This window comes from Enoplosus armatus, chromosome 16 (genome assembly GCF_043641665.1).
Source record: "Enoplosus armatus isolate fEnoArm2 chromosome 16, fEnoArm2.hap1, whole genome shotgun sequence".
Taxonomy (NCBI): Eukaryota; Metazoa; Chordata; class Actinopteri; order Centrarchiformes; family Enoplosidae; genus Enoplosus; species Enoplosus armatus.
This window is the reverse complement of record NC_092195.1, coordinates 16778741-16890207: the sequence shown is the minus strand read 5'-3', so window position 1 is coordinate 16890207 and position 111467 is coordinate 16778741. Positions and strand designations below refer to the sequence as shown.

Sequence of the window (111467 nt, the reverse complement as noted above, 5' to 3'; positions counted from 1 at the left end):
CCTCTGGGGACCATGAACGTCTGTACAGAATTTCATGGAAATCTATCTGTTAGTTGTTGAGTTATTTCAGTCTGGCGGTGGACCAACCGACTGACTGACCCACATTGTCATCCCTAAATTCACTTCGCTAGGATGGCTATAAAACAAAATATGATGGACAAACAGGACAAGAAAACGTCTCATATTATTTAATCACACCTTCATGTTCTGATTCTCAAGGACTCCATAAATACAGAGTGTGTCTTTAAACGTTTTACGGAAGACTCATGAAATTACAGCAGAACAAATTGTGCCTGCAATCCATTGATGTGCTGCCAAGCAACAGACATAAGCTCAAGTTGACATGATTAGCTCTGATGCAGGCAGCATCACTTTAGCAGGTCAAATTACTTTTATTGGATCCCTCAGACTATTATAGGTATCGTTTAGAACCTAATATACCTGGATAGAGCACTTAAATGCATGAATAAGGTCAGATTTTCCATCAGAAACTTGAATCCTTCTCCTACAGTAAGGAGCTTCCTCAATGAGACTTCCTTTGAGGGACTGCATGTTCGTACTTGCCTGCACCTGACTAAGACACGGGGAGGTTCAGAGAAGAACCTTCCATAAACCCATAGAGGCATGTAGTTAATTACCCCTCCTACACACACTACCACAAAAGCGCTCTTAACAAAAAGCCTGCAGTGACTTTACCGACTTAAAACATTTGTCTGGATCCTCCCTGTGCGTTTCACCAGAGGGGAGAATACATTTCTGTCTGTAAAAGGGAGTTATAAAACGCTCTTTTCATTGTAAAACCCCCAAGTACACAATGGTTTGGTTTTATAGGGCGAGTACACATATTTGGAGAGCACACTGCTGAAGTCAGAGTCTGAATATAACTACAGCTGCTTCAGTGTGGGAGTCAAGCATGTCTGCAGTTGTTGTGTTTATCGAAAGCAGAGCTAGGGAAAAATCTCCAACTGGTTTCCTTGTGAGCAGATGACACTGGTTTAAATCGCATCCTTTGTCTTTGCAGATGGAAATAAAGTATAAATAACAGCTCTTTGGCACCATGTTGTTGTTTTATTCCATCACAATATCTCTCCATGACATTCATTTCCATGTTAATGACTGCATCTGATGAACACAAAATGCCATGACAATGTTTGAAACAGATTTCCAGAGTGACAACGTGTCTTAAAGCATACAGCTACAGCTAACAAGTTAGCTTAGCAAAAAGACTGGAAACAGGGGGAAATAGCTACCCTGGTTCTGTCTACAGGCAACAAAATCTGCATACCAAAAACTCACGTGTAGAAAAGACAATTTGCTGTTTTGCAGTTGCCAACAGGAAGTTACTGTGCCTGTTTGTTTGGTTTTTTTTGTTTCAATTAAAGAGCTTTACAGGTTTGATTTTGTTACTGTTGGAGACAACAAAGCTAGTCGTTTCCTCTTGTTACCTGTCTTTACACTAAGCTTAGCTAAACTAACTGGCTGCTGGTTGTTACCTTATGTTTAAACCTGCAATAACAGATTTTTTTGGCCACTTGGGGGCAGTGGAAAGAAGTTAACACAACATTGACATATCATCACCTTTTAAGTTGATATGGCGAACTGGTGAGCAAACAGTTGCTTATTTACTCATCTAGCAGTTGGGAGCAACATAAGCAACCACTTGGAGTCGTGTTTTTGGCAACCTAATGAATGTCCAAGTCTAATATTCACTCTCTTTTACAGCTGCTTTAAATATGAGCGTGGTATCAATCTTCTCAATCATCTCCATGCCAGAAAGCAAACAAGCATATATCCCAAAAAGTGAAACTGTTGCTTTAAAACAACAGAAGTGTTGCAGCCACTGTTCCAACAATATAATATCTGATAAAGGGAGTGCCTAATGTGTCCATTTGTCTTTCGGGTTAAACACCATCCCTGCCTCATGCCCAGTCAGTCACATTGCTCACATACAGAGTCACACTCCACCCCTCTGCCTACCCTCTAGCAGTTGGCACAGTCACAGTCATCTCAAGCTCTCAGCTGTTACCGTGGCGTACCACTGACTGAACCGGCAGCTGTCGGGGACTGCAGCAACACTTACTGCTATATCATCTCCAGATTAGAGCATCAGGAAACTGAGGTGAGGATAAAACATATGGCTGCTCGAGTGTTTAGGCATTCCCTTACATCACCACTGTGGATAAATACTGTATATGATTCATCTTCTAAAATATCTCAACAGTCTTACATCTCATTGGCCTGCTTAAACATAGAAATAGATACTAAATGGTGGCAAACATTTAATTTTCATCCTTTTTTTTCTCTACAAATACTGATTTTTAAAAATGTAGCGACACATACCTTGTATAGAAGCATTTTGATACAGATAATCACAGTTCATGTGTGTGGGAAAATGTACATATCTGCCGTGCAGTTTTCCTTGAAAGCTTCATACAGGAATCCAGACTCTGGAGTCATTGTAAAAGAAGGACTGCTTTGGCAAAATTTGTGGATCATAGAAACCTAGAAAGAGGGAGAGGAAGTTTAATGTAATGCTTTCATACTTACAAACATATACGCAACTTAAATACTATAATTAAGACTTGATATATGTTATTGCTAATGCTAACAACAGTTTTGCTGAGAGAGTAATGTCAGATAAATGAACAATTTGAGCGACTGCCAACAAAAATGAATCGTGCCTGATTTCTAATTTTATCTTTGAGTTTAAATACTGTTGAGCTTCATATAATAGGACAGCGACTCGTCACAGGGGGGTTACTCTTTTCTCTTGCTTCAGGCAGTCAGAGACAGAGATGAATGTTCAATGGGAAAGAAAATCCCAAAAGTCAGGGGCATTCCCTGTTTAAATGTGCCACAACTTGGTGTCGTCGGAGAATTTACCCATTCAGCTGCAGGCCAAAAAATGCATTTTTGTGCTTCTGTCAATCTACCGCTCAAGGTCAATTCTTGGCTTATTGCATTCAAAATTTCTATGATGGACAATATCAGTGCAATCTGTGAGGTGTGTGGGCTCAGCACATCCTCATAACCAATAAATAACACAGGTGAAAGTACAACAACAAAACTTTAGTCAAAGTAACTTTATGCAGCTGTTACTCCAGTTGACCCTCACTAACCTGCCTGACTTTATATGTGTCAAGGGTCAAAACGTAGAATGTGAATCATTTACAAAAGCATCATAACCAATAAATAACATAGGCAAACATTTTTTCCAGCCTCTTCCCTGACTTTATCAAGTTTTACACAACCATTCTTAATATGTACATGTTTCTTGGATAGCCGTATAACAACACGCAAAGACAAATAAGCATGTTAGCTCATTTTGCTCATAAGGAAAATGACTATTGATATGTGGATAAACAGTGAGAATTAAAACATGGGACTGATAGGGTTAAAGGAAAAATCCAAGGCAGATTCCAGGAGGTACTTCATGATGAAATGTTGTCATTAAGTTTTCATATGCACCTACTTTTCCTTAGCCTGCCTCATTTACATATACTTAAGTCAGCAGTTTCCTGTGTTTCCCACACTCGATTTCAACAACCCTGAGAGTAGGGATGCAAATTTATTGCAAACCTCGTCTAATCCCAATTTATTTATTTACAGCTGTAAAATTAGCATGTGATTACGATGGGCAAAGTACGGTGTAAGAAATGTAGTATTCCACTCCACAACCACTGCAGAAGGCAACATCTCAGCGTATTCTACAATTGTGCATGAAATGATTAGTCAAGAAAGAAACCTTTTCTCTTTGATTATGTATAGATAACACAACCTGGTGTTTATTGTTCAGTGTGTTTTAGGGAGCCAAAAGGTTTTCTGCAGCTGCACTGGAAATATCCATCATCTGCATACACAGAAATAAGACAAACACCAACCAACAACCAAACTCCATCCTGCAAAATTAATGTTTTTTTAAAAAGTATTTATGTTTTATGAAGTAGATTTTAAGTCATTACCTGGACCTGGCCCCGTATCACCCCGTGTGTTTTGGGGTATTCTTTCAGTTCTGGATGCAAATGCAGCAGAAGGCATGAGATGCTTAGACAGGCCGTTATATTCTCCTATGTCATACTGCCCAGGTCCTGGCAAGGGAGGGTCCTTCGGAACAATGAGAGGAGGCGCTGATATTGCCAAGTAATATCCCCTCCTTGAAACACAGTTAACAGAAATGTACCTTTTTAGACTATCGAAAAGAAACAAGTGGGGAACACATGTCCAAATCTGCAAATATTGTGTGTTTACTCACGGCAGGATGGTCCTCTTCACCAGTGCAGGGGCCTGATGGGGACTGTAGGCTCCTGGGCCTGGTACACGGTTGTCCGCTGGAGCAGGGATTCTCTGGGTTTTTGATTTAAAGGGGGACAAGACTGCTTTGGAGCCATACTGGATTACGTTGTTGTTCACTTCATAGTGGCCTTTAACAAATGCATAATGTAAGATTAAGACTATAATAAACACAATAAAGAATGAAAAAGACACAAAAACACAAAAAAACACTTTAAAATGAGATTATACATGACTTTAAATAGAGAACTTACATGGTGATGGCACATCTTTGTTTGGGTTAAAAGAATCGCGTCCAGTTTTTGAAAGGAAAGCTGATGTACCAACCACAGAGGAGAATCTCTCTCTACTACCACCACTGACCTGTCCATACAGGAAAAACAAAAAGCTTCACATTAACTACAGGATTACAGGATACAGACTGATACAGGAACAGTCACAGAGGAAGTAAAAGCAACTTAATAATTCACATACATACATCATATTGATTCGGGGCTGGAGTTTTGTGCTTCGGACCATCCAGCCTTACAGCCACAGGCAACCTGAACACCCTGGAGACTCCAATGTTGAAGTCATACTTGTGTATGAAGGAGCTCTGCAGGTTGTATGCATTTGGTCCTGGGATGGCTCTCTGTGGGTTCCTGGAAGCCATGGCAGCCTTATTGGAGTGAATGATAAGAAAAGGCCATTTTAATGCGCCTGGAAAAAAATATTTGGTGTATTCACAGGCAATCAGCAGAATCTAAACTTAGCTTCGGGGCCATAACTGCCATTGAGGTTGTGCCATCTGTATTTTGTCTGGGGATTTGGGGGTTTTAGCAAACACATATTCTACAACTGGAAAGACTAAAAGTCTACAGACACACTCACAACTACAATGCTAGCATGCTGATGTTTAGCAGGTATGATGTTTATCACGTTTACAATCTTAGTTTGGCATGTTAGCATGCTGATATTGGCTAATTAGCAAAACCGAAGTATCGCACAAATTAAAAGTTTGACCTGCTGATGGTGATGCTAGATGAAAGGTTACGGGATCACCAGAGTTATTGCAATTTATCCTGAGAGGACAATGAATGTCTGTACAAATTTCAAGGCAATCCATCCAATAGTCTATGTCAACCTGTTGATGGCGCTGGAGGAAAAGTCAGGGGATCACCAAATTAAGTAAGATTCATCCTCTGGGGACCATGAATGTCATGAGAAACCGTCCAATAGCTGTTGAGATAGTTCAGTCTGAACCAAAGTGGTGGACAGACCAGTCATGTTGAGAAATTAGATATACAGAAATTTATGTTAAATCAAGTAAACAGTTAAATGAAACAGAACTAATATGAATATGGAGGTTTAAAATAATTGGGACTTTGTTTTAAGTTGACCTCATTATTCCTGTAATCCTGGCTAAGGCCCTGCTCAGCATGCGCCTGAAATCAGTGCAAATGATTCAGGGACCTGACCTTGGACGCAACAAAGCCTGTGGTGCCTTTCTTAGAGAAGGAAGGACTTTTGACCTCAGCGCCGGTGATACAGCCATAGCTGCCTGGTCCTGGATTTTCATTCTAAAAACAAATACACATCATCATGATTATGTTGCATTGTTAGTTGCTGCCTTTTAGCTGTTAATTTACAGTGATGTTGGGAGAGTCAATGTCCCTACCAGGCAGACTTGTGAAGGGAATCTCTTAGCTTGAGATGAAAACCCCTTCTTTTCTTGATTTGTTATCAGCGCTCTTTGGTATTTCGTTGGTATCGAAGATGAAACGGTATAAGCCGGAATCGTATCTGCTTTAAGATCAAAAGAACCGTTATGACCATTATTATAGTTTTTAGCTAAAAAAAAAATAAATAAATAAATGAAACTTTCACTTTGACTCACTTTTATTAAATCCTCGGTACATGTTGCCCATGTTTCAGTTAGATTTCACGTAGAAAGTTACTGTTGAAGTCAGTGAATCTGAAGTCATGTCCAAACTCAGTGTCCCCACAGGCGTTGCTATGGCGACGTGGAAACAGAGCGTGGTTCGAACTGGCGTCCTGTTGCGGTCTTTTAGCGCCATCTCTCGGCGAAATTGCGGCTTATCAGGCGCTCTGTACCAACCCGCCTCTGTTTTGTTTCTAGATAGCTACATCCATCATGGCGATGCATGCGAAGGCGACTCCGCCACAGATCCCGGACACCCGCCGGGAGCTAGCCGAACTGGTGAAGAGGAAACAAGAACTCGCTGTAAGTTAATGTTACTGCCATTTCGTCAAAGAAGAAAGCGGCATTAAGTGTTTTGCCATTTATAATTACAGCAAGCTGTAATTTTAATATCAGCGTTCGCCGTTTGCTAGCCGAGGCCTTTCTGAGTGCCAAGCTAACGATAGCAGTTGCTAACGTTGGCTGTCTCTCGGTTTGCTTCTGCTCTGTTCACTCCAGTAGTGCTAGTAGCTCCTGCTAACTTCGCTAGCGAGCTACTGATAAGACAATACTGTAGAGAGCGTAACGTTATTAGCTATTATATAGGTATCTGATGTTGACTCTACTTGAACTGTTTAATAACAACACTCAATCGTTGCTATTTTACATTTTTTTGAAGTTTTACATTTTGGCGCTCACGGGCATTGCAGTAGCGTTGTTGGCTGAACATGCTAGCTAGCTAGCATAGTTACATTATAGCCGCCGCCCGGTTTAGCACAGTTCTCGCGTTATATTAGCTTTATGGGTATATTAACGTTATGCATCCATGGTTAGTTTGTTAGCGATCGCCTATTCAGACTCTAAACATTTTGGACAGAATTGCAAAGGGAAAATGCATGGTGTCAACATAAGTCACATACATACAAGATACAGTTTAAAGTAAATACTAGTTTGTAGTAGTTTTCCCTCCTTCTCATCCTTTTCATCTCTATCCTGCTTGCAGCTAAAATAATGCATTGTTACCTGTCTCCACATCAGCAACTTCACTTCGAAATCAATTTAGGAGTCCGACAAACATGACTACACATCTGTCTGATCATCTGTGCACAGTACCTACTCAATTTTCCCAGTTAATGCAAGTTTGGTCTAAATTCTTCAATATCATAGGAGACGCTGGTGAACTTGGAAAGACAAATATATGCATTTGAAGGCAGCTACCTAGAAGACACCCAGATGTATGGCAACATCATCAGAGGATGGGATCGATACCTCACCAACCAAAAGTAAGTGTTGGATACGTTACACTCGGGCTGTATGCATTGTGTTTTAAAGAGACCAAGATATCATGAAACGTTGATTACGTTTAAGGGATTTTACAGGAATCACACAAGCCACAATCAACTCAAAATAAACAAGTACAAAGTGTTTCTAAGAACTTTATTATTATTATTATTTTACTGGAAACCAGACTTGTTTTCTCTCAAGCTTTTTTTATTAGATGAGAAATGACATGAAAATGGTTCAACACTTTGTCATTCCACTTAATCATGAGCTACTAGTCTAACCATATTTCTGTAATCCTAACAGGAACTCTAATAGTAAGACTGACAGAAGGAATAGGAAATTCAAGGAAGCAGAGCGTTTATTCAGCAAGTCATCAGTCACGTCAGTTGCAGTAAGTCTCTCTCTCTCACTGGACCTTTTCACATAATATATTAGTTGCTCACCTGCTGCATGACAAGAACAGAAATACTAAAGCAACTGTACCCTCTGTTTTGAATGCCAGGCAGTATGTGCACTCGGTGGGATACCAGATCACATGAATGAAAAACGTGAGTTGTTTTTGTAACTTTCTCAAGCCAAGCAGCGTCAGAAAAGTTTCTCCTTCAATGTCTTTGGTAGTTTCTGACACTGAGTTTGTGCTGTCATTTGGATCCCGTCAGGTGAGGCGGGCAGCGGTACGGAAAGCGACGGCTCTCCAGATCTCCAGAACCAAGAGAATGAGCCCAGCCAGGAGGACACAGAGGATGTGGACTCGACACTGCAGGACCTAAAGCCCCAGAAGGCTGCCTCCTCTTCCTCCTCAGGCAGCCATCACGCGAGCCACAAGAAGAGGAAGAACAAAAACAGACACAGGTACACAATTAAGATACAAGACACAGTGTGTCAGCATGCTGTTTAATATGTGCTTCTTTTTCCCTCTGATTGTGCTGTTAATTTCAGGATTTCTTGATTAAGGAGCTGAGTTTGTTAACAGTTGATCAATAATGTGTTTACACGCACACAAAAAAACAGGTTACTGGGAAAAGTGGGTAGAAAGTGGAAGATGGACAACGTGTTTACATGTACTATAGTAAAACCTGGTTACTGTAAAATCCATGTATACATGCAGCAGGTCAGGTAAGATTTTCCCCCTTACCCTGACCAGTCTGAATTGTTTAGCTGTGGAAACTGACTCAGACTACAACGTGTCAGTTTCAGTCAGACTTTGAATTAAGATAAATTAATTGAATTTTGAATACCAGGATGCATAGCTACATGTAATGACTGTGCAGATGTTGCTCAGCAGGTAGGGTTGGCAGGCTCCTCCTGTCCACATGTCAAAGTTTGCTTGAGCAAAACACTGAATCCCAGTAGGCCCTGATGTTTAGGCCAGCGCCTTGCATGGTAGCTCGCGGTGTGAGTGTGTGTTTACATGGGTGAATGAGAGGCAGCTTGTAAAGTCCTTTAGATAAAAGCGCTATATAAGTAGTCTGTTTATATATTAAGGAACTTTCCTTGCATCCTGCTGTCACAGCAAAACCTTTCTCATTTAAAATCTTTGTCATGGTTGGTATAAAGCCTATTAGAAACCCACTTACACTTACACGTAGCAAAGGAATGATTTTCTGCTGGAGAAATCTGGCTGGGGAACAAGGAGTTTCTGTAATCTCCAAACCCAATTATGGACTTAGTTTCTTGTATATAAGACGTCTGATAAATCAGAGAATAACCTGTTTACATAAGGCAGTGGTTCCCAATGTTTTTGGCTTGTGACCCCCTACAATTAAACAATCTCTACTTGTGGATCCTCATCAGAGCTTATGGCCTTAGTATAAACTTTAGTCGTGAGCAATTCAGAGTAATTTTTCGTTCTCAAGTTGTTTCATTTAGAGGATTCTTAGAGATCCGAAAAGGTATCAAGAAAAAGCAAAAATTAGGTGAAAGTCTGGAAAAATAAACAAGTGATGGCCCCTAATTATATATATATATATTATTATAAACTTTTCCAACGATTTTGGAAAAATACTTGGAAAATATGAAAAGCTTTCAGTCTAGTCCTGTTTGGGAGTTTCTCTGAGGCACTGTTAGTCCAAGGATAAGATAGTCCTCACCTCTTTTTCTCTTGTTAAAGTGAAAGGAATATCTGATGTTGTGAATATGTAAATGTGAGGTCCTCAAATACTTAAAACTACTTCTGTTATTGTAAGAGTCAGTGTAGTTGGGTGAACAAACGGTTAACAAATGACGGGTTTGTTAAGTAGAATTGTTGTTTATGCTACAATGCAAAGACGAGCTAATAAGTTGCTTTGCAGTGTTTAATGCCAACCTGTTTTTCCTGACTCAGGCATCACTGTTCTAACCACATATTAACGCAGCAGGTGCTTCACCTAACACACTGTGAAGAGGTGGTTCTCTCACTCTGTAAAGTCTGGACTGCAGTATTATGTAGACGCAGGGCTTTAGACTCAGGTTGGTGAACTAACAGCTGCTGCTTTCTTCCTCCCCCTAATGCTGCCCCCCCAGTCCTTCTGCCATGTTTGATTATGACTTTGAGTAAGTCTGATTTTTACTTCCTGCTCCTGTGGTGTTAACATCCTGCCTGCTGTAACCACCATCCTCAACTTCTCCACCGTTTTTTCCTGCTCTCTGCCTGCCTGTGTTGACCTAGAGTTTGAGTTCAAGCCTGCTAGTTATTCAGTCATACTGCATGTTCAACACTTCATTCTTTAATTCAGCATCCAGCACTCTGAACTGCATTAGATATTCCTGCTTGTTACTGGGGTATCTCCACATCTTTCTGACCCCAGATTCATTTCATGTGTGCCTCCCCAATTCCAGCAATTCAATAAAACAATGCTGGTCTTGTCAGATGCTGGTTTCTGTCTACAGATTTGTGCACAAACAAGAACAATCACATGTTCATTTAGCGTTTTTGTTTTGGGCTGGTTTTTAGGCTTCTTCATGATACAGTAGCGGTTCCGCTTTTTACCATAACTCCCATCAAAACCAGGTTTATGATCTGTTAATATCTAATGCAGCCCTGCATTGTTTTTGTTGCAGATTTGACATGAAGGTTAACAAGAAACCGAGAGCTGTAAGTTATTTTTCTTCTTTATTATTATTATTGTTATTATTATTACATATAATATATACAGTGTTATAAAATAGTGAAAAATGTCCATTACAATTTCCAACAGCAATATATTCAGTTTACACAGTGTAAGCATTCAATTCTCACATTTACATCGCTGCAAATGTTTGGCATTTTTGCTTAAAATCACTCAAACATTGATTCTATTATCAAAATACTTGCTGATAAATTTTCTGGCGATCAATTATATCGACTTTTTGTTGCGGCTTTGACTGATCGCTGTCTTTACTTCAATAATTTTTTGTCCTTTGTCCTGCAGGATTATTCAACTTAACGAGGACGACTGGAACACCTGGACACACACGAGGATACGTTTAGAGAAACACAAGATTTTTGGACTTTGTGAACTTTTTATGCCTTTTTTTTTTTTTTGGTCATATTTCCGCCTGTACTGTGTGTATTGCTTGAAACATTCCCCCCTGCCACCTACCTTTGGTCATGGTTAAGATTTTTGACCTGCCAATTAAGTAGAAATATGGTGTTGCATGTTACTTGAGGCCTGATGATGCCTGCCTTCAGTAACACATCATCTTGTATAGTGTTAAAAAAAAAAAGATTGTATTTATTATGTAGTTAATTTCCATGTTTCCCATTGTAAGAAAGTTATGCTTTTTGTTAAGCATCACACATGGTTGTATAACCCCTGAATACCCCGGATTCTTTTATTACATGGTTTGTTTTTCAAAAAAATAAAAAAAATACCAGTAACGTGAATATGTTTTGGTTGTTTAGTAAAATGTCTGTGAGTGAAAGCAGTCCTTTTGCATCACTCATCACAGCAGTTAAGGTATTGTTGGATGTTATGAAGTGGCTGAAAAGTCATTGCTGGCTGTAATAGTCACCCTAAATCTTTAGTTTCTTGTGTCGATCCCTGCCAGATGCACGCCAGTGAAACTTTGAAATTGGCCAATTGTCGGATGGAGTTCCCACACATAGGTCCATATTATATTATGGAGCAGTTTCTTTTTTTAAATAGTCCAAATATTAGCTGTGTTTACCTAACTAATATAGAGAATAGCCAGCGCATTCTCTTCTGACAGTTCTGTTTGTTTTATGAAAATAAACTTAAGTAAACGGGCGTCTCAGAGCACAAGCATGCCGACAGCAGCATGCTGTTTGCTCAATGTTGCCTGGCTTTTGTCATAAACTTTAATATGCTGATTTAACAAGTAGAAGATTTAAACTTTTAGATTATTTGGTCAACAAATGTTTGTGAAAGTTACAGCTTTTAACACTTTTAATCTACATGTAGTCAGCATGCAGTATACAGATCTTTCACCAGGCAGCGCCAAAACACATGGTTGACATCCACCGACAGAAAGCTTGATACTTTATATTTTCATGTTTATTCACTTGTTCAGATTTGGCATTTATACCTGGAGTCAAGATTGTTACTATAAATCCTCACAAAACAAACAACAAGCAGGAGTGTGTTACATTATCAGTGAGTATAGACAATAATGATAACAGAACTTTATTTAAAGCAGACCTACACACAAAAAGATGCAATATAATGTTCTTCACAAAAGATAGAACAGGCAAAAAAAAGAGACATTCAAGTGTAGAAATGAGACAAATATAAAATGAATTAATTAGAAATGAATAATTACTACTGTTTGTGAGGTAAAATGTTTAAGTTTCAAGTTAAAAGCAAGTTTGAAAGCATGACTTGGAAGTTTTCTGTAGCTTCATATCTACCGCGCAGATACGAGTGGTATCTATCTTCTCATCGAACTCACAAGAAGAACACTAGTCATTTCCAAAATGTCAAACTGTTCCTCGAAGGCACAGCTGAGCCACTGCTCCACTCTTCCCTATTTGGATCTTTGGATTGAAAACACACTTTTTGAAAGCTCCCTTAGAGTACCTCAAAACTTGGAAGTACTTAGATTTTGCAGTGACGAGCACATGAGTCACAACAGGCCTGAAGCATCACCACATGTCGGGGGGGGGGGGGGGTCTGAGGAACCAGAGCTGCGGACAAACTCATATGATGAAGAGACTGACGGAGAAGAGTCCATCCCTGGAATGCACTCCTCGGTTTCATGCGGCTGCTCCTCCACCACCTCCACCCCAGAGTCACATTTCATCTGGTGTCATGACACAAGGACTGTTTTTTACTGCTCTATTTCTCTAGCAGGCAGTTAGCATTATGACAGTTACTTAGCCATGCTAGCAGCAGAGCTCTGGATGGCAATGTTGGTCCACCACTTTGGTTCAGAATGAAATTTCTTGACAACTAATTTTGTACAGACATTAATGTTCCCCTCCGGATAAATTATAATAACCTGTTTTTTTTAATCTTGCGCCACTATCAGGTAGCATTTGATGATAATGACATTCCCGTTAGCATCAGCTGTACTTCATGTTTAGTGCTAATCAGCAAATGTTAGCATGCTAACATGCCAAATCAAGATGACATACTTGGTGTAAACGTTATACCTGTTTAATCAGCAGTCCTTGAGAACATGTTAGCACGCTGATGTTAGCATTTAGCTTAAAGTACAGCCTCACAGTATGGTGGGGTGGTTCTGGATGATGATATTGGTCGGTTCAACATTTTGATCCGCACTGAAATATCTCAACAACTACTGGATGTATTGCTGTAAACTTTTGTACAGACATTCGTGGTCCCCAGAGGCTGAATCCAAAGAATGTGATATTCTCATAGACTTTTCCTCTAGTGTCACCATGAGGTTTATATTATTCATTTTTTAGTAAAATACATCAACAACTGTTAGATATGATATGAAATGAAATGACTAAAAACTTAACCGTAACTTTTCATCTAGCACTATCATCAGACCAAACTTTTAATTTGTCCAGTCCTTCGGTTTGTGACCAAATAACTGCAAAAGTGATTAAATTAGAATCAGCTGTATTTTGTGTTTATTGCTAATCAGCAAATATTAGCATGCTAACACTCCTAAACTAAGACTAATGAGCCGTGATACTCATTAGACCTGCTAAACATCAGAGTGTTAGCGTTGTCATTGTGAGCATGTGTGGATGCTGACGTTAGCAATTAGCTCAAAGTGCAGCCTCACAGAGCTGCTAGCATGCTGGCTGTATTTTGTTAATTTGACCCATTTCACGGCTGTATTGCTCTAAGAGGCAGAAATCCTTTTGTGGGTTGCTGTGAGTGCTTTCTCCCCCCATTACAAGTTTCACTGGTGCCTTCACTGTTCTGTACCTGTGTCAGTGATTCATAACTAATGACATGCATTGAGCATTAACACAGGTTCGGAGACATACTGCACATTTTTCTCCCAGCTGTATTATTTCCTCGTCTCCTCCCACGTCTACTTCAGCCACCTGACACATAGATACTGTAGAGGCTGCGGTTGAGACCAGGTTACATGTCAGCCCATGACTCACTCACAAGTCACATTCGAACTGCTCAACATCACCCACTACGTAATGCAATCTGGCTGGAAACTCACACTCACACCAGAATACATTCCACACGTTTGACTTCGGGGTGTGTGAGTAATGAGGCATGAATGCACGATGTGTGTTTCACCACTTAACAGCAGATCTTTGTTTCATTTCCTGTCATTTCAGGAAATTATCTGGAAAGAATTGACCAAGGCAAAACTTTAATTGAGCCGATGGGAGCCAAACAGGATGCCTTAATTTAAACGTAAACCACTCAGCTGTGTAGCGTTCAGGCCTTTCTTGTATTTTTGAGTCCAGGTTAGCAATTTAAACAAATTAGGGAAGTGCAAATTTTAGTTTTTGGGCTTAAAAGATGCTCTTGAGTTTGACTTTTAACATACAAATGTTTCATTTGGCTTGTTCAGTGTCCAGACGTGGATCACCACGACTCTCCTGGGGACGCTCCATGTTTGGAATGAATGATCTTGTTGTGTTGTTGAAATCCGGCATGTGTGTTTGGTGTCAGCCCCACTATGAAAAACACAACAGCTTTAAATAATGACTCCTCCAGCAGAAAGTGAAGTATTACAAACAACTTCAGTTCAGCGCTGCTGACCTTTACTGGAACTGGAGCTTTTCTAATCTGCCGTGTTGTTTGTCATTTCTTGTAATGTTGTTACCACTCCGTGATGAAGGCCAGTCACAGTGTGATTAAAACATGGGAGTTGTGTTTACATCTTCTTTTCAGCCAGAATCAAGTGCAGTTGAGATAAAGTGACTTTTAAATGCCTAAACTCAATATAATCACGACTTCCTTTGAATTACAAAACAAAGGTTAAAAGACAATTCACCCAAATGACAAGAAAATAAATAAAAAAAGATTCCACTTAACTTTATTGTTTCTGATATGACGCTCAAGTGGCAGGCTATTCAATATGTAGATTAATATCGCGTGTTGCACCTGCCGCAGATTCTATAGCTCTTTTTATTTATTGTCACTCACTTTTTGTGTAATTGTTTGAGTTTTGTCCTCTTTTCCTTGTAATTCTAGTACACCAAGGAAGACAGTTATATATAAAGTAATTCTTGGTTGGACATAAGGGCTCTGTGGTGTGATGTTGTTTTGCTATACGTTGACATGTTAATGCTTTATTTTGAAGCCTAAATGTGTTTTTAATTTAATGTAGTAGTTATATAACATTATTATCATCATCATACCCCCCCTTTAAAAGGCAGTAATGTTTCTCAGAGTACATTTTTTTACATACTTCATGTACTTTCCCTTGAGTAAAATGTCTTTAAAGTAACAGTACTTTTACTTGAGTATAATTTTCTAGTACTCTGTCCATCCCTGTATATACCGTTTTGATTGAGATTTTGCCAAAAAGGCATTACTAGTTAGAGTTTGCCCAGTTGTCATTGTGTTGGTTCCTTTCCTCTGAGCTCTCCGTGGACATCTCCTCCATGTTGCCCCGTCTTCTGCTTCGTGGTATCCAACCACGCAGGTAGTTTTGCTTTTAAAGGTTTTAAGATATCCGTGTGTAAGATTTCTGCCACCACCCTAATACATCCTTTGTGATGCTCACAGCTTTGAAAGAATCAACAGGCGCAAACAAGTACAGAAGAATATAAATGATAAACCACAGACGTCATTGGAACCATCTCCAACCAAATAGTCCCACGATGTAAACTGTTGACAGTGAGGACGGTGGATTAAACAAAGTAACAGGAACACTGTTCCTGAAAGTTGCTGTTTACTTTTTAATTGTTGATTCTGTGAGCACCACAAATTAAATTCACTTCCATTGTGTTGGCAGAGAGGCAGAAAGGGAGATGGTTATCTGGAAACCAGGGAAGTAAAACCACAAGGGGTAAGTGACAAATGTGTTTTGGTAATTTAAGTCATCGTTCAAAAGTTACGACAGGGTGAATCCCACAGAGTGTATTGAGCTGGCAAATGCTCAAATGTGAATACATATTGTTAGTACACACAGTCATCTAAGGACCTAAGTTGACTTTAAGAAATATGCAGTACAAATACTGTAGAAGCTGTAGGGTCTCGTGCGAGGCGTAGCCCCCCGTCCTTCTCCTGCGGTCTGTCAGTCAGAGTCATGTCGTCTAATTACTTTAACAGCCTCCACCAGCGGGATCCAGCTGAGTTTGAGTCCCCGGCCCCTCAGAGGCTGAGCGGGATGACGTGAAATCTTAAACATTCACTGAGGAGCTTCGACCCCATCCTTCCTTCCTCCTCCTCCTCCTCCTCCTCCTCCTCGTGGGACCAAACAAGACTGTTCTCCTTCATCCCTGCAAACAAGGTCAAAAATATTTCAGGAAGAGTCATGGGAAAAGCTCGAACAAATAACAGCACCACATGGCCCTTTTTATTTTTCATCTGGAGTTGATTCTGTGATAAGATTATTTAACAGAGAGAACAGGCTTGTTGCAGCAAGTCAACACTTTTACACGGGGTCATAAAAATTATGATCAAAAGCAGGAAGCTACAGGAATGTATATCACTTCTTGACAGCTAAATATCTCGGTTTATGAGGGAATACCAGGCGCCTGCAGTGAGAAGAGGGCTCGTATTTTCACATTAGCACCTGTCAGGGCGGATTACACCAACTTTATAGTCCAAATCCATATATATATATTGTCTTTTTCATATCCTTCTTATTGTTAACATCATGTTTCTTTAATTTGACTAAATAATCTGAGCATAAAGTCCACTTACTAGCTTGTCAAAGTGGACTTTTATTTTGTTTTCTGGGTCAAAAATAAACTTTTTTGAAATCAGACTTTTTAACATTAAAACTACTCCTTTCCACAAGAATGCTCCTTTATTTCTGTCTAATTAAAATACTTTCTGGACAGTTTAAAGCTGGAAGAAGCAGGAAGAAGGCATTTCAATTAGCATCAAGACCATAGAATCTAAAGTACCATAGGCCAAAATCACTTTTATGGAAAGCTGTGTCCTTTTCAGCCAGTGAATCTTAAACTGCATCTCCTTGTCAGCTGGTTTTCTGTTCCCTCCTCCTGACATGGACAGCAGCCTGGCACTGCCTCCATATAAACACAATCAGAGCAGATCAGTACAGAGGCTCCGATCTGTAAATATTTATGTAGATTATGTAAGTAATAGTAAGAGAAAGACTACCCACAGAAAAGCATCTTTGGGAAAACAGGGTAAGGGAACCTTGTCCCTGATTTATCTTTATTATTTTATAGTTTAAGATGAAAAAATGGTGACCCCCTGACATGTTTTCATTTTGTCCAGTACTTTGGTTTGTGACCTGCAAAACCTGACATTCGGCTTCTTTTACACTTTGTATTTGCTGCTAATTAGCAAATGTTAGCATGCTGACCCGCTAAACTAATATGGTGATCATGGTAAACCTTAAACCTGCTGAACATGCTGATGTTAAAGCACCACTGTGTCTAAGCGCAGCCTCACAGTGTCGCTAACATGGCTGGAAACTCTTAGTCGTGTTAGAGCCCCAAAAGGCCTAAAATTATGAGTAATTCACAAGAAAAAAAGATGGAAGGAAAGTCTGAAAAAATAAACACAAGTGTGGGCAGCAGGGAACCAATGCTGCAGAGGGATTTTATTTCCTCTGCTAACAATATGAGAGGTCTACAGGCTAACTGACACCCACTGTACATTATGAGATATAGCCTATTGTGTACGGTTTATAATGAATTTATACACCACCCTTTGTTTATGACATTTTTATTGCATGTACTCCAGTAAAGCTGAAAATAAAACAAGATACATACGTTTTTGCAACAAATAATTTTCAACAAGTAATGAGAAGAAGAAGGGCAGATTAGAAAAGCAGAAATGTTTGCCAAGTTTAGGTCATAACATTCAAATTTTGGTTCTATCTAGCACTCATGAAAGTGTTATAAAATGGTGCATTACCACCTTTATGAATGAACAAACAGTTTAATTAACAGGTTTACATGTATCTGTTTCTATTTTATTTAGTCTTTGATGTGCAAAACATATAAAATAAAGAAAAACAAAGTCGTACACACACGTCACAGGACATTTCTGCAGAATTTATACATACATTTCAATGTGCTAAAAGCTGACGAGAGATTTGAGTTGTAAATACTGAGCGTTGTATCAGCTTTACACTGGGAGTGAATTACTAATTTTGCAGTGTTCATGTGCAAGGCTGAGGTTTGGAAGTTTTTCTGCTGGTGTCAGCAGCGTTTGATATTTGCTGGTGCAGGTGTTGCAGGTATAGTTAGCGGTGGTCAGTCGTCGTTGTTGCAGTCCGTACACAGAATCTGGTCGCGGTCGGGGAAGAAGCCGGAGCCCACCAGGGACACGGAGCAGCGCGAACACTTAAAGCACGGCTGGTGCCACTGCCGGTCCTCAAAAGAGACGTACTTCCCATCTCCAAACCCTGTGAGACACAAACACAACACATGAGCAACTGATGAAGGAATGTTTTACTAGGGGTGGAAAATAGAGTTTAATAACAGCCTCGCAGCATTGCGGAAATAACATAAATGAATTCAAGATAACATCAGCAGTTGGCAGTAACAACAACAAAGCACTGCCAGTTCTGTCAACCTGCTGGTATTCTGGTTCATAACTGAGCTCAAAGGCATCTAATTCAAGTCCTCATTTAACTCTGGCATGTAAAGTTTCTTTGCCAATACTTTAAAGAGGTGAGATAAAGAGGATATTTGATTGTTTGTTGCTTAAAGCCACCATGTGTAGAGTTTTTATGTGATTATAGCATAACAAGTTATTATTATGTCGTTTGTGTCTCCAGGTTGGAGCTATCTACACACAGTGTCTTTTACCAGCAATAGCCAATTAATGTGTTTACATTGTGTAATTACCTCTCTATACGGTAGTTTTCATTGTTAGTGGCAGGGTCCGCCATTCCCAAGTGGGATTGAAAGTGCCTTCATACACATGAAGGTTTAACAGGAGGTTGTAGCATGTGATCCAGCGTTACTGTTTGTAATTTTAGTCATTGGTATCAGCCTCACTGTTTACTTTGTTCCTTAAGTTACTGCTGATGCAAACCAAACATTTTCTACTGCTGCTCGTTCACGTTAGAGGCATTCAGCTGATGAAACACAGCATGGCGTGGCTTTTATTGTGAAGTCATTTCTTTGGACAACAGGAAAGAAGTACACAACACAAGGAGAGGATGTATCCAAACATGCAAACCACACAGAAAGGATCACAGGCGAGATTTAAAACCGGAGTCACCTTACTGCCTACGCCTGTTTGTCGAAGGTAATTGTTTTGGCATTTTATGGATAGTAGATGGTCGAGACAGACAGGAATCACAGGGAGAAAATGGGAGATGATAAACAACAAAAAAATCCCCAGCCAGGATTGAACCTGTCGTGTTAACCAACAGACAACAGCTCTGTACACTGACCTGTGATGGCCGTGTTGCAGCCGGCGCACTTTTTGGCATACAGGCTGCTGAAACACTTGACACAGTACGGACTCTCCCCCTGCGAGGTGAAGGGTTGGCCAGCCAGCGGAGCTTTGCAGCCCGTGCAGAGAAAACACTCTTTGTGCCACACCTCGTCCTTGTAGGTCACCCCTCCTTTAGTCAGAGCCTGCAGGACACAAATCAATGAATGTATTAGTAAAATGTCACCAGTTGAGTTATGTTTTTTTTAGTGATGCCTGGCATACAAAGTTGTTACTGCTGTCACTGCTAACTCTTACTACTCAGTTCTTCTTGTGTAACCATGATTATCCTGATCTGACACCTGGCATTGTTTCGGCTGCGCTGCTTCTCCCCTTTTCCTCTTCTGCTCTCTAACACTAGGTGTGCCCCGTCATGACTCCTCACCTGGCCTGGGAAGGAAGTGCTTAAAAGCTCCTATGCCAGCATCAGAAGACAGAGGCTTCTGGCGTGGGGACTGCCAGTCTTGCTGCCTCTAAGCCGGGGATTTTGTGTTTTGACTTTGTGCCTTTTGGTTGTCTTGATTTAGTGTCTTGGTTGTTTGTCCATTTGTTAATAAATCCCATGGCTTTGGTTGTTTTAAAGGTGATTTCTCTGTGGTTGATTGGGTCAGAGAGAGTTTGTGTTCGCCCCACAGGGCCTCCCTAAGGGTGGGGCGTAACATGTCAGAATAGGCTAAATTGTCCGAATAAAACCAGACATGGCCTGTATTTCCTGATGTACTGTGGTAAATATATAAATGGACTGCCCACCAAAATGTTGTAAAAGAGCTCACAAACCCTCCAAAAGTTTAAAAAGAAAAGGAAATGGTGTCGTATTAGATCTAATTTATCCTCCTGCATCCAAAAAAACTTTTATGATCATTGTTAGCTGACTTGTGATGCATGTCATTCATGTTTTTTTTTTAAATATATATTTTTACAGGGCTCCACTCCACAATCAGACTGATCGGACTGATGGTTGAAGACATTTGAAGATTCCACCGTTGACATTTTATTGACTGAATGATCCATTGGAAAAGTTCTCGACAGACTGATCAATAATGAGAATAACTGTTTAATAATAATATTGTGTTGTATACATTATTGACCATCATGCTGCGTATGAGGCCCGGTTCACCTTTTTGCAGTGGCTGCACTGAGGAGCAAGCCTGCCCTCGTAGCACGGCACACAGTAGTAGTTGTTGTTGTCCGGGATGAAGGCCTCGGCCCCGATCGGCTTCTCACAGCCGTGACACGAGAAACAGTCCTCGTGCCACGAGGAGCCGCCATACTCCAACATCTTCGATCCTGTCGGAGGAAAAGAGTGGAAGGTGATGAGGATGGAAACTGACATGTCTGTGATTATTCGTTGATATCTTCCCTTACGTTTGCAAACCTGTGTCTCACTTCGGGCTTTCCTTTGATCTCAGCCCTACTGTGCAGCAGCTATAAGCCGGAATCTGATAGCGTTCACGCGAACACTCTGAGAAGATTCAGTGTGACGGCTGAACCTGTTCTCACACAGCCCTCCTGCACCGTACAATTACATCAGCTTATCTTGCATCAAAACAATCTGACAAGCTGTAACAAAGCAATGCTCTAGCTGGCACACACGACTGCACGGCATCCTAACGCTGCTTTTTATTTATTTTACAGTTTTAAACCATTTCATAAGTGTTTGTTTGTCCACTACCGTATACAGAAGAGCTTTGCTAAGAAACATGCTTCACTGCAGAGGTTTAGAAGTTAGGAGCCAGTCATGCTTATGAAATTGGACGTCAGATCCTTTAATCACTGGCCTTGTTTTACGACTTTTGGGGCCTGAAACGCAGCCCGAAGCCATGACGGTGTTTTGAACTTGGCTGCACTTTTAAGAAAACGGGGGAGACGGCAGCCGCTTTTAAAGGCATTCCAGGCTGAACAGAAACTGAAGAAAATGACTGCTCAGTTCAGAAAAGAACTGGTGAGTTATAATATCCCACAATACCCACAGGGCCGGGTAATTTTCAGTCACCCGACACCGCCGCTGCACTCGTGTCGTCACAGCGCCCTGAGCTGAAAACCCTGCTGGGAGATATTTTCAGCAGAGCAAGGAAACAATCATTCTGTCACATCTAAGCTGTCACACCCCTGATGACGAAAACTCATTAGGCTCTTTATCCCTGCAAAGACAGGGTGTGAACTTTTCTGACTATTTGAGTGATTACTCAAGGATCTGTCCCAAAGGAGGTTTGTGTTGTGTTGGGGGGGATAAAGGTGATACAGCGAGTCTTTATTGTCACTACCTGGCATGACTGTCTTGTCGCAGGCCACGCACTTAGAGGAAAACTCGTTGCAGTAGCAGTCGCTGCACACCAGCGCGTCTTCCTGGCTGGTGAAGGGCTCGTCTGCCAGAGAGCGGTCGCAGCGGAAACAGCGAAAACAGTGCGCGTGGTAATGTCTATCCTCATAGAAGAGCTCCTGGAGGAAGAGGAGAGGGGAGTGTCAAACACTGAGCATTCAGAGATGGGGAAACCAGTCAGGGTTGATGACCCTGTAATCACATTTTCTATATGATCAAAAGTATTTAAAAAAAACATTGTTGAAATGAAATGTTGTCCCATTTATTAGGGATACGGTATTTCTAAAATGTGGTAATTTTTCACAGGGAGATTAATACTCCAGTCAATACCTTGTTTGCCAAATGACATGAGATGATGTTCATTTTGTAAATTATCGTCCCATTTAGGGTAAAATAGACAATAAAGCAGGGTTTTAGGGCGTGGCTACCTTGTGATTGATCAATAAGGAGGCGTTTGGTAGCACTAAAAGACAGTCTAGGAGTCGACTGTTCATTTTTTCTGGTAAGTACATTTACAAGCTAACTTTGTTAGCAGTGATTTCACACAGTGTAGCCAGGAGCCAGGTGCAGTCGGGTAGCTGGTATAAGTGGGCGTGCATAGTGTCCTCGGGTTCTCAGAAAAACCAAGATGGCGACGGCCAAAGTGTCCTCAAACCAATGAGTAACGTCACAGTGGCTACGTCCACTTCTTTTATACAGTCTATGGTAAATACCTGTTTGTCGTCCAAAAACGATTAAAAACACATCAATAAGCCGCACCGTTGCACTGGGTGAAATATTCATTCATAGCAATGAACTTGGGCACTGTAGTTTATTTTGAGTGTATCCCACATACAACGTCCTGCTGCTGTAAATATTCACCAAATGTGTGTTAATCCGCACCTGTAAATAGTCCCCCAAAAAACACACTATTTACAGATGTTTGAGTGACGTTTGCTTGCAACTACAGTGCCCAGCTGTTCAAGGATATCCTTGAGCCTTTTTTTAAAATGAAAGTATATCTTTGTGACACATTTTTAAAGATTTATGTCTTCAGTAGGAACCAATGAGTCACAGACAGAGAAGACACTGACTAATGCATTGTTGGCTTTGGTCTTCTTATGGAAGACAAATATGAAAGAATGCCAGATTTATCCTTATGAATAATGTTGGAACTCAATTTACCCCAAACTAAGTAAATAAAAACACTTGACATGTTATTGTTCCTCACAAGGAGATTATCCATTTGCTGCCCCCCCGTCAGCTTTGAGGTCAGAGGTCACGGTCGACCACAGGATTTGGTTTCCTGCTCAAGGACACTTAAGTGTTTTGGATGTTTGCCGACATGGGAGTCTAAACCCAAAGTTTCCTACTTTCTACGACACCCTGCTGTCCTCCAAACAGCAGAGAGTTAGCAGAGCCATGAGAGAAGTTTTTGTGCATTCCCTTTTCTTCCTTGTTATTTTCTTAAAAATCAGAATAACCCACTTTGTGCCTTTTTTTCCCCTCACAGCTGTTTGTGTTCCAGTTCATCTGCAGTTCAAGCAAGCTCTGTGATAAATGGCTGCATTGAACGGTGGGTGAAAAACGTATTTTTGAGGCGTGGGGTTTCACAGTAAAAGACACAACTAAAGCAGAGGGACGGAGAAGGATGAAGGATGAATGCTGTTATGTCTTGTGCGGAGGAGGGACGGCCAAAGCAAGCAGAAACGTAATTTACTGCCAGTCCCTCACAGGGAGTCCATAATTCACGGGACACTGGTGGCCTCATGGCGTCTGTGTTTCCTTCAGGACAGGGTTTTTAATTTTCACTAACTAAGGCTTTTGGGCAGCTTAAAGGGGATTACAGACAATTTGGTTTTCTGTAAGTAGAGTTATGTTTTACAGAAATGCCGGCTGGTTTGAAAAAGCAGTTAGATCATAATGCAGTCAGACATGTACAATTTCAGTGGTGGAAGAATTACTCAGATCATTTACTCTAGTAAAAGTAGCAATACTACAATGTAAAAATACTTATAAAGTCCTGCATTCTAGGTATTATTTGAGTAAAAGTAACCAAGTATTATTATTTAAATGTAAGTACTTGTTATGGAGGCAGAATGGCCCCGGGTTACATCACTATATTCTTATATATTATTTTATTATTATTAGTGATGCATTAATATGTTGTAGCTGGTGAGTTAATTTTGAAAAACGCACTGAAACGATTACTTGATCAACATAAAATTAAATGGCAACTATTTTCATAATTGATTAACACATTTTTCAATGAAAATAAGAATTATTTGGTTTTCAGCAGAGGATTTTCTGCCTTTCCCTGTTTTAAATGATTATAAACTGAATATCTTTAGGTTTTGGACTGTTGGTCGAACAAAACAAGACATCTGAAGACGTCACCTTGGACTCTGGGAAACTGTGATGGGCATTTTCACTGTTTAATAGACCCAATGATGAATCGATTGAAAATAATCGTCAGATTAATCGACAAAATCAGTTCATATTTTAAATATAAAATCTTATATTTCCCTCTGAAATGTAGTTGAAGTATAAAACAGTACTTCGTTACTTTCTACCACTGTACTAGCTGAGCTCACCTTGGCGTTGTGACCGATGATTTCTTTACATTCCTGGCAGGTGTTGGCGTACAGGCGGTCGTAGCAGGGGATGCAGTGAGGCTTGTCCTCCACCTGAATGTATTTGCGTCCGCACAGGGACTCGTTGCAGTTTCTGCAGTCGAACCGGTCACTCATGATGTCTTTCTCGGGCTGACCTCCTGCAAAAAAGAGAATTCGCAGGCACAAGTTTAGTGTTTACTATCAGCAAGAAGACAACGGAGGAAGGAGGAGTGAGATTAGTGAGACTGGGAGAGAAAGCAGGAAGAAGGGAGGCAGACAGTTTTTGGATATATGGCTGGGAAATAAAGACCAACAGGAGAGAGACAAAAATGAGAGAAAAATAAATACATTTTAGAGCACTTTTCAAGATAGTGACAGACACATAGATAACTAAAAACACACTAAAGGAACAGGGTAGTTCAAGACATTAAATCAACAGTAAAAGCTGCTGTAAAAAGGTGATTTTTGAACACAGATTGGTGCAGTTATATAAGTGTTTGGGGATAGAGTTACACAGGGAGGGGGGCAGCTATGGAGAAGGCCCTGTCACCCCAGTTTCTGGAGAGTGGGAACAGGAGGTTGGCGTCAGGGGGACGGAGGCTGTGGGAGGGAGGGTGGCGGTGGAGAAGGTCTGTGAGGTAGGAGGGCTTTGTGAGTGAAGAGAAACAACCTTGAATTGAATCCATTGTGGGACAGGGAGCCGGTGCAGGTTCTCTAGGACAGAGGTGATGTGGTCACAGGACCAGGACCAGTACTGGTGTTTATTTAGGATTTTGGATTGATGTACCATAAAGGATGCTATTGCAGTAGTCAAGTCTGGATGTGATGAAAGTATGGATCAAAGATTCAGCAGCAGAAAAGGAGAGGGATGGGCGGAGACAAGCTATATGTTTGAAGTGGGTTTTGGTAATGAGATTTGCGTGGTGTTCAAAAGAGAGGCTGCTGTCGTAAACAACTCCAAAGTTGTGTGGGGAGGGAAAGAGTGGAGTTATCGATGGTGAGGCGGGAGTTGTGAGTGGTTTTAGTGAGGGATTTGGGACCGATGATGATCATGTCGCATTTATTACAGTTTAGTTTGAGAAAGTCAGCTTGCATCGATGATTTAATTTGCAGCTGTTCAGGGTGGAGTGAGCAGCAGTGATGATAGATTTAGTGGAGATGTAGAGCTGGACATCATCGGCGTAGCAGCGTAAGTGGAGACAATGATGACGGATGAAGAGGAGAGGACCGAACACTGAACCCTGGGGGACGCCTTGGACCAGAGGAGTGGTGGAGGAGGGGCAGTCGATGATGAACTGTTGTCTGTCTGTGAGATATGACTTTAGTGGTGAAACTGCTCTACAGAATCATTTTCAATCCCATTTGGATTAAAACTTGGTTTACTGGAAGACGTCACACTGTAGTTAACGGTTAAATATTGTTCTTAAATGTTCCACGTCCAGAAAGTTTTCCCTGCAAGCAGAGAAAGGGCTGAGTGTACACTTTAGCTCAGTTATGGCTGATTTATTGTAAATGATATAACTTCTTCTCCTCTTTCATCATTACTCACTAATACGTGAAAGCTTGTAATGTCTGGCTCTCCCTCCCCCTCATTCTTGCACGAAACCCCCTGCGGTGGTTTGGCATTTAGAAAGAACAACTAAACAATATTAATTGTTTGGAGCTGAACTGTAACAGCGTTCTCTATTTCAAAGGCTCGCTCGAGGGCTTTTTTCATCTGTGTTTGGCCTGCGTTTAAGGGCAATTTCACCTTTTGTCCATAACTTTCTCTCGAATGCAGAACTTTCTCTCGTTATCAGCAACAAAAAGACTTGTGATTCCATCCATGTTTTATTGCTGCAACTTTTCTACCCCAGTCACTTTACATAGAGCGCTTTACAGATTTAACTTCTTAATTTTACCACAATAAGACTTCCTCTTTTGTTTCAGAGTGGTTTGACTTCACAGAAACTGATTCTAAACTACAAACAAATTCAACATCTCCCAGGACACTTTTTAATTTCAGCAGGATTTCCTCCAAAAGCACAACTTTGTCCAGTTTTTAAGTAGACCGTAGTTTCTCATAAAAAATCTTTTATTAGGGTTGATTGTGTCTCAAATCTCAATTGCCTCTTCATGCTCGTCAAGATTTTTATGTCTTGCTTGCCTGGGTGCGTTACACTAAACACAAAATCCCACAGGGAAAACGGGAAAATTAACTTCAGTTTATCTTCGAGCATATCTTTGTCATCATACTGACCCTGAAGATGTGTAAATAGTGAATTTTCAGCTCATCAGTGACCCAACAAGCCCTCAGAGAAGAAGAAGGAGAAGATTTAGGATAAATGTGACTCAAAGGAGATGTTTTTGGTGAGTCATGAGTGTAATTGAAAACCACATGTCAGCAAGCAAGAAATAAGAATGAGAAAACAACAGTGTCCAAAATGACAATACTCAGCAAGCATGGTTTTGTCATAATTTGTGGGTCAAAAGATGTCGACGTGTCTAGTTTAAAACTGGGCTACATTTGCAATGTTTATTTATATAACTGTTGTTTCAACAAAAAGAGCAAAAAATAGTTTTATATAACTGTCACTTTTCAACCAAGTTTATCCCAAATTTATGCTTGCTGCTCAAAAACATTGAAGAGGCGGCGGACTACCTTGAGAAGTAGCCTACTGTATGTTCCTTACTTAATTTAGATAAAAGACTAGATTGACAGCTCGTGGAGAAGAGGAAGGACAGGTGGCACATAGACAATAACACCATCCCATCCCACTATTATTACTGAACACGGGAAGGCATTAGGAAAGGTCTCTAGAGTTTGGGTATATGTTCATGCTCAGGATCACAACGTCTGGAACATTTACAAAGGCAGACACTGAAATATTTCTCTTGGAAACTTATTGTTTATAATTTTCCGCCCTATTTTGGGCACAGAGTGGCTTTGACATGTTTCTATAATGTCCGAAAAAAAAGAGGAGGTGGGTTCAACAAAGTGCAGCTGAGAAACCGTGTGGCTTTGAAATCTCTCTAAGGGATCGAGGAATGAGCCGACCCCCGCCCCCCTTCTCCTCCTCCTCCTCCTCTCCTCAGAGGTGGAAGACGTCACCGGCTCAGTTGAAAACATGAGAGGACCCAGAGCTCGGTGAAAACGAATGAAGGCCACTTGCTGTGGTTTTGTTATGAAGCTGGTAAGAATTAAACGTCGCTCATGATGAAGGTTTCCCGCTCCACAAAGCTGGATTTTACAGGTACTGCGCTTCATGCTCTGCAACCTCCGAGTATTTGCATCTGGTTGGTTAAGGAGCCGTCTTGCAGGCGCAGTTTACATTCCTCGTGTCTGACTGCTATCAAACATTTTGTTTCTAATAACCAATGATGCAGCAATTTTCAGATAAACATAAAAAAGATAAACACAGTCTGCTCTCAGTCATGCTGCCAGAAGCAGAAACTCCCTCTCCTCCACAGTTTAGCGTTCATTTAGAGACCTTTTCTCCTAATGCCATGTTAGCACGACACTGAGGACATCCCTCATGCATCCCTCCCTGCAGATAACAGCACTGCTTCCTCTTGAAGGGCATCAAGCTAGGTCAACAAAACAAGGAGGAAAACCGAACTGAGACGAAACATCACATCCTATGTCTGTTTTCTGTCAGATTGCTGTCTGGGTGGGGAAATCAGCCCAACTTCCCTCCTAATATGTCTAAAGAGGTTTGGGTTTCTATTCTCGTCTGTCCATGTCTGCGATGAATGCAGTGATAGAACAATGGTTTTCCTTCCGGACATAGTCTTCCTGGTTTTGAGCTTTATGTTTCTCTTCCTGAGCCACAACATCTGCGAGCACATTCTGTGGTCTCCAGCTGTTGTCTATCATCAAATTCTCCTTTCAGCATCCAATAGGGAATTCTTCCGGTGCCAAAACACAACGGCATCTAATTAAAATCAATCATTGTTGAAACCAATATTTTATGGCTCCTATTGAACAGTCCATTGTAACTTTATGGTCAGCTACACAATCGGCAAATACAGTAAGACTCATGCTGTAGAAACAGTGAAGTAAGAAACAGTGCATTGAGTATTGAGCAGAACCAGGGGGAGATTAGCTCAGTTTAGCATAAAAACTGAAAGCTGAAAACCTTTAGTCTGGCTCTGCCCAAAGTTAAAAAAGCCTAAACTTACTTATTAACATGTAACATCTCCTATGTTTAATCCACACACAAACACAAATGTAAAAACGACAGTGTGTGGTTTTAGGGGGGGTTACATGCTGCAACTATTTCTTGGCGAACAACATGACTTCCCAGAGTTTCCTTGACTTAATTTGTGAACTTTAGAGGTGCTGGTAGGTGGACTTTGGACACAGCCAGGCTAGCTGTTTATCCCCGTTTGTAGTCTTTATGCTAAGCTAAGCTAATCACCTCCTGGCTCAGCTCATGAGAGTCGTATCAATCTTCTCATCTAACTCTCAGCAAGAAAGCAGATAAGTGTATTTCCCAAAATGTCAAATGTCAAAACTATTTCTTTAATGAATGAAAAATGTCACTGGCCAATTGACCTCAAACTTTTAGCATTTTTAATATAGTTTTTGAATACTGTATACTTGAATTTCCTATCTGAATTTGAGTAATATATATACATATATATATTGTAAATTAAGTTTTTGAAATTGCACAACTTACAGCTTAAAGTCAGGTAGATGATTTTCAAAGTAAATTATGTCTATGTGTGCTAGACATTATTTGCTTCCATACATCTCGCTTTAAGGTCACAAGTGACCGCAAATAAACATCTGGAAAGCATCTGTTCATTGGACCTTCACACCATCAGACAGTGTAAAACACTGACTCACATCGTCACATGTAGTCTTGCTTAAGGGACATTCACTTTACTCTACAGGTGTCCTCTTGGACCGCACCCAAGAAACAAACAGTCATCCATCCCGTCCAAGTACACTCTCACTCTATAGTAGCACGGCTGCTGAAACTATTTAAGCCTACAATTCACCTTGATGTGTGGACACATTGAATTCTTCACTGATACACCGCCTGTCCCGGTGAGAGATTTACTGGAGTCACTTGGCTCTGAGCGTTTTGTAGTGGCGGCCAAATGGCAACTGTCTCCCAGGATCAGCCACCGGGCCTCCTGTCTCATGTCCCTTCATGGCTCGCTGCTGTTTTACTCCCCAACAACCTGACAGTTTCTTACGACCGGAGCCAGGAGCTCTGCGAGCCACGAGAGCTGCTGCTGGGTGTCAGTGTTTATTTTCCCAGTGAAGGAATTTAGATTTGTGTCTGAGGTTTACAAACCAGATTATTCCATGATGAAAACCGCTGTCACACGTTATAAAATTTAGTGGAACAAATATGAAGGTAAGTGTTAAATCTGTCACAGCCACATAGTACGAATTCATGCATTATAAAACAGCCTCAGTGCCTTTTTTGGGGCGACGTCATTACATTCCCTCTCTGGAACAGGCACCTGAATGTGATTCTTTCTAATGCTTGAGCTTACAATCACTGCTTTCTCCTTTACTGTAACACCTACTAAAGAACTGAGACTGTTTGGGGGGTTAAAACAACTAACAAAGTGTGTTTGTAGCCATGATGGCGGCGTGGCTCTATGAATGGCAATCCCAGTCGATTGGTTGATCCCTGACTCAGAGATTCCAACAACTATTTGATGGATTGTTATGATATTTTGATATATTTAGGATGAATTGTAACACTTCAGCCTTATACCTGCTAAATATCAGCATGTTCATGGTCATTGTGAGCATGTTAGCCTGCTAATGTTAGCAATTAGCTCAAAGCACCGCTGGGTCTAATGCTACACTCACGTTATTCTGATTTGGAAGCATTCGCACATTATTCCAATGGTTAACCTTGTAGACATACCATGTAAATAGCCTCAATTAGCTACTTTTGCAGTTTTTGGTTCTTTAACAAGTGAAATCAGATGCAAACTATGTATAGCTCATTGTAGTAGAGTTCATATTGGGTTTTCTTTGGATGTACATGCCTGAGATGGTGGCTTTGTAGCCGTGTTGACTTGGAAATACCACTCAGAGGTTAACGTGAATATTTTTTTCCGATTTTGTTGCGCATAATTACGGTCCACAAGATATGCCGTGAACATGGCATAAGTGCGTGGCTGTATATTTCTCGTCATGTTTTCCTAATGCTTTAACTTACTATCACTGCTTTCTCTTTTGCTGTAATACAAAATAAACTATGGGTGCACATTCAGTTAAAACAGGACAGCGTGTAACAAAGTTGTTTTTTTAATTGCCACCCCGCTTTACTGTTCATTCCCCCTGAAATGGATTTGGGTACTTTAACGGCCTCCGGAGCTCAGAACAGTCCTCATATTGTGTGACTCCTGGGTTGCATAACCTGGATTTGGGGAGGTGAATGAGAATATTGACAGCGGCTCAATACTGTGAAGAACATGCTAACAACAGCGGCGCCCTGCAGCATTGGAGGAACAGTGACACCCTCATGGTTACATCTATAAAGTGTTAACAGAAAAAAAAAAAGAAAAACAAGACTGGTCTCTTACGGCTGTCAGATGACTGTGCTCCCTTTCATCCACAGTACAAAGGAGCTCAATGTGGCGTGGCTTCCTGCAGATCACAAGGCCAGTTTCAGCCGCACGCACACAAATCAACATGAACACACATTGTACATTTTGTTGTCGCCGATTAAAGATCTCGTCGGGATGAATTGCTTCTTGCTGTTTTAAACAATGACGATGATCTGAGATACTGAGTTGGCTGATCTGTGACATTATCTTGGCTACTACTGACGTGAAAAACAGCTGCAGCTTCTGAGGTGAAATCCTTATAAGGTCGAATCAGTGTCAAAGATTCAGCTGTGTCGTTGAACATGAGACTGCGCTTTAATTTATATGATCATGTCGTTAATTATTGTTTTTCATTCTGAAGTGTCATTTAATATTAATTATACTAATACTAATTACACATAATCTCTCATATTAAGCCTATATCATAGAATATAAAGTAAAAGTAGAGTACGTCTCTGCCCTATTTTTGTTTCTGATTGAAGATCTCGTCAGGATGAATCGCTCCTTGCTGTTTTAAACACTGATGTTATTGTGCTAACTTTAACTTCATGTCATCTTTTGGGAGAAATCTGTTCCTTCATGCTGAATTTCACTAAAACCATAATAAGATCAGTATCATTGGACATTAATGACACATAACCTGTAACACTAAGCCTATGACATTAGGGAACGAAGCACCTTTAGAGACAGAGGACGTGTCTGGCTTTGTTTTATGAGTCTCCAGCTGGCAGTTTGTTTATCCAGCGAAACAATGAGGACTGCAGCTGCAGTTTCGGCTCTGCTGCTGTCGACTAAACTGACAAACAGATCTCAGTCAGACAACAAGTAAACAAGTCACCGCCGTGCAAATCACACAGGGAACTGAAGCAATAGTCCCCGACTCTGTGGGTCAGGACCCCCATCAGGGTTCGCGAGATGATTACTGAGGTACAAAGATCTCAGATTTCTGTGTAGTTTTACCTAATCTGACCTTTAAAATGCTTTACTTTATGGCTCTACAATTTCCTAATTTCAAACATATATATATATATATATATATGTATTAATATTGGGGGCAAAATATGAATTTCCCTCCCAGAAAAACCTAATCTAAAATCTTATCGCATGATCTTCTTGAGTGGTTTGAGTAACTCTGAGAAAACTCTATCCGCAGAGGAAGGCCGTGAAATGTGGTTAAAAGCTTTGTTGAATTATATGCTTGCCTGTAGTCACAATTCCCCATTTTTGCATGTGCTGCTGACCTGAAATTAATTGCAATTAATTAATTGAAAGTGTACCAACCCTATAATTTGTACCAAATTATAGCATTCTTTCCAGGAAATTTCTAGTGACCGATTCAGTAATTACAGACCTGTGACAAGGGGTCAAAAGTAAACGTTACTTGGGGTTAGATGCAAAAAGGTTCTTGGAATCACTGAACTTAAGTACATATAGCTGTGCATGAACATCTTCAGCCATACCAGCAGTTCTGTGAGGCTCTACTTTGAGCTAAATGCTAACGTCAGCTGCTAACATGGTCAACATGACAACGCTAACATGCTGTTATCATCTTTACCATGTTCACCATGTTAGCTTGGTGTGTTAGCATGCGGGAATGTCATTAGTTTTGCAGGTATTTGGTCACAAAATTGGAATTGGACAAATATGTCTTGTTTTTTTTTTACCTGATGCTGGTGCTAGAAAGAAAGTCCAAGATCATTAGGATTGATCCTGAATGCCTGTACAGAATTTCATACCAATACATCCAATAATTGTTGAGATATTTCAGTCTGGACAAAAGTGGCGGACTGACCAATAGACTGGCATTACCATCCTGAGCCAAGCGCTGGCTAAAAATATATTTGAAACGTCTAAATGTTCCTGTGAATGACAAAAGAATAAAAGAAGAAAGGAGGATTAAAAAGATTATAATCAAGTGTGGTCATGAAGTCTCTAAAATCTTTAGTGAAGTTACTTTTGGCAACGTAGTTGTTGCACTTGGATTATACTTGCAGGCGAACGCTGACCAATGCAAATAAACAGTCGGCCTGACCTTAAATACCAACAACTATTATCCAAAACAAATACACAAGTAAGTGGTGTTTGTTTTCTGAGAGACTGAGCTTGCTGTCTCTGTTTCATGCGTGCTGCTGGATTTATTTGACTTTAATTCTGAGCTTCATCTTTGTGCTGGAGAGCTTCATAAAGGCCGAGGGTTAGTTTCAGCCTCAATCCATTGACAAGTCAGTGTTATCAAGTTAAAATCAAACTTTTACACCCGCAGAAAATACAGATTTAGAAAACACTCCAAACTAAAAGGACTTTGCTTTCTTAGATGAGAAGATTGATACTACTCTTGTGTCTGTACGGTAAAAATTAAGCTACAGCCAGCAGCCGGTTAGCTTAGCTTAGCATAAAGAGTCATCTACCAAGACCTATAAGGCTCACTGATTAACGCATTGTATGTCCGAACAAAAACAGAAATGTGAACATTTTGGTTTTAGAGGGAGTTGACTCCAGGCAGTCACTGCACCAAGAAACAGTTTCAGCATATAACACCACAAACTGTTGTTTTTATGTTCTTCTGTTTGTGTACGCATTAAACGTGCAAGATAAAACATATTCATTGGTAAACTTAAGGCAAGTTTTTGGACTCTGCCCAGATATTTCCCTTTGCTTTCAGTCTTTAAGCATACTCTGGCTTCATATGTATTTCTCTTTTATTCAGATGACGTTTCGGCCCTCAGGCCTTCTTCGAGATCAACAATCATAGTAGGACACAGTGGTATGTTATATGGGCCACACCCTACAACACATCTGATGGTGATTAGGTAATCATGTTCCACCATTAGGGTGAGAAAAAAACAATAAAGAGGCCTTCAGCGAATCAAAGTCAAAGTCTAGTTCCAGTGATCAGCACCTCGCTACGGCCCGAAATTAAACTAATCGCCTGCTGGCTCCAGCTTCATACCCCATGCACTATTTCTTGGAAATGTTCCCGGCCAAGAAAGACTTGAGTTTTTGCTTTGATTTAAAAAAAAAAAACCCAAGATATAACATGTTAATTCAGTGGTTCTGCCTGTGGACAAATCCAAGCTAGCTAGCTGTTTCCCCTCGTTTCAAGGCTTTACGCTAGCTAGCTTAGCTGCTGCTGCCTCCAGCATCGTATTTTGTGAGAGAGGTATCAATCTTCTCGTCTAACTCTCAGTAAGAAAGCAAATCAAAATCCCAAAATGTTGAACTACGCCTTTATAACTCTTCCCAGGCTGTACAGCTAAGAAATGGGAAATGGAAAAGACAGCGATGTGAGGTGAGACTGACTCATGATGAGACTCTCTGTCTTAATGACCGTCCGTCACTTGACAATCCCACATCATCTCCCTGTAACCGTTTTATTTGTCTCTGGCTCGTCTCCAGTGATTGTCGACCTTCGCCCAGCGCAAGAATTTCAGAGGAATGTGACTGTGGTCAAAACGTGGCAAAACCGTGCGGTTCCAACTCTGAGAAGAAGAAGAAGAAGAAGAAGAAGGAAAAAGAGGCATTTTTCTTCCGCCCTCTGTTTTCTAAAAAAAGACAAAAGTCAGGAATTCCTTTCTGTGTGAAACAGAAAATAATGCACCCCCCGCCCCCACACACACACATTTCTTCAGGGGGGTGAATGCAACCAGAGCTGGATTGTTTAAATGAATGTATTAATTTACCCAAATGGATTGGAACATGATGGTGGTATTATGGGGATGGTGTGCGGTGATGGAAACTATGAGCGGTGCTGGAGGGGGTGGGGGGTGGTGGGTGGGGGGGTTTGCTGAGTCTCCAGAAGAAAATTTGTAATCTGAAGGAGACGTGACATCACTCTAACTCAACAAGACTGAATGGCTTGTTAACATGCCTCCAAATAAAAAAAAAATAAAAAAAAGGGACGTATTAAGTTTTCATTCTCAAGATGTGAAGCCGTATTTTGTGCCTCCGAGTTGATTCAAGACTTTAAAGCGAAGGATTATTTCCTGAAAGGTCTCCTTGTTCTTCTTCTCATACATCCTACTTGAAAAACGGGGCCGCAGCACTTATTCACAGTATCAGTTACTCACTTTGGACCCTGTTCAGGCCCCCCAACCCCCAATAACATCCACTATTTCCTCACTCTAAAGAAAGAACATCCTTTCTGGATCCTGGATGCTGGGGGGGGGGGGGGGGGGGGGGGGGTCAAATATTTGGCATGTGATTAAAATGATGCTTTCAATAAAGTTTGTTAATTTGGCAAATATTGTCTTTATTGTTAATAAATCATTTACTAAAGCTCTGAAGATCAATTTTAAGTCATTAATGAGAACACATTTGGGGTTGCCAGGTTGTGAAAAGTCCCACTTTCAGGTGTTTATCCTTTCGATTTGGTAATGATGTAGATATAAATGTTGGTGTGTTATTAATAAATGCTCGAGATTCTCAGTTTCTAATAAGCACTTAAGTCCGCAGCTATAAATGCTATTAACTCATTAATACATGGACTTAGCCCAGATTCTCTACAGCACTTTTCTAGAAATAAGAAATCAAATCTATAAAGCTTTAGTAATTTACCATTTATTAGTATTTACCACTTTAAACCCTTTATAAAGGAAACCTCATTCGAGCGTGGTATCATTCATTTTATGTTTAACTAAAAAGATTTTCAAAACGTATGTGATGCTTCAATAATGCCTAATGTTTTGCGCCAGGTGAAGACAGGTGAGGATCTGTGCGTCCCTCAGCGGAGCAGACGTCAATGCTTTAGGAGATTGCACCAATGCAAACTCACAATAACACACTTCAAATCCACGTATCTACTGTTTCACATTACAGAACTCTTAGTTGTGCCAATCGTCTAAATCGTCTAAATGTGAACGTACCTCTCTTTTGCGCATCAGCAGCCTCTGGAGATGCTCTCAGGAGACTCCTTCCCTGCAGGATCTGAGCAGTTTGTCCGCTCGTGCTGCTCTGGAGTATAAAATGACAGGTAATTAAATCCTCCGTGGACTCCTGCGAGCTGAAAACTGACGGGTTTCCACTGACAGAAGCATCTGTGTCTGGTGCGTAAAACCAAACCATTCCGCCAAACACCGCCCCTTTCTCCCTCCGTCTGTCTCTCCGCTCCCTCCGTCTGTCTTTCACCTTGTGGGGAGTTCAAGCTGAGAGAAGGTAGACTCAAGTGTGTGGTTTTTGGGTGTAACTGAATATTTTAAATACATAGTAGACGTTCGGCTTCCAGCTGCTGATGTAAACCACTTTATTATCTCTCTAAATGGAAAATCCCTATAATAATCCCAAATAAACCCTGTAATAAAATAGGAGCTATTTAATGTGCTCTGCAGCATTTTAATCTCACGTCGCCATGAAGGTAAAATGGGGACTTTGAAACACAATTAATATGTAAGAGAATAATATTTGCTGATATTTGTACAGCATCGTTTTAAATTAATTGTTTCCTTCATGGTAACACTTTATTTTAACCTCCCCGATTTAGCATTTATAAGCAGTATACATAATAAACTATACATCTAATGTGGTTGTAAGCAGATATGAGGATTTTCTTAACTGTTTATTATTGTAACTATTTATACACATGAACAATCTTACAGCATGTTATAAAGAATTTATTAACTGTTTACACATGTTATAAAGTATGTATTAACCGTTTATACACATGAACAATCTTACAGCGCGTTATAAAGCATTTATTAACGTTTATACATGTTATAAAGCATTTATTAACTGTTTATACACGTTATAAAGTATGTATTAACCGTTTATACACATGAACAATCTTACAGCGTGTAATAAAGCATTTATTAACGTTTATACATGTTATAAAGCATGTATTAACCGTTTATACACATGAACAATCTTACAGCGTGTTATAAAGCATTTATTAACGTTTATACATGTTATAAAGCATTTATTAACTGTTTATACACATTATAAAGTATGTATTAACCGTTTATACACATGAACAATCTTACAGCGTGTAATAAAGCATTTATTAACGTTTATACATGTTATAAAGCATGTATTAACCGTTTATACACATGAACAATCTTACAGCGTGTTATAAAGCATTTATTAATGTTTATACATGTTATAAAGCATTTATTTACGTTTATACACGTTATAAAGCATGTATTAACCGCTTATACACATGAACAATCTTACAGCGTGTTATAAAGCATTTATTACTTAATTTACTTAATTCAAAGTCCACTTACTGGATTTCCCTCTGGGGCTTTCAGTCGCATCTTGTGGCTTTCATCAACGCATGGAGAGGAAGTTGGCTGAGTGGTAATGAGAGTGAAGAAATTAATGCATTTAACATTTTAATTAATATTATAAATACATACATATATACTTCACATTTCATATCATTAAAAATGTGTTACGTCTGTTTACAACTACATGATAATGTGTAATAGTCTGTTATAAACGATGTATTAATTACTAATATACTGCTTACGAAGACTAAATGAGGGTTAAAATACATTTTTACCACATGGTATCATTTCTCTGCACAGTTACCATCCATCATACATGGATGAGGATGCTCCACACTGTACACTCTATATCGTCTTTCACTCTCAAGTCGAGTGTCTTCTGAGTTTTCTCAGCTACACAAACTTTTTTGTGGTCAAGAGCAAACTGCCGGGTCCCTGAGAGCAAGATATCATTTTCTCTCTCATTGACCTCCATTTTCCACAGTGGTGAGCAGGAGGTCTGGGGACGATTAGAGGCTTCAGCTGTGGCTCCATCCTGCCACTACCCATTAAGTCAGGATGTACGATACATGTGTATATGATGTGATGGAGGCTTTTCATTCACGTGTGTGGCATTTTTAAGCTTATTAGCAGGACCTGTTGATGTGCTGCTAGGTCTCAGGCTTTGTTGAAGATATTAACTTATTTGAATTATTGCCGAAGCATGAGTGAGGGTGAAATTTCATCCTGAAATGTCAAATATTTACATGTAAATATGCTGCCATCTGCTGTTCAAGCCTGTTAGTTACAACCATAACTTTACTTAGTACATACTCACATTACATTATTGTCTCTTAAACCATGTTCATACTATGGAAGCCCAACTCTGCCACTTTAGTTTAGTATTTTTTCATTAATTCATTCATTAAGTGTTTTTTTTTTCACAATTATGAATTGTAATGGAAAAAAATAGATTTCAAATGAACTGTATCTACTAATTTGATTGGAGGTAATGCCTCAAAAGTTGCTCATAATTATATGTTAATAAATAATTGTATATTTCCTAATTTATTAGGAACCGTGTTGTTTCAGGAACTGTTTCAGTTTCTCATAATTACAAGATACTTCATAAATATGAGAAACTTTTATGAGTTTTTTCATATATGTAGAAATATTTCTACTAATATTTTTCTTGGGGAGAAATATAACTTCATAAAAAAAAACATATTTAACTAACATCGTATCTCTTAGTTATGACTTGAAAAATATATATATCAAAATTATGACATTATCTAACACCTTTCTCAAAATTAATTCATTGGGAGAAAAAATAACATAATAAAAAGTAGATATTTAACTAAGAAATTTCATATTTACGACAAAGTTTCGCATATGATAAATCAGAAATTATCATTGTTATATTAAGATACTAAATATGAGGAAAAGCAGCTCAGAATGAGAGAAATTCCCAAAACGGCAGAAATGTGCTTCAATATTAAAGTTAATTAACAATTAAGCATGACTCAGAAAATAAGAAACGTATTTTATTAAAGAATTATGTACAATAATTAAAAACAAATCCTCAAGGTCGCTGAAATATTATTCAAAAGAAGCAAAACAACTGCTACAAACTGAATCTCTGAAGTAAATTTGGTCAAAACGTTCATGTCGGCCGGCGTGGCAGCTCGTCCGAGAGAAAAAGCATCAGTTTTTTCCAGACTCCATTAAGACCAACGTGTTGATCAACCGAGGCTCTAATGGTGTAACTGGCACAGTTCTGGTCTGTGGAGATCCTGAGCAGAGTCGCATGAGTCATTATCAACAGAAAACACACAGTGGAACAAACACTGTGCTTCTCTTTTTCGTACTGGGGATTAAATCCACTTACGGCACTCAATATTTCAAGGTGCAACGAGCAGGAGCGTGAGAGAAGTTTGTCCTGCTGTAGAGTGTAAAGTTTAGTTCCTGGAAAACACAGTTTGAGCCAGGTGTTTGACGACAAGCACTTAAACTGGATCAGAAGTCTCTTTTATGTTGCAGAGGACACAGAATCAAGTGGCCAAGAAGGTAAACATAGCTGACATTTACATCGATAAATGCAGTGCAGAAAGTAGGAACCTCTGTTGAGTTTTTTGGCATATTTCACCTGTAATACTAGACAGATGGATTTCTGAAGAATACATTTCTTGTCAAACAAGGTGGATCAGAATTAGATGCCGGTTTGTCTCTGCAGGAAGTCCAGTTCATCAGCTGCAGCTCAGCTTCTCTAAATGATTCACATTCAGTCGCACTGGAAAAAAGGCAACATCTGTTTGACCAGAGGCACGTGTGCTTTCATATTATTTCTCCACATCGTGCCACCTCGCTGCCAAACAATTGCGCTCGTCCCTCGTCTCATCTTTGCACCTTTAAACAGCGCTTCCGTTCAGTGCGGCGTACTGCAGGCCAGTCAGGTTGGTGCCGGACGAGCTGACGTCTTGTGGCGAAGCGCCGACTTCAAACACTTCGTGGATGGCTTTTCGGAAGCAATGAAAATTGTACTCTATCAAACCTGCAAAGAGAACAAATAAGTTATTTAAAAGCATTTAATATCAAACGTGACAGAGCTTTTTTGCAATGTAAAAGCTGAATTTAAATGTGACAACGCTGTAGCATTGTCATCTGATCTCAGTCCACACTGAAACAGCAAAACAATAATAGGATAATTGTTAAAGGGTTTGACATTTTGGGAAATACAAACTCTCACGTTTGTACATTAAATATGAAGGTACAGCCAGCAGCAGGTTAGCTTAGCCTAGCATAAAGACTGGAGACAGCTAGCCTCGCTCTGTCCAAAGGTAACAAAATCCACCTACCAGCAGCTCTAAAGCTCACTAATTAACACGTTATATCCATACACGTGTACGTTTTACGGGGGTTATGTGCCGGACTATTTCTTGGCTGGTTGCCTGGCAACTTCACGGTAACAACTACACAATGAAACATACATGTAACAGGAAGTTGTCTTCTTAATTTCATACTTTTCCAAAATCTCTCAGTCTTCCCCGTTAACACCAAAACATCTGGCCAGAAGTTTCAGAGTGTGACCTTTCTCAAGTAGTTGAGTGTTTTAGGTGAGTACAGAAAGCCAAATCAGAGAGAAAATGATGTGTTTTTAAAATTTAGCGGGCTTAGAGTGGATGTTTACTTTGAGTTGGCAGCTTCACACTTCAATCCGACATTAAGGACATCCTGTTGAATCAAACCACTGTCTAATAATGCCACCGGAAGTGTTTATACAATCTAAAATTGCACACCTTTCCTCTCGAAGCTCTCCTCTCTGAGGATGCAGACGAGCGCGAGGAACTTTGTGACCTCTTTCAAATAAAGCACCGTGGTGTTGTTGAGCTTGATGATAGCCAAAGACTCCTTGTCGTAGGCACAGCCGCCGCCATCCTCCATCAGTCTGCCGAGCAGGAGAAGACAGAAAGGCACCTTTAAAACTGCAGGATACAATCATTGCCAACTCTTAAAACAAATACGGTATAACTCTTCTCACCCGTAAATGCAGGAAACATCAATGACGACGTCTATCATATCGCAGCAGAGTTCGTAGGACTGCATGTCCACAGGGGAGCTGTCTGTGGCGATGTAAATCTTGCTAACAACGTCGAACAGGAAGGCTTTCTCAATCCCAGAATGCTGCAAAACACGAAGGGTGTTAATACCAGAGGGTACAAATAGGACACACTTCCTTCTGTAGTTATACAAAGCAACACAAAGGAAACTACATACAGATATGAAAATGTTCAAAAGGTTCTCCAACGTCGGTAACTGAGGAATGAGCTTCTGGACGACTTTACTGAAGGCCTCGAATATGGAGTGGTCGTAGATGCTGGTTAGGTAGAAGCTGAGGAGGGAAAGCAGAAGAGGAGGGTTAAGACACAACAACAATACAGGGTCACCAAACAAGTTAAGACAAAAGTCTCAGATCAAACTCTACAGGACAAGTGATGTCATGTCTGCTTACTGTGACGATGAAACAATAAACCGATTCAACCGTTCCACGGTGATTTACCGATTAGCATGTTTAACTTGATTGGTAGAAGAAACAGCTCCATTTGTTAGATGTGTTATACAACATTGAGGTACGTCTTAACGCTGCATTCACTAATTTTTGACCACTTGAGGGAAGTAGGACAAGCTTAAAACACTGACATATTATCGCAGTTGTTAAGTTGAACGATTTTCCTATTTACACATCAAATCTGGCGACCTGACAAATCTTGAGTGTAATATTCACTCTCCTTTTTCTCTCTGCTCCCTAAATGTTGATGTTTCGAATCATCAGTCGAGAAGCCCTCAAGTCCACTTTTCTCGGTCGAATCACTGCTATTTTTTTGGTGTGTCATTGTACACAAAGCAAAGAAAGAGCAACAGTCTTATCTGAAAATGACCTAACCACAACACTAACTGTGATGGAAACTGAGAGCAGTGTGACTCGTTTCTGTTCACTGCTGTGATGCTGAATGCAGTGAAGCCAGCTAAATTACTTCTCAGCCAGACGCTGGTACAACCTCCTCTACTGCAGCAGCCCGGCAGTAGAGACGCTCCGTGGGGCGATAGGATTTTATAACTGAACTGTGACCAGGACGCTCACTTTTTACTTCTCTGACTGTGTTTTCACAGTGAGTAAAATATAAGACTCAAGCTGTTACAGGAGTTTATTGCGGGGCAGCGGCTCTGCACGTGTGCTGGACTGGACTGTAACTAGTTGTGAATACTGTGTTTCTCATAATCGTAGGTAAGGTGTAGTGAAGAAAAAACGAAAAATATCTATAGATAAGAAAAAGCATGGGCCACAAGCACATAGCAAATTAAAGTACTTAAGTATTAAATATTTGGCTCTTTAGCTGCTAGTCGCAAGTTTTCTCCCTGAAAAGAGCGGCCTGCTGCTGCTGGAAACGAGGCCAGAAAACCAAAACAACATGATAAAAGAAGTTCAAATGCTCTGTAGAGCCGAGAGAAACTGCAGAGTTGGGAGGTAACTCTCTGTGTGTTTGTCACTATGAGGAACATCTGTCACGTTCACACAGTTTGTACACACCATTGTTAATATAAAAACATTTATAAGTGCAGCTTAACACACAAAAAAAAAAGACGGAAAAGGATATCAGGTTGGTTAGAGCAACTCTCTTTAAGTAGGGCAAAAAGGCTGAATTCACATGTCTTAATTATGAGGTGGGATAGTCTTTTCTACAGCTGTGATTTAGTCTTTTCAATGCATTAAACAACTCTGAGTAACACTTATATTCTGCAGTTTGTTTGCTCAGTCATCCCTCTCTTTGTTGGTGTGACCTGCAGCTCTCAGTATCTTGAAGAGGTTAAAGTATCACGTCAGACGCTCACCTGAGGTGAAGCTTCTCCAGGCTGGCATCTGCCAGATCGTCGTTGGCCCTCTGATGAATGTCTCTTTGTGTTTCTATCTTGTGGTCATCCGACAGGCCGTCCACTTTATGGATGAACACCTCAAAGTTGATGTCTGGATTCACTTTGTAGGCTCTAGATACGGTGAGATGTAACCGCACGAGAGCCTCGACGTAGTCATCCTGACAACAGGAAAATGTGACGTGTTAATTAATCTCACACAGGAAGCCTTTAAAACCCATAATGTAAGCTTCTGTTCAAACTAATGTCACCCTACCTGAGCATCAATGACAAAGATCAAAGCGCCGGTTCCCTTGAAGATCATCTCACTGTCAAACGTGGGGTCGAAGAAGTCCACCTGGCCAGGAAAGTCCCAGATCTGGAAGTTGACGAAGGAGCTGCTGGAGATGTCGTCCTTGTAGATTTTGTTGGTGCTCTCGAGGAACAGCGTCTCATTGGGTGACATCTTGTGGAATACAACCTGGTCAGAGGCACATAAGGATTATTGTTTCGGTCCAGTGTTGTCAGTTTCAATGCCATTCAGTCTTCATTCTCTACATTTTGTCTGTATATTCAACACCTATTTCATGTCTGTCCATCCTGGAAGACGGATCTTTCCTCTGTTTCGTTTTTTTTTTTTTTTTTACATAAACACATAACAACAACAATTCTGACCAAAACATGTACTTAGTGAGACTTTTTAGAGTTGATAATTTGTCATTGCTCTCTGGTTACCAGCCGTCTTGACACTTATCAGCCAACATATATACCGATCGACATATCTGTGATAAGATGAATCAGCCTGGCTGGTTTATCAGTTGGGCTTCAAAATACACAGATGTCATGATAAAGAACCGTATTTTGGTCATAATTACAGTCAGCAGCCAGTCCAGGAAGCTAAAACGAATGCAGTATAATACATCATGAGGGTTATACTGTTCAGCTTTTGGTGAAACTGTTTTACAGCAGTGTTGATACAACTTTATAGTAGATTTGGTTGCTGTTGAACTTTATCACAAATACTTCACCTCTCAGTGTAACACAATAACATTCAAAAGCAACAAAACTACAGCCTCCAAAATGATCATGAAGTTGAATCGACACCTCTGTAAAACAGTTTCAACCTTCATAAAAGGTGGGATTTAAAGCAGGACTGTTGTATTAGCTCCAGCTAGGTGTACATTACATATTATATTCATATATTTCCCAGTCATGTAACTAAGGTGTTTTAGGTTAATTCGGTGGTGGTGTGTTTTAGGTTAACTTACCTTCTGGATAGATGACTTGCCACTCCGCCTCAGTCCCATCAGCAGTATTCTCGGTTTGTCAGCTGATGTGGAGCTCTCCTCCATGTCGGGCTCCTCCACCCCATAGCCAAAACTTTTGGGAAACGACCCCACAACATCGTAACTCCCCGTCAACGCAGGGTCCTCATACTGTATAGACATCCTGTTCTTTACCACCTGGCCTGCTCTCTCGCTTCCTCTCTTAGTTACGCTCTCCTTAAAGCCGGCCAGTATTTTCACTTTTAGTTAACTGGCTAAAGAATCCGTACAGGAATGTTGTTGTCGATTGATTTCACAACGAGCTAGCATGGCAAGCTAATTAGCTAGCAGCTGGAGCGCGGTGTTTATATGTTAAAAAGCCACGTCGGGCCGTGGCGTGTCCACGTGTGGTTTTAAACAAAAGTTACCAAGATGTAAAATAACCAGAACATCGGCACAGATGTGATTAAATCAGACTAGAAGACAGAGGCAGGATTACTAAACAAAAACGCTTGTCACAAGTTAGACATTTCCGCCCACTCAGATGGTAACCCCGCCCCTTGAATCTGATTGGCTGTTCGCTCTAAACATAGTCATGTGACCAACAGTCCAGCAAACACAAGCAGGAAGGATATATAAACGGTGAGTAATGTTTTTGGAAATGTATGATTTTGGGACTTTAGTTTAGCTTATTACATTAAAACTATGTGCTATTTTAAAACGTTGAGTTGATTCTAATCTTCTTAAGAGCATAAATCTGCTACTGAATGTTTAAAAATGTGTTTAGTTATTGATTTATTTGATGTAAACCTTGTGCTACTTGATTAGTTAGTTAGCTTGTTCTAGCTGACGTCCCCAGGATTCACTGACTCATTAAAAGTATCTTTATCTTATACTTGTACAATTTCTGGGCTACTCCACAGTTTTAGTCTCGTTGTTTTGCTGATTATATCGGAGACAGTCTCTGTGCAGTTGTAATGAAGTGAAAGCATTGTAGATAACAGGAAATGCATACAGCCTTGTTTCTGTTTTTCACATGACTACAACAGATATCTGTTTCAGTAGCAACGCCTTCTGACTGTTGGTCTCACCATTCATATTGTATTTTTCCATTTTACTTATTTTATTAGAACAATAAAAGTAAACTAAAAACAGCAAAAAATAATGTGTACAGAGACAGAAGTTCATTTCTCTGGTTATTAAGTCTTGCAGAGTTATATCTTGATAAAATAGTAAAAAGTGAAGAAGGGAAAAGGTAATTATGTATTTTGCAACACAGAAATGCATTATTTGACCCCCTATGTATTTGTTTCAGGGTCCAGGATGACGGGAGCCCTTCTGTGTTTCCTCCTGGCTGGTCCAGTGCTGCTGGTCGCTGGCAGCCCAGTTTATAACTCCAACAATGGGACCGTACCACTGGTGCTGTGGCATGGGATGGGTGAGTGACTGTTAAAATGATAAATTAAATTTAATTAAAATTATGATCAAAACAGTTTTTTGAGGAATAATTTATACCTAGAATTATTTATTTAACCCTTTAACATCCAGTTTCTCCCTTTTATTTCCCCTTAAGCAGCTTGAAGGTTAAAAAATATCATCTTATCTTATGTATTCTGTATCAGCTTGTTCCTCTTTATTAAAGCTATATGATGTTTAAACTGAGTGAAATATTTAAACCAAGACATAAGAAAAGTCTAAATGGCTTGTGCATCATTTTATACATATTTGGTATCCGTAGAAAGTTTGGGACCTGGAGTTTGTAATGATGGCAAGTAGTTATTGGGGTGTGAGAGGTTTAGTTAACATTACATTTTTTCTGCATTATACAGTGTTCGTGTTTTAGTGTCTCCTTCGTGTTACGATCTGAAGGCTATAAGGAGACAGAAAAAATACTATTGCCTACATTTTGGCGAAAGTGAAACAAAACTTTTTATAAATTTGAACATTTCCACTGACAGTAAGCAGCACTGTTGAAATACAGACTTCACCTGACCTGTAATGTGAGAGAGGCGTGGTGTGCAGCCTCACAGTTATACTTATAACTGGATGGTTGTTCATTTTGATTCCACACTGGCTTCAGACAGTCAAGGGAAGTGAAAAAACAAAAGCACTTTCTCTTCTCCTTCAACAAAGATGGCTCAGGTGCCTCTGAGGTAGTTAGATAAGTTATATAAGCTGTTATGGCTCCTCTGAAGCTTCTCTGCGTTTTAACAGCAGAAGACTGTGCTGTGCACTGACCAGCTGTCTGATTTTTGTATGTTAACAGACAAAAAAAGAGCACCATCTTCATTTGATAAGATTCCTCTATATTTTTCTTGTAGTCAATTAATCCAATAGAAATGCACTACATTTGGCGTTGTAAAGTGAGTCAAGTTTAGCTCAATAGATTAATTGATAATAAACTGAATATGTTTGTGTCCACCAGGTGACAGCTGTTGTAACCCACTCAGCATGGGGGCGATAAAGAAGATGATTGAAGAGGAGATCTCTGGCATTTATGTGCTCTCGCTGATGATTGGAAAGAATGTCATTCAGGTACTTTCACACTGTAAAACCTTTTTAAAGTGAACATATTTCCAAGCCAGTGCCAAAACTCTTATGAAGGAAACTGTTAGCTTTGTCTCTAGTCGTGTCTTTAATTCCAAATGATTAAGTCGATGGAGAAAATTGGATCTGCACTCTCTTCTTTTGACTTTTTCTATAATTTTTCTGTGCTGTAGGTACTTTATTTCAGTTCCGTAAAGGTACATAAATCCATTCACAGCCTTCAATAGAAAAATCCTGTCCTCTCTTCCTCTCGCACAAACACACAATAAGTCTTAAAATACAACATGTTTAGCCAAGAACGTCACATGTGAACCAAACAGTCACACAGCAGATTTGATTGATACATCCACATGACATGTAAGGATTCCTATTCTGTGATATTTGCAGTGCTAGTAGCACAAGTTACATCAGAAAAATAGCTCCTTTACAACTTCACTATGTCATTTTTCAGTGTTAATATTCATAGCAAACCAGCACGACTCTGCTTTGATCCGTCGTAACACCGTGACTTTATCTCTCAGCTCTTCTCCTCGTGGTCGGTGCTCGTTTTCTTCTTTTTAATCTATCTGTCATGCTTTGAACTTTTCATGTTTCTCCTCTTGCAGGACACAGAAAATGGGTTTTTCATGGATGTGAATGAGCAGGTGTCCATGGTGTGCAGTCAGCTGGCTCAGGACCCAAAGTTGAAGGAAGGATACAATGCTATGGGCTTCTCCCAGGGGGCACAATTTCTGTATGTAACTACTGTTCTGGACACTGAATGGTTTTGTTATGTGAACGTGGTAGAACTTGGACAAATTCTGTGTTTGTGTAGTTTCACTTACTTGCTTGATTCTCCTTCAGAGTGAATGAAATACTTAAAGAAAATACCAATATCTGAGAGAACGGCATGATTTCAACATGTTTGAGAAAGTCAGGATAGTTTGGTTCAAGGCCTGAGCTTGCAGCCTCTGTTTTAAAGTTTTTGTCTCCTGACAAGAATGAGGAAGCTCGCTTTGACTCTTCCTCTCTTCACAGGAGAGCTGTGGCTCAGCGCTGTCCCTCTCCACCAATGAAAACCCTGATCTCCGTTGGTGGCCAACACCAAGGTAACATATAAATGCATAATTCTAGATAAAATTTTGGCATCACGTGATATTAAAGTCCTCAAACTATATCTGGTGATATTCTATATATTTACTTATTAACAAATCCTATGAAAAGACCACATATATCTTATTCCTCTGTGCTATAGAGCTCCACTGGTATGTATATTACTCTGCAGCTAAAAGTAGTCCCCAACAAATGCACTATTTATTTATTTTGTTTGAATAACATTTGCTAAAAGCTACAGAAATGATTTTGCAGTTTTTAAAAATGAAACTATATATTTGTGAGCAGATTAACATCCTCAGTAGAAACAAATTGCATAGTCCTTTTTAAATCCTTTCCTTTAAATCTTTCCAGGTGCTGGGTATTAATTATCTGCATTGACAGATGAAGAAATACCTGCACACTGCTCATTTTGTTGTGTTATATCTGTAATATCCTACAGTTCCTAATTTACAGCTCAGATTTGCATTATGTTCAGCAGCAGGTGTTCTTTTTTATTTGACAGACTTTATCTTGGTATAGAAAAGTGCTGCACTATTATAGCTATTATTTGATATTAATGTTGTTGTTGGCAGATAAAACCAGTAAAACATTGTCTAATAGTGGTGAATGTAGCTTTTAAGCTAGTTTTGTAAAATTCAGACCTGTGGTGTAGCAGTCATTCTTTTGAATTTAGTAGCTTTTCTGGAGCTTTCAATCATAGCACATGATCTTACTTTATGTATTTTTTCTGTACTGCTTTTGCGCCTCTGACCAAATGAATTTCCTCTTGCAGACAATTAAGTTAAATTTGATAATTTTTTAGATGTTTATGATCTTCCTCAGGAGATGGAATTAGCTCACTGAACTTCTCCTCCATGTTGAATATGTATCAGCCCTTAAAAGACAGTTTGAACATGAATAATCATGATCACAAACTCTTGACACGATACAACAAGCAGCCTTCTTCACTATGCGTTTTTCAATCTCCAGGTGTGTACGGGCTGCCCAGGTGTCCCGGAGAGAGCTCCAACATCTGTGACATGATACGCAAAGCTTTGAACAGCGGAGCTTACACTGACATGGTCCAAAAACAGTAAGTTGTCTTTTACTTTATCGCTCAGCGATGCTGATGTGTTTAGCAGCCTTGGTGTTGTGTGGCTGTCATCATCACCACTGTACAGACTATTGTTCTGTTGAACTGATCTGGATGTTGTGTTTGTGGTTATCAGCCTGGTGCAGGCCCAGTACTGGCACGACCCCTTAAATGACGACCTGTACAAGAAGCACAGCCTCTTCCTGGCCGACATCAATCAGGAGAGGGTCAGTATGTGGCTGCAGCACCAGACCTGCAGTCTGCAAACTTTTGCTGTCGTGGGAAAATAATAATAAGTTTATTCTTGACCTTGGAAAGAGTTGAAGTTGAGGCCCACTTACTGGCTTTTTCTAGGGCTTTTCACTGCATCTCACAGTCTTCATCAGTGGATGGAGTGATGAAGGAGCAAACTCCATCTGCTGATGAAGACTTGAGATGTGGTAAAAGCTCCAGAATAATTAAATAATATTGTTTGGTACCATTTTCTAATAAGTCACCCTTTAGGCAGTAAGGTAATAACTGATAGTCTATTAATGGTTAATAAAACACATTTTTCATAGATCATTTACAAGTCTTTCAATTTTTAGGGAAAGGGCTGCAGCGGATCTGGATCAAAACTAATTTATTAACAACTAAATAAGCATTTACTAATAGATTAACAACATTTGTAACAGCATTGTTACCAGATAGAAAGGAAGAAAACCAAACCAACCTGGCAACCCAAACGTTGTTGTTGTTGTTATTAGCAGCTTATAACTGATGCATAAAGCATGAGTAAAGGGTTTAACAATTAATAAATCTAGTAGTTACAATTTATAAACTTCTTTATAAATGGTGACTTATCAGAAAGTGATAGTTTTATTTTGTCAAACTAGTGAGTGCACTGATTTGAAAAGGAGAAATTAGGGATTTGTGGGAATATAGAATTTAATTTATGTAAATATTGTTACACATTCACATATTTATGTTTCTGATGTCTGAATCGAGTTGTTAATAATCAGCTTTCTCAATAAGTTTTGTAATATTTAATTGTTTCTGTTTGAAAGGCCGTGAATGAGACTTACAAGAAGAATCTTCAGTTGCTGGAGAAGTTCGTCATGGTCAAGTTTCTGCAGGACTCCGTAGTGGATCCTGTTGATACAGAGGTAACGTACCGAGCACACACTCGACGGTGGTTTTGATAATACAATAAAACTGCTGTGTTTATAAACTGTATTTTATAACAAAGCAGCATCACAAACTTGTCTTGATTCTCGCTGTAGTGGTTCGGCTTCCTGAAAACCGGCCAGGCCAAAGAGACTGAAACTCTCCAGGAGAGCGTTCTCTACACAGAGGTAACGGTGTTCATGATATTAATCTATTAATTCATTATATTTGAATTACTGAACAAATCGTAAATGTGGTGAAGTTAAATGGGTCTCATCTGCTTTGCTGGACAGTTGTATTTAAACAAGATAAAACTAGTATTTATTTAGTCTACAGCTGCCATTAGTCTTAGCCATCGGTGTGGTATCAAAAGCACAGTTAAAGGGGAACGCCACCCATTTTTCTCGTCATGAGGAACAGCTTGTAAAAACTGTTGTGTTGTGAACTGATGTCTCCTGTGGCTCTGGCACTTTGTGTCTTTTTATTAGAGAGGACAGGAAACGAGGGGAGAGAGGTGGGTAATGACATGCAGCAAAGGTCCCCAGGTGGACTTGAATCAGGGACGTTGTGGTTCATGTCTGGTGCTCTTAAAGATCCAGCGTCTTGGGAGCTTGGTCTATGCTAGGGACATAAGTCAGGGCATCTCGACCTCTGATACATTCATCAGTTAAAAGAAAAGGTCTTAAAGTTGGCTAATTAAACCTTTCAGACATTGTGGTATACTATACTGTCCACCAAGGACGGCCTTTACACAGTCAAGTTTCTGAGGATGTAAAACCAAACTATAAAACTTGTGTGTCCCCACATGCAGGACCGTCTGGGCCTGGCAGCGATGGACAAGGCTGGAAAGCTGGCTTTTCTGGCAAGTGACGGAGACCACCTCCAGTTTACCAGAGAGTGGTTCAACGAACACCTGCTGCCTTATTTGCACTAGAACATCGCAGAGTAAATATAATACTAGACTTCCAACGACCAAATTAATTCTGTGTCAAGAGCAAAATAATGCAAGAGTAAAAACAGGCTTAATAACCAGGGCAGAAAGCACATTATTCCCTTTGCACTGATCACTTGTAGCATGTTGATGCCGTTTTGTGAAGCCTCGTTAATTTTAGCAGCTAATTTGTGTGCCAGTCTACTTCTGTATTACTAACACTAGTCTGTCGGTTATTTCTAACATGAACTGTCTCGATGAGGTCAAATTGTTGTCAAATGTTGGATTTTTTTTTAATACATATATTCTTGTGTTCTAACAGCCCAACGTAGATCATTTAACTGTGTTGGTGCACATGACGTGTTCAATCCAATAAAGACAAACCAAAAGACATTTTATTGCAAGATTTTTTTTTTAATGATGTCTCCAGTACGAATGAGCAGAATTCTGATTTTTGGACCCAAAAACATAAAAAGAGGTAAAAGAAAAAGAGACGATATCAAAGAAAATCCAGCGAAGAGCTTCACAGCTTCAAGAGCTGAAGATGACCAAAGAGTGCAGACATGGAGAGACGTCGATGGTCGGGCTAATATTTTAAGACTATTCAATAATTATTCATGTCTATACAGATGATTACAGCAGATGTTTTCAATCTAGAGACCGAGGTGAAGTATTTCACAACAATGATTATGTCCTTCAGTCTCTTCCACTCTTTGCTCTTTATCGCAAACATTTTCTTACATGGAATGTTTGTTTTTTTTTGTTGTTTTTTTTAAATACTCGGGAATGTCGTATGTGTGGGATTAAGGAAAAGCACAATTATCCTGCTATTTATTGTTCCAACATCATCTAGATGGAGAGTTCTCATGATGTGAAATAGACAGTGGTCTTATGACACAACTTGTTTTTACTCCTATTTATGTGCTCAGAGTTTTTCATATTATTATCCACTATGAATGTTAATATTGTTATGGTCAACATCAGCGGAGGTGATATGGATGCCATTATCCTCTATAAAAAAAAGGGCTGTGTTGGACAAGTGCTTCACCAGTGAATTGCATATAATGGAACAGAAACACCAGCCCCTCCTGACCAGGAAGAGGAGAAAGAAAAGACTAACAGCCTGAAGCGTCCTGATAGCAGAGCCTGATCGGCTGCAGAGCTTTTGTTGCGGAGGAATCAATATCCCTGTTCCCATGTTGGCTATTCTACATGTTAAATTTAGCTTAGCATTATCCAGATAGATAAAAAAAAAATATATCATACAGAGCATCCCAGCTGTTGGCAAATCTCATGAATGTTTTTGAAAAGTGCTCACTGGCTCACATGGAAAACCAATTTTGAATGACAAGCTGCTCCCTGCTGATTGGCTAGAGGATTTGCTCCAGATAAAGTGAGCAGTCCTCTCATTGGCTTATGGAAGGGACAGCTTAAAATGTGATTGGCTGATAAGGAAGGAGGGGGGGGGGGTATATATATAACGCATGAGGTCCAAATCTCAGTCTACAGTGTGAGAGTTAGCTGGTGGGGTGATCGATCAGTCAGGAAGGCATTTGCAAAAAAAGGGGTGGGGATGGTGTCAAGGAGGGGCGGCCATTTCTCATGCTGCCCCCATCTATCCGGCGATCTCTGTTGCTGTGGTAACGAGCTTCTTGCCGTCCCAGATGGTCTTGAACTGCTCAGGAACCGGGAGCTCCGTCTGAGAGAGAGAGAGAGAGAGCAAGAGAGAGGAGTCGTGTTGAAAAGTATATTTCACATGCTTGTGCTCCATAAAGGATATCTGGTAATATTTTGTTTTTATTCTTGTCAACAAAACAAACAATGTGTCCGTCCATCTTTCAATATTGTCTGACTTCACTACCCTGTCGGTGGCTCTCAGCCCCAAGCACACTGGTCCTACAACCATAATATTTACATTAGCAGGGCGTTGTATGTGGGATTGTATCAGACTTTGGCTACACAGACGTTACTTGTTACAAGGATCAATGCATTGTTGCTTTTGGTCTTTTGGTGGGATTTGTTTTGACAATTACAAAAATATAGAAGATCAGACGTATCCTTTAATCAATTTTTCAGATTTCCCTCCTGAAAGGATACTCACGAATTCTCCGTCTTTGTTGGGTACCAGGATGTTCATCTCCGAGCTCTTGGCGCTGACGATCTCGCAGCTCAGAGAGTCGTTGCTCAGGTAGATGTGGCAACCGTCCGTCTTGTTGATGGAGATGGTGGGGACCTTACCGATCACCTACATACACAAAAAGGCAAGAGAATTTGGATTTATTTCTGCTGCATCTGATGGGACACATTTCTCTGCGCTCTGAGAAAAAAAATAAAATAAAAATGAGCAGCTTGCATTGTGTAACTACATGAATATAAAGAAGGGCGTTCATGAAAAATGTAAAAACAAAACAAAACCAAAAAAACAACTGAGGAGTGACAGGACAGCAGAAATCACTTGGCCAGTGGTCGGGATCCAAATATCAACATCTCACTGCAGTCTGCTGAGCCACAGAGGATCCCTTGTGTCTCTTAAAGTCTCTTTAAAAACAGCATTTTGTTATTACACACCTGGACCTTGACATCCTTGCAGTTGATGATATCTACGATGCCCACGACATGATCAAACACCAGGCCCATTTTGTTACAGTTGTCTGATGAAGAGAAACAAAACACAAAGTATGCATGTCACGTATGGAAAAACCACCACTGAATTCTTTTTTTGTCTAAAATGTCCACAGGTTTCAGCACAGGGCAAATATCTCGATATGAATGGATAGAGGAGAGCATCAGTGTTGCAGGAATATAAGAACCATAAAGGATTTTGTCGCTCATATTTTCATTTGGGGGATATTTGTGCTTTAAGTTTTGGAGGATGTCAGCAGGAAGTATAACGTTGCCATGGCTTCAGCCAGTTTTTTTGTCTATATATGATTACACTGCAAAAACGAATCAGCTATAAGCACTTCCTGTTTGCAATGTACCCATGGATGTACAGACAAAACTATCACTGGATTACTTTGATAGTGAAGAAGACGTTAAATCGTGATGATTCTCAGGCAGGTTCTGAAGTTATTATTTTCTATGCACATCAGAGATGCTGATATCCTCAGGAAAATGTAAGTCACACTGAATCTAATCTGGAAGAAAAACAATAATGTATCATGTCTGTTTGTTCAGATTTTAGTTCTTTTTTCTTACCTACAGTGATGGAGTTGATTTTGCCATTGACCTGCAGGGTGCTCTTGTTACACTTATAAGCATAAACCACTTGTTTCAGCTCAGTGTCTTTGATCACCAGGTCCTGCACTCCCTCTTGGTTCTCCTGCAGGCAGCAAGAAGGGAAAAAAAGTAAACAAGAGTGAACGAGAAAATAGAGCGAACGAGTTGATGAGACGATATGAGATTAAAGCAGGATGGAACAACAGAGTTACTATTAAAAAAATAATCTATTTAATTCTGGTCCAATTACTCATTCTGGTCGTCTGACAGCCTGTTGCATAAACCATCAACAAAAACATCAAGTCTACTCCAGTTAATCTGGCCCCCTCCTTTAGTTAATGTCTTCCCCTTTACAGGGATAACAAACTACAAATTAAAAGAAACTCAGTTGGATTGGCTGTAATTTCTTGGGTAACTTTTTAGTGAGAGTGAACCCACAAACTTACCACTTTCCACTTCTTCCCGTCCCGCTCAAACACAGGGGGCAGCGTGCGGGTCGGGGTGGCAGACGCAGCAGGTCGGGGAGTGGGGGAAGCGAAAGGTTTGGGTCCGGTACGTACTGGAGCACCCTGACCCCTCAGGGCAGGATTCTTGTGGGTCTTGTCATTGTCGCCCACATGCTTCAGGCCTGGAGAAGTCGAGGAGAGAGGGAAAAACGTAAGTCCCACAGTATAACATGTTGATTGGATTCAAAATAAACTGCAGTGAGTTCATGGAAACGGAGGAGAGGCTTTGGAATCACAGACGATACTTATTAGTGGTAGAAATTCATTGTTTTGGGCTTTTTTTCATGGGATTTATTGACAATTAGGAAATATATAGATTTAAGTTTAGGAGAAGGTGTCTTTCGTGCTACATGTTGTGGTGAAATGCATCTTTTTAATAACCTGAACATAGTGAAGCCTCTCTTTTGTAATGAACTTCACATACGTATAATGAAATCATATCTGTAAATGTTACTGCAACAACGCTGCCTCTAAAGTTCACCCGGGGCGGCGCAAACTGACGCGACGACACGTCTGCGCGAGTTGAAAATATTTTCACTTGAAGGCAAAAATGTGGGCGCATCACATGGTTTTGTGAATCAACTATGAAAACATACAGAGGCCAGAGGAAAATAGTCCCTGGTGAGTTCAGAGCATGAGCTGAACACAAACGCTCCACTACAGACTCGGCCGGTACATCTGTTACTAGCTAGCTTTTATCTAACATACAGTTGGTCCGCTGGCTGTTTGGGGTGGATAAACATAAACGGTGCAGCAGTCAAATTTGCACAAATTAAGCATTTAAATTCACTTTGCTTTCTGTCTGATCTCACTTTTACACCCAAAGTCTTGTGCATCTAAACTACGAACAGAACAGACAGAAAGTATGAAAATGATCAGACGCTGGTCCCTGACACCACCTACCCCGGGTGATGTCCGATCCCTTGTTGATGGCGGCGAACAAAGCGTTCCGATTGTCAGCATCGCCACCGCCGCCACCAGAGGGTCCGCTCAAGTCCATGGGGGGAGGAGGAGGTCCAGGGGGAGGTGGGGGAGGACATCCACCAGCAGGAGCAGGGGGGGGAGCTGCAGAGGCTGCAGCTATGGGACCCTGAGGTGGACAGAAAATTAGAAATGCTGTAACTGAAGCCGTGTAGTGTCACAGCTTATTCTTCACACTCAGCAAATAACTTTTCTTAAGAGAGGATTTCTTAGAAGACTCACAGTCTTGCTCCAGGTGAGTCCGGTGGTGTGGTGCTTTTTGATGTAGTCTTGCATCTCAGTCCAGATGGAGACGAGGGCCTTCACCCAGTCCGCATGTGCCTTGTCCCTGTGAGGAAGAGATGGAAACAGGATCGTCTATTGTTCATCTTTCCACATTCAAATCTTTTCACTGCATGCCACAGGAACAGACGACGCATGATAACATAGACCTTTGTCTAACCCACATTAACCACTGAGCACAGATCTCACACTGTATTTGTATACAACATTTTACTGTTTTGCATTCAACTCTGCAGAGGGCTCACTGACGCTTGAATAAAAACTGTGTTTCTGTGCAATAAAAAGCAGACAAAGGCTGATCTTGACCTGAATAACTTCTACCTTCTAACTCGACTGTAACTCAAGTCGGCTCATAAACACAAAAGCTTTGATTTCGGGTCTAAATACAGGAAGTCTATCACCAGCATGCGTCAGCCAGTCGTGTGGCAATGCTGACTCAGTGAAAAAAAGAAAGAAAAAAAAAAAGAGCCTAGAGGAAGGAAAGATGGAAGACAGATGGGTTGAGCAAACTGCCTGGCTGCATATTAAAGTTCATCTGACCCTTTTAGTTATCAGATGTTACAACATTTCAAAAACAAATGACGCAGTTTAAAAAAGAAAAAAACAAGAACAAATTGCAAAACGAAGCAGACTGGATTGTTGCGTTACATCTTAAAATTAGTGAGTGGACAGTTTTACGGCTGCAGGCGAAGTAGGAAACGCAATATAATGAAGCTTTACTTACTTTTCCTTGAACTCCTTGAGCACACGGTTGGTGTAAAACATGGCTGCATCCTGCATCTCTTTAACATAGGGGCACGGTTTAGGAGCCTGGGGCACAAAGGAAAAAGGTAAAACACAAATGTATCCACATGTAAACTGAGATTAAATAATAGTTCTACATTTTGGGTAATACACTTACCGATAATTAGATTAGAAGATCGATACCACTCTAATGTCAGTACGCTAAACATGAATCTACAGCCAATCAACAGTTAGCTTAGCTTAGCATAAAGATTGGAAGCAGGGGGAAACAGCTAGCTGGTTCTGTTAAAGCAACAGAATTCTCCTTTGCACTTTGGTTTTTTACAAATTAAACATACAAGACATAGAGTTAGTTAATTAGTGCCTTTTAGAGATACTGGTGGGCAGGTTCTGTTACCTTTGGACAGAGCCAGGCTCGCTGCTCTAGCTTTATATTTAGCGTACAAACATGAATATGAATATAAATCATGTAACTCTGAGAAAGAAACGGTAGAAATGTAGAAATATTTCTTTAAACAGCGTACTGCATTATCAAATGAGCCATAAAAGTAATAAATTCACTTCACAGGCTGTTTGGATGAGATCTTCAAGATACTAGAGTAGGCATACAAAGAATGAATGCATCCATTATGTGTATTTGAAAAGCTGATGTATTATTCATAAGAGTCAAAACAACAACAACACATCATTTAGAGTTAATAATATAAACTGTAACAGTGAAGCTCTGTTGCTGGTGGCCTTGTGTCAGCCAAGAAACTGTTGTTCACCAGACAGTGATGACAGAATCAAAGAGTGGCCTGTTTCCGGCTATTACACAGTTATTCACACACACAGACACACACAGACACACACACAGACACACACACAGACACACACACAGACACACACACAGACACACACAGACAGTCTCACCATGGCGACCCAGCCGAGGGCAGGCACGCTCTCGCTCACAGCAGAGAGATGGTTGAAAAGCGCTGAGGTGCGGTTGTGCTCGCGAAACGTCTGCACCTGCAGGATCGCTTTGGACACCGGCTGCAGGAGAGTCGTCAGAACTGCCTGAACGGGAAAGAGACGACACAAGAATTCAGTGAAAAAATAAATAAATACTTTTCACTCATACAGTGTCTAATATTTTTTCCTTCAATCTGGTAACCTTTTGTGTAGAAAAAAGTTCTATTACAAAATATAATTTGTAGTTTAAAATCATGTTTTCTTGCAAATCTCCATTTCTTTCATTTTCAGCGTGGCATGTCTTTGACTAAAGCTGGATTTGTAGTTGTAATGCGAAGCTTTAATGGTTATGGGGGGACATACCCATTAAAGGGACGCGACAAGAACTTTAACTGGACTTGGGCTGCTTGTATTTTCTCTTACAAGACTTCTTTTCAGAAACATCTCCACTGATCTGCTCACCATGATGACTGCTTGGCAGTAGTCTCTTATTAAATAATGACGCAATGCAAAATAAAAGTTACCTGGCTGTAACTCTAGGTATTACAGTACAAATCTGGCCCTCGAACAAAATCATTTGACCTACCAACGTTAGCAGAAGTTTGACACAATTTTCATAAATCTACTGTAGATGATAACGTCAACACAAGGCTCATACAAGTCTCAATAGCATCTAATACGGAAGCATGCAAAGTGTGGCTACTGTTCCTCGTTCTGTTTGAGGAGGCGCTGAAATTAAGTTTAATAAAGACTACAATCCAATTCAGTTAAATAAAAAAAAATAAAAAACCTTTGAATTCAAATGCAGTTTTGATTTAACGGGAGCAGATCTGTGTCAACAACAGTACATGAAGCAGGCCACTGTTTATACTATACACTACAGCCTCGTAGTATAACATAAGACAAACATTTGTGTATGAGAGTCATTTGTTTCAAAATCATTTACAACCCTAAAACCAAATCCAAAGACCATATTTAAAACAAACAGACCTGCCAACCAGTTAATTGAACCTACTAATTGCTGAACCCTTCCATTAATGTTAATGGAAGAATGTATTTCCATGGAGAATATAATTACAGCATGACACCGCTCATCATGTACAATACATGCATCTATTTCCATCTACTGTAATGACACCATGACAGAGAACCTGTACATGAGACTGAAGCTGCAGCAGTGTTTGACAAGAGGAGAGCATGATGAATTAGACTAATTGTTCAGACCGATTGATCAATACTTTTCACTTAACTGAGACATTAACTGACTGAGCAATTAGGAAGTGTGTTTAACTCACATCAGAGGGCCTCTGGGAGGAGGAGGCTGTTGTGAGGAGGTTTCTCTCGCAGGCGAAAGCCTCCTTCATCATTTCTGCCTGAAAGAGAAGAGAGAGGGAATGTAGTTCAGAAATATGCGGAGAACAAACGGTCATCATGGTGCTTTCAGTTATTACTTAACATATTTAACAAAACAAACCACACTACACTTACTTTGGATTTCAGAATGCATTTTTATGCCTCAAGAGAGATTCAAGTCTGGTCAAGTTTAGTAATTTTTATACCATAACTGCTAAAAATATTTAAGACATAAAAACACTGACTGATTTTTCTGGTGGTGTATCAGAGTGAGATAACTAACAGAACTGACTGTATTTAACACTGTTCAGCATCTCAGCCGTAACTTACATGTTTCTGGACATCACCCCCGATCTTCTGGCTGAGGGCGACGTACTGGGCCACAGGGCCGCTGACGATCTCGTCAAAGGCCTCGACGTACACAGATACAGCTACAGAGAAGAAAAACACAGGACATAAATACGCATTTAAAAAGACCGTGATGTGGAAAATAAAACAATATAAAAAAATAGACAAAAGAATATATAAAGAAATAATAGTTAAAATGTAAAGTACAGTGGAAAATTAAATCAACTCCAAAGGAGTTTGAGTCATTAATTAAAGTGGCAAAGACTGAAGCACATCATCACGATCATGAGATTTATATCAAATCTGTAATTATTTAGTATATGCAAGCAACACCTACTGAGCACTTTATGAGGGGGATAACAACTGTAATTTCCAGTGAAAAATGCAGCTCCCTAACTGCAGCACATCCATTGCTAAGCAACGGATAACATTTTTAAAAAGCTGGTAGGCTGTCAGATTTTGGAGTGTCAACACAGCAGGTGGACGGTTTAAAGGTGCATCACTAAAAGAGTTTACAGTTGCTTGATGAGGAAATATTTTTACTGGCAATGTTGCTGAAAAGAAGAAGAAAAAGATGCAACTCATCACACTTTATTGCCAGATAGGAGGTCACGGGTCAGGTCTGGTATCTACATGTAAATACAAATCATTTTTATAGACTAGTATATCTCACTCAGAGACACCTTATCCACGATAAATGGAATTATTCCACAATGTTGATACTTCATTCATCATTTACCTCCCCCAGCAGAATCTCCAGCGCTGCCTCCAGGGGCTGACATGGACTCCAGGCGACCCACCGCCACCTCCAGCCGCTGCACCAGACTCGCCAACTCAGCCATACCTGTGAGATGGAGAAAGCCATGAAGGAGGGTGCAAACAATGTAAGCATGAGCTAGAAGGTTTACTGCCCCCTCCCCCATATAAATTAATATATCATAAATTATCTTTTTGTGTGTTTATATTTGTTGTGAGGACGGCTGTTTTTATTCATCGAGGCACAGTGATACTTTCTGTTCTGGCAGTCTTCTAATTGGGGACTGAATTACTCCTCTGAGACACAAGGTGGAGTGAAAATGTGCCGCTTTGGTAGGATAACAAACAGCAGTGCTCTGGATCCTGATTCCTTGGTTGATTTAGTCCTACAAGGTTTGGTAGAAGTATGTGCAACTGCCTGCAAAAGATTACTGGATTATCAAAATAGTCGCAGATTCATATTCTATTGATCGAGTGATCGGTTAATTGTCTAATCGTCGCAGCTCAGACTTTATTACAGATGTTCCCAACCTTTTTGGCTTGCGGCCTATTAAAAACTACTTCTGATCCCTCATCAGCATTTTCACATCAGTGGGTTCTGACTCAGTTTTTTTTTGTCTAGATAGGTACAATTATCCAGTAATTCATATGAACAAACAACAACAAATGTGTCTGTGTGGCAGAAATATGTCTTTTCTCTCTGCTTTTCTATCCTGGTACTCATCTTGTGACCCTGCACACGTTGAGAACTGCTGATTTATCAGACAATCTCGCACGGATATTAACCTGCAAGGTCACAGTTATCACGCAGCATGTAGAGGAAACTTAAGAAACTACACACTCTGGGATTCACATGGAACTAAAAGAGTATGCAGACTTTGAATAAATACACCCAAAAAAGGCATACTTGAAAGGCTGGTTGAGTAACAAAAGAAGAAGAATGAGTCTGCTGGTAAGCAGGTCAGGACTTGCTGAGTAAAGGTATGTAGATCATTAGCAGTTACTGCAGACTCTCTGCAGAGTGCAGACCTGTTATCCCAACTATGCTGTTTTCAGATGTTTGTATGTTTCACAACAAAACAATGCCAAACTTTAAGGACAGCAGCTACAGTCTAAATATAGTCTCTATAGTCGGTGTGCCAACATGCAAACTGATTCTCCTAACCGACCCCTTTAAGTACAAGATTAACCAACTTCAATCCAAGTCTAGCATAAGCTTACACTTACACACAACTAATGAAAAAGGCTAACATTACATAAGATGGCTGTAACCCGGCACTGCCTTCTTCTGAGTGTGTTTCCAGTCTCAGGTACTTACACCTGGCTGACAGTGAATGGAGGCACACGGACCACTCTCACTAATGAGTCCACGCAAGATAAACCTGCCGCTACGTCTCACTTTCACTACAGAGAGACTAAATCTTTGGACATCTAATGACTGACAGAGCGCTTTACATTTTTGGCTGTGATGGATGAAGCTAGACCGCATATGTACCAATGCCAGCCTTTGGTACCAAAATGTGTCGTCAACTTCATAATCTTGTTTCTTTACCATTTGATCAGACAGTGCCTGATTTAAAAATCACAAAAAAAAATTACTCTGTTTCATTTGATGCTTTTTGCGAAAGAAACAAAAGGCTTTTTTAAATTTATTTAATTGTATTTAGGGAAAGTTGTTGTAGAAAAAAAGTTTATCTTTCTCAAAATAAGTTATTTAAAAAAAAAAGTATCATTACCAAGTCTCAGTAGAATCAAAACATTTCGAGCGATACAGGTCTGGACTGGCATTAAATCTTTAAATCTGAACTTATTCAAGTTCAAACCTTGAAGAGATACTTCCTCAAACGTTTCTACTGATGCCAATATTAATCATGTTGTAAGCAGGATACTGGTACCCTAAAGCAGGGTGAGGCAGGCTGTTAAGTTAAGTCATATCAATAGCGCAGTGAATAAGCAGCATTATATATTACTATAACCCAAAAATTTGACGCTACTGCAGGAGAGGTGGCACATTCAAAAACAAAAGAAAATATTTTGAAAGACTCATGATGGCCATTAAAGTACTACTCTTAAAGCAGACATGTTGGTCCCATTTCACAATGCCTCAGCTTCCCCTTTTCTGCCTCACTCATTCACAAAGAGTTGTAAAATTAATTTCTCCACAATGTGCGGACATAAAATTAGGCCATAGCAGGACACACACCTCTACTACCCTTGACCTAAATGTTCAGGGCCACAGCAGCATGTACGTTATATACCTGCAGAGTTCAACCGTCACATTTCCTGGTTTCAGCTGAGAGATGACTCACCAGCAATAGAGGAAGGGAGTGGTCCCTAAAAGGTGTATGTGGGTGTAATACACACCAAAAATCCATAAATGTGTGAGCTGCTTAAAAACAAAAGTACTGTAGATGACAAACTGTACTGTTTATAACAACACAAACAAACTTCTGATAAGTGTCGTTCCTGCTTACTGGATTTTCTGCAACATCAGTTTAGATGCTGCACAACATTTCCTAAAGTGCACTTAAGTAAAGTGACCGCATATGTTCAAGCCAAGTAATGACCATCAAGAAAACTCCACGGTCATGGAAGTAGAAAGAACTTTCCAGAGACGCGAGGGCAGATATAGCAATGACTCAAGCCAGGGAAACATGCCTTTCATAACATTTTCCTTAGATTCAAGCACTATAAAAGGCAAGACAGCCAGAACTGGGGTTTCAGAGGTGGAGGAACCCAAGTCTGTAGCAACCTTTTAACTAGAACTTAAGCTAGTTACAGATAAGCCTGGTGACAGTTCTCCGTTGTTGTCCAACTGGGTGACATGTTCCTTCATAACAACAAACATTGGCACAGTAGTTTTCAGTAAATCCCACATACAGCATATTGTTGTAGTCAAAACAGCTGATGATAATAGTTCCCAATAAATAAACTAATTACTTCTGTTTGAGTAACAGTAGCTAATAAATTCAGTGCCCGGCTATTATAGGAAATTATTAAAAATTAAACTATTCATTTGTAACTTGTTTTGTGCCACAGACATGGCAGGAAAGTCAGAACAGTATTGAGAAACAGGCATTGTTTGGTATTTCATGGGATTTGTTGACATGGAGAATATCACCAGCCTTATCCTTTTAAATATTCTTAAACTGATATTTACTTCAAAAAGTACCACAGTGCAACATCTGCATTTTACAAAAGGTGTGATAAACTATGAAGTAAAGGTATGTGCACTCAGTTCTTCAGAAGGGTGTGTGCCAAGTTTTTTTTAAACTCGCCAAAAGGAGTTTGAATATATATAAAGACAATATCCTCTCATCTATAGAAAGATGTATTTACATCTTAATTACATTCACCTCCTCTGCATTACAGATCTTGACGGTCTTCCTCAAATATGTTCTGCATAAAGCAGCATCAGCATGCAGGGGCAGTGAAGTAGGTTAGGCCTGTGTGAGGGTTTGTGCCTTTCTGCCTGGGGGCCAGACATTCAGACATAAAGAAGGGAGCGTCCAACTCAGCGTGTGTGCTTAAACTATTTTCTTTGGATAAAACAAAAACAAACATCATCTCGTCTTTGTCGCAGAGGCAGAAGTAGGCCAAAGCAATGGCGGTGAGCTCTAACCTTACTAAAACAGTCCTCCTCAAGGCTCCAACAAATCAAGTTCAAGCCGCTGATGTTAATGCGATCACAACGGGAAAAGGATGCTAGCTAAGGCTAAAGCTAAAGCTAGCAGAGCTGGTGGGTGTCGTGCGGAATTCTGTGTCCCCGTCTAGTTCTGTCTCCCCTCGCCCACAAGCCGTCATCTACAAGGAAAGCCTCGATGAAATATGAGGAGCGATGAGAGATTTTTGACAGATTTGAGTTTTCTCAAAGTCAACACACGTTTCCCTAAACAACGTTAACTTGTTCTAGACGCTTCATCGGCGAGGAAACAGTCTGCAGGGCATACGAAATGTGTCAAAACACCATCGGCGACAATGAAAGAGCTAGCTAACATTAACTCCTGCCGAAACGTTTCTGTTTGACAAAGACATTAAGCTAAATTGGAGTTAAACGCGTATACAGAATTAGTTGGCGTCTGTTATTTTCCTCCCTCCCTGTTGTTGAGTGTCTGCTGTCTGTTTCGGCATTTCCTGGATTTTTTTTTTCCTCTCACACACCCCTCCCTGTGTTAGCTAATGTTGCCATAGTCTGCAGGAGAAAAAAAGAAGTTTCCACATTTCAGCGTCGCTCGTCATAGAAAGAAGAAGTCTGGAATTAACGGACGGTTGAAGACGTTTAAAAATCTGTGTCAGTCAACGGTTACGCGTCAGATTTTGCGGCTAACATCGGCTAGCCGGGTGTGTTAGCATCACACCGATTTCAATAAATAATTTCTGAATGATTCGATGCCGCGGCAAGGGAGACCTGCTGACGGACGGGTTGTTGTCTATTTCGCTTCATTTTTACGCTATAGCGAAACCGTTAAATGCGCGACAAACAGCGAATCTCAACAAGTGCATGCCGCTTACCTGCTAAACTGGTGAAGCAGTGATTTGGTCTTTTATATCGCTGTCAATTCCGCCGTGGGAGTGTGCACTGTGCAGGCTCGCAAGGCAGACTGTGCTTCGTCGTTTTCTTCCTGTATGTCGGTGAATTTACCCAGCTGTCACCGCGCCGCGTTTCCGCCCTTGTTCGCGCAACTAATTCCTTTCCCATATAAGGCGTGTGAGAGGCAGAGGGCAGCAGTAATATAAGAGGGGGGGAAAAAGATAAAACCACCGCTTTCCTTCCTCTTATGCATGCATCAGAGATATGTCATAATGACATTCATTCTATTTAAAAGAACTCTCTAATACCTCTAGAAGAAAAGTCACATATCATAAAGACTGTATATCCATAAATACAGGAGGGAGCATCTCAGTGTTGCATGTTTCTTGTGCTCTGTCGTGCTTCAACATGTCTGCAGAGCTGTCCTGGCCTCAGGTGCACATGACTACACTCAGTAAACTGGAGTTTCAGTCTTTCTCCCCATGAATTTAATGTTCAAAAGCAGTCACACATGCAGAACATATGTACATAACAGTGCCAATCTGCAAGCAAGCAAGATTAAAGGCGCTTTCCATGCTCAAAATTGATTTATTCTGCACTCACGCTTTGTGAATGCAATTAACAATTGTTATCATATTAAAATAAACTGAAAAATAATCATTTATTCTGTAAAATGTCAGATAAAAGTGCCCATCACAATTTCCCAGAGCCCGAGTTGACGTCTTCAAAACGCTTCTTTTCTCCAGCCAACAATCTTAAACCCAAAGATACTAAATGATATAAAACAGAGAAAAGCAGCAAATCTTCACATTTTAAGAAGCAAATTGTTAACAATATTTCTCAGGCGTTCAGCAATAGACTGATTGTTACAGCCCTACTTTAGGTTTTTCATATACTATAAGAAAAAGTGATATTACAGTTAGTTGGAAAGGAGGAATAAATAGACCTTTAGCAGAGATTACAAAAAAAAAGTGTAAACTAACATCTAACTTGTGGTATCTTCGTCACCCATAGATCGTGTTTACTGACCTCTGCGTCCATCATCAATTGTTATGGACGCCATCATCTCACACACTGTGTTAATGGAGCAGCAAAGGACAAGCATGTTAAGAGTTAATGGGCTTCTAAAAGTCAATGAGACTATGAGGGAGACGTGTGAATGTGATGATGGCTTATATCAGGGTCAGTGCAGAAAATGATGCCCTTACAGTACCAGGATACATTTGGCATGAAATATTGAAAATGGAGCAAATACATTAACAAACAATGCATCATCCTCCAGTCAAGGCTGGTGAGAGAAAGAATCTTCCTTGGGACAAAACATTAACTTGTAATTATGTCCTCAGCCAATCTTGCATTTCAGGCTTCCACTGTAACTTCATAGTCTACAGTTCTTGAGTATGTCAAGCGTTACAGGACCTTAAAAAGCCTTTGGTGGAGCCCCAGTGTCACATCACATGGTCCTTTTTGTTTGACCTGTGCAGGCTGGGAGATTAAGGACAAACAGAATAAATAGGAAGAAATGCTTTCATCACAGTTTTTGAAACAAGCACACATCTCTCAGAAAACTCAAGAACAAACTGAAACATTTTATTTTTACTTTACAGATTATCCAGTTGCATCAGGTCTGGTCACACAGAAGGAAAGAAGGGGGGTAATCCTTCACTAAAAACCGTATCTAAAACATCTTAAATTAAACTGCCTTCATTTAACAGTTGCTCCCCTTTTTCTCTGTCTGCCTTCACAGTGGACTCCCATCAGTCGAGGTCAATTCACTTACTTCTATAAATCCTAAATGTTGTACATGTAGCAGAATAAAGGCTGAATTTTGTATTGTTTTGGAGGAACACAGATAAACACGAAATGAGAGTGAATCAATTACTCCAAAAGCCATTTCCTATGATGTGCAAAAAAAACATGGGAAGAATATGACATTATTTTGAAGTGTTCAAAAGATGACATTTTACAGAGTTGGCACTTCGGTGCACTTGATTTTAATTTGCCTCACACAAGTTGGCAAAAGATGGCCGGATAATTTAAGAAAGTCTAAATGAAATACACATATTTTAAAACTGTCTGTCCTGGCCTGATGAAGCAGAACTGACATCAGCATGAGATGACTTAACAGTAACAAATAGACATTTTTCTTTCTTTTTTTTTTGCAAAATGTTTAAATGATTGCTCATTTCACGCAGAGTACAAGTTGAACTGTCTCAACGGCATACCCTTTTAGCATTCAACAACCAAAGAAAAAGTGACTCACAGGCCAGTTTCACATGCAAAGCCTTCACACACTGAGCTGTTGCAGGGAAGAGTCATTTGGTTAAAAGGTTTGCCTCAGCGCCGACCAGCCCAGAAGAAGAACACAGTCTCAGGTCATTCTGGACATCCAGCTCACGTTCAGCCCTACTGGAAGTTTAGTGATGCCTGTTTTAATTTCTGCCTTGATCATGCCACTCATACAAATTTCCCTTTGTTTGTTTTTTTTAACGTAATTTTATAATCCCCAAACTGAATTAATTGAATATTGGGCTAAATGTGGAGCCAAACAGATTATAATCGGTTGCTGAAATTGCACAGAAAAAATATTTCCTTTTCCTTTTGATCTATAAAGTCATGAAATTTAGCGTTTTGAGTTCTGTTTATGGCTGAACCTTCCAACTTTAACCATCACAGATCTCCCTCTTCTAACCAACAAGAGACAAAATGAGACTGAAGCTGACAGACATAAAATCAAAGTGCATCGACATCTAATCACAGCCTAAAAGGTTTTTTAAAAAACAAACAAAAAAAACCCTAAGTGGTCTTCATGGTTCAAGCAGTCGTTACATTAATGAGTATTGAGGTGAGTGAGGAAGCAGTGTCCAGTTGTGTTGTGAACTTCTCCTCATTAACGTCTCCGTCGAGACCAAACTCGTTAACGCTGTGTATTCCAGTGTGTGTTCCAGCGACTTAATCCACAGAGAAGCACTGTGTTTTATTTTCCTGACTGACACAACTGACAACATTGTGACTCTTTCAGGGGTTAATAACAGACATAAAAACATACAAACTGCTCTGAAGAAACATCTTTTGGCTCAGCAGCCAGAAAAAAAAAAAATCCACACATACACCCAACATACAGACATGCAGGCGATCGTTCCAGTATCAAATTGTACCAGAACTGCTCTGACACTCTTCATGCACATTGTTTTTGTATTTGGAGGAGGGTCCGTTGCTGTTGGTAGCTCTATTTTGGTTGCGTTTTTTCTTTCCAAAAGAGTCACCGTGTTGGCCTCAGAGCAGAGTGAACCATTGGTTTTAACATGGCAGTGTTTGGTAGCATCAGGTTGACCTGGAACAGTGTGAATACGACTTCTTTGTGTGCGTACATGCGTGTCTACAAGAGGCAAGGTGTGAGCGTGTCAAGTGGCTGGTTTTCGTGTCATTGAAGCTTTTTTGTTTTTGTTTTTTTTAATCCAGAAAGTCACTCAGGCTACTTCCTCTCCCACAGTCTCTAACCAACGTCAGTAAGAGGGGCAACAGTACATTCTTTATGTCACCGTGTTAAATAAAAGGGGTTTACGTTATAGTTTTATACCATTCACACAGTGCTCACCCCTAGTTCTCAACGAAATGGTAAGTTTTTCCCCCTCCATATTGGCTCAGTGTGAGAGCAGGGACATTTCAGTACAGTGGTGTTTTTTCCTGTGACAGTAGGACAACATGTTTCCAGCATGTTTTTCCTCTCTTCCTCTTCCTAAATCCAGGTATCACACAGTCTGTCTTCATGGATGAGAGGTGTGTGTGAGGTTTTTGTGTTGAACAACAACAAAAGAGAAACAGGAAGAGTGAGGACCAGAGGGGGTGTGTGCATGTGTGTGTGAGGGCAGCAGCGAGCTCCCCCCTCCTCCCTTGCTATAGCAGCTCTTCCCTTTGCTTTTTGCCCCTCGTCGGCCCCTGTCCGTTCCTCAGGGAGCCGTTCTGGGGCCGCAGTAGATGCCCGCGCTCCTGCTCCGTCCACGGGACCCCGCCCTGCCCATCATCGCTGTCCAGGTCAGAGTCCGAGTGCATGAGGGCGGAGGAGGTGGGAGCGGGCACTGGCTTCATGCGGGCTGGTAGGAGAAGAGAAAGAAACAGCATGATGTGTCAAACCTGGACTGAGCAGAATATTTTATCAAAGCCTTTATTTAAAGTACAGTGTGCGGTGATGGTGATGGTGATGGTGATAGTGTGTGTGTGTGTGTGTGTGTGTGTGTGTGTGTGTGTCTTACCAGCTCTTGGTGGTTGTAGCTCCAAACTGTCTTGCTCATCAGCTTCTAGTATTTTATACCTGCTTTTGCTTCTGCGCACTTTGCTCTTACGTCTTTCAGGAAAACAAAAACACACCAGATATCATCGGTTGGTGCAGCAGTAGTTAAAGAAGAGGGTCAAATACAATCACGACACACTGGAAATTGATACTTATGTTTTTTTATTTTGACCCAGTTTATGTCATATGTAAACACGTGCTATGACCTTTATTTTCTCCTTTTTCTTAATTTATTGTATGCCGTTTTACATTATTATTATCATACTGTACATATGTGTGTGTGTGTATATGTGAGTAGAGGTTTGTATGTACTGCACGTTATTACTATATTTGTACAAAAAGACAATAAATAGTTAAAAAAAACAATTCCAACAGTTTCAGAAATTATGCATATACTTTGTGTCCAAAGACATTTAGTAATAATCATAATAATATTTGATATTTTAGAAATAGTGCTCACCTGTTGCAGCAACACACCATCCCCCAGACAACTGTTGCTATAGCAACCACAATCATAAAGGATGCTATAGTCACGTAGAGTACGCTCCACTCTGAAAACAGAACATTTAGTTAGACACAAAAGCAAAGTATGTAATGGAATACGTGGAACTTGAATATGTGAGGAGATTAAAGCCACATGAGTTCTATCGTAGAGCTACATTACATCCGATGCACTAACCTACTAAAATATTAAATTAAGATTCATCTCATCTCACCACAATTGCTCTCTGCATCTCCAAGCTGCGCTCTGATGAAGTTCTCCATCCAGAAAGGGTGGCAGACACAGCTCCGTGTGAACGAGTCACACTCGCCGTGACCCGAGCAGTTCAGCTGGCAGACTGGGGGACGAGAACGACAGAAAGTACGGTCGACATTAAAGTAGAGCTTTAACATCCAACATTACATGACAGAAAGCAGACTGAGAGAACTAAGGAGCAACAACACACCATGGGTGCATTGAATAAGATAACAGTGTACAGGTTGCACCACAGAGGCAAGGGAAAAGAGTCAAGAAGGATATAACTCGAGTCATATCAATCCCTGTCATCATCTGACCATTATCTTAGGAACAGAGCTGCTTTGACCTCTTCACCTCTATAACCTGCCTGTGGCTTCTGGCTGCAAGTGAACAACAAGTAAAAACATGAAACCTGTCTTAAAATGCTTGTGAACTAATATATACAATTTAATTCCATCTTAATTCATGTTCATCATAGTACCACTTAATTCTGCTCACAAAGTATATGTTCTTTCTCTTGACTGTTTTTCCTCAGTTGTGTGTGTCTCTTACAAACTACGTCTGTCATGTACTCACTGACTGTATCCACTCGTCTGGCCTTATAGATGAGAAAGTCATTCTTCTGTTTGCGCAGCTTGTTGCGGAGGCCAAGTGCAACGCTGTGGCCAGACAGAGGAGGGCGCCCTGGACCGCCTGACACCAGGAAGACCAAACGGGTGCTGAGGAGGGAGTGAGAAGTGAAAAATGCTTACTTATATAATGATGCCAAATCACCACTCATTCACACTTGAAAAGTCAAGTCGGGGTTATAATAAAAGTCTGTGAGCTCGAGGAAAATATGAGAAAAGACAGTCTGTCAGACAGACAGACAGAAATAAAACTAAAATCAACCAGTCAAAAAATTGCAGAAAGACTCACCTGTGCTCATTAAACGCACTGATCTCTCGCACAATGATGTCACTGTCGAGCACGCCCAGTAAGACCCCGACCTGGCGCAGCAGCATGTCACGCTGACGGTGGGAGACCTGAGATACAGAGACCTCCAGCACCAACTCCACCAGGTCACGCTCCCATATGTCTGATAAACAGAGAGAGAGAGAGAGAGAGAGAAAAGGTGAGAAAGGAGATTAAAAAGACAGAAGAGACATGGACGGGGGGGGAAGGGTAGGGAGGAGAGGAATGGGAAAGAAAAAGTAACAAGCAGAGAGAGAAACTGGCTGATTGCAGGATCCATCTGACACTCTGTAATCTGGGAAAGAGGCCAGAGCACCAAGTGACGGATTAGTTTCTGGCTGCGTTTGTTTCTGTTCACCGTATGCTGCACACTGACCCGCTCAACCTTCTGCTGTTGGTTATCGAGTCTCCTGCTGTGTGGAAACCATTTGTATGCATGGACTCGTTTGAAGGCAAAAAGAAACTCCAGTACATCCTAAGAGATATTATGTGAAAAAATGCTGAAATGTAACTTTCGATATACCCAACTTTTCCTGAAAATAGCCTTCAATAACCACATGAAAATGTTCAGTGTGTGGCAGTGGAAAGAGCAAACACAATAATATAGAAAGAGTAATAAAACAACACTTCTCTCTCTCTTAACATATACGGTGAAATCGCAACACAAACAAAATGATTATGATTATGAGGGGGAAAAAATGCACCACAAAACAACTACAAAGAGACGACACAAAAGCATCAGCAGCAGTTTTTAATCAGAGTGAAAGTCTCGTGTGTGTGTGTGTATACTGTAGGTTTGTGCGTCACTTTACCTGATTTGACTTCCACTGTTCCCCTGTCAGTGTTGGTCTGTCCCTTACTGTCAGTTACAGTCAGGGTGAAGCTGTACTTCCCCTCCACCAGGTTTCCCAGAAACAGCACTGCCTGGTGGTCGGAGTTGTTCAGTACATCCTATTAAAACAAAAGAAGATAGAATGTATAACCTTTGTCTTGAGATGGAATTGCCTTTAGTTTTATATTCGGTTCATCATAAATTATTATAAACTAGATGAGAGCAAACAAAAATCATCTGTAATATTCGGTAAAAGGCCTCGTTACAACAGCCAGTCTCACCCCAGCGGCAGGGCTGCTATCATCTCTGGTCCACAGGTAGCTGACTCCACCTTTGTCATCAGTGGAGTGAGATCCATCCAGAGTGGCGGTCCTGGCAGGCAGAGCGATGGGTGGACTCGACACCACATGAGCTACCGGCGGCTGGTCCAGTTCTGGTGGTAAAAACATTAGAGATACTGTGTGTTCATTCACTGAGGTGGATCTGGGAACAGTAAAAGTCAGTGTTTCTTGCTTGTTGTCCTTGTTACATCCACATCAATTACAAGGGAGGACAAATACAGGAAAAACTACCTTATAGAAAATGACCCCAATGTTTTGTACAGTTTAGATCACAGTAATACCTGTTATAGCTTTTGCAACTACAGGTTGTACAGATTGTGGATTGATGATTATCTTGCAACATCATAACAGGGTTTTTCAAGTGCCTGCAGAACACTTTAAAAAGGTACACGAGACATTTTATCCCAAGAGGTTGCTTTAATGTAAAGAAATATCTTTGCCACCACAAATTTCCATGGTGTCTATGTCTTTGCAGCATATTTTTATACTTTGGTTTCTTATTTATATTTTTGAGTTTCTCTTATTGGAACCCACACTTGTTGTCTTTTTTGGATTAATATACACGTTTTGTTTCTGGTCTTGTAGGAGTGACCCCCAATCCAACAGGACAATGTGAGGTTGATTGGAGTTCGTGCTTTTCAATTGCATTTAAATGCCGTTGCCAAGGTGTCATGATCAACAACCTGTAAACCTGTAAAGATTACATATTACATGTTGTAATTATCAAAAGGAAGTAAAGGTTGTATGTAACTATCGTATAACTATGACACATAAGATTTTGGCAAGATTTCCAACAGAAAATTTAGAAGAAAAATACAGTGATTGTTGTGCGACTGTTATGTTGAACGGGCTGTTTCCTGTTATTAACATTAACCTCTGAGTCACACAACATAATTGAATGGCCCTTTTGTGAGACAACATTCAATTGTGCAATTTGGAAAATTTCTAAAGTTTAAAAGGTCGATAAACCTTCAGAACAAATTGAAATATTTAAAAGGCCAATAAGCATTCAGAACAAACTGTAATTAAGATAAACAAACATAAAGGTGACATGAGGAATAGAGAAAATAATACTACATATCACCAAAGTGTGTCTGTGTGTGCAGGTATTTATAATCATATGAATATTCAGTGAGTATGTGTGTGCATGTGTGTGTTTGTACAGTATTTCTGAAAATGTTTTTATTGTGATTATATTATGGACTCTTGGGAGAGTGGCCTTGAGCTAAAAGAGATCCAAAATAAACACTTCCACAGGGATTTACTTCCACTGTGCATTAAACAAGTTCAAAAACATTCCCTGAACATATAAACTCCCTGTTGTCGTATCTTCAACAAAAATACTGAGATCCGAACGACTTCTGCTTTAAATGTACTTGTAATGCTTCCTTCATTGTAAATTCATAATGTCCATAATCCTCACCTGTCTGACTCCAAAGGCAGACAGCTATTATGCTAAAGAGAGAAGGATTAGTCCACACACACACACACATCTCCTAACCTTCTCTGACGATGACCGTGACGGTGTCGCTACTCTGCAGCTTCCTCTCATCAGTTACTGTCAGGGTGAACTCGTACGTGCCGACCTCGAGACCAGTCACCGTGGCAACAGCACTGTCCGCATTCTCAATCTTCACACCATCACGACCCCTGATGGAGGGACAGACGGACAGAAAGACAGAGTGTGAAGGAGCATTTACTGTAGAAGTATAAACAACAACAACAATAAGGTGTAACAGTTTGTTTTGAAATCGATGTCTGCACAGATGTGTGCACATGTGTCTGACTGACTTGGTTTGTTTCCAGTGGTAGGTGGCTATCTTCTGGTCATCACTGCTCTTGCTGCCATCCAGCGTGGTTCGATCAACTGGCAGCGTCAGCTCTTTCTCTGGTCCTGCATCTGCTACTGGTGCCTTATTGTTTTCTAGGAGGACAGAGAGTGAGAGGGAAACTAAAAATACATCTCCATTGTAAAATCCACATGAAAGATAGAGTACTTAGTGGGCTAATGGCAGTCAAAAGTGTCTTGTTGTCCTCTGAGCTTAAATGAAAACCACATGAATCATTTCTTCAACAACCAATGAAAGCTAACAGAGCACATTATCCCACAACTATCAACAAAATGGAATCAATAGTCCATTAAAGGCCTTTCAAACTATGAAATTCTGAACTTAAATCTTTGGTCAACTGTGTCAACATGCATTATTTCTCCAGCTTTTATCCAAATCAGATAAGTGTCTGACAAATCAATGGTTTGACAGATGGACCAATATTTCAGAGGTGAGAAAGAAGAGTGAGAAGTAAACAACAATCTTCTTAAATTATTTTTTTAAGTTAACAACTTCCCACTATGAGACAAAAACGACAACTGTATTCAGATCAGCAGTTCTATGATCATTTCTATTGTACACTACTACTACTACTTTCTTTCAGATATTATTACTCAAAGAGTCGACCTAGTCTGACCTGGCAGGTGGATGTGTGTTCACATAACAGGTCCTGTTCAAACACTGCAAAATTGTCTGGCCAGTGTGTGTTTGCAGTCTATCCTCTACATCTCTCAAAACACTCGTGACCGAACATAAAGCAAATAGAATTTCCTATCAGCAGTCTAAGTACTGACATCAGCTTCACACATTCTAGAGGGCAAGTATAAATACAGCTACAGTGTGTACTGACGTTCAGTATGCTCTTCACATTTCATCTATACATTTGTATATAGCCTGTGGGAGAGTAAGGGCAAGTGGTGTTTAAGCGCAAACAGCTGAATGAATAGACGTAATAAAAGGAAAGAGTGACAGTTGTAAGGAGCTGTAATTAATGCCCTCAGCAGCTGATAAACCAAATATTCCTCTCAACATTTCACTGAAAACACTATTCAGAACTGCTCAGGTGGCATAAACAGGAGCTGTTTTGCTATCAAGCCATTTACCTGGCTGCACAATGACGGTGACCTGCGCAGTGTCCTGCTGTCCAGACGAGTCTGTCACGGTCAGCTGGAAGGTGTAGTCTCCCTCCTGCATAGCCGACAGCTGCAGGATCGGCGTCCGTACACCCTAAAAAGCGCAAAAAGATGCCACTGTTAGCCATGAGGGAAAAATAAACTGAAACATGAGAATTAAATCAAGCGCACCGTCCTCGAGTATCTCACCTGCATCTCCACCACCTTGTCTTTGCTCTCAGGGCTGAGGGACCACTCATAGGACAGGGAATCATGGTCGTCTGTGCTTTGGTTGCCGTACAGAGTGATGGAGTTGCGTGGCAACTGGATGACCTGGATGCAGTAAGAGGAGTGCACTCGTTTCATGAATAAAGTTAAGTAACCTACTTCACAGTCATACGATTATAAAAACGTGGTTTGGTGCATTAAGAGCCATGGCAAACTTCAAACCTGGTTAGGGCCAGCATTGGCCACAGGCCGGTAATCCTTGGCTTTGTTGACTGACAGGGTGGCCTGTGTCGAGCTTGTGGCTCCGTCTGAGTCTGTAACTGTCAAACTGAGAAAGGACGTTCATTAGGTTAAATACACAAACTGTATGGCAAACAGAAGTCTCTGACTTGAATTTTAGTTACTTTAAGCCAGACATCTGCCTTTAATGTTATTATTATGAGAGACATATATAGAGATATGGGGCCCAGTATTCAAGATGCTGAGATGTTTCTTTTATTCGCATTTTAGAGGCTCTTGAGTGGATGTTCGTAACATATTTATTGCCAATTTAATCAAAAAAATACACCTGAAACCTTGAGCTCTCTCCTCTCAAAGTTAAAACAATGTCATCCATCTCCACCCCTACCTGAATGTGTAGTTCCCATGCACCAGGCTGGTGAGGGTGAGGACCGGGGTGTCCGCAGAGACCTTCTCCTCCCTCAGGGGACCTTTAACCTCTTCCCAGTGCCACGCCACCACCTTGTCATCATCGGTGCTCTCTGTGAAGAGGAGGAAGGGAATAGAAGAAGAGGGGCACAGGGGAATGGTGTTAAATACATTTGATAGCATGAGAAGATATTCTAGGTACAAAGCCTCTCTTTTTAGCTGGTGTTAAGGATGTTTGAGTATGTGTGTGTGTCATGTGGGACACTCACGGCTGCCGTCTATGACCGTGGAGCTGGTTGGCAAGGAGATCTCTTGGAACTTTGGGGAAACTACGGCAACAGGAGGCTTGTTTACCCGCGGCTCTGTCAGGTGGAAAACAAGAAATTAACTCGCTTACTGAGCTGCACATCAACTGTTTGTGACTGAGGCAACATGCACAAGTCAGTGGCTACCTTGGCACAAATACAAGTGTGCGTGGGAGGAAATCAGCCTCGTCTTCCAGCGAGAAGATCTGAGTTTATTTAGTCAACATGAGGCATAACTGTGGACTGGTTCCTGAGTCATATCATGTAGTTACAGTTAGGGAAGATAATACCATCAAACATTAGCCATGGCCTTCTGAAGACCTACAGTAGCAGAAATGCTATGCTATGCCACACCATATTATTGCTGAGCTTAATCATAGTTAGCATATGGACTATTAGACACAGTTAATATCAAGCGGCAAATTTCCATAAAAGGAAGCACCGCACAGACATACAGGAACTGGTTCAAGTAACAACAACATGTTACATTGTAATGGTCCTGCAATAATACTAAAGCTTTGCAAATGTTAAGCTTTTATAAAATCATTTCATAATATTCTTTTTTGAAATATAAGCAGAAACTTGCAGTATCAATATCAAAACCTCACTGCAGATAGCAGTAAAAACATTTTTGAGGCTCAAGGTTGTACTGTTGTTACAAACATTTCCCATAAAGTGTCTTTCAGTCAGTGTTACTGAGAGTCAGTTGTGAATGTGTCTCTTTGCATATGCTTTCCAATGTTTGCCATACAATTTTGTTAGGCTTTTAGGCCTTAAGATTTTGCCGCAAGTCAAGTCAATTATATTTATATAACCCAATAGCTCAAATCACAAATTTGCATCAGGCAACATACAACTAATTAATGACTCACTTATGTCCTTTCCTTTTTGATTTGTTCCTCTATTTAAAGTTGTCGCTGCATGAACTGGTGGCGCAGCAGTTGAAAATATTACAAAGTTCTGTGATGCCTCAAAAATGTCCATTAAGTTGAATGACGAGCTCAGAAATCAAAAAACAAACATTGTGACAAATTTACATTTACTTCAAGGCATGTGTATTATATTGTGTTTTGGTTGTATTATATCTGCAGGTTTGTTTTGACAGGGGGCACATAAACACTCACAACTGCACTCACCACTTTTAAGATCACCACATTGTGAGTGAGAGTTTACATGGTGCTGAATGTTTGACCTCACCTGGTTTAACTGTGACATTGACGTAACCTTCTCCATGGGCCCCCTCCCCGTCCACCGCCACCTCAAACTCATACAGGCCTACAGTCAGCTGGCAGAGAGAAAGGATAAAGTGAGCAAATCAAGCAAGCAGAAAGAGGAAGCGATCTTTTAGAGACGATCTGTGTCCTTTACACACTACTGAAACCTGTGTTAATACATTCAAAAGAGCTCCAGCTGCATGTTTTATTTAGGCAGAACATGAATATGAAAGCTGTGATCGGTACCTTGCTGAGTTTAAGTGTCGTGCTGTGTTTCCCTTCCATCTCCCCGCTGTAATCTTTGGGATGAGTTATCAGACGCCAGTCAAATGCATAGTTTATCCCTGTAAAGAAATAAATTAAGTAACTACATTAAAACAAAACTGCTCATGCATTTAATTAAAATCTATCAGATAAGGATCATTTCCAGATGAGAGATTTTAGTATGGCTAGAGCATGTCGAGGAGGGATCAAGGGATTAACAAAATTATGACGTGCAGTCCTCTTCGTAACTGTATAATCTTTTTCCAGTCTGGATTTGAAATTCTGTGTGTGTTCAGTGTGACGTACAGTATGCTGTTGGTGACTGTCAAGCAGGTTGTGCTTCATCACTCCATTACTGAACACCAAAAATATCAAAACATGCTAAATGACAGGCGGTCTGCAATTAGGCTACATAAAAAGTCAAATCTTCCAGATATTTCCAGACTGGAAAACTTTGACAACTCATCTATACACTAGAAGAATATTAGAAAAAAAAAATCAACCTCCATGTGTAATAAAAATCTGCTACATATCAATGACAGAAAACATGTATCCAGGTAGTTTCCAGGTAAAGAAATGCAATAGCTTATCTAATATTTCCAAGGTTTTACCCTTTGGGGGTGTTGGGACCACGAAGGCGTTGAGTTCGACCTCGTTGCGAGGCAGCGTGACCTCCACACTCTCTCCTGCCGACACCACCAGCTCCCTCACTGTCATGGAAAACAACACAGGTTCAGAGATGATGACAAAAAAAAAAGTACAGCATGGCAACCAAAAGACAGGAACTGGTCAGAGAGTAAAGTATTCGATGGGAGATAGAATAGCACACCTCAGGGTCAATTTACACATAGGGGTATTGTCATCTCTTTTTTCCCCTTCTTCCTAGGTCTCCAGATGCACATGTCCATATGCATATACTTGAGAAAATGAGATGGGAATGATATATAATATACTGTTCATGCAGTAACTGCAGGGTTACATTTGCACAGGCGTTCTCTGTTACTTTGGGGTTTTTTTGTTGACAAGTTTGTAAGTAGATCAAGCTGTAGATGTTGTTAAGTTATCCATGTAATGTAATATCAGGTTTATTATTATCATTCATTGGTCTTTGGTGGGTTAGGGTCACATTAAGTGTTATGCGTCTAACCGCAAACACACAAAAAAACGATAAGGCAACATAAACTTGATGCAGCAGGGGCCAAAATATCCTGAATTTTAGTCCCTAGTATGGGTCAAGCTAAAAAAATCCAGAATCCTACAATTCCCACAATGCAACTCAATAGTTTCTATTCACTAGACCCTCCATGCCTGGTAAACACATATAGTAAGTCACCCATTCTACAGCCCAATTAGTGACATAAGCTTTCCATTAAAATGTTTTTAGTCTCCAAGCTGAGATGAAATAAAACAATTGCTTGTTATTTTCTCAGACTCTCTCTAAAACCACAGGAGTTATTATACAACTCTTTCAAAGGCTGAGTAGTATTTCACATGACTGGTAAACTGATCACGATGTGTAAAACTGGTTTCCCTTTAAAACAAACTGAATTGTGAAAAGTGACAATATGAGATGTCCTCTTTCAGAATCACAGGCTCTTGTGGGGTATGCAAGACTAAGCTCCTCGTGAAACGCAGCTGACCTTCGTACAACTTCTGTGTTTTCTTTTATACCAGCTCAGCTTGTTATTGTTTGCTCTAGTAAATCTAATGTTAGTTTAAAGAGCTACAAACACATGCATTGTTGCCATTTTTAAAAGGTAATACCAGTTAAATTGAGATATTGTTCTTCAGGGGAGGAGAAACTGATCATACGAGTCGTTCCTGTTTATAGAAGCCCAGCATGCCTCAGCACATTCCTATTGCTTATACTCATTGTTGCTTTGATCTGGAAAAACATCTGAGCAGTCTGCCATAAAATTTGTGGGCAAAGTACATCTTCATGAGTGAAGCACTGGTTGAGGAGTGCGTGCAACCAAAAAAGCAAGCTTAAAGGATAAACATGTATACGAACTAACTTCACAAAAGAAAGGACCTGAAAGTGATATGAAACCTTCCTCCAAGGCTGCAAAACCACAGTGCTGCTACATTATATATTAGTTCATAATTAATAAATGAGGACAAGACATATTACTGAATGAGCTGGAAATAGGTGATTGCTGTCTGGGTATGTGAAACCAACTGCTGCAGACAGTAGCTTCCTTACCAGCCGGTGTTGGAATGATAGCAGTTGCAGTCGCTGTGGGTGTGCCAACGTCACTGCTATTGGAAGACGCAGTTGTATCGACGGTGTTGTCCACCGTTGAGCTCTGCTGTGATGGAGCTGGAGCGGTGTCTGCACTCCCATTGGCTAACTGGCTATGGTTCTTTTGGGCTGTTTGAAGAAGCGTGATGGTGCTTGGTACTGTTGGAGTTGGGTGAGCTGTTTCCGGTTTAGGACTTTCCTGCAGAAACGATTAAAAGTTGTAGGCTCCTATTTCCAGGTTCATATTTTTACCTTATTTGTTTATATACTCCCCTCCTATAATATAATACAACCCTCCCCCCTCCCCAACGTTACCGTGCTGGTAAGTTGTCCAGTGTGCGGTGTGTTGCTTCCTGCATGCTGTGTGTGACGAGCTTTTCTGCGTCTTCTCATGACTGGACCCTTAAAGTAAAGTTACAGAGAACAAAGAGTGTTAGAACAATATTTTATAAACTACTATGCAATACTACTATACACCCACATCTCAGGGTATCTGCTGATATGGTATTGGTATCAGAATCAGAATCAGAATCAATAAAGTATTTCTGATTCTGATTCTGATACCAATACAAATTCCTGATCTGATGCTCTTTTTCCCCCAAATTTAAATGACCCGGGTTGTATTTAATGTGGATCGGTTGAATCTGGCTGATATCCGATCTGCTTCATAAGGTGTCTAACCTGTGCATCCCTAGCTTTATTTTTGAAACAACATACTCATGTTCTGCTCAAAACGTATAAACAGATGATGAATCTTCCAAATAATAGAGAGTCATGTTGGCATTACCCTAATCAATGACAGTACCATCTGAAAAGACAAACTGGTCCATCAGGAGAAATGACTAAACCAATGAAACTTGGATTATTTAAATAAGTCTAGATGTTGTTTCAGCTGCTCTCTGTACCTTTGAGAGAAGCTGAAGGAGGCCGAGGGACTCCTGGTGGGGCTGGGGCAGGGAGGAGATGTGGCAGCCCCTGTCCCGCGTGCAGCTGAGAAGCACACATCGCCCGCCGAGGCTCCACACGGCGTTGCAGCTCGGATTCAAGCAGCAGGACTCCCAACATGTCGCCCCGCCTCTCCCGTCCGCCAGAGACTGCCAACCCAGGGTGATGACGCTGCTCCAGTGGATCCCCAGCACCCCGCCGGTCACCCGGCAGAGATTTGCTGACACACCTGGACAGGGAAGGAAGAAAGGAGAATTATGTACAGTACTGATGTTCAAAATGTTTTACAAGTCACTGTGAGAGATCAATCCCTTTGCAACATGGTCGTAGTTAAAAGAAAAGAGTGGAAGTTGGTCATGAAATAGAGGTGAAAGTGAGGATAACAGTTAAACGTTACGAACTGATTTCCCAGCAGAGAAATTCGAGGACGAGTTTAGTGTAGCGTGTAGTTTGATCAAAAGGATCTGCCAAAGGCGACATCATGGATCCGCCACTGGGCAGCAATTCCCAGGCTTTTTCGAGATTTCACTTGTTTATATCAATCAGGGCATTGTTGGGTACTCTTGGCATTGTCAAAGGCAAAGGGGCAAAGTGAAACCCACAGCGAATTCCGGTCCCAACTAGTGAGACTTTTCACAGATTAGGCTTTGACTGATTATTTCTCAGAAAAGCCGACATGCAGCCGCAGTTTGAGCAGTCAGCCAAGTCAGCAGCAGAGAGAGGAAGTGAGGCTTTTCCCTGACAAAACAAGACACTGATTAAAACCCAAAGCACAGTATGCAGTACGCACAAAACTCCATCCTCTGATCAAGACCATATCAGACTCATATCAGCAGTGCAATGAGCTGGTACAGTTAGCTGTGGGTTTCTCTTCAAGAGCATTGCACTGGGGGCGAAAACTATTCTTATTCAAGCTTTTGCAGTATCGAATGAGCTCAATTCAACCCAACCGTTGTCCCACATGAGACATTCATTGTGTAGCCAGGTACAATAAAACAACACGGACTATAAAACAACACAGACTGTAAAAGTAACACAGGGAGAAAAGCTAAGTTATACTTCACCACTACTTAAACGAATGTCGACACAAACACAGAAGCCAAACTAGCCGTGAATAATAGTCCAGGACAAAGGAACACAGCTGAGTCACTCTGTGAATTAAGAAAACTGCAGACCTGTTCCTTTTTTGTCTTGTAGTTCTGAATGGTCGAACCACGGAAGTCCGTAGTTTGTACACATACATACACAAGTTAACAATCATATACTGGAAATACAGGTAATGATGATTTATTAGTAGCCCCCTTTGAACAGTATTCTCCACTACATTTTAGAAAGACACTGCCTTTTTGCAGCACCTGGGATCTGATTTCATGCTGCACGCTGCTCCAGTAGTTTTCTCACACAATCGGGGGGGAACAGTAAAAGAAGCTGGTTACCCAAGATGCTGGAGCCTGCAACTCTTCATCTAACAGCTCACTGTGGCTGTTCCTTCTCGTTTCACTATTCCATGCAATATTTAAAACTGATCCGCTGTCGAAAAAATTGCCCATGTCTTGATTTGTAGACACATGTTTGACGAGCGATTGCTGTCAGCGCTAATCTCAGTCATAAATACATTGCATTTCCTTTGACTGCTTCACTATCAGCAGTAGGAAATGTTGGGTTTGCGTTGGCAATAACTTTTTTTGGGTGCATTTTTTGCTTTTATTTGATAGTGACAAGTGAAGAGGTACGCAGGAAACGAGGAAAGAGAAGGGTTTGACACAACAAAAGGTCACTGGCTGGAATCGCCATGTGGCATGCGCTGTAACCATTCGGCTACCAAGGCGCTCCGCATTAGCAATAACTTATTGCAGCTCTGATACGGCTGTAAGGGAGGGAACAGTAAACAGTGAGGCTGATATCTGTGAGATAAAATTACAAACAGTAACACTGGATTACAGGCTGCACTGTTTCCTGTGAATCCCTCTGGTGTAGGTACTGTAGGCGAAGTGACTCCACCGCTAACAATGAAAACTATATAGTCGACCATAAATAGCATAGAAAAGAGTTTAAATTCATGAAACTTTCAAAGAATTACACATCTTAATATTAGCAGTAGCAGCAATATTTCCGGACATTTTTTAAGATAAGATTCAGCTGAGTGCAAGGTCAGCCAGCTGAGAGCTTGTCCTGCTGATGGCAAGGCCGTCAGTTATAGCGGCTTCAAAAGAAAAACAGAAAAGCAGTTCAGACTGTCTCAGACAGTGCTTTACCCGAAACTGTTGCTACCATGGCAACGCAAGAGCTGAGGTTGACTTTATCAGTCAGTGTAACTCGAGTTTGGAAAAACACAGGTCTTGCCACATACAAAAACGCACAAAAGCACTATAGTCTGTTTGAGAAAGGACCCTTTGGCCTCTGTTTAGTCATCCCACCCCTTGTCCGCTCTGTCCCCCACTCCTCATCACACACACATACACTATGTCTACTCACAGAGCCCCTATTGTCCTGTTTTACATTGTAACCCACTGAGCAGAGTGGCATCAGAAAGAAGGCACACATACGCACACAGTAGGGGTGCCAACAGTCTTCTATCTCTCCTCCTCAGATTAGAAGGACAGTAAACACCAACTAACAGCCTAAAACCATCCAAGTATCATTATGAGATTGAAAAACGGATGTAGACCCACCTAGAGCAATCAAAGGCGTGTGAATCTACTGTGCAGATGAGTGCTGGTGGTTTAACAGGCACATGTGAGAGTTTCCTTATCAGTTCTCTGTCAACAAATGTGGTTTTGCCAGTTGAGTTCAGGGTGACGATTGGGTTATTTTACCTGTGGGAGGAGCCAGGAGCCAGAGGTAGGTCAGCAGTAGCAGGAGGAGTTGAGGTAAGCTCCACGTAAGCAGCTTGTGGTGTGCATAGGACATTTTACAGAAGGACCAAGGACCTAGAAAAATGAAGTAGAACCATGTTAGTGGGCTTATAAATGTCCTCTACATTCATTCAACCGAAGTGGGCCACCAAAGCAAATTAAGATACCTAAATAACAAAAAATTTAAAAGGAATAGTTTTGGGGAATACACATACACTTTTTTGCCGAGACTTAGAGGAGAAGATTGATAACAATCTCATGTCTGGACGCTAAACATGTAGTTAGAGCCAGCAACCAATTAGCTTAGCATTGCACAAAAAGTGAAAACAAGAGTAAACAGCTAGCCTGTCTATTTCCGAAGGTAACCGTGCCAGGTGAAGAAATAGTTCAGCATATAAAACCCTGTAAAACACCACGTGTTGTTTTTACGCTTCAGTTTTTGTACAGATTTAACAAACAAGATAACGCGTGTTATTACTGAGCTTTAGAGGTGCTCGTAAGCGGACTTTGTTACCTTTGGACAGAACCAGGCAAGCTATTTCCCACTGTTTCCAGTCTTCGTGCTAAGCTACGCTAACTGTAGACTTATATTTATCATACAGATACGGGAGTGGTGTCAATCTCTTCATCTAACTCTCACCAAGAAAGGCGAATACGTATATTTCCAAAAATGTGGAACTATTCATGTAACATTGCAAGGTGTACAAGGACCAATGCTCGGATGCTGACAGAAGCACAATTACTCATTTATACCCTCATAAAAAAAGTATTATAGAGGAAAGTATTAAAGATATACTGAGAGCATTAGTTCCAAAGAAGCCTTAAGGGTCATAAGAGACTGCACAAGAAAATAATTTAGATTTAAGATTTCATTACAGCAGGATGACGTTCAGTTTTCAGAATCAGAATCAGAAATACTTTATTGATCCCTGGGGGTCAGTTAAACTAACACACTGAATCTACAGATGGTTTACTCAAATACCTGGCTGAAAATAACCAAACACACCTACTGAGAAACAAAAACTGCAACCTGCAAAACACGGCATGTTTACCTTTCTCCCGGCCAGGCGGTGGAAGAAAGATTCGGGGAGAGAGAGGGAGCGAGGAGTTAGGTTGGCAGCAAGGTGCTGTGAGGTGATGGGTGAAGACGGATCAACACCAGCACTCTCTGGAAGAGATCCAACATGGCCGCCTCCGGGGCCTTCACAGGCTCAGCAGCTCAAACACTACGCTAGAGAGTGCAAGGAAAAGAGAGAAAATGATTTAACACGTGGATCATATCATTCATGAGCGATCATTCAATATACTGACTTTTAATGGAATTGGATCGTGATATGGTCATTTGGTGTTATTGTTTTACAAAATTCTGCTGTCCAAATGAATGATTCCACACAAAACGTAATTACAAATGAACAAATTAGTTATTGCTATCTTTGTTTTACACACGAGAAGAGTTTTGTCAGATATAATGCATAACAGTGGGACACAGCTACCAGAAAAATGTTCTTATTAATATTTTTTATGGTGATTTCAGCCATGTCGCCCCCCTGATATGAATTATTCAGGTTTTTCCTCCTTCTCCGCCTTGATTACTGACAGACTATAGTGCGTCAGCTCTTGAGAGAAGCACTCCATAGAATTTGAACAACCGATAACACATCAACTTGATAACAAAATTTCATGCAAATAAGATTCAACCAATTCAACTGGGGATACTCTGCAGAGAGAGCAAAGAATAGGAATGTTACTTTGGACTTCCCTTTACAATAACATGTACCTGACATATTGGATCTAAACATTAAAAGATGTCAAAGACAACAACATATCAGGAGGAAGAAGGTAGAAATAAATAACAATTTAGTTTAGTGATTGGTTGGAAGCAAACACTCCACGTCTTCCCCTTACATAAGAACTCTGGCTGCTGCCTTCTCTTGTAATTATGAGAAAGAAATATCCCCTGTGTGAGTGTAGTGCAACAAATAAAACAGGTCTGTTTCATTATGCAACAATATCTTGTTGACAGTAACATGACTCACAATCCTGTGAGTTCACTCCTTTTAATTATTAGTTGAAGCAACACAAAGGGAAAAGGGAAACTGAGCAAGACAAGTAAATGAACATACTTCTGTGACAGGTGTCTTTGTCCCTCTGTCTTAGCCAAAGGCATAGCTCAACACATTAAGCAATATACATACTCTTAACTATGCAATCTACCCGGTGTCTAGTCTTGCAGCCGGCATGCTCCTACTGAATGTGATAATGAGTAGATGTTAATATCTGGGAATACTACACTTTGAAAGGTTGCAGTATGCAAACAAACATACATTTCTACCTCTCTCCTACGCTCGTATCTCTCTCATGTGCAACCATCACAACAATCACTCAATACACAGCAGTTTTATCACATCCCTCACCGGTCCTCCATACTATAGTTTGAGTTCTTTGTGGCACTTATTGTAAGCCACTCTGGGTACAAAAGGATCGGACATTGGTCAGCCCCAAGTGGAATTCACAGTTTGAACATGAAACCTTGATGTAAAAGGGATACAAGTGCCTTCACAATATAGAAAGTGAATTTATCTAATTTGACAGGACAGTAGAACATATGTTAAATTATGCTTGAGACACAGTATCAGGCCATCCAGATCCCTGAGTCAACTTCCTAATGCTTAATGTCCTTTTCCTCCAGGAAGTGTGATGAGTTTCTCATTTCAATGTAATCAGTAGCGGTAATTAAATCATGCTAGCGAATACTTAACCTGCTGAATGAGACACAAAAAAGGAGCAAGACGCAGATTGTTGTACTGCACTCATGAGAATGGTCAACATTATGTTGTTCCGCTTACGTGAATCTATTGTCTTGAGGTACAAAGTTACCACTTCAGTAAGTCAGACTTAAGATTTGATGAGAAACACATGGAGTTAGTCAGAGTAAAAGAGCCATACTGCACTTTTCCCCCTCTCAGATTCTCATGCAAGTTCTTACAGCCCGAAGGGTATAAAAAAAGGGGGGTGGGGGGTGAACAGTACAGGTCCTGGGACACTTTGTTCAAGACGTCAGCAGACCTCTTCTCCGCAACGTCTCGCCAGGAGACTACTATTGGGAAATATGGCAATATGTAAAGCAGCTTTCACAAGCATCTGCTGTGCCGACTGTCTGTAAATGTTAGCTAAATTCTATAGATCCATATGGTTGGAAATAATGTTACTCTATCAGTCAGTATTTAAAACGTGCAGATGGTGATACTCATTGCAGAATTACTACTTTACAGTAAAGAGTTCAAGATAGCAGATTACTTCAGAAACAATTAGATTCTAATTTCATGATAGCAAATCATTTTGTCTGAGCTGAAAACACGTACATCTGTCGCAACTATATTATACATGTTAAAACTGTAAATGTTGCTATAATACATTTTACAAACATGATGTTTAAAAAAAAAACAGCAAAGCTGTGATCACCTGGCACAGATCACCAGCTCTCACATATGCACACAACATGAACTGCTGACACAAACCTGTATGGTCTGTCTCCATAGGTTCATCTGCCTTCCTGCACACAGACACTTGAGTCCCAGCAGCCTCCTTCTGTGCTATAATCAACAGCAGTAAGTCCAAAACCCACAAACAGTCATTTGTCCTCGTGCACTTCTTTTTCTCTCCCAGGTGAACCACAAAAAAAGGGGAAAAAATGCTTCAGGTAAAAATAATCCAGACAGAAAGTTTGAGGGATTCAGTCACGTTTTTCCTCCTTGCTGAAGTCACTCTGAGTGTGTGCAGCAGCAGAAACACTCAGGAGCACTCGTTCACCTGGGCTGATGACAGCTCAGCCATTATAGACATTTCAATAGCTACTTTTCCCTTGAGAAGCTTATGCAAAACAATGATCTCTGTGACCAAAAAAACCCTTATATCCGGAAAGGACAAGTTCTCTCTCTCTGTCTCTCTCTGTCTCTCTCTCTCTCTCTCTCTCTCTCTGGCTGTTTCTTCCTCTTCTTCCTCTCTCTCAGTTGCAGTAGTCAATAGCGCATTTGTCAGCTCTGTATTGGCTTCTAGGCAGACAGGTTGGTGGAGCTGTAATGACACCAAGTCCCACGCACAGCTTCTTCTGGCTGCTACAGGGAAGGAAAATTAAGTTGTTTTTATTTCTCTCTGAGGGAGAGTCAACAAAATAGTCAACAAAATAATAATACTCCCTTTTTGCTGTGACAACTACAGAAACATCCTTACAGCAACAACTATTCTAATCCTAGGATCACAGCAATACCATAAACCCCTGTGTATAGGAATATCATACACAATGAGGCCATTATAGTTTAACCTTACAACTGAGTAAAACTTCTGAATGTATGTAAACACACGCTATTAGTCTATTTTTCACCAGAAGACTCATATCAATATCAGCATGCCTTGTACTTCGTTTGCATTTGTTTTGTCTTGCAGAAATAGCTGAAACAGTAGGCACTGCTGGAAATAGACATGAACATTTTTATGCCTTTCCTGCTTTTATCTTGGTCTTATTTCTTAGTTTTACACGTTTCTTTTAGTTATTACTGTCATTTACTGTTTTTACGGCTGTTCTGTGTCAGTTTTCTAAATTGATGGTTTTCATTCTGTTTACTGATGAGTCAACGGGTCTGTTTTGATGTATCTGTTTTTGTGATGCTGCAAGTAAAAAAGACTTAAATAAACTGTCAACAAATTCACTAGTGGATCAATATAAAATATAAAAGCCATGCATTAATAAGTCTACCACTTTCATATTAGAGATGAATATTAAAGGTATTATAAGATCTGGTGGCCTGTGTTGGGCTCTATAACTATTTTTACTTCATCAAGTAAATGATAAATTGAGGTAATACCAATCACAGAAATCATTGTTCGTTCAGCACTACTCTGTAAGAATGATTGATTCTTAGAGAGTACGGATTAATTAACTGATTAAAGTGCGAATAAGTGCGTGATTGATTGCATGAAGGTCTGTCAATCAAATGAAATGCACGAGTAAAAGCACTGAGATAATATCTCTGAGGCATTTCATCCAAAATGGTGGGCTCGTGCATTATGTATCTTGCCAGTCTGAAAACAACAGTTGGGGTTTAATCAAGACAGGATGTCTCTAGCTGTCAGATTATTTAATAAAGGCCGATAGCTACAGCCTGCGTAGTCCACTACATAAAATTACAAACGAGAGCCGGTTGAATCAATAACAAGACACTTCGTATCTAGTAACTGATCTTCGTTTCGTTTTTACAAAACAAGCCGACGTCCCAGTACTGAGACGTGAAGGTTGGGGTTGCACACCATAAGGTATCTCACCTGTATAATCCGGGATCACCCCCGTTTAAGGCACCTTGAGGCTAACAGCTGCTGGCACTCGCTTTCACTACACACCGTGCAATACCACGGATTCATCCTGTGCGTTTTATTGCCAATTGTCACGACACCATTAAAGACAGAAAAGTGTACAAAAACTTACAGTTACAGAAAACGGCCCAGTCTTTCACTTCGGCCGGTTGTTCGGATGTGTTGTGTCGTCGCTGTTGTTGTCCCCTGTACAGTTAATTGGGTCAGTATCCCCCTCGCTTGTACAGCTGATGTGCCAATGTGACCACCGTCAAGCCTTTCACAGTGATGAACAGTGCTTCCGGTACCTGGATTTTCAAATCAAAGTACTTTGTGACACAACCGTTGGAGCGCTTTGTGGCCGATAGAAGCACCAATAGTTGAAATTAACTGCACTACTGGGAAGGAATACCTAGTAAATATAATTACCCTACTAGTTATATTACACAGATACTTACTCCGGTTCTAGTTTTGCCTGTGCTGCATTTTAAATTAAACTGAAGACGGCTAACATTAATCCGACTACTTCCGCCATGCGCCACCTGCCGACCAGCTGTCAATGGTGAACAGGTTCAGCTCATCATAAACAGTTAACCTGCTGAACTTTCGTCCTTTTTGTGGTATAACTACTGGTAGAAACAAAAAAAAAAGAGTAAATATGTCCTCCGTGACCTCAAAAATAACGTTACATCGCTTGTCCGACGTTGCAACACGGACCAAAATGGCGTCTCCACCCTCCAACTATCCCTTTCGCGATTGGTTCTTTGACGTAGTTGGGCTGTTTTCATTGGTTTCTTGCAGCGTTATTTTGGCAATTCACTTCCTGAAAGTGCTCACGAGCTTTTGCCGCGTGTGAGAGGGCTGTCAACAAAGTAAGTTATTTTGTGAACGTTTACTTATTCAAATTTTAAATGTCGAATTCTTGCCAACCGTTACTTAGAATGACACAGCAAACCAACTGAAAATCATTGAATGAGGCCTCTCTTGTTGTACCCTCACCGGTGTGGAGCTAATGACATGATCATCAGTTTGATTTTCAATTGCTTTTTAAAGTTTGCTTACTTTTTTTTTATTCCTCTCTTGGTTACATAGGTACCAAGGTTATAATGGCTGACACTGTCGACGTTACACCTGTCGTGAGCAGCCAGCCTCCTGGAAAAGAGGAGCAGGGAGGAGGAGAAGGTGGAGGAGGCTCAGAGAAGGACGCAGGAGGTGGTTTGACTGATGCCCAGACAGAGGTGTTGGAGAAGTGTCTTCATTCACTCAGACATGCTAAAAATGACAGTCACACATTGGCTGCGCTTCTGCTGGTAAGTCCACTGAACCTCAGCATTAATATTGTTAGTATACCAACTGTTTGCCAATGAAACTAACTAGCTTAGCATTAATGAATTACTGGCATCTAGAAACATCTTTGCATTAGTTTAGGAGTCGACAAATAACCGTGGAAGGAGAGGAGGGGTTAAAAGCAGAAAAGTGAGGAAATTGAATCTGCTAAATATTTACACAAATGCAGGCACTCAAGGGCACAAAAAGGCCTAAACTGGCAACGTTAGCTACTCAGGAATGACTCTCCTGCAGCCCTAACTAGAACCTGTGACTACATTTCAATCAACTGCAATATTCCAATATCAACCTCCATAATAAACACATTTAGGCTTTACCCTTATTAACATGAGTGGGCAAAAAATAAATAAGGGAAACACCTCTCAGTATAGGGCCGTATATCACAAATGACACCTTGTGAAATGATCATGAAGTTTAATCACTGCCTCTCTTAGCTGGTTTCAACATGAATTGAGCAAAATAACTTTTCACGAAGATAGAATTTATAGCAGAGGTTCTTTATTAGACTCCATATATATATATATAGACCAAGTATGGAAGGGTTGCTGGTTCAGACCTCAGCACTGATAGGTGGGTGTTGTTTTCCTCTCCCTGTCTTCAGATAACTCGCTTGTGCCCAGCAAACCAGCTAGACAAACCCACCTTGAGGCGCATCTTCGAGGCCGTGGGCCTGAACCTTCCGGCTCGGCTTTTGGTGACAGCGGTCAGAGAGAGTGAGAACTCCGGCTTACCCCCACATGAACTCCTGTCACTGGGCACGGCTCTGTTGGCTGCCCTGAGCACAGACCCAGACATGGCCTCCCATCCCCAGCTCCTCACCACCATCCCTCTCCTGCTGGGCATTTTAGCAAATGGTCCTTCGAACCAACAGAAACAGGCAGCCCAGGAACAAAACCAAGTTGGAGAGATTGGGCAGAGTCCAGATTGTAAAGTCCAATCAGCAGAGCGTTCAAACACAGAAAGTAATCCTGCCAATGCGGCAAAATCAGCAGGGGAGGGCAACACCAGCAAGCAAAAGGGTGATGACGGTGGTGAAGCAGACAGAGTTTCAACATCTCAAGAAACCTCCCCCTCCTCCAAGCTTGATGAGGCCATGGCTGCTGACTGCTACCAGGTTCTCACAGCTGTGTGTGCCTTACCCAGAGGTCCTGACCAGCTGCTGAGCAGAGGTGCCATACCAGCTCTGTGTCAAGCAGTGGCACAAAACCAGACTTTCAGCCACGACAGGGGGCTTGCCTTGCTTGGTTGCCTCCTCTCAGGTAAAAACAAAGACAAAGTGTGGAGTAGACACCCTGCTGAACTGCTCACTCTGCTGGCCAGGCTCTCCAAAGACTTCTGCCAAGCCAGAGACCAGACCAGCCTGGACATGTGTGCCCAGTTGGTGCAGTTTCTCCCTCCAGTCAGAGCGGCAGTAGAGAGTGAGGAGCTGAAGGAAGTTGTGGCCCGTATATGGGGGGTATTGAGACCCATGGTTCAGACTAAGTTGACGCCAAGACAGATCGGGCCGATCCTGGTCCTCAGTGCTTGTCTGCTGGATTTGTACGGGTGGGAGCTAGTGGGGCCGCCAAAGTTCTGCTGCTTACTGGTGAACCGGGCCTGTGTGGAGGTCAGAATGGGTTTGGAGGAGCCGCCTGGTAACGAGCTGAGCCCAGAGCTGCAGCACACTCTCACAGGTAGCGTGCTTATTTAAAAGAGTATATTGATCGTAATTACAGCATCTACCTATTCTGAACAATTCAAACCACGTAGGTAAGATTTGATTAAACATGATTAACCTCCTTTGTTACTTAAACCCAGTCTTCTTTTTCCCAGGCTGTTACCGAATCATGGAGGCTGCCATAGAGCAGGCCTGCTGTCTGGAAGTGTCACAGACCACCGCTCCTCCTCAGACCTCCATCTCTTCACTCAGTCTGCAGCAGAGCAGGCAAGTCCTTGGGGTGTTGGAGGAGGCCTTCTCTGCTTTAATGTACCACCTGCAGCAGGTGAGAGGATAACGTTTCAGCTTCAGTTCATGCCGCTCTGTTCTTTGTTCTTTATATTCTTTTTTTTATACCCAACAAGCTGCTTGTTGCTGGTTCTGGTAATCTAATCACTCATTGTGCGCTACATGATTCTTCCTAGTGCTGTGCCAAAAATTTGCATCCCCAAGGAATTAAGAGAATGGGTTGAAATGCTTAGTAAAGTGTAGCCTGTTAACTAGCTAACAATACAATTGGGGACTTAATTTTTAAATCATAAATTGAGCTAAAACAAGTAAATTAATCAAGTAGTCGATTTACAGAAAAATAATCAGCAACTTTTTAAAACATGGATTAATGTGTTAAGTCATTTTTCAAATTAATATACCAACCATTCCCTCATTACAGCCTCTCAAATGTGAGGATTGTTTGTCTTCTTCGATAGTAAACTGAATATTTAGTTTTGGACTGTTGACTGTGGGGAAAACAAGGACACTGTAGCAGACATTTTCTGATGTTCAATAAATGTATCCACAAAGTAATTGATAGTGGAATTAATTGTTAGTTGCAGCCCTACGTACAAACAAACATGATTTCTGTTCATTAATATGTATTGTAGTTTTATTGGATTCCTACCAAATGTTATATTTTATTGTATTTTACTTGTTTTATTCTTTTCTATAATCATTTCATGAACTTGGTATATGTTAAAATACTTTTGTATTATACCAGTCAAGGAGAGAGTATACATCTTTATTTATATGAAAGTTTTGCAAATTATCTGCTTATATTTTGGTTCTGTAGTGGTTCTTCTCAGAGCTCAGTCTAAAACACTCCCTCGTCTCTTCCTGTTGTCGTAGGTGGATCAAAGTCGCTATGGTGACCCTTTTATTTTCGCCACATTCCGCTCTCTGTGCTCATGGCTGGCCGAGGAGACTTCCTGTCTGAAGGAGGAAGTGACTGGATTGTTGCCGTTTTTGATCAGCTACTCCCGGAGCCACCTGCAGGGCGAGAGCCCAGAGCAGGGCCTCTCTGACTGGATGTCCGAGATGTCCGTCAGAGAGGAGAGAGGGACGTGGACGGGCAAAGAAGCTCTGAGGTAAAGATGACAGTAGATATCGAATGGAATCAATCATAGCAATAAAATAAAACTTTATTCCATAGATACTGCAGGCATCTGACAATACTTCCTTCCTCTCTCTTCTTCCCTTGCATCCTCCTCCCTCTCTTCAGGTATCTCCTGCCAGCTCTGTGCCACCTGTCAGCAGAGGAAGGTCCCAGGAAGGTGCTGCTCACCCTCGACACCCCGGCCCTGCTGGTGGACTTCCTGTCGCAGTGCTGGACTTTACTCAAAGGGAAGAGTGGTGTGGCGTCGGCCAGGGATCCCAGCATGGAGACCGCCTGCTCAGCCCTCCTTAACTTCACCATCACAGAGCCAGAGAGAGTCAGGTGGCTGTTTTCACATTGGAAGCCTGCAAATGAATGATGTGTTGTTTTTAAGTCAATACCAAATGTGTATATGATCGTATAAATTTAAATATTTTCTGTTTTGGTGTCTAGGAAGGACCCATGTTTCAGGATGCTGGAGGCCCTTCTGAGTGAAGCACTTCCTGTTTTGATGCATAAACCCCATCTGGTGGTCCTAGCAGCAAATTACTGCACATTGGGACTAATGATTGGCAGACTCAAATCAGCTCCTTCTGGTGAAAATTATTTATTTTGTTTTGGTTAATCACACACACTCGAATCCTACAGTGTAATACAGCAAACCTACAATTTTGTTTTAATGCTTGTATTTGTATTTTTATTCGATGTTGTCGACATATTTTCCACTGCTTGTAAATAAGCCTTTTTCACGGCAGGCATTTTGACTCATAGTAGGAGAATCACAGGCGTTACCAATAACACTAAAGATGGCCCCGTTCTATTCAAATGTCACAATACCAGGACCCTGAAACAAAAACAGCTAAATGGAATTCAGCCGTTATTCATTTCATTATTTACACCTGTGTTTTTCCTGCTGTGACATGTCAAAGTGTCTTGTGTGAAAAAGACAGTATATACACCAGGGCTGTGGAACTGGCAATGCTAAATGGACTGCAGCCATTACTAACGTTGTTAGTTACCCTTGTGCCTTTCCTTCTATAACTGCTTTGAAAAAGGCCTATGGGAACGCAGATCATGTGGGCTTGAGGTTTGGCAGAAATGCTGATGTACACGATATGCAGACTGATGCTGTAAACATTACTGTCACTCTTAAAACCTTCGTTTATGTCGACTGAGTCTCCGAGAATAATTTTAAACCATCAATCTGTTTCACTGTGTTGTGAAATGGGTCGCTTGTAGTTACAAAATCATGGATGATTTTCACACCCTAGTCACTAGCTATGACGCACAACATGTTCTTTTTATATTATAGTATTGTGTGATCTTTTTTTACCACATTTTAATTTTAAGCATATATTTCCTTATAAATATAAATGTCCGTTATTGGTAGCTTTGGTTCAAAAATATAAGACTCTACTAACAACGCATACTTTTATATTTTCCAGGGTCAATTGAAGCCGGCCAGAGGAGGTTCTTCTCCTCAGCTCTCCGGTTCCTCCGCAGCGCCCTGGACTCTGGCTCCAGCCCTGGTCCGGTTAAGGTGAGCCTCAGCTGGGAGGAGAGTTGGGACGAGGCCGCCGAGCTCTGGAGGTTAGGTCTGCAGGCTCTGGGAGGCTGCGTCCGCGCTCAGCCCTGGATCAGCATGCTGGTCAGAGAGGAAGGTTGGCTCAAACACACACTCATCATGCTGAGTCAGTGTAGCACACTACCTGACCAGCACACACAGGAGGCGCTAGAGGAAGCTCTGTGTGCCATGGCAGACCAGTGCCCAGTCTGTAAACTGGAGATCGGAGACATGATGAGAAATGATAAAGGAGCTTTGATCCGTATGAGGAACCTGAAGAAGTCAGTGGGAGTGAAGTGAAACCAAACTGCTGCCGACAGACAATGGGCTCTTTCATGGAGTATTTTTAACTTGCAGAGTTGAAAATTCAGTAATAAAGGAAGGCTGTTACTGAAGCCAAACTTGTGTGTTTATTACTTGTACCAATCTGACATGAATAATGTGTTCCCTGTTGTCCCAGACTTGTAAAGAAATGATGAAAGCCCCCAGATACTGCTGGCCTAGTGATCTTTGCAAATGAGCTTGCATTGAAAAGAGGGCACTGAAAATGATGACGCACAAACACACGTTTCATTTTCATTACATTGTCAGTGTAATGTTGTAAATGTGTGGACAGCAGTGCTCTGAAAAGACAAGCAGTTTCTTGTCATGTCAATTGTGAAATGTTAATGTCTTTAATAAAGAGCTATTTTGTTAGAAAACCAACCAGAACCTCTTTCTGCTCATGTTACTCTTCATCCATCTTCTTCTTTCTTGTAGCTTTGAACGCCATTTATGTTTTTTTAACACTTCAACCTGAAGCGGAGTTGTTTTTGTCTAAAGTCTCAACTTTATTTGTGACTGTTTTTTAAAGATTTACGTCTTCAGTAGGAACTAGAATTTGTTGACAATAACTAAAATATGATATTGCCAGCCTTCTCCTTTTTAACTCGCAAGTCTTTATAAGCAACTTGAAAGTAAAGATGTGAGTTTTAAGGTCATTCAATGCTGACCATTAAAATGATTGTAATTTTTGCATTTTCCTATGCCTGTTTTTTTTTACATAGTAGTTGAGACTTAAAGAGACTTAAAGGCCTAGTAATTTAATATTCAAGCTGTGTAGTAATGCAAGGAATGCCTGACACCTTATTCTTTTAAATATAAACACAGCAGGCTTCTGTAAAGGTGGAAAACCGTCCTGTAGTTAATCCCAGAGTCCTCTTTTCTATGACCAACCACAAGATGGCGCACGGAGACTTGTGTGGATCTAATGTGTCTTGATAACTGATGCACTCTACTTCTAGAAGTCTGTACATTTACAGAGGGAGATCTGAATGGGATTTTTTTTTCTTTTTGTTTTTTTCCCCACCTTATTCTGCTTCCTGGCTCTAATTTAAGAAAATAACTGAGTTGTTTTATGCAATAAAATGTTGGAAGTAGATGATTAAGGAATAAATGCAGATTGACACATTTTTAGTTATTAATACAGATCTTTTGTTAAAGAACAGCAAGAAGTTGTTGAAAAGTGAGTGACTTGTCTCAGTAACATATTAAATGTCGGTTTATATTTATTGCTCTGCAGATATAAGTGTGTTATGTATTTATACATGTACCAAAAAAACAAAAAAAACACCATGAAAATGCAGCATTGGCTTTCAAAGGAAGAAAATCACGTTTGTGTTTGCCTTGTGATTATCACCGGTCAGCCGTTGTTTCTTCTTATTCACATCTTATTCTTCACTCCTGATCCTATAAGTCCACGCACAAACCGTGAAAAAAGTTTTTAGCTACCCCCTCCACGACTCCTGTCACCTCCCGCCCTCTCTTTTTTTTCTCACCAACCCCCCCCACCCACCTCAACACCCATCCGTACAAACTCCTGCATCATCTCTCAAACTAACTCACTCCTCTCTGTACCTTCAGCCCTCAGTCTCCTCTTCATCCACCGCGTCACATTAACCCCTCAGCTGCAGCCTGACACCCAGACTGAGAGCCAGCACCAGCTCCAACATGCTCTGGAAATCCCGAACCAAGACTGACGGGTTGCAGGTAAAAGAAACGGCACAGAGTTTTCTGTTTTCATTGGGAACATTTTCTCTTTCAGCAGCTTTAGGTCCGTTCTGTCCACCATCATTGCGTAAAAGGCTGCACATGGGGGGCCTGTTTACTTGTTATTAAGGGAAACTAAATCCAGAAATGTTACTCGTCGATTATTAAACGTGTGAAGGATTGAAATGTTTGGAGAAATCTACATGATTTGAAGTTAAAACCCGATATTTATCCCAGATATTTGACTGTATGTAGCTGGATATCCGTGCGTAAAAGCGACTGTAGACGTTAGAAATCAGAGAATATGATTGTCTTGTTTAAATGAGAGTTTTGTTGAGATGCTTCTTTAGTAAACATATCAAACTCTGATATATTTTATAATCTCTCTTAGTGCGTAAAATCCAGAAAGTAACTCGATGCCACTTTTTTTTTAAACGAAACAAACAATAAATGTAAAAGTACAGCGTGTGTATGAATTAACGGCCGGTAATTGAATGAATATATCTCTTTAAGAGAAGTGGACCCTGTCGACCCCTCCCCTCCCCCTGTTCTGCCGGGTGCGCGCAAAACCTATAAGTAGTGCGCTCATGGAGAGACTGGAGGACTCTGTGTGTGTTGTGCGCGTGTGTGTGTATCCGGCAGCAGCGTTTCATCTGTGCGTAAAGAGCTCCGTCAAACAGAGAGATAAGGAAAAGTAAATAACACCTTTTTGAATTTGATGGACCGTTAAAACAGCCTGGATTACATCTCGGAGCATTTTGGTGACATCTTTCAGTCGTTTGGAAGCCTGCGCGTCCTGTTGAGTTTTACATTTGGGGGGTTCCAGAGTGGTCCAGATGTTAATCCACACCTATTCGGCTATGGTGAGTTTGACAGAGACTCGTCTTTTGAGCGGATAATGTCTGTTTATCACCAATGTAACTCAATTTTAGAAAAGAGTTTATCTTCTGTACCGAGCGCCAGTCAACTAAACCTGAGCGTGATGCGGACAATGTGTCACCATCACTTAAAAACAGCTAATTTCGGGTAAATTAAGAATTGAAAAATGACTGATTTGATTAATGTGTTGCATTTTTAGACATCAGCTGTCAGCTTGCAGAGTATAAAGGTCCTTGGAGGGTTTTTGGGGGGTTTTTTGGCTGACAATTAAATGCGTTTGTGGTAAATCTGCCTTGTTGTTTGCTCTCCAGTAGAATCGCAAGTGTCAAGTGTCCACACTTCCCAATGAGCCTCTCTGACACGGAGTTTAGTGTTGCGGCGCCGCGCATCACGTCCGCGGAGATGGTCTTTGTCTGCACAGTGTCACAGCAAGTGAGACCGGCTGACAGTGAAGTGTCCACTCACTGCAAACACTGTGACATGCCGAGACAGAGGACGCTCCGTCTCTCTGGAGGAGTGTTATTGCGCTTAACAGCTTCAAATATAAACTTTGTTAGACTAAAACGGTGAAGGCACACTCCCGCGCAGTGCGGCTGATGTGTGGCAGGTACATGAATGTGTGCTTTAAAGCTGGCAGCGGGCCTCTCTGGCTGGCACATAATGGACATTGTTCCACCACAACAGCATTGATCTGGGTGACCCAGCTTTGGAAAAATCCAATTTTACCAGGATGTGTGTGGGCAGAAATGTAGGCTAGTGGACTACATGTTTTCACACAGACTGTTGCATCCTGGCCTCTCTGCTTCACTTGTAAAGTCCTAATAAAATCACACTGCCGCGCCTTGTCAGCCTGAAACGAACATTTTCTTCCTTTTAATTTCCGGTTCAATGTGGTTTTGTTGACACAGTGGCAGATTATTTACAGATGTGCCCCCCTCCCGGAGCAACGTGTTGTTGTTGTGCATTACCTGTCCTTTTGTGCAGCTTCTTGGTGGCCGTGACCTTTCTGACACTGTGCAGCAGCGATGCCAACGGCGTCCTCTGCCAGTGCGCATCACTTCAAGCGCTGCTGCTATTTCCAACCCTCTAATAAAAATGGAAATACATTAATTTATGTGTCATTGGTGTTTTGTGTTATTGTAAACCCGTTTTTATGTATATTTTAAGAGTGTTTGTGACTCTTCGTGATTTATGCTTCAGTTTTAAAAATCATAGATTTCCCGGAGCTGAAACTTTTGAAATCATTTGATGAAATTGTCGGTCATGTTTTGCACCTTTGGGAGAACAGCTTGATGAGGTGTTTGAGCTCCTGATATGAAGCAAACTTTTTAATTTTCTGCAGGACCGCGCAGACGGACTAAGCGGCTCTTCGCCGAGTGGGCGCCTCTCCCAGCTGTCCTCCCTGAACCAGGCCGCCTACTCCTCGGCTCCGCCGCTCTGCCACACTCCGGCCTCTGACTTCCAGCCTCCGTACTTCCCTCCCCCCTATCCCCAGTCCTCCCTGCCATACTCCCAGAGCCAGGACTCGTATTCCCACCTGTCAGACCCATACACCTCCATCAACTCCATCCATCAGCATCAGCAAGCTGCATGGCACTCGCAGAGGTCGCGCTCCGAGGAAGGGGGGCTCCTGTCACAGTCGCACCGGGCTCTGAGCCTCGACCCCCGGCGGGAGTATGCAGCTGTCCCTCGACTGCTTCACGGTCTCGGGGAAGGTGCGGCCGCTCTCGGGGACGGTCCTCTCGGGATGCACCTGGGACATCACGGCCTGGAAGATCTTCAGGTGACTTTATTTGTTTATTTATTTTCCATCCTTTGGTTGAGTTGCCGTTGGCGTTGCGCAGTGGGAAGAGCGTGCGTAAAAGTCACTCGGTACAAGATCAGTGCGCACAAACTCTTTATGAACCAAATCTCTTCAGGGCCTTATGATTCTTAATTTTATTTCTATTCCAATATGTAGTATAATAAACCAATATCATAGAAAATAAGTGAAAAATATCTCATACTTAAAAATACGTGGATGTTGGCAACAAGGCCTGAAGGCGATTTATCTCCCATTTCTTTCCTTCAAACGACACATTATGATTAACTAGCCCACATTAATAAAATAGACGTTTAAGTAAACACATTTAATTAACAACAACTACATTTTATTAATCGTTGTCAGTAATGTAGGAATTGTTCACCTGTTATTTGTTTTAATTTTTCGGGAAACCTCCTGCAGACCTGTCGCTTATTTTATCTGAATTCCCCTTAAAAAAAATCATATAACAGTGAGGATATCAAAACAGTAAGGAAAACAGTCGTGCGTCGCTCTCTCCACACAAAGTAATAATAATAATAAAATAATAATACGAATACAACAAGCTCCTGTACTGTTGGAGTGAGATGTCAGAAGTAAAATATTCATTTCTGCAAGAATATTAACAGAAATACTTTATTTTCTCTTCAAAATTCGTTGATACGTCACTCAGAAATAATTAGATAACTATCCTCAATGTTGTCAAGTGTGGAGTTTAGGTGTTGACTACGTTTTTTTTTTGTTTTTTTTTTACATATATATAATATATCGTATTTAAGAGTTTTAGAGCCAGAGATGTGTTTCGAGTTTATCTAAAATTTTACGCTGAAGTTGAGCTGAATGGCTGACATTCATATTGTAGAGATACAGAAGCCTCTGGGGAGAGTGTTATGAGTTATATAGACTATGTGAATATATTCAATAGTTTCCTCAAATGTTGAGATTTAAATTCTAAAAAAATGACGTTTTTTTTTTGTTTTTTTTTGCTCGTCACCACATTCATGTCGTAGGCTTTTATCCGATGTCTCGCGCAGAGACAAAGTGATTCTGCAGCCCTTTTGCCTTCTGCAGGGTTTTTTTTTTACTGGGAGAAGAATAGTTTCTATGGTTTATTGAGCAGTCAGCTTCCCTGCAGCAGGTGCAGCTGCAGACGCTGTTTGTTGCCTCCTCGCAGAAAAACACACCGAGACCAATTGATGTGCACGGTCATTAATAGAAAAGAAACGTTTGAGAGGAGCGCCAGGCAAGGAGTCAACCCGGGCATGTTACTGTTAAACGCTCCCACTTGACAGGGACCTTTATTTGATTAATGGATTATATCCTTCGCGTTTGAATCCTCTTATAAATTCACCACAAAGGAGACATCCGAGAATCGCCCTGCAAGACAATTTTATCCTCAGTGAATGAAAAGATCAAATAAATTGCAAAGGCTTTCATTTAGTCTTTTGAATCGGTGAGCTACGGTGGCTGTTTTGAATTATTATTCAATCGCATTTTCTTTTTCCACATATACGTTTTTTTTTCTTCCTAAATGGGCCCACAGTGAAAGAAAAATCAGCATTTTTTTAATGTTTAAAATCATTACATTTTAACGCTAAAATAGAACATATAAATAAACTGCTCTTTAGTTATTGCCAACAGTGTGAGTTATGACAGCATTTCTTTAATTTAATTGTTAATTTGTTGCACTGAAAAACTAAAAGAGGCAACTTTTCTTGTCCAAAAAATGATTAATGAACCGAACATTTTCACCGCATGAAGCTCATAAATAACGTACAAATGTCCATTTATATGAATGCACAAATTAAAAACATTAAACACTAATATATATTTCCTTTTGAGGAGTGTGTTAATAAACTAAAATAAAATGTTAAATCATCTGCCATCACCTCCATCATCTGCTTTCCATTTTATCGAATAAGAGCCACAGATTTTATTATTTGGATGTGGATAGTGTTCATATGTGCTGTGAGGGGGGGAAAAAAACTAACGCTGGACCTTCCATCTTGCTTTGACAAGAGACAAGCTGTGTGTGTGTGTGTGTGTGTGTGTGTGTGTGTGTGTGTGTGTGTGTGTGTGTGTGTGTGTGTGTGTGTGTTGGCCAGTGGATAAATGATAGTGACTGTCTGTCTGTCTGACACAGGGAATGGAGGAAGGATCAGCCTTGGGCATCCTCGACCACTCTGTCATTAAAAAAGGTAAGAGGTGGGAGAGCTCAGTGTGTGTGTGTGTGTGTGTGTGAGTGTGTGTGTGAGTGTGTGTGTGTGTGTGTGTGTGTGTGTGTGTGTGTGACAGAGAGAGAGAGAGAGAAGAGAAAGATTGAGTGTGTATGTGTGCATTTGTGTCTAAGTGTGCACCTATATAATTGTGCTATACATGCTGAAGGGGGTTTTGTGTTTAGGGGCACTCCAACACCAGTCTCTCTCTCTCTCTCTCACTGTCTCTCTCACACACACACACACACACACACACACACACACACACACACACACACACACACACACTATAAATAATTCTGTTTTGCTATTTCATTTGAAGTCAAGAAGTCCTCTAATACTCAGCTGCAGACTTCACCCCAAAGGCACACATTCTTAATGAACTGTTCATGGTCATATGAGAGTGTGTGTGTGTGTGTGTGTGTGTGTGTGTGTGTGTGTGTGTGTGTGTGAGTGTGTGTGAGAGTGTGTGTGTGTGTGAGAGTGTGAGAGAGAGAGAGAGAGAGAGAGGGGGATTAGAGTGAAGAGGAGAGGAGAGAGAAGAAGTGGGGCAAAAGAAGAAAAGGGAGGGGAACACGATAAAAGAGGAGTTGTGGGGAAATTTGCAGTGAGTATGATCACTGTAATATTACCGAGTGTTGAGTTGCAGGAGACACATGGGCACGATTAGAAAATTCAAGTTGGATTTGTTGCCGGTGGAGTTGTGATACTGTGAAAACCCCGTTCAGCCGACGGTGCTGCTCCCAAACAAGCTACAGATGACACCTACTGAGTTGTAACGCTGACAGAATAACACTTTAACACAGAGGAGGCTTTGTATTTGACAGAATTCCTTCTTCTGTAAATAATTATTGATAGCTTTACCTCAAAGAAAACGTGCAGAACATTTTAAAATTGTGGATATTTTCTTTTCTGACTTATTAAATGTGGTCTTTTTAAACTCCACATGAACATCATCCACCTTTTGAATATATTTTGGTCTCCTAATTCTAAATATTTCACCCCTCTCTGGCCTGAACCTCTCCGTGCTGTAAAGTTTTCACAGAAACAGGGATGTGATCCTCCAAATCAGGTCCCTGAAGAGGAGGAGGCTCATACTGTAAATTCACGGCTCGAATGTTGCTGCTGTAAACCAGCAGTCATTTGATGCAGAGACAGTGATTCCACTTGTTTGCCGAACGCTTAGAATTGATCAATTACCGCAGCGAGACTCTCCCCGGCAAGCACTTGTAGCAGATAGCAGAGCAAACCTAAAGCCCTCATGAATAAGAAAATCCAACAGGGAGAACAGAACGAGACAGAACGTAGAAAAAAAGACGGAAGATAAAGAGTGGGAGGCACAAGAAGGAGTGAAAGATGATAAGAGAAAGAGAGGGAGGGGCAGATAGATGACAAAGGAGAGAGAGAGAGAGAGAAGCTTTAGAGGAAACTCTGCTGCTCTGTGGCCTCGCCGGCTGGCTGATCAGGCTGCTTGTGAATGAGGGGATTTTAAGAGATTTTGTGTTGTAAAGAGGCCACCCGCCGCCCACAGAGTGTGAGGGGAGAGCCGGCGTCCCAGTGTACAGTTGTGCAGATAATATTTTATTTTTGAAAAAGAGAGAGGAAGGATAGCAGAGCCGTCTGGACTGGAGAGACGTTGTTTTAAATGTAGGCACATGTTGCATGTTCTTGTGAACACATGAATGTTTTGTTTACTATGACGGCAACAAAAAGCACCTTTATTGGCTCAATTAATTTTCCAACTCAACTTAAAGGGCTGGTTCATGTTTTCTGTTGCATGTCGTTCCCCTTCTCTCTCTCTCTCTCTCCTCTCGATTCTGTCAGATATTTTCTCTTTCTTAACATTTGCTGTTTCCAGTCATGCTGATAGTTTTGGTTTAATTTGTCCAGGTTTTGAGATTTCTGCTTCTGCACCAATACAATGGAGGTGAATAGAAGTTTGTGGAAAAACACTAAAAATATTACAATGAATATGCTGTTTTTGTATCTGTACTATTTCTTCAGACAATGGATTGTTTCTACAAAGACATTTTGTGGATTTTTAAAAATGTAATTCATCAATGTTGTGAGCACCACAAACAAAGTCCCATTCACCTCCATTGTATTTGGGTTGGAGGCAGACATTTCAGACACGGGTGTCTCCAAAACCTGTGCACATAAATGTACCAAATGTGTCCGCATGGCTACGTATCACTAGAAGTAAAAAAACCCCAACCCAAATTAAGTTTTTAAGAAAGCACCAGTGAGACACAGATCCACTTCATCTTTGTATCCTTGCAAGAAAATGTGGTCCTCATAAGTATAGAGGTAGATTAACACACACACAAAGGGGTTGATTTCTTTCAATCCTCTTCATTCAGAGGATTTCTGCCCACACGACTGCAGATTTAGCGGCTTTAGGATTTAAGACTCCAAAGCTAATTTCATCAGTTAACACCTCAGAATATGACACAACAAAGATTGAGAAAGAAAAGCTCAATAGATGCTCGTGTCAACTATTAGGCTTTTTTTTCGAAGTTAAAAAACCTTAGCTGTCAGTGCTGCAACAGGTATTGTGGACAACTACCAAATCAAGGAGAAGCCTCTTAAAAAAAGCCATGCTACTCCTCTATTTGAACTCCTACAGTTGTTGGAAAAGGCTCCAGGTGATTGTCTTTGACCCCCCCCCCCCCCCTTTAAAACAAGACAGATAGAAAAGCTCATCTTAAAAGTTTACCACAGTGCAGAAAAGTGAGTGCGAACTGAGCTCCTCAAGGTGTGAAATAAAGCTATTTGAGAATGCGCAGTTACAATGAAACCACCTGCAGTTTAAACAACAGAATCAACAAGCAGCACTCCAGAATTAGAGCTGTCGACGTGGGGGAGAACATGAAGAGCGCTGAATAGATTAATCAGGAGAGGAGGAGCACGCTGTCACACAGTCATTCACACAACACCATTGTCACTACACAAGACATATGTTTAGATGGATGATGATCTCCCTCTGCATCCTGTCTTTGTTGCTTTTTCACCCGAGACACAAATAGCCTAAAAGCATATAAAGTTTCTCTCCTCTGCCTCCTTTTTTCCCCCCTTCATCTCATCCCTTCATCTCTCCCCAGTTCCCATCCCGTCCAAGCTGAACGGCTCGTCCCTGTCGGCCTTGTCCATCTGCAAGGAGGGCCTCGGTATGGGAGCCGTGTCCAACCCCGCCGAGGTTTTCTGTTCGGTCCCGGGTCGCCTCTCGCTGCTCAGCTCCACCTCCAAGTACAAGGTGACGGTCGGGGAGGTGCAGCGACGCCTCTCCCCGCCTGAGTGCCTCAACGCTTCTCTGCTGGGTGGAGTCCTCCGCAGGTGAGAGGAAGATGGGGAATGAGAGGGTGTAATGTAGTTTTTTTGGGAGGCAAATTAGGGACAGATATACCCCTTAAATCAGTGATTCCCAACCTTGTCGCACTTCTCAAATCTTTGATTTTATACTGGAGCGTTTTACCTCAACTGACGGAGCTCATAGACATATGGAACATGTTGATTGGCTGTAAGAGTCGCAAGCCTGAAAGGTTGAGAACCAAACCCTTAAATAACATCTGTCTTGTTCTTGTTGATGACTGGCTGAACACAGATGTTAGGAATTCAAGTTAAAATAGTTCTTATATAACTGTATTTAATTTAAGGACTAGTTAGTTTTGATGTTGGGACATCAGAGTTCAGAATGCTCTGAATGAATGTTGTTGAAAGTCATTCTGGGAAACCATTATCTCCCACAAAATAACCTCATAAGCCTCATAAGTTATAGATATTAATACTGTAAAATGTAGTAAAAGTATCTGTGAGTGGGTAAACTACACAGGGGGGTCCGAGCATGTGATTCAGATTGAAAAAAAACTCACTGACCTCGAGCGATCGTGACTCCAAAACTTTAGATAAAAAAAAAAAATCATCAAAGAGGACTCTGGACGCCTCCGCCAGACTACATGTTGCATTTTAAAATTTTAAATTGTTTGCTATGAAGACCAATTTCACATCAAGTCTGCTGATCGCTTTACTGCACAGAGGAGCTTCTTTATGGCACAAAACAGGAACGCTGGGAAGAAGAAGCTCAAGCTCTCAGGGGTTCATGGAAAAATTACTCCCCAACATTTTTTATCAGAACCAGTTAATGAATATGACAATAATAAAGTGGTGTTTAAAGATACTACGCATTGCACCTTCAATCATGGGACGCCGAGTACGTCCCCATAGAGGCTCTTGGTGTCCTTTTGCTATCAACCACATACTCCATTTTCCTAAAGCTTGTCCCAATAACTCTTTAACTTAACGATGGGACCAGGGCCGAGGATCCAAAATGGGTCATGGGACTAAATCACAAGAGAAGCAATGTGGTTTAATGAACCACCGCCTCGGGGCAAGAGAACAACTTAATGATTTGGGTTTCAGGCTGAAATACTTTAAAAGGACATAATTAAAAGATCTAAAGGGTAGTAAATATTGTAAACCGAGTCCCTCCCCAGCAGAGAGATACAGCTCCCCCACTGATAACATGTACTTGAGTATTAAAAGTAGTAAAAACTACAATTACTTGACAGCTATAGTCACTGGTTACTTTGGAAATTCTACCTCCACAGTAATACACCAAACCCTATAATCCAGTCATATGAAATACAACAACATAACACTCACAGGGGCTGTTTTCTGCATATTGAGTACTTTTACTTTTGATAATTAAAGCACATTTCTCTGTTAATACTTCTGTGCTTTTACTTTAGTAAGATTTTGAATGCAGGATGTATTTTTACACTGTAGTGTTGCTACTTTTATTTACATTAAGTGTCTGAATACTTCATCTGCCACTGCTGCAGATCATATAAACACATAGAAATATTTCTGTCTAAATGAATATCGAAACGTTCTTAAATTTAGATATTTAAGAATAAAGATAGGGGTGAGAACAGGCAAAGGAAAATGAGGCAATAACTAAAGGACGTAAGGCAAAAAAAAAAACCCACAGAAAAATACAAGACACTATCAGTGTTGACAGGGAACATACTGTAGGGAGATTTCAGCTTCACATTCGCTTACATAAACGCACACATGCATACACACATACCCAGCCATAGACACAATATAGAGACACAGGCACACACCACAGCAAAACTCATAAAGACAAACACACACATACACAAGGACCAGCTCCTAAAAACTGCTCTCTCTGTCTCCCTGTCCCCCCTCAGGGCGAAGTCAAAGAATGGTGGCCGCTGTCTGAGAGAGCGTCTGGAGAAGATTGGCCTCAACCTGCCCGCCGGGCGACGCAAGGCAGCCAACGTCACTCTCCTAACATCTCTAGTGGAGGGTAGGGAAAACACACACACACACACACACACACACACACACACACACACACACACATACAGTGACCTGCATATATCCTGACAGATAGAGACACATATTCACATAGAAATGTCCTCGCATGAGCAGACATGAATAAACAGTCGTAGCATGGGTGGCTGCATGCGTGCGGGTCCGCACACAAGTGGAGGGTGTCATTTGAAAAGCTAAAGCTGCGGCCGCATCACAAAGCCAAAGAGCAGTGAACTGTTTGAGTCGTGAAAGTGAGAAAAACGGCTGCAGAGTTTGTCTCATGACCCGACCCGACCCGAGCAGTCACAGCAGTCGACTGTGAGTCGTTTAAAAGCATTTAAATGGATAATTATGATTACTTGATATGAAATAAACTGAAGCACTGACCTTTGCCCAACTAACGCAGAAGACTATCCCTTTTTGTTCTGTACTAGTTTGACTCGGTTTTCCTGTTTTAATAGACACACTCACTCTCTTCCTCCTCTTCCTCCTCTTCCTCCTCTTCCTCCTCCTCCTCCTCCAGGTGAGGCCGTCCATCTGGCGCGGGACTTTGGTTACGTGTGTGAGACAGAGTTTCCAGCCAGAGCCACAGCCGAGTATCTGTGCAGGCAGAGCGAGCCGGACCAGCTCCCAACACGGCGCAGCATGCTGCTCGCCACCAAGTGAGTGTCTCATCTCCACCTCGGCACTTCTTAGACGCTCGCTGTTTTATTTTTTTATCAGAGGAGCATTCCGGCGACTTTACGTGTCAAAGTCAGTTTGCTTTTGTAAGACATTTAGTTGTTTTAAAATGTGGCTTAAAAGGAATTTTGTCAAGGCTGCAAATTTATAACAGAAAGTCTACGTTACAAACTGAAGGGCGTAGAGTTTTAAAGAGGGAGGGTCCAACAAATGAGCTGCATTATGGGAAGTGTAGGATCCAGTGTTTTGGGAGGTTTAACCACACTAAGGAGTAAAAGTCAGGATGTTACGTCCTCTTTTCATCTCTTGTGGGTTGCGCAACTTAAAAGAAGTGATATACTGAATTGCTGGACTGCCCCTTTAAGAGGTTTTTCAGGACCAGTAGTGTCAGATACCAGGTCTGGTCAGACCCATATCAAATGCTGATGAAATTAATTAAGATGAAAATACCAACGGTGTCTTCTTTTGGAGGGAGAACTACCTTTATATGCTTTCATGAGTTGCATGTAGTGTGCTATTTTGTTTTTAGTTCGAAGGCCCACTTTCAATGTAAAATGTTATATTTCCAAAACCTTTGCAAGGCCACAAAGTACTATACAGTGTGCACTTGAATATTATACGAGGTGCGATGGCCAAGAGGCGAAAACAATATCAAGCAAAAAAAAGGCACTTGCACACTGAAAAAACACTCCTAAAAATTCAGCACAGCACAGCCAGAACATTTTGACAAAGAGGTACATTTCGTGTACGATGTCAAAACATTTTTCTTGGTAGTTTTCTTGGTTTCTAATTGGCTTTTTGTGCCTCAAACTCCAGTAGACTTTCTGTTGAGGGTGTAAAAACTGTTTCACTTTGGCACCAATTTCAGGTTTCAATTAGGGAAAAGGCCCAATTTATTCCACAAGGGTTTGCTGGGTGACTTTTTCAACAATATCTAGTTCATCATTGTGGAAATAAATCTCAGAGAGCCAAAGCAACAAACTAATGTGTTGTCTTTCCTCCTCTAAGGGAGATCTGTAAGGAGTTTGTGGACCTGATGTCCCAGGACCGCTCTCCTCTGGGCGGCAGTCGACCCACCCCCTGCCTGGAGCCCGGCGTCCAGGGAAGCCTCACCCACTTCAGCCTGCTCACCCACGGCTTCGGTACCCCCGCCATCTGCGCGGCGCTCTCTGCCTTCCAGAGCTACCTGATGGAGGCGATCAAAATGCTGGACAAAGGAGAGGGGGGAGGGAAGAGCCACCACGAGAAGGAGATGAAGCACCGCAAATAGAGGGAGGACAGACGGACGCATTGACGGATGGAAGGATGGACGAGAGGCGGAAAGGAAGAGAAACGAGGGGAAAAGACTGACTGGTGCCCCTCTGCGTCTTTACCTACGCCCTCAGGATAAAAAAACTGAGACTTTTACCTCCCAGAAACCCCTGCGGCCCCTCTCGTCGAGGAGGCGGGGTTTATGATGATATCTGTACTGTAATGTGTGTCCACAACCACCTCACTCAAAATGACGCATGGACCTCTCTTCTCAGTAGCCGGTTTGTGTCATGATGGCGTCTACAAAACATCTCTCCAGGATGAGTTCCCACATATGGCTGTATGCTTTTATTTATTCCCCCTCCTGCCCCCTTTTTTATTTTTAAATTTTGGTAAACATGTCACCTTTATCTGTGTTTTAGAAACCCCTGCCTTCATCAGTCTCTCACACACTTCTACACATTTATGGACTGAACTCATCTGGGAAGTGTCGTAAGCCATATCCGAGACAACAACCTGCTCTTTGCTCCTTTGGAACTTTGGGAGGAACTTTTAACTCCACCTGATTGGACAAGCACAGCTTCCATATGTAGTTCTTCTTAATTGGTGGTCATGGGAAATTGAGTTCTTTAGAAGTGGGGTGAGGAGGAGTCAAAGGCAGCTAAAGGAGATTTGTTTTCTTTTATTTTGAAGTACTAAGTGTCGGTAACTTAAGAAAAAACACAAATCATTTTGTACTTTCTGTGTATGTTTATTATTAATGTTATTACTGTTGTTATTATTATTGTATTACGGCATAAATGTAATATATTATTAAACAATTAAGAACTGATCGGTTGAGTTTCATGAGTGTGTTTTTATGTTTTGATCTGAGGTATCAGAACAATATAAAAGTAATGGCACCTTCAGGTATCTTTTTAAATGCAACTTACTTTTAAATTCAAAGGGGACAGTCGGCTTTTATTGTGCTCTTACTGTAAATGCTTCCTCTTTCTCTTTGTTGCAATAATGGTATTTTTTATTGATCCCTGTAGGCAAAGTATATTGTGATTTCGACAGCAAGGTCATAGCGAGGGCTGCGACTAACACTTGATTTCATTATTGATTGATTCGTCTATTTTCGGTTAATTGTTTAGCCTATAAAATGTCAGAATTAAATTACAGTTTCCCAGAGCCCCAAGTGATGCCCTCAATTTGGTTGTGTTATCTGACCAACCGTCGAAAACCACAAGATATTCAATTTACAATTACATTTAACAGAAAAAAAAGCAGCTAAAAAAACAGTAAATGTCAAAGTTTTTACTTATCCAGTGAAATTTCCCAACATTCCTGGTTCCCAGAGGATGTACCCTAAAAACTCAAACTTCTCCTCTAGAACCACCATGATGTTTGTAGTTTTGAAAGAAACGTCTGATGGATTGCCATGCCAAAATTCACATTCCCCTCAGGATGAATTGTAATCAATTAAGTCATCCTTACTTTTCATGTAGCGCCATCATCAGGTCAAACTTTTAATTTGCCCAATGCTTTGATTTATGACCTGCCAAACTAATAACATTCCCATCAGCCTCAGCTGTACATTGTGTTTAGTGCTAATTAGCAAATGTCAGCATGCTAACACACTAAGCTAAGATTGTGAACTTGGTAAACATTAGTATGTCAGCATACTGACGTTAGCATTTAGCTCAAAGCTGAAATACAGCCTCACTGATCCGCTTGTTGCTTGATGAATGACTATCTATTAATCTAATACTAAAATAGTTGATTCATTTTTGGTCTATTAAACGATGAAATGTTTTAGCTCTTGTCGCAGGTTTCAGTTTAAAGCAGGGCTGAAGATTGCCAACACAGGAGCCTGAATTAGCGGCCATGCTTAGGAAACATTTTCTGTGTGCACCCCAGGGGGCCTCTCAAAAAAAAAAAAAATCAGGGCCCCTCTATGCATGCAGGTCTCCAGCAGGGGCCCAGGGAGACGGCGGCGTCACAGCTGCAGCCCTGAACACTGTACCTGGGAGGAACGGAGGCAGCCCCCGACAAGCCGCACACCTCGGCTCCCCCTCATCCCATCTGTTCTGCATTTCTCCCACCGACCACCTCTCACCTCTCCCGCGCAGTCCTTCACTTTATTTAACCAGGATGAGATACTCAACACAATTACTGCTTTCCAGGGACTGCACACATACACGTGTCGCCTGCTCGTACACTCTCAAACATCACTCATTTCTACCTGCCGTATGTCCTTTTCTCTCCTCCCATCTCATTACCCTCCTGTGTCACCCCCCCCCCCATCCCTTCATCTCCTTCCCTGTAACCTAACCCCCCCCCCTCTATCCTCCTCCTCCTCCTCCTCACCCCCCTCTCCCCTATTCTCTCCCTCTATCTGACACTCAGCAGGGCCGCTCTCCATCTCTCTGTGTGCCTCCAGGCAAACATATGCTGCTCTTCCCGTCAGATTCCGGTGTGTTTGAGAGAAGAGGGATTGTTTAATGTTTATTAATCACCTGTCTGTGGTGGAGAGAGGAGACGATGATAGAGCCACACACACTCTCGTGCACATGTGCTGTCTCGCTCACGCTCACACACACACACACACACACACACACACACACACACACACACATTCAGCTGTGATGTTATCAACTTGGCCTGGTTTCTCCATTTACAGCTTGTGCTCATCTACTGTAACACTCCCTGTATACAGTCAAAATCTATTTATGTCAGCTGCTACATTTAAGCAAATAATTAAGGTTGATGTTTTGTTTTGTTTTTCCAAATATTATCCTGTAAACCCACTGACAGGCCCATTCTCTTATAAAAATCAATTTCAGAAGCAAATGCATTTAAAATAAACCTTTAAATCGTGTCTTGCATCAAGGTTTTGGTGTTTTATATTGTAATTTTGAGGCCTGGC

The 111467-nt window shown here is 40.9% G+C and overlaps 9 protein-coding genes across 14 annotated transcripts; 4 read left to right on the top strand and 5 right to left on the bottom strand.

Annotated features, from left to right (window-relative positions):
- Positions 1-2428: 2428 nt before the first annotated feature.
- On the bottom strand, positions 2429-6436 carry stpg1 (sperm-tail PG-rich repeat containing 1). 2 transcript variants are annotated; one of them, XM_070921764.1, is made up of 8 exons: positions 6385-6436; positions 5948-6072; positions 5748-5849; positions 4769-4948; positions 4545-4653; positions 4253-4421; positions 3963-4153; positions 2429-2502 (listed from the first exon to the last, which is right to left on the bottom strand). In XM_070921764.1, the coding sequence occupies exons 1-8, from the start codon at positions 6434-6436 to the stop codon at positions 2429-2431; spliced, it is 1002 nt and encodes a 333-aa protein (XP_070777865.1). The 2 variants fall into 2 exon arrangements, with proteins under 2 accessions (XP_070777865.1, XP_070777866.1); XM_070921765.1 differs by lacking the exon at positions 6385-6436 and adding an exon at positions 6167-6197 and having other exon boundaries at positions 5948-6075.
- meaf6 (MYST/Esa1-associated factor 6) lies at positions 6425-11266 on the top strand. Of its 2 annotated transcripts, XM_070921767.1 has the most exons (8): positions 6425-6514; positions 7358-7473; positions 7778-7865; positions 7977-8022; positions 8134-8326; positions 9977-10006; positions 10514-10547; positions 10864-11266. In XM_070921767.1, the coding sequence occupies exons 1-8, from the start codon at positions 6425-6427 to the stop codon at positions 10876-10878; spliced, it is 612 nt and encodes a 203-aa protein (XP_070777868.1). In that variant the 3' UTR covers positions 10879-11266. The 2 variants fall into 2 exon arrangements, with proteins under 2 accessions (XP_070777868.1, XP_070777867.1); XM_070921766.1 differs by lacking the exon at positions 9977-10006.
- Positions 11267-17732: 6466 nt separating this feature from the next.
- On the bottom strand, positions 17733-35940 carry LOC139298609 (four and a half LIM domains protein 3-like). Of its 2 annotated transcripts, none has more exons than XM_070921288.1 (6): positions 35775-35940; positions 24328-24506; positions 21696-21873; positions 20552-20721; positions 19394-19580; positions 17733-18394 (listed from the first exon to the last, which is right to left on the bottom strand). In XM_070921288.1, exons 2-6 carry the CDS (start codon positions 24481-24483, stop codon positions 18243-18245), a joined length of 843 nt encoding a protein of 280 aa, XP_070777389.1. In that variant the 5' UTR covers positions 24484-24506; positions 35775-35940; the 3' UTR covers positions 17733-18242. The 2 variants fall into 2 exon arrangements, with proteins under 2 accessions (XP_070777389.1, XP_070777388.1); XM_070921287.1 differs by having other exon boundaries at positions 21699-21873.
- Positions 35941-38639: 2699 nt separating this feature from the next.
- Positions 38640-44288, bottom strand: rragcb (Ras-related GTP binding Cb). Of its 2 annotated transcripts, none has more exons than XM_070921607.1 (7): positions 43784-44288; positions 42793-42996; positions 42498-42697; positions 40884-40998; positions 40648-40790; positions 40406-40554; positions 38640-39660 (listed from the first exon to the last, which is right to left on the bottom strand). In XM_070921607.1, exons 1-7 carry the CDS (start codon positions 43961-43963, stop codon positions 39518-39520), a joined length of 1134 nt encoding a protein of 377 aa, XP_070777708.1. In that variant the 5' UTR covers positions 43964-44288; the 3' UTR covers positions 38640-39517. The 2 variants fall into 2 exon arrangements, with proteins under 2 accessions (XP_070777708.1, XP_070777709.1); XM_070921608.1 differs by having other exon boundaries at positions 42793-42894.
- A 100-nt stretch (positions 44289-44388) lies between these two features.
- ppt1 (palmitoyl-protein thioesterase 1 (ceroid-lipofuscinosis, neuronal 1, infantile)) lies at positions 44389-50964 on the top strand. Its single transcript, XM_070921248.1, has 10 exons — positions 44389-44422; positions 45096-45218; positions 46206-46315; positions 46933-47060; positions 47345-47415; positions 48392-48494; positions 48631-48721; positions 49541-49639; positions 49757-49828; positions 50452-50964. Exons 2-10 carry the CDS (start codon positions 45104-45106, stop codon positions 50572-50574), a joined length of 912 nt encoding a protein of 303 aa, XP_070777349.1. The 5' UTR covers positions 44389-44422; positions 45096-45103; the 3' UTR covers positions 50575-50964.
- Positions 50965-64332, bottom strand: cap1 (CAP, adenylate cyclase-associated protein 1 (yeast)). Its single transcript, XM_070921247.1, has 13 exons — positions 64224-64332; positions 59695-59799; positions 58938-59038; positions 58550-58627; positions 57216-57359; positions 56284-56369; positions 55500-55605; positions 55200-55386; positions 54237-54418; positions 53770-53893; positions 53140-53222; positions 52673-52816; positions 50965-52270 (listed from the first exon to the last, which is right to left on the bottom strand). Exons 2-13 carry the CDS (start codon positions 59795-59797, stop codon positions 52187-52189), a joined length of 1422 nt encoding a protein of 473 aa, XP_070777348.1. The 5' UTR covers positions 59798-59799; positions 64224-64332; the 3' UTR covers positions 50965-52186.
- Positions 64333-68139: 3807 nt separating this feature from the next.
- kiaa0319l (KIAA0319-like ortholog) lies at positions 68140-84218 on the bottom strand. The gene is made up of 23 exons (XM_070921716.1): positions 84094-84218; positions 83003-83116; positions 80147-80415; positions 79557-79643; positions 79203-79440; positions 77611-77709; positions 76982-77079; positions 76719-76806; positions 75486-75578; positions 75197-75329; positions 74791-74896; positions 74551-74673; positions 74332-74455; positions 73191-73323; positions 72901-73049; positions 71340-71491; positions 71039-71177; positions 70191-70350; positions 69849-69991; positions 69250-69372; positions 68994-69084; positions 68496-68587; positions 68140-68336 (listed from the first exon to the last, which is right to left on the bottom strand). The coding sequence occupies exons 2-23, from the start codon at positions 83094-83096 to the stop codon at positions 68140-68142; spliced, it is 2931 nt and encodes a 976-aa protein (XP_070777817.1). The 5' UTR covers positions 83097-83116; positions 84094-84218.
- A 5275-nt stretch (positions 84219-89493) lies between these two features.
- ncdn (neurochondrin) lies at positions 89494-95057 on the top strand. Its single transcript, XM_070922070.1, has 8 exons — positions 89494-89697; positions 90336-90630; positions 90688-91407; positions 91547-91716; positions 92553-92791; positions 92926-93141; positions 93253-93395; positions 94245-95057. The coding sequence occupies exons 1-8, from the start codon at positions 89494-89496 to the stop codon at positions 94661-94663; spliced, it is 2406 nt and encodes an 801-aa protein (XP_070778171.1). The 3' UTR covers positions 94664-95057.
- Positions 95058-96352: 1295 nt separating this feature from the next.
- On the top strand, positions 96353-108575 carry tfap2e (transcription factor AP-2 epsilon). 2 transcript variants are annotated; one of them, XM_070921695.1, is made up of 7 exons: positions 96353-96391; positions 98613-99053; positions 101215-101269; positions 104389-104620; positions 106498-106616; positions 107148-107286; positions 108314-108575. In XM_070921695.1, the coding sequence occupies exons 1-7, from the start codon at positions 96353-96355 to the stop codon at positions 108573-108575; spliced, it is 1287 nt and encodes a 428-aa protein (XP_070777796.1). The 2 variants fall into 2 exon arrangements, with proteins under 2 accessions (XP_070777796.1, XP_070777797.1); XM_070921696.1 differs by lacking the exon at positions 96353-96391 and adding an exon at positions 97228-97254.
- Positions 108576-111467: the final 2892 nt, after the last annotated feature.

Bases quoted from the DNA above. Each gene is read 5' to 3' on its own strand.
- meaf6 (XM_070921767.1), top strand. From the start codon at position 6,425: ATGGCGATGCATGCGAAGGCGACTCCGCCACAGATCCCGGACACCCGC. The intron at 7,474-7,777 runs GTAAGTGTTGGA...TAATCCTAACAG, and splicing joins CGATACCTCACCAACCAAAA to GAACTCTAATAGTAAGACTG. The intron at 7,866-7,976 runs GTAAGTCTCTCT...TTTGAATGCCAG, and splicing joins CATCAGTCACGTCAGTTGCA to GCAGTATGTGCACTCGGTGG.
- stpg1 (XM_070921764.1), bottom strand. From the start codon at position 6,436: ATGCATCGCCATGATGGATGTAGCTATCTAGAAACAAAACAGAGGCGG. The intron at 4,949-5,747 runs GTCAGGTCCCTG...CACTCCAATAAG, and splicing joins CAGGCTTTGTTGCGTCCAAG to GCTGCCATGGCTTCCAGGAA. The intron at 4,422-4,544 runs GTAAGTTCTCTA...CATTTGTTAAAG, and splicing joins CAAAGATGTGCCATCACCAT to GCCACTATGAAGTGAACAAC.
- LOC139298609 (XM_070921288.1), bottom strand. From the start codon at position 24,483: ATGAGTGACCGGTTCGACTGCAGAAACTGCAACGAGTCCCTGTGCGGA. The intron at 21,874-24,327 runs GTGAGCTCAGCT...CTCTTCCTCCAG, and splicing joins TCATCGGTCACAACGCCAAG to GAGCTCTTCTATGAGGATAG. The intron at 18,395-19,393 runs GTCAGTGTACAG...TGTGTCTCACAG, and splicing joins CTGCAACACGGCCATCACAG to GGTTTGGAGATGGGAAGTAC.
- rragcb (XM_070921607.1), bottom strand. From the start codon at position 43,963: ATGTCTATACAGTATGAGGACCCTGCGTTGACGGGGAGTTACGATGTT. The intron at 42,997-43,783 runs GTAAGTTAACCT...GCCTCTGACCAG, and splicing joins GCAAGTCATCTATCCAGAAG to GTTGTATTCCACAAGATGTC. The intron at 42,698-42,792 runs GTAGGGTGACAT...TCCTGTTGTCAG, and splicing joins TCTTTGTCATTGATGCTCAG to GATGACTACGTCGAGGCTCT.
- ppt1 (XM_070921248.1), top strand. From the start codon at position 45,104: ATGACGGGAGCCCTTCTGTGTTTCCTCCTGGCTGGTCCAGTGCTGCTG. The intron at 47,061-47,344 runs GTATGTAACTAC...CTCTCTTCACAG, and splicing joins TCCCAGGGGGCACAATTTCT to GAGAGCTGTGGCTCAGCGCT. The intron at 47,416-48,391 runs GTAACATATAAA...TTCAATCTCCAG, and splicing joins CGTTGGTGGCCAACACCAAG to GTGTGTACGGGCTGCCCAGG.
- cap1 (XM_070921247.1), bottom strand. From the start codon at position 59,797: ATGGCTGAGTTGGCGAGTCTGGTGCAGCGGCTGGAGGTGGCGGTGGGT. The intron at 59,039-59,694 runs GTAAATGATGAA...TCTTCTCTGTAG, and splicing joins TGGAGATTCTGCTGGGGGAG to CTGTATCTGTGTACGTCGAG. The intron at 58,628-58,937 runs GTAAGTTACGGC...CTTCTCTTTCAG, and splicing joins GGGGTGATGTCCAGAAACAT to GCAGAAATGATGAAGGAGGC.
- kiaa0319l (XM_070921716.1), bottom strand. From the start codon at position 83,096: ATGTCCTATGCACACCACAAGCTGCTTACGTGGAGCTTACCTCAACTC. The intron at 74,897-75,196 runs GTAGGGGTGGAG...GTCCTTTCTCAG, and splicing joins CATGGGAACTACACATTCAG to TTTGACAGTTACAGACTCAG. The intron at 73,324-74,331 runs GTAAATGGCTTG...CTGTCCTCCTAG, and splicing joins CACCGTCATTGTGCAGCCAG to AAAACAATAAGGCACCAGTA.
- ncdn (XM_070922070.1), top strand. From the start codon at position 89,494: ATGGCTGACACTGTCGACGTTACACCTGTCGTGAGCAGCCAGCCTCCT. The intron at 91,408-91,546 runs GTAGCGTGCTTA...TCTTTTTCCCAG, and splicing joins GCTGCAGCACACTCTCACAG to GCTGTTACCGAATCATGGAG. The intron at 92,792-92,925 runs GTAAAGATGACA...CCCTCTCTTCAG, and splicing joins ACGGGCAAAGAAGCTCTGAG to GTATCTCCTGCCAGCTCTGT.
- tfap2e (XM_070921695.1), top strand. From the start codon at position 96,353: ATGCTCTGGAAATCCCGAACCAAGACTGACGGGTTGCAG. The intron at 96,392-98,612 runs GTAAAAGAAACG...AATTTTCTGCAG, and splicing joins CCAAGACTGACGGGTTGCAG to GACCGCGCAGACGGACTAAG. The intron at 107,287-108,313 runs GTGAGTGTCTCA...TCCTCCTCTAAG, and splicing joins AGCATGCTGCTCGCCACCAA to GGAGATCTGTAAGGAGTTTG.